At 36.9% G+C, this 144,179-nt stretch overlaps 1 protein-coding gene, 1 non-coding gene and 1 pseudogene across 2 annotated transcripts; 2 read left to right on the plus strand and 1 right to left on the minus strand.

Annotated features, from left to right (window-relative positions):
- Window positions 1-26,989: 26,989 nt before the first annotated feature.
- On the minus strand, window positions 26,990-96,278 carry DEUP1 (deuterosome assembly protein 1). Its single transcript, XM_019737506.3, has 14 exons — window positions 96,130-96,278; window positions 94,812-94,884; window positions 79,610-79,781; window positions 78,053-78,148; window positions 70,183-70,317; window positions 65,437-65,550; window positions 62,965-63,207; window positions 55,098-55,243; window positions 52,587-52,692; window positions 46,226-46,423; window positions 44,596-44,682; window positions 36,516-36,712; window positions 30,628-30,742; window positions 26,990-27,868 (listed from the first exon to the last, which is right to left on the minus strand). The coding sequence occupies exons 2-14, from the start codon at window positions 94,856-94,858 to the stop codon at window positions 27,692-27,694; spliced, it is 1,833 nt and encodes a 610-aa protein (XP_019593065.2). The 5' UTR covers window positions 94,859-94,884; window positions 96,130-96,278; the 3' UTR covers window positions 26,990-27,691.
- Window positions 96,279-114,234: 17,956 nt separating this feature from the next.
- TRNAI-GAU (transfer RNA isoleucine (anticodon GAU)) lies at window positions 114,235-114,308 on the plus strand. The gene has a single exon. It is a non-coding gene; the product is annotated as a tRNA-Ile (tRNA).
- A 3,631-nt stretch (window positions 114,309-117,939) lies between these two features.
- LOC109450322 (ribosome production factor 1 pseudogene) lies at window positions 117,940-133,382 on the plus strand (annotated as a pseudogene).
- Window positions 133,383-144,179: the final 10,797 nt, after the last annotated feature.

Here is a 144,179-nt window from a genome sequence, read left to right on the forward strand (position 1 = left end):
TGAAGGTCTGCCCATCTTTTTCATCCACTCATACGCTCCATAGACCCTGAAATTCCCAGCCTCCCCATATCCTCCCAGGTTGGGTTTTAAAAGATGTATATATATATATATATATATATATATATATATATATATATATATAAAGATTGAAAATTAAAAAGATGGAGGAGGATGTCAGAAACATGGTGGCAAGGGGTGCTCCCTAATATCTCCCCTTGAAGTTACAACAAATTGAAGAGCAATAATTCAACAAAGGATTCCCTATGCAATACAGAAACATGTCTGAAAGATCTGCTCATTGAAACATCTGAAGGTGGGTGAATCGGGGCAGACGGGAGGGAAGGAGGAAGTGCAGAGGCGGGTGCTGCTGGATGCAGCCAGAGTTCACTGTCGTCCTGGAAGAGGGGAGAATTGAGACTGCAGGTACACTCTCTGTGGCCCCAGCAATTCTGCCCGAGGGATCAGCATATAATACAGCTGAACTCAGTGATCAGGGCAGAGACCTCAGGGCAAAGATCAAATACAGAAGTGTGATAACTGGTATCTAAGAGCCCTCACTGCCAGGCAGTAAGCAAAGCCATAGTCTGGTCACCTCCCCCCAACCTCCCAGAGCTTGCCTCCCCCACACCCCCCCAGTGTTAGCAGTAGGTCCCAGAAAAAAAAGGTAGCACTGTCGGGTTAAAGAGCAGAATATCTACAGCGCTGAGACCTGGAGAGACAGTTCCTGAGTGGCAGACACACAGTGCAACTAATTCCAGTGACAAGGGAGGAGCTATAGGGGCGAGGCAGCTGAGGTCTGGCTGTCGTCATTACTTGGAAGAGAACAAAGCCGCAAACACACCAGCCACCTCTCCCAGCCCACCCTGCCACCACCCTTCATAGCTGATCCCAGTAGGGGCACCCAGGGCTGATGAGGCGCACAGCTCTGAATCGGGCTGCAGGAGGAGCACTGGGATCTCAGGGGCTCAGAACCCCTTCACCCACCACATCCTCGCCCTGAGACCAAGGTGACCTGGACACTGAGGAGAAGCTCACCACCCCAAGAAATCTCCCACTGTGCGAGAAGCTGGAACAGGGCAAGAGAAAATAAAATCCTCCAGTGCTACCTAATGGAAAGCAAAAGAAAGACCTCTTCATATCAACCTGCTACAGAATTCACTCTCATAGATGCCCAGGAAGAGAAATAATCTATTAATTGCTATGAATAACCAAAGTAACAATGCAGCTCATAAAGAAAATGAAACATCTCCAGAAAACAAAGACATGGAAATATGTGACTTAAATGACAGAGAATTCAAGATTGCAGTTCTGAAAAAGGTCAACAAGATGTAAGAAAACTCAGGCAGAAATGAACTCAGAAATAAAATCAACGAACAAAATGAACAATTTACCAAAGAGATTGAAATTAAAAAAGAAAAAAGCCAAATAGGAATTCTGGAGCCAAGGAACTCAATAAAAGAGATGAAGAATGAAATAGCCAGCTTAGGAAAAAGAGCTGACCAGATGGAGGATATCGAAGATGGAAATCTGGAAATGATGCAGATGGAAGAGAGAAACTTGAGAGTTAAAATAAATGAAAATCACAAGAACTATCTGACTCCATCAGAAAGAGCAATATAAGAATAATGGGTACATCAGAAGGAGAAGACAGGGAGAAGGGCACAGAGAGCCTAGTCAAACAAACAGTCAATGAGAACTTCCCAAGCCTGTGGAAAGAAATGGTTCCTCGAATCCAAGCAGTAAACAGAACACCTAATTACCTCAATCCTCACAGGCCTTCTCCAAGGCACATTATATTGACACTGTCAAATATTAATGACAAAAAAAGAATTCTCAAGGCAGCCAGGGAAAGAAAACAGTAACCAACAAAGGAAAGCCTATTAGATTGTCATCAGAATTTTCTTCAGAAACTCTACAAACCAGAAGGGAGTGGAATCAAACATTCAAACTACTGAAACAGAGAAATTATCAGCCAAGAATAATATGTTCTGCAAAGTTATCCTTTAGATATGAAGGAGGACTAAAGACCTTTCCAGACATACAGAAGCTGAGGGAATTTTCCACCACATGACCTGCATTATAGGAAATACTGAAGGAAGCTATTCGACCTGAAACAAAAAGACAAAAGGACACAAAACTATGAGCAAGATTACTAACAGAGAGACAGAAGTTGGAAATGGCAACCCCTACACAGAATAGAGCACTATACATTTAAACATAAAGGGTAAAGAAGATAAAAAACAAACAAAAAGAAAAAGAGAAGAAGAAGACAATTTGGTACTGAAACTCAGACGTGAACTCACAGCATAAATAGGGATAATTTGTGACAACAAAAACTTAAAAGGAGAGGGAGTAAAGGCCTGAATTTGCAAAGGAGAATGGAGATAAGACGCATGCTGAAGAAAAAGGACTACTATATATATGAAACTTTCTTTTACATAAACTTAATTACTACTCATTACCTAATTACTACTCATAAAAAAAAAAAAATCCAGAACTGAGACACATAACAAAAGAGGAAACAGACGGAAAAAAATCCTAGAATCTCACCAAACTAAAATAGCAGAAACACAAAGGCAAAGAAACAATGGAAACACTGAGCTACCAGCAAACAAAAGATAAAATGGCTAAAGGAAACCCTCTTATATCAATAATCACCCTAAATGTAAATGGACTGAACTCACCAATAAAAAGGCGCAGAATAGCAGATTGGATCAAAAAAACAAAACCCAACTATATGCTCTCTCCAAGAGACACATCTCAGCTAAAAGGACAAATACAGACTTAAAGTGAAAGAGTGGAAAACAATACTTCAAGCAAATGGCATCAGAGAGAAGTGGGTGTACCCATACTTATATCTGACGAAACAGACTTCAGGATAAAAAAAATAACAAGAGACAAAGATGGACATTTCATGATGACAAAGGGAACAGACAATACAATAAGAAGACATAACACTTACCAACATATTTACTCCCAGTCAGAGAGCATCAAAGTATATGAAGCAACTACTAACAGAACTAAAAGGAGAAACTGACAGAAACACAATTATAATAGAGGGACCTAAGTATGCAATTGGCAGCTATGGATAGCCAAACAGAAGATGAATAAGGAAATATCAGCCTTAAATGATACATTAGACCAAGTGGACATAATTGATATTTACAGAGCATTTCATTCTAGAACACTAGACTATACATTCTTTTCTAGTGCACATGGAACATTTCAAGGATAGACCGTATGTTGGTACACAAACTAGCTTCAGTAAATTTAAGAAGATTGAAACATTACTAAACATATTCTCCAACAGCAATGCTTTGAAATTGGAGATCAGCTGCAAAAGAAAGTGGGAAAAAACACAAATATGTGGAAATTAAATAACATGCTACTAAAAAATGACTGGTTCAAAGAAGGAATAAAAGGAGAGATCAAATGATACATAGACACAAGTGAGAATAAAAGTATATGCAAGTTATTGGGATGCGGTGAAAGCAGTATTGAGAGGGAAATTTGTATCATTACAGGCCTACAGTGTTTCCCCGAAAATAAGACCTAGCCGGACAATCAGCTCTAATGCGTCTTTTAGAGCAAAAATTAATATAAGACCCAGCCTTATTTTACTATAAGACCAAATATAATATAATATAATATCAGTCTTAGATTAATTTTTGCTCCAAAAGATGCATTAGAGCTGATTGTCTGGCTAGGTCTTATTTTCAGGGAAACACGGTATTTCAAGAAACAAGAAAAATTCCAAATAAACAACCTAACATTAAGTCTTAAAGAACTAGGAAAAGAAGAACAAATGAAACCCAAAGTCAGCAGAAGGAAAAGAAATAATAAAAATTAGAGTAGAATTAAATGAAATAGAGAACAAAAAGACAAGGGAAAAAAATTAATGCAACAAAGAGCTAGTTATTGAAAAGATTAATAAAATTGACAAACCCCTGGGTAGACTCATTAAGGAAAAAAAGAGAAAAAAACACAAAATCAGAAATGAAAGAGAAGTTACAACGGATACCACAGAACTGCAAAGAATCATTCAGGAATACCATGAAGGACTATATACCACCAAATTCAATAACCTAGAAGAAATGTACCAGTTCTTAGAAATATATAACCTTTCTAGATTGAATCACAGAGAACTGGAAAATCTAAATAGACAAATCAACAGTAAGGAAATTGAAACAATCATCCAAAACCTCCCCAAAAGCAAAAGTTCAGGATCAGATGGCTTCACTAGTGAATTCTACCAAATACTCAAAGATGATTTAATACCTGCCCTCCTCAAACTCTTCCAAAAAATTGAGAAAGAAGCAAAACTTCTTAACTCATTTTATGAGGCCAAAATTACCCTGATACTAAAACCTGGTAAGAAAAACACAAAAAAAGAAAACTACAAACGAATACCTCTGATGAGCACAGGCAAAAATCCTAAACAAAATACTAGCAAATCGAATAAAGCAATACGGTAAAGATTATACATCACGATCAAGTAGGGTTCATGCCAGGGACACAAGGATGGTTTGACATATGCAAATACATCAGTGTTATACACCACATAAACAAAATGTTTATTCACATAAGAATCGTATGATTAAATTAATAGGTGTAGAAATAAGCATTTGAGAAGGTACAACATCCATTTGTGATTAAAATAGTTAATAAAATGGATATAGAAGGAAAGGACCTCAATCTAATAAAGGCCATGTACAACAAACCTTTAGCTTATATCATAATGAGTGATGAAAAGCTGAGAGCTTTTCTTCTAAAATCAGGAACAAGGCAGGGATGCCCCCTCTCACCACTGTTATTCAACATAGTATTGGAAGTCCTTGCCAGAGCAATCAGACAAGAGAAAAATAAAAGACATCCAAATTGGGAATGAAGAAATTAAATTGTCACCTTTTGCAAATGACATGACTCTATATAGAAACACTGAAGACTCCACCAAAAAAATAAAAAAATAAAAAATAAATAAATAAATATATATATATATATATATATATATATATGTATGTATATATATGTATGTATGTGTATATATATATATATATATATATATATATATATATATATATATATATATGAAATAATAAACACTGCAGGGTACAAAATCAATGTACAAAAATATGTTGCATTCCTATATACCAGGGGTATCCAAACTGTGGCCCATGGGCCAACTGCGGCCCGCAATCCATTTTTTATTGGCCCACAGCAAATTCCAAAAATATATTTAGTTTACTTAAATAAACCAGGTGAGGCAATACGTACTTCACCTCAAGTGGCCCTGCTGTTTGTGTATTTTACCGCATATGGCCCTTGGTAAAAAACATTGGACACCCCTGCTATATACTAACAATGAAACCTCTGAAAAAGCAATGAAAAAAAACACACACCAATTCCTTTTACAATTGCAACAAAAGAGAATAAAATACCTAGGAATAAACTTAACAAAGGAGGTAAAGGACCTATACACTGAAAACTATAAGACATTATTAAAAGAAATTAAGTAAGACACAAAGAAATGGAAAGATCTTCCATATTCATGGATTGGAAGAATCAACATAGTTAACATGGCCATACTACCCAAAGCAATATAGAGATTTATTGCAATCCTCATCAAAATCCCAATGGTATATTTTCAAGAAATAAAGCAAAAAATCACCAGATTTGTATGGAATTACTAAAGATTCCGAATAGCCAAAGTAATCCCTTAAAAAAAAAAAAAAAAAAAAACAAGGCCGGATGTATCACACTCCCTGACTTCAATTTATACTACAAAGTGGCAATAATCAAAACAGCATATTTGCAGAAAAACAGACACACAGACCAATGGAACAGAATTGAGAACCCAGAAATAAATCCACATATACAGAGGGTGCCAAAAGAATGTATACACATTTTAAGAAAGCAATACTGTATTAAAATTGTAATAATATATACCAATAACAAAAGATTAATACAAATCATGTTTGACTTCTGCAATTACAAGAGGTGCTCAAAGTCGTTACCATCAGCATCCAGACACTTCTGATCACAGCGAACTACTGTTTGAGCAACATTGAATAAAGTGTCCACTTGTATACATTTTTTGGCACCGTCGGTATATGGGAAGATAATTTTCAACAAAAAGTCCAGAAACACACAAAAGCCTCTTCAATAAATGATGCTGGGAGAATTGGAAAGCCACATGCAAAAGAATGAAACTAGACTGCCCTCTGTCACCATATACCAAAATTAACTCAAAATGGATCAAAGACCTAAACGAAAGATCTGAAACAATAAATTGTATAGAAGAATATATAGGTAATAAACTTATGGACCTTCAGTTCCTAGAGGATTTTATGAATTTGACCTCAAAGACAAGGTAAGTAAAAGCAAAAATAAATGAATGGGACTATATTAAACTAAAAAGCTTCAGCTAGCAAAAGAAACCATTAACAAAACAAAGAGGCAACCAACCAAATGGGAGAAGATACTTAAAAACAACACCTCAGATAAGGGGCTAATATCCATGATATGTAAAGAACTCGTACAAGTCAACAACAATCAAAAACAAAGAATCCAATTAAAAAACGGGCAGAGGACCAGAACAGACACTTCTCCCAAGAAGATATACAAACAGCCAATATACATATTTTAAAAATGCTCAGCTTAACTATCTATTAGGGAAATGCAAATCAAAACCACAACAAGATACAACCTCACCCCTGTTAGAATGGCTATCATCAACAAGACAAGTAATAACAAATGTTGGAGAGGTTGTGGAGAAAAAGGAACCCTCATACACTGCTGCTGGGAATATAAATTGGTGTAGTCACTATGGAAAACAGTATGGAGGTTCCTAAAAAAATTAAGAATAGAATTACCATACGACCCAGCAATTCCTTTTCTGGGTATCTAACCCAAAATTCTGAAAACTTATCTCTAAAAATACATGCGTGTGTACTCCCATGTTCACTGCAGCATTATTTACTGTGGCCAAGACACGCAAACAAGCAAAATGTCCTTCGATAGATGATTGGATAAAGAAGATGTGGTATATATACACAATGGAATATTACGTGGCCATAAGAAAAAATGAAATACTGCATTTGCGACAGCATGGGTGGATCTAGAGATTATCATGTTAAGCTAAATAAGCCAGACATAGATATATCCCACTCATGTGTGATATAAAACTGAAAGTAAAAAACAAACACTCATAGCCACAGACAACAGTTTAGTGGCTACCAGAGGGTAAAGGGGGAGGGGTGTGGTAGAAAAGGGAAAAGGGATTCAAGTATATGGTGATGGAAGGAGAACTGACTCTGGGTAGTGAACACACACATGCAATATATAGCTTATATATTATAGAAATGTACACTTGAAACCTATACAATTTTATTAACCAATGTCACCCTAATAAATTTAATAAAAAAATAAAGAGATGGAAAAAGGTAAGTCAGGTAAATTGAACAAAAGCCGTGGTGGCAATTTTAACATTAGCAAAACAATTATAAGATGAATATGCCATCAAGGGCAAAGGATGACATATACTAATAACGTAACAAATGTTATTATGATCGTGGCTATGTATATTCTTAACAATATAGCCTCAAAATATATAAAGCAAGTGACTATGGACAGACTAGAAGTAGATCAGCAGTTTTAGTTGGAGACTTTAAGATACACCTTTCAGAAATGGAGAGATCAGCTGAGAAGAGCAAAGATGTAGAATATTTGAAGGATAAAACTAATACACTTGATCTGGAAGATAAATATGAATCTTTTTACTTAACAGAGAATAAACATTTTTAAAGAGCACACATGGAACATTAATAAAATTTGGCTTACAAATTTTCAGATTTGATAAAAAATGTATAAACCCATAGGCTCAAGAAGATGAACCACAGAAAACCACATGTAGGTACCCCAAAGTCAAATTGCTTAAACCCAAACTTAATTGTAGTGGGGGTAGAAATCAGGCCTCAAACCTCTCTTTTTAGTATTTAGCACTAGAAGAACAATGCTGACAAAATTCTCAGGAGGAAAAAATCCTACCCAAGTCCTTGTTTTTGTATTTTTCCTTTATGTATTGTTCATTTAACCAATATTTATAGTGCATCTATGTGCCAGGTACTGTTCTTGGCCTTAGAGATAACACCAATGAGCAAAACAGACCCATTCCAGTCTGCATAGTGTACATTTTAATGAGGGAAGGTATCCATCAAACTACCACTTATCTACGAATGTCCATTTATAGATTTATGAAAAATTAAGAAATATTTTCATGAACATTTTATGAAGACACTACAAGAGGCTAAAGTCTAAACAATCAACACAATGGAAAAACTACAGCAAAAGAATGTGTTATAGGATGAAGAAAGAATGAACTGTGGAAATCATGGTTCCAGAAATGTTGTAACAGAAGTTGGAAAGAAGAGGAGAAGGTAAGAGGTGGCATAAGTATTCTGATTTCTTACTCTTTTATTAAGAATAAAAATTATTTAAAGTTGCTAGTATAGTTTAAAATATAACGGTAAGAACTGAAAGAATAAATAGAAATAAGATAATTGACTAATTTAATGAAGGGAAATATGAGGAAGTAAAAGGATACTTTTATTTTGCATTACTTATATATGGTGTCAATAAATAGAAGCTAAAGTAATAGAGGATTAATAAATAAAGGTAACCACTTAAGGGTAAGACAAAATAAAAACTTTAAAGTTGATTACAACACATACATGAGCAAAGGAAACAACTCATATATTTGAAGTTGCTTTAAAGCATTGGAGATAGTGTAATGTAAACTATGGTGACAGAAACAAGACCAAACAGCTGTCATGTCTGTAAATGTAAAAATGGCCTGGAGATACTTATTTAAAGAAAAAGACTCAAATTGGATCATAAAGAAAAACCCAAGTATATAACATATAAAAAAGATATATCTTAAAGTGATCCAAAACAGTTGAAAGTAAAAGGACGGGCAAAATGTGTATCAGTGATAAATGAAGAAAATAAATAGCACTAAAGGAGTGCTGAAGGGAAGATTCATAGCTTTTAATATTTATATGTGTAAACATGAAAAAATGAAATTGTTAGGGAAGCATAAAGAAAGTAGTGTTCACAACCTCACTATTAAAGTTGAAGGGGAACAAATAGCATAAAAGAGATTAAAACAGATGATAGAAACATATTAGTAAATGGAGACTTTAGTTCACCATTTTCAGCCCATGACAGAGCAAGTAAATAAAGGGTAGGGGTTTAGAAGACCCAAACAACATCATAAAAGACATCTGATTCATATATGTCAAACTCTGTCCTTAAAAAGAGGCTATGTTTTTTTCAAGTTCCAGAAGCATTCACAAAAAAATATTTTACTCACATTTCCTCAGGAACTAACAGAGGTGACCAATAAATATTTCTAAGTAAGTGAAAGAACAAATAATTTATAAAAAAACATAAATGGTCAGCCAATAAGCCCATGGGGGAAAAGTACTTTATAAACAAATGTATTTCTGTTCAGTTAGTATTAGAATACCATTTTACCTATCAAATTGTCAAAACTTTAAAAAAGTAACATGCTCTAAATCCTTGCTATATATATACCGTGTTTCCCCGAAAATAAGACCTAGCCGGACCATGAGCTCTAATGTGTCTTTTGAAGCAAAAATTAATATAAGACCTGGTCTTATTTTACTATCATATAAGACCAGGACTTTATAATAATATAATATCATTAATATAATATAATATAATATAATATAATATAATATAATATAATATAATACTGGGTCTTATATTAATTTTTGCTCCAAAAGACACATTAGAGCTAATAGTCTGGCTAGGTCTTATTTTCGGGAAACACGGTATAAATGCTTTCTTAGATAATCTGTCAACTTTGCAAAATGTCAAGCAGAACCGGTAACACAAGTAGTTCTTTTCAGTTTCTAATCCCCTCATGCAAACATCTGAGGTGAGCCATGACCTTCAAGATGTGCTACTTGTGTATGTCACATCCTAACGTTCCTTTATTTCAGTGGGTGGCATGGCCCCAGGAAGGATGGCACATCATCCTGATAAACCCACAACAGAGGTCAACCCCACTCCTAAATGGCCCCCAGGAACTCTCTGCTTTGCTGTTCTTGCCTATCACTGTGAGTCTGCCCCCCTCTGCAGCTCTCCCCCAAGGGCATATCTCCCCTAGCCTGGCGTTTAGCCTATTGTTGACATGTAAATTTGCTACATGGAACTGAGCACATTTTCTTATAGCAACAAAAGTGCATATTTCATGGTTAGATTTCCAAACTATCCCACAAATACCTATTCATATTCTAGTAGCTTAGAGTTGAAAGGTCTAGAGAGTTACTGGTTCCCTCTTCTACATCTTCCCGTAGCACCCTGATAGATTCTGATTAAGTATCTAGGGTTAGGAGAGCCTACCGCCAGGGAAGGTGGACCCCACTTGCAGTATTAACAAAACAAAACAAAATGCAGGAAAAGAAGGATTTTGAAGAAGATTCCTTATCCAAATAAGGGTATCTTACCATATGTCCTCCTTCAAGCTAGTCTTGAGATTTGACTCCCTGCCCTCTAGTCTAACCACCTGCAGTAATGATAAGAACCAATCTCAGCTACATCCAGAATGATAACTTGAGTCTATGTGCATGAAGTAACTGTGGGGAAAGGGGATATGCCCATATCCCAGCTCTTCACTGGATAAGGACGATGACAAATCCAGATGTCATGTTAAACCCTTGACATGAATTCCTGACATGTTGGCTCAGACTATGATTATTTGAATAAAGACCTCTGGTTAATGATGGCAAGTTGAACACATGCTCCCTCCTGGTGATAAAACAAAAATAAAGGAAAATGAACTAAATTCCCAGGAGGAAGAGAAAGTGAGCAGAAATAAGAAAAACAACATTTTGGAAGATGAAAAGCAAATGGATGAGTGGTAAACTGCTGAGCAGACCTGAGAATGCTGAATTATAAGCTAGCAATAAGAGCGCCTAAGAATCAACCCAACTTTCACTGCAGATTCTCATAAAGCTCAAGAATTGAAATGATGAGGTTCTTCTGGAAGTAATTGTGAAGGTTGAGCTAGAAAAAAAGATGGGTTGAACGTTAGTATAAACTCATTAGAATCCCAGATTCCTTCCCCTACCCTGTCAGAAAGCAGGTGATTCTTAGAAGTTAAAATATGGTGGCTTGGCTGAGGGTACTAGGTATGGTTGGCGGAGGAGGCCTTGTACTAAAAATATGGGGCTTTACTGATAGACACATCAAATGCTGAGGTCCCAGCCTTTTGTCCACACCTAGCCCTGGAATGCTAGAGGGGCGTTATACCCTTCAGACAGAAAGCAAAGCATCTTCTCCAGGCAATTTAATAGGCACAGGAGAAAAGACCTAAAAACATTAACATTGGCTACTCAAAGAAATGATCTGGGGCAGTTTAGCTGTATCAAGCCTCACCCATGGCCACAGACCTTTTTGTATATGCCCCGCGCATATATCATCAGACGGCTAAGGATCACAATACATTTTTTTAAAGAGGCCAAACTAAACAGTTAAAAAACAATGCAAAAGAAACAGACTATACTGCATGACTGAATAAGGATTATATTGGATCAATCTAGATTTTCTAATATGAACGTGTGAATATAGATGTTTTAAATATTGTTTAGAAATTTTTTTGTGCAACACAGTGGACAAGACACTGTAAAAGGAGAGACTGAGAAAGTTGAAACCAATCTATACAATTCAAGCAGGACCCCTGTTCGAAAAACAATCATATTTACACGGCCCACAACACAGTTGACTAAAACAAACACCAACTTCCATGATGTAATGAAATTCCAGGATGTAGGAAAATAGGAGTGGCATACAACTGGAGATGAGGTCATGACGCTGATATGAAAGGATGAGCAAGAGAAAGGATTTTGAATATTCCAAATGCAGAGGAGATTACATCTCCACTGCTCTTATCCCTTCATGTTAGGATTCGGCATGGAAATGTGCCCTCTAGCAAACCACTGCAGTAATTATAAAAGCTAATGACTGGTAACACATTTTAAGACCTCTGAGTTTAGATCTCTAAATTTTTAGCATCTAAAACACTATTGAACGAACATATAATGTTTCTTGGTGTTTGCATTGAACTATAAACTACTACAGGCTGTGGGCCAAATCCAGCCTGCTACCTGTGTTGGAATAGATGGAGAGCTACGTAAAGTTATGTTTTAAATTTTGGGATAATTGTAGATTCAAATGCAGTTGTAAGAAGTCATACAGAGAGATCCTGTGACCCTTTACCCAGGTCCCCCCAATGTTGACTTCTTCAAGCCTGTGTAGTACAATATCCTAGTACAATCAGGATATTTACATCGTCATAGTGAAGGTACAGAATAGATCACCACAAAGATGCTCCTGTTTCCCTTTTATAGCGACACCCACTTCCCTCTTGCCCCCACTCCCTCGTTGTCCCACACAACCACTAATCTGGTCTCCATTTCTGTAATTTTGTCATTTCAAGAATGTTGTATAACAAAACGTAACCATTTGGCATTAACTTCCAATGCTCAGCGTAAGTCTCTGGAGACGACTCTAGGTTTTGTATGGGTTAATTGGTTTCTTTATTACTGAGTGGTGTTTCATGGTATGGATGTACCTTTTTTTTTTTTTAAACCATTCACCTGTTGAGGGGCATCTGTTGTTTTGTTTCCAGTTTGGGGCTATTATGAATAAAGCTGCTATGAACATTCATGTATAGGCTTTTGTGTGTGTGAACAGAAGTCTTCACTTCTCTGGGATAAATGAGTGTAATTGCTAGGTCATGTGGTAGCTGCCAAACTGTTTTCTAGAGTAACAGTACCACTTTACATTCTTACCAGCAATGTGATCCAATTTCTCTGTATTCTTGCCAGCATTTCCTGTTACTATTTTTAATTTTTAGCTATTCCGATAGATGTGTAGTGATATCTTCTGTGGTTTTAATTTGCATTTCCCTAATGGCTATTAATGTCGAATATCTTTTTATGTGCTATTTTTGTAACCTGTATATCCTCTTCAGTGAAATGTGGCTTCATGTCTTTTACTGATATTCTAATTGGATTATTTATTTTTTGCTGTTGAGTTTTGAGAGATTTTTACACATTCTAGATACTAGTTCTTTTTCAGATATGTGAGTTGCAAGTATTTTCTCCCAGTATCATTTTTCATTCTGTTAATAGGGTCTTTCGCAGAGTAAAAGTTTTTAATTTTTATGACTTCCAATTTATCAATTTTTATTTATATGAATTGTGCTTTTCCTTTGTCTAAGAACTCTTTTCCTAGCTCTTGGTCCCATAGCTTTTCTCCTATGTTTTTGTCCTAAAATTTTTATAATTTTACATGTAAATCTATGATCCATTTGTGTATAATTGATTTCATAATTAAATTATCAAAAGTTAATATTTTAATAAAGTATGTTTCATGAGGAGGCCCTGTATGCAAAGCAGCCCCCAAATGCTGAGGGAGCGGAGAGGCCAAAGAATGAAACGGACAAGTCCAATTGTCGCTTTAAAGATTTTTAACAGGGAATTTACAGAAATGCAGCCCTGGGCACCAGCAGGACAAATGGGTCCCCATACCCCCCACCACCACCTCAGACCACCTGTTTTATATCCCCTAAGAAATGGGCCTAATTACTCCGAAAGGAATGTAGGGGTGATTGACTGGAACAAAGGGACCAGATACAGAGGCTCTTGTGCTGGAGCAATTTAAAAGATAGATAATATTGAGGAAACCTTTCTCTGGAGGAAAGAGTAATGGTGGGGAAAGGATTAATGCTGGTGTTTGGTTAACCTGGAGTCTCTGTACACAGTCTCGAGTCCACCCGGGGAAAAGAGGAAGGAAGTCAAGGGTTCAGGCAGATTAGTTTTAAAATGGAGTCAGCTTTTCAAGATGGAGTCTGCTCTATCATAATTACAGGTCTTATGTCTTGCATGCTTTCCCTATAAAGTCTTGAAATTGGGTAGATTGATTTTTTTTTTCTTTTTCAAAATTGTTTTAGCTATTGTAATTCCTTTGTCTTTCCATATACATGTTAGAATAATCTTGTCTATGTCTACCAAAAAATCTTGCTGAAATTTTGATAGCTATTGTGTTAAACCTATATATCAATTTGGGGAGAGCTGAGATCTTTACTATGTTGAGTCTTCTAATCCATGTGTATATCTCATTTATTTAAAGCTTCTTGATTTCTTTCATCAGTGTTTTAGCATACAAGTCTGCACATGTTTTGTTAGATTTAAACCTAGGTATTTCGTGTATTTGAATGATTATAAATGATATTGTATTTTTAACTTCAATGTGCACATGTGAATTCATTGCTGGTATATATAAATGCAATTGATTTTTGTACGTTTGTCTTGTATCCTGCCAGCTTGCTGAACTCACTTATTAATTCTAGGAATCTTTTTGTAGATTCCTTGGGACTTTCTACTAGACAGTCATGTCATCTGCAAGTAGAGAAAGTTTTATTTCTTTGTTTCTGATCTGGGTACATTTTATTTCTTTTCTTTTATTTTATTTATTTATTTTTTTTCTTTCACTTATCACACTGGCTAGACCTTCCAGCACTGTGTTGAGTAAAAGTGGTAGGAATGGATATCTTTGTGTTGTTCCTGATCTTAGGGGGAAAGCATTTTGTTTTTCACAATTAACTAAAATATTATCCACAATTTTTTTTTGGTAAATATTCTTTATCAAATTAAGGAAGTTCCCCTCTATTACTATTTTTCTGAGAGTGTTTTTTAATCGTGAAAGGTTGTTCAATTTTGTCAAATGTTTTTTCTTCATTAATTGATATGATCATGTGGTTTTTCTTTTTTAGTCTTTAGGTTGATTACACTGATTTTTGAATATTGAAATAGTCTTGTATCTCTGGAATAAATCTCAATCATAGTGTATAATTCTTTTTATGTATTACTGAACTCATTTGCTAATATTTTGTTAAGGATGTTTACATCTATATTTATGAGAGATTTTGGTCTGCATTTTTTTGTATTGTCTTTGGCTAGTTTTGGTATTGTAATATTATCTTGATGAAATGAATTAGATAGTCTTCTATTTTCTGGAAGAGATTGTGTAGATTTTATGTTAATTATTCTTTGAACTTTTGTTGAAAATTTCTCAAGAAGCCATCTGGGCCTGGAGCTTTCTTTTTTAGGTAGTTTTAATTTATGAATTCTATTTCCTTAGTAGTTTTAGGGCTATCCAAGTGATCTGTTTAATACTGGGTGGATTGTGGTAATTTGTGTTTTTCAAGTTCTTGGACCATTTAAACTAAATTGTCAAATATTTATGTTCATAGCATTCATAATAGTGTTGTCTATAGTATTCCCTTTTTATCCTTTTGATGTCTGTAGGTCTGCAGTGATATCCCCTATTTCATTCCTAATACTGGTAATTTGTGTCTTCTTCCTTTTTTTCTCTTTATCATTCTTGCTAGAGATTTGTCAATTTTATTGATTTTTTTCAAAGAATCAGCACGTTTTTTTTCTCTATTATTTTTCTGCTTTCAATCTCATTGATGTGTGCTCTTTTATTTCCTATGCTTGCTTTGGATTTATTTTGTTCTTTTTTTCTAGACTCTTGAGAGAGGAGCTTAGATTATTGATTTGAGATTTTTTTCTCTCTTCTAATGTATGCATTTAGTGCTATGAAATTCCTTTTTGTCATGCTTTAGCTGTTTCCCACAAATTTATATATGCTATCTTTTCATTTTCATTCAGTTCAGTACATTTTTAAATTTCTCTTGAGACTCCCTCTTTGACCCATTGATTATTTAGTTGCCAAGTGTTTGGAGATTTTTCTGTTACTGATTTGATTTCTAGTTCTTTCTTTTTCTATTTTTGATTTTCTAGTTTCTTTCTGTTGTTAATATCTAGTTTGACTCAATTGTGGTGGTAGAATGTAGTCTCTATATTTTTTCATTTCTTTGAAATTTGTAAAGGTTTGTTTGATGACACAGGGTATAGTATATCTGGGCATATGTTCTGAGGGCACTTGAAAAGAATGTATTGTGCTTTTGTTGGGTGGAATAATCTATACAGGTTGATTAAATTTTGTTGGTTGATGGTACTGTTGATTTTTTTCTATATTCTATAATTTATATTTCTGATTTCTGTCTAGTATTCTAATTGATGAGAAAAGGGAGTTGAATTATACAACTGTAATTGTGGATTTGTCCATTGCAACTTTTGTTCTATCAGTTTTTGTTCTGTTTTTTGGTGCCTACACATTTAGGATTGCTTTCTCTTCTTGGTGGATTGACCCTTTTTTCATTATATAATGTCCCTCCCTGTTTCTGATAATTTTCTTTGCTCCCAAGTCTATGTTATATGACATTAATATAGCCACTTCTGCTTTCTTTTCATCAGTGCTTGCATGATAGAATTTTTCTATCCTTTTACTTTCCACCTGCCTGTATTATTATATTTGAAATGAGTTTCTTGTAGACAGCATATAGCTGGGTAATGTTTTTTAATCCATTCTCTGCCACTCCCTGTTTTTTTAACTGGTACATTTAGACCATTTATATTTAATGTAATTGTTGATATGTCAGGGCTTAAACCTGACATTATATTTTATATTGTTATTCTCTCTGTTTTTAACTTTTCTGTTTACTTTTTCCTGATCATTTCTAAAAAATTCTATTTTTACTTATCTATAGTGTTTTTGACTATATCTTTTAGAATAGCTTTTTTCTTTTTTCATTTTTATTGAGGAATATTGGGGAACAGTGTGTTTTTCCAGGACCCATCAGCTCCAAGTCAAGTTGTTGTTTTCAATCTAGCTGTGGAGGGCGCTGCTCACCGGCACATGTGGGAATCAAACGGGCGACCTAGGTGTTATGAGCACTGTGCTCTAACCAGCTGAACCAATTGGCCACCCTGGAATAACTTTTCAATTCTTTGTTGTAAGTTACATTATGTATACATAACTTGGTCTTCTAGTGTCATTCAATTCCAGTGAGGTGTAGTAATCTTACCTCCTTTCTTTCCCTTTACCCTACCCTGTTTATAAAATAATCATAAATTAAAATTATAACATAATTATATGTTATAAATGAAATGTTAACTCTACATACATTTAGAATCACATCATAAAGTGTAATGATTTTTCTTTAACCATAAAATATAATTTTGAAAACAGGAGAAAGACAGTCTTTATTGTATTGAACCATATTTTTACTCTTTCTAGTGTTTTTTTTTAATTTCTCCTGAAAGTCCAAGATTCTTTCATTTAATAAACTACTTAATTAATTAGTTAATTAATTTTGTTTAGAGAACCTCCTTAGTAATTCTTTTAGGGTAGACAAATTTTGGTTGCAAATTCTCTTAGTTTTCCTTCATCTGGGAATATATTGACTTCCTGTTTATTCCTGAGGGTATTTTCACTAAGATTCTGGGTTATGGTTCTCTTTCAGTGCTTGAAAATATTGTCCATTTACTGCTGATCTCCATGGTTTCTGATTAGAAATCTGCTTTAATTAAAATAGTTTTTTCTTTATAGGTAAGGTGTTGTTTGTCTCTTGTTGCTTTTAAGATTTTTTCTTTGTTTTTAATTTTTAGAAGTTTGACGTAATATATCATAATGTGGATTTCCTTGAGTTTATGCTGTTTGGAATTTGATTAGATTCTTGGGAAGTTTTCAAGCATTGTTTCCTTGAGTATTTTTTCAGCCCTGCCCTTTTTTCCATCTTCTTCCAAGACTCTAATGACACAATTGTTAAGTCCTTTGTTATAGTTTCATATGTTCCTGAGATTCTGTTGTTCCCCCCCAATTCTACTGTCTCTCTGTTATTTAGATTGGGTAATTTCTCTTTTTTCACTGATTGTTTTCTTTGTCTCCTCCATTGTACTGTTGAAATTGTTTACTGAGTTTTTATTTGATATTGTATTTTTCAGTTCTAAGATTTCCATTTGGTGTTACTTTGCCTTCTATTTCTTTGCTGAAATTTTGTGCATTTTAATTTTTTCAGGCATGTTCCTAATTGCTTGCTGACTCATTTTTATTATGGCTAATTTAAATCTTTGTCAGATAATTCTAACATCTCTGTCGTCTTGGTGTTGTCCTCTGTTGATTATCTTTTCTCATTCAACATGAGTTTCTTCCAGGTTCTTGGTATTACAGGTTAGTTTTGATGGAAACCTGGGCATTTTGAGCATTATATTATAAGACACTGGATCTTATTTAAATTTTGTGTTTTAGAAGGCCTATTCTAACAACATTCAAGCAGGGAAATGGGGTGCAGCATCACTACTGCCAGATGGTAGTGGAAGCTCAGGTTCTTGATTCAACTTCTGTTGACACCTGGGGAGAGGGACTTGTCATCACTGCTGGGGTGGGAATTCTGGCTGCCCAGTAGTCTTTTGCTGATATTACGCTGGATGAGAGGGGCAGCGGTGCCTCATTTCTGCTTTCTGCATGGACTCCAGTGACACTCTGGGGGGTAGGGAGGCCGTGGCCTTGTTATTGCTGTGGTGAATATCCTGATCCTGACTCTCTACTAGGCCTCCACTGACACCACCCTAGGGGAAAGGGAAGGTCGCCTTGTTACTGCCTTGTGGGGGCTCCCTACATACTTCCCCTGATACTGAGGGGGCTGCCTCATCACCTGCTGGCAGGAATGAAAGTTCTGCCACCGTACTCAGCCTTCTCTGACACCACTTTGGCGGGAGGTTTGGGATGAGGGTGGAAATCCAGGCTCTTTGTCCACCTTTGTTGTAGTGGATGTGGGTGGGGCCACATTTTTTTTTTCTGTGATAGTTGGCTGAATTAAAGTCGTTATTGTCTAAAAGGTTTCTGCTTTGTGAGGGTACCCTTTGTCTTTTGTCTAGAAAGAGCAGGCTTTGCTGGGGCTTTTTCATCTGTGCTCATTGCCATTTCAAGGTTGTTAGCTTTTGTAGCTCCAAGTCTGTGATATATGAGTGTGTTAGTTTGCTAGGGCTCCTGTAACAAAGTACTACAAACTGGATGGTTTAAACAATAGACCCAAAATTTTGGGTGCCTTATATATCTATTGTAGTGTCGTCAATGAAATAAATGCATTTTATCCAAAATGAAGCTATGTTTTTGTCCATTAAATCCTATATTTTCTTAAATCCTTACATTTTTAGTATTAAAAACAGTGACTGAACTATGTGTTTATTTTCTGAGCTCTGAGATTGCTCTTGACTCATGTTTGTTTTTTTAAATCACTGTATTGAGATATGGTTGACATACAAAACGCTGTACATATTTATGTATAAAGGATTTGGAGATAAGTGTACATCCATAATCACCACAGTTTATGCCATAAACATATCCATTGCCTCCAAAAGTTTCCTCCCTCCCTCTTTATTATTATTATTTTTTTACTTTTATTATTTTATTTATTTATTTATATTATTATTTTTATTGATGATTATTTCAGAGCTTCATGTGTGTGTGTATGTATGTGTATGTATAAGCGTGTGTGTGTACAAAATTCTTGGGTGCAACTCTTGTTAATATAAAAATTTTGGTTATAAACTATACTTGTATGTAGCCAACTTTATATTTGAAGCTAAAGAGCTGTTTTAGTTTTGTTGCTCATCATTTTATCCATCAAAATCATTTGGGAATGACTCATCAAATAATTTATCTCAGCCAAGAGATATGTTTGGCATTGAAAATAGTTCAAGCTCAAACAGTACTGACTTTGGAAGATTTTCCTCAAACTGATGAAAATGAGAAATTTGAAAGCTGTAATGTTCTTATTTTCAGAAACAGAAAAACAACAGAAACCATACCAAATGTGAAGAATGTTAGTTCAATTGTTTTCTATTTTATCATTTTAATTATACAATTTTCTGATGAAGAGAGATCTGTTGTGCACATCTCAAGTACAATACCTGTAGCATTTACTTAGTATGGGCCCTTTGGCCTCATCTTATAATAATCTTTTAGGCAGTCCACCATGCCTGATAAAAGACATATTGACCAGATAAATAAAAAGCCTAATTCTTTATTTTATGTGAAGCACACAGAACCAAATACATTTTCTCTCTAATGGGTTCTTCCTGTTTAGGGAGCAACCATATCACTTTTGTGTGAGCAAACAACATTTAGGAAGTCACACATCAGGCTCGTATCTAGTAGAGGTCTTCATTATCACTTGTCAGCTGTCAATGTCAAAACAAGTGTGGTTCATTCTAATCACTTAGGTCCTTAGGCATTTGGTTTCCCCACCTTGGCAGGCAAGGGAGGAAAGTGTCAGTTTAAATTGTTAAGTGTAGCCTCTGTTGTTGGACTTCTTCCCAAGAGGGTTTACCTGTGAGCACCATGCTGCAACTTAAGGCAGCGATTCTTAATGAGGCTGTGGGGGAAGGAAAACCCTGGTCTGTGAGCAGCATCCCTGCTGCCAGCAACTTGGACTCCAAGGAGGCACAGGTCTTTGAGGAGAAAAAGCAAAACTTGGATGGACTGGGGCATTGACAGAAGAGGGGTGATTTAGTGGTGATTCTGGTGGGGAGGTCATCATTTTATGAAGCGCTATGTCTGTTTAGAAGCAGTGTGGCCTGGTATAAGCAGCTGGACTTTGGAACCCCACAGTCGGGCCATTTTCCACATATCTGACCTTGATATAAATTACTCAGCCTTATAAGTCTCAAAATAAATTGGGCCTAATTCTTTGAATGGTTATTATAAAGATTAAGTCAAATTTAGAAGTTACAAATCACAGAAACTGACTCAAGAAGAAATAGAATATCTGAATAGACCTATAAAAAGGAAAGACATTGAATTAATAATTAAAAATTTCCCACAAAGAAAAGCCCAGGCCCAGAATTCCGCCAGACATTTGAAGAAATAATGCTAGTCTTTTACAAACTCTTCCAGAAAATAGAGGAGTAGGAGAAACTTCCCTGTTCCTTCTATGAGGCAAGAAGTAACCCTGATGTCAAAGCCAGACAAAGGCATGAAAAGAAAATTACAGACTGTTATCCCTCATGAATATAGACACAGAAATTCTCAACAAAATATTAGTAAACCGAATCCAGGAACATATAAAAAGGATTATACACCACGATCAAATACAATTTATCCCAAGAATGTAAGACCAGTTTATCTTAAAAAATAAATTAACATAATATACTATATTAATAATGGACAAAAACCACACAATCATCTCAATAGATGCAGAAAAAGCATTAAACAAAATCTAACACCCAATCATAAAAACTCTCAACAAACTGGGGATAGATAGGAACTTCCTCAATCTGATAAAAAGCATCTACAAAAAGACTACAGCTAACATCATACTTAAAGGTAAAAGACTGACACCTTTCCCTTGACATCAGAAATATGGTTGCACTCACTACTTCAATTTACCATTGTATTGGAGTTTCTGGTTAGTGTAATCGGATAAGAAAAAGAAATAAAATGCACCCAGAATGGAAAGGAAGAAGTAAAAGCTGTCTTTATTTAAAGATAACATGATCCTGTATGTAGAAACATTTAAGAAACACACACTACTAGAATAAATGAGCTCAGTGAGGTCACAGGCTATAAGACCGATATACAAAAGTCAATTCCATTCATAATAGCATCAAATAGAATAAAATTAGGAATAAATTTAACAAAAGAACTGGAAGACTTATGCATTGAAGACTGTACAGCATTTCTAAGAGAAATTAAATAAAATCCAAATAAATGGAGAGATATTTCACGTTCACTGACTGATTGGAAGACTCAGTATTATTAAGATGGCAGTTCTCCCCAAATTGACATTCAATAAAGGTCAATTTGCAGAGAATTGCCATTTTAATCTCTATCAAATCCCAGTAGGTGTTTTTTTGTTTGTTTGTGGTTTTTTTTTTTATTATTATCAAAAATGAGAAGCTTACAAGCTAATCCTAAAATGTATGGGAAAATACACAAGGCCCCAAAATAGCAAAAACAATCTTATAAGTTGGAGGAGTCACACTTCCCAATATCAAAACTTACTACAAAACTACAATAATGAAAACTAAGTGGTACTTGCATAAGGATAGACATCTAGATCAATGGAACTGAATTAAGAGTCCAGAAAGAAACCTTTATTGTCAATTGACTTTTCAACAAAAGTACCAAGACAATTCAACGGGGAAAGAATAGTCAACAAACGGTTCTGGCACAATGGGATATCCACATGTAAAAAGATGAATCTAGAGTCTTACACCATATAGAAACGTTAACTTGAAATAGATCGTAAACTGGATCATGTACAGCCTAAAACTATAAAATTTTCAGGAGAAAATATTCATGACCTTGATTCAGGGAATTATTTCTCACATATAATGCCAAAAGCATGGTCCATAAAAGAAAAAAATACTAATGAATTGTACTACATACGTGCTTCAAAAGACACCATTAAGAAAATGAAAAGATAAGCCACAGACTTGGGGATGGTACATGAAAATCATATACCTGATAAAGGACTTATAAAAAAAGATTTGAATAGACATTTCACCCAAGAAGGTATGTAAATGGTCAATAACACAAAAAGATGCTCAATGATTAGTCATTAGGGAAATGCAAATTAAAAGTAGAATGAAATATCACTTCATACACACTGAAATGTTATAATTTTGACAGTTCCTTTTAAAAGTTAAACATGAATTTAGCATGTGACTCAGAAAATTCTACTCCTAGGAATCTACTCAACAGAAATGAAGACATATCCACACACAGACTTATATGTAAATCTTCGTAACAACTTTATTCATAATAGCCACCAAACTAGAAACAACTCAAATGTCCATCATCTGATGAAATGGATAAACAAAATGTTGTTTATTCATACAATAGAATATTAGTCAGCAATATAAGAACAAAATATTTATATATGCTCCAATATGAACTACAAAAAAACATACTAAATCAAAGAAGCCAGATACAAAACCCCAAATGTTATAGGAATCCATTTATCTGAAATGTCCAGTAAATCACAGACAGAAAATAGTTTAGCAGCTGCCTGGGGTTGGGCATAGGAACAAGGAGTGACTGCAAATGAGCAGTAGGGATCTTTTTGGGTGATGGAAACATTCCAAAATTGAGTTGCGACAGTGGTTGCACAACTTTGAATTTAGTAAAAATTATTGTATTATACCCTTTAAATGGGTGAATTTTATGGTACATAAGTTATTTCTTAATAAAACTGTTAACAGCTAAATGAGTTTAATATATATTCCAGTGGCTGGTACATGGTCCTCAATAAATGATAGTATTATTCTTTGAGGGTGTATGTCATCTTCTGAGCTCAGAGCAAGAACGGCAAGAAGTGCTAACAACAGCCCTTACGGAGGACTCAGTTTGTTCCAGACTTCATGCCAACTGCTTTGCGTACAAACCCTCACAGCAATCCTCGGACACAGGTAGTATTTTTATGCCTGTTCTACAGCTAAGGAAACGGAGGCTTTGTTAAGCTCTCGAGGCCAAGACATGGAGAATCCCTTGCTTTCAACAGATCTAACCTGTCCTAATGTACTGAGAACCTTGAGGACCTAAGAATTTCTGGTCTGGTGTTGGGACCAGCTAGGTGGCCCTGAGCATCTCTATGCTTGGCCCTGATGAACCGTCCCTGTTTGAAACCGTGCTATTCTAGATGACCTTGCAGGTCAGCGGTGTGGTGGGACTGGTGGTCACCATGACAGGAATTGCCTGCCTGACGCTGGCTCATGTCTATCCTTGTTACGGGACTGGCCCTTCTTGCCCCATGTTGGGGGAGGAGGATGAGTGGCACTTACTGTCTCACTTCTGTGACTCAGGCCTATGCGTTTGCCTCACGCCTGCCCTGGAAGTTCCCCAGAGGTCATGAAAACTTTTCCCCAGGCTTTCCCCCCAGCCAGGACTCGGTAGGCCCATGGTGCATGCATCATCCTTGGGCCACAGTGCAACTTCACTGTAGAGGAAAGAGCTGTACATCAGTTTGGAATGTCCTAGCCCTTAGGGTTTGGCTCCTGGTGATGTTCTAGTTTGTGGGGCTCGAAGGATTGGGCAGAGTTTCAGTAGCTATTTGGGCTTTAAGTCCTTGGGCACAGATCCTTGTCATACTTGTACTGTGTTGCTCAAACCCTGGGGTTCTTATGGTGTCATTGGCTCTGACCATTAAGCATACGACTAATATCCTATATTAGATTCCTACCAGGCATTAGTTGAAATGTACAAAAGGAGTGTGTAGATGCTCAGATGGTCCTATGTGAGGTCAAATATGAGTGACATTTTCCTCCATGCCCACCAGCATTCAGGCAAATTCAGTTTGTGCACTTTTTTTGCAGCTATAATTTGATACATCTAGTATTTTTTCATTGTAACTGAAAGCGCCCCAAACTTCCTCTACTCGACTTTCCAAAAGGCATCCCCATGTCTGGATGCAATCCACCCATCAATCACTACTTATCAAGTACATCCCATGACCAGGACCTGGGCGAGGTGCCTGGGGGAGGCCAGGAAGCCTACAAGTACTCCTCTCTTCTGGGAGCTTTCATGCCAGCTGGGGAGACTCGAGGCATGTAAAAAGAGGACATTTCCATGAACTGAGATAATGGGATGGTGAGGGGGAACCCCACATCACTGTTAAAACTACAATTGATGATAGATTGCTTGGGTGAAATTAACCATGATTAAGGCATAGCAGGGCCCTAGACTAACTCACCTCCAGGGCAGGCCTCTATCATTAGGCAGCCTGAGCTATTTCACTCCTGTCGCTGTCCCAAAGTGAGAGCGGACAGCCAGGGCCTGGGTGGGGCTGAGGCTCAGGACGATGGTGCTGGGAGACTAAGCTCCACGTAGCTAGAGCGGCTCTGTTGACAGATAATGAAGACTTGTTCATCATTTTGTTTTAACTGAAACCTGGGGGTTATCTGTGATTTTCCAGCAGTTTTCCTTCCCCCAAATTTGCTTAATTCCCAAACCAGTTAATGTGCGCCTGGATAATTGAGAAGTAAAAGTTTATGTTTAAGCCATTTTGAGGCAAAAGTTAACTCAAAGCGTGCTTCCTCTCTGAGCTGACTTCCGGTGTTTGATGGCCTGATTGGTCCTTTTCCTGTTTCCCTCTCTATTCCTTACGTCATGTTTTAGCTAAATCATGGGCTAAAGTGGCTTTTATCTTATAGAGGACATGATAGCCATTGACATGGTTGCTGAAGGAAAATACATTCTGTGCTAAAGTAATAACAGAGCAAATTGGCGTCTCCTCCAATCCCTCCCGCAACAACATCTGGGGCAGCTGCTCCATGGACTCCCTTGGGTCTGTGGAGGGGAGGCGAGGGAAGTGGAGTGAGAATGGACAGCAGGTAGGCCTCACTCCTCTCCTTTCAACATCCAGCCAGAGCTGCTTAAGTTTTATCTTGATTATATGCTGGGCTTCAGCATAGGCTTGCTTTTGAACACCGGATCCTGCTGTCAAATAAAAATATTGAGAATCACTCTTTTAACATAGCTGGTGTTAGTGAATTGCTGCACGACTTATTTAAAAGAAATGTGCTTATTGCCGTGAAATAATAATCTGGAAGGGCAAATTCACCGTGGTCCTGGACATACTCCACGTTTATGCTCTCTTGATTCCACTAAATTCTAAGAACATTGTAGCCTAGATCTTTATTTCACCACACACTTTTTGATCATGTCTTAATCCTGAAGAGAATGAAGTGACATTCAGATTTAGGGGATTATAAAGATGCGTATATTTAAACTTTTGCATTGTTTGCATTTGCATTAGGGATATAAAGGTTTGCACTTGGTTGATGGAGTCCCTTTTCCTAAGCATATTTTTCTTCCCATCTTCGAAAGATAACACTGGAAAATATTTTATTTTCCTTGTGTTCAGGCTAGAAATTACTAACTAATTTAATGGCATTGTGATTTTTTTTTTCCCTTTATTGGGGAACAGCGTGTACTTCCAGGATTTTTTTCCAAGTCAAGTTGTTGTCCTTTCAATCTTAGTTGTGGAAGGTGCCATTCAGCTTCAAATTGTTCTCCTTTCAGTCTTAGTTGTGGTGGGCACAGCTCAGCTCCAGGTCCAGTTGCTGTTGCTAGTTGCAGGGGCACAGCCCACCATCCCTTGTTGGAGTCGAACCGGCAACCTTGTGGTTGAGAGGACGCGCTCCAGCCAACTGAGCCATCTGGGAGCTCAGCGGAAGCTCAGCTCAAGGTGCCATGTTCAATCTTAGTTGCAGGGGGCGCTGCCCACCATCCCTTGTGGGAGTCAAGGAGTCGAACCTGCAACCTTGTGGATGAGAGCCAACTGTCCCATGTGGGAATCAAACTGGCAGCCTTAGGCGTTAGGAGCACAGAGCTCCAACCACCTGAGGCACTGGGCCGGCCCGCATTGTGATTTTTTAAATTATTTTTCTCCTCTGGGGCTTTTGGGGGCCACCCTAAATAAAGGCTTTGTACTCCTCTGAGGTTTTGTCATGAAACATGGCTTCTGTGGACACAGCCTTCTTCACCAGCTGCTTGCTAATAAGAGGTGCTCCTGGGAAGTAATAAGAGCTGGAGCCAGGAATCAGAAGTCAGGCGTTTCTGCCTCTCTTGTTCACCATGATTCTGGGAAGTTTCTTAACAGGTTGATTTCAGGGAACAAGGACCCTAGCCTTGCTTGTTTTGAGTTGAAATAAACAATGCACTGGGGAGGCTTTTTGCAAAGATAAAGAGCTATGCAAATCCACATGGTCAAGTCACCTACAGTGAACAGGGCTCTGCATTTTCATGACAATGACACTTATTACCTAAAGACATCTTGACTTGTCTTTCAGTATGTTTAGGTTTAGTTTCTACAAAGAAAAAAATAAAGGAAACATAAAAGCTGTAGGATTTAGCTTGAGAAACTAACTAGGGACTTTTCATAATCTTTATGTAAATATCATTTTTAAAGGAAGAATAAGGGATTATCATGCATGTATATTTGTAACTAAAATTTTATTGTTCCTTTATTGTACACTCTTTTATTACATTCCTTTATTGTATTAAAAACAAAAACAGAGGTATTACAAAGGAGAATGTAACAATAATAATGCTTTATATTTTCTTTATCTTGTCCGTGTTCATGAAGTACTTAGTGCTAACAGGAGAATATTAACTTGTGGCACACTTTAACTGTGTAAACGGTACATTCCATGTGTTAAAACATTATAAAGATAAAAATGAAACGGTAACACTAGATCTTTTTTTTTTTCTAAAAGAAGTTTTAGGATGTTTATATAGCTCAAAATACTTTTTTTCTTTTCTTTTTTAAAAATCCTTGAGTTTTCGAACCTATTACAACTGAGCTGCACTTGATTCGTTTACCTTTGGAATTATAGCACTTCCCTGGCCCTCATTTTGTGTTGTTACAGAGGAAATCGGTTTTCAGTATACAATTCAAGTGGGAGTAAAAACTACGTATTTAATTCCAAAATATTCCTTAGACTGGAAAAAAATCTCTTTTGGAAAAGTTATGTTTATTTTATAACTCTATAGCTGAACAATTTATTATGTTAATGCAGAAATACAAACAGCTATATCAAGCAAAATACTTACTATTTTCTAGCTGTCATACAGAAATAATTTACTCAAGAAAACAGAACAAAATTTCTCAATTTCATTAATCAGCTTTGTAAATATTTTGCCAGAACTCTTTTTCATGGGGTGAGGGAAACAAAAAAAGTGTAAAAGCTCATATGTGTCTATTTTCTTTTAGCTTCGTGTATTTATTAAGAGTAAATTCTGTGTGTCTTTGCAGTTCATCAATATGTGTGTTTAGAAGTTTTTCAAGTTCTTTTGCTCGCTTCTCTTCCTCCAGAAGGAAATGCTGTGCAGCCAAAGAAGCAGGGAAGGATATATCTGGGGGAGACTACAAAAAGAAAGAAAAAAGACAAGTTAGGTGAGGAACACAAAGCCTTTTTAAATCTTCATATTTACAGGCATGCTTCCTCCCTGACATATTGTCAAACACTGCAACTCTTAATGAAATAATACACCAAAAGCTGAATTCCCTCTACCAGTGTAATGCAGTCTAATGAAATCCTCAAGGAACTAAAACATCACAGCTCCATGACATTAAAAAGCTCTAAAAATGAATATTATAGTGTCCAACTGTAAATGCAGGGACAACATAATTGCTAAGAAACTTGCCTAAAACATACTCCACTAATTTGCAGAGCCAATGATTTTCATTTGAAAACAGGCAACTCCTCACGATTTTAAGTAATCCACCTATTATCTTTCTGGCTTACTTAGTCTAGTCTTTAGCAAACGTCATACACAATGGTGAAAAATGGAAAACTTTCCGTTTGCAATATGGATACTGGCAATACCAGTTTTATTACTCAACATTTACTGGAGGCCCTAATCAATAAAATAAGGGAAGAAAAAGGAAAAAAGGTATAAAGATTTGAAAGTAGGAAATGAAACTGTCATATGTTGATTCTGCATATAGAAAATCCAAAAGAATCTACAGGACTGGAGTACATGTGCAAGTTCATTTGAGTATTTCTATGGGAGAAAAGATTCTGACTCCTACCTTGCACCATAAGCAAAAATTAATTCCAGGAGTAGATCTAAATATGAAAAGTAAAGAGCCAAAGCTTCCAGAAGATAACATATGATAATATTTTTATTACTTTGGGACAGGCAAAAGTTTTCAATAGGACACCCAAAAATATTAACCATAAAGGAAAAGATTCATAAGTTTGAATGTATTAAAATTAGGAACTGTGGTCATCAATAGATACCATTAAGTGAAGAGGCAAGTAAGAGTGGGAGAAGATATTTGCAATACATATATGATCAACAAAGGGTTTATATCTGGAATATACAAAGAACTTCCACAAATTAATAAGAATAAAGACAAGCCAGTAGAAATTTAGGCAAGTAAACTGAACACATTTTGCAGTGAAGGCTATCAAAATGGCCAATAAACATGAAAAGGTGCTCAACGTCATTAGTCACCAGATAAAAAAATTAAAACCACAATAAGGTGTTACTACACACTGACCATAAAGCTAAATTTAAAAAGGTCAATTAACATCAAGTGTTGGAACGAATATAAAACAAGGAGAACACTCATGAATTACTTATTGGGGTGTTAACTGGCTCAAATAAATTAGGAAAGCAGCTTAGCAATACCTCCTAAAGCTGACCTTATGCTTATCCTGTTACCTAGCAATCAAACTCTTAGCTATATGCCCAATGAAAATTATACACATGTGCACCAAAAAACACATACAGTGTTTTTAGCAGCGTTATTTATAATAGCCCCAGAAAAGGAAATAAGTGTCCGTCAATAGTAGAATGGATAAATTGTAGTATCATTGCATGTGGTGTTTCTATACAATGGAATACAATACAGAAACAAAAATGGATAAACTACAGCTACATAAAACAATATGGATGATGAATGTCATAAACAGTGTTGATTAAAAGAAGCAGGACACAAAAGAACATATGATATGATACCATTTATATAAAATTTACAAATAGCAACAACTAATTTATGATGTTAAAAGTGGTTACTTTGGGCACAAGTTGAAGGAGTGACTGGAAGGGGACATGAGAGGAGCTTCTGGAATGTCACGAATACTCTATTACCTGAGAGGTAGTTACACTGATGTGTTCCCTTTGTGATAATTCATCAAGCTGTCTGGTTCTGATTTGCGCATTTTTCTGTATGCATATCAGAGCAATGGGTGAGGTTTTTCAAAAACAGGCACAAAAGATCACTGTAGCTCTTTAAAATATAGAGATCCTTGAAGGCTCATGGAATGTCCAGGGGTGAGTCCCAAGCACTTACATTTTAAAAGGGCATCAATGTAATTCTGGCCTGCACTATCGGTGAATAACCATTGATTGAAATACTTCATGAAACATTATGGATCTCTTTTCCTTCTATAGAGAAGCACGGCCAAGTGACACACAGACCCACCTTGGGATCTTATTCAAGGAGCAACATTTTTTTAAACAATTCTATACACATCAGTATACGAGGTTGGACAATTAAGTTTGCGAACTCATCCTAGAAAAAGCCCTACAAACCTCATTGCTGCATATCACTACAGTCACCTTCAAAGCACTCCCCTTGGGAAGCTATGCACTGATGCCAGCGCCTAGTCCACCATTCAAAGCAATTTTGGAACTCTTTTTCTAGAATGGTCATCAGAGCTGTCATTGTATTACCCTTGATGTTCTGAATGTCATCAAAATATCTTCCTTTCAGTATTTCCTTTATCTTCAGGTAAAGAAAGAAGTCACTGGGGGCCAGATCAGGTGAGTCAGAAGGGTGTTCCAATACAGTTACTTGTTTACTGGCTAAAAACTCCCTCACAGACAGTGCCATGTGAGCTGGTGTGTTGTTGTGATGCAAGAGCCATGAATTGTTGGCGAAAAGTTCACGTCGTTTTCATCTAATTTTTTCAAGCAGCCTTTTCAGTACTTCCAAATAGTAAACTTGGTTCACTGTTTGTCCACTTGGTACAAATTCATAATGAATAACCCCTCTGATATCAAAAAAGGTTAGCAACATAGTTGCAACAACTTTGCGAACTTAATTGTCTGACCTCATATCAGTGTAGGAGTAATCACCCCTTAAAGGAAAAACAAAATCTAACAACTCACCAGTGGGTATGCTTCTTCATCACTAATCAAAGGACTTGTCATTTCTTTGGTTTGAAATGGCAGAGGTGGCAATGGAGGCGTTGCACTTCTCTCTGGCTCACAATCTTGGCTAAGTCTAAAAGAGAAGGAAGTGGTTGTCACTGCTGATACCAAGGACACCTGTTTGTTTATGTAGCTAAGGATTTTAATTTCTCTGATGTCTAACTTGGAGAAAACAACAAAAAAGTGTTTGGGCTTGTTATTTGGGTATTTTGTTGAAAATGACTTTCCTGGTGAATAATTTCTACTCCACTTAAAAGACTTAGAATGATTAATAATGAAGTAGAAAACTTTGCACAGTAATTGTTAAAAATATTCTATCTTGACTGCTTACATTGCTTCCCTCTCTGTGTTTTACTTTTGTATCTCTGCCAATTAACTAAATAACATGAAACCGGTTTGAGAAAAATTTCAAAATATCTAACAATGCTGCCCTTTGACAGTTCTAAATAGACACTCTTTTTTCTGTTCTCTATTTCACTTAACCTCACTGGCTTTCTTAACAGAGTTATACTTTTCTTTTTTAATGCTTCATCAAGTCTTTGTATAATAATAATTCTCATTCCTCTAGGAGCTAAGAGTTTATAACATGTTTTGAATTTCCATCATCTCCTAAGCTCCTCCACTCTGTTGGCCTTGAGCAGGTAACTTTATCTTTCTGTTAACGTTTTCATGTATGAAAAAATGTTATGAGAAGTGAACTCCACAATTTGGATGCAAGGCATAGTGCAGAATTTGTTGTTTCTGCTAAAATACAGAGTAGAAGATGAGACTGATGAACATATCAGTGAGATTTTAAATTTTGGTATGCTGACTAAATAAATGAATAATAAACCAAAGAAACAAACCAATTTACCCTAAAATTTTACTTAAAAAAGGTCCTAGCAGTATGGGCTGTTTGGGACCAAATAAATATCTTTGGAGTATTAATTCATGAGACTGGGGTTTAAATTTAATCAAAATCATCAAAGACCATGAAAACATAAAAATCCCTTCAATTTAAAATTATTTATTTTTCCTAGTAATTCAAACTCTCCACCGGTATTGATTAACTCTTTTCAAAGCCTTCATATTTTCATTTCTCATAGTTCAAAAAATTTACATTATTTTCTCTGGTCTTATCCAAAGACTATGTAGACTTGCTTCTTATTATGCAAACGTTTTCAAAGCTGTGCATACCAATAGCAATAAAAGTTAAGTGAGGCATCTGTAAATTAGTCCATAAAAACAAACACAACATGTGTTCCATTTTTACTTATCTTGAAATACATCTTTTTTTTTCTGAATGCATTCTCTCAAACCATAATTACCATGGAAACAGAATAGCAAATTAAATTGAAATAACATAGTTTATGATGTTCACAATCAGATGAAACATCCCACAATTCAAATAGAATTATAACAATTGCATAGTACATCTGCATAGAATCTTCAGCTGAACCTTTTAATTTGAGTGAGGCTACCATCTATTCTTCAAAGCTCAGTGACAAAAGTAAGATAATTACAGAAATGATTCAAGAAATATATATCTCTCTGTAATCTCAATTAGGTAGAGATTTCAGGGAAAATATTATTTGTCCTAAATTATATAAATAATTATCTCAATTATCCATTTTGCTTTGGATGTAGAGGTACAGTTTTATGGTGTTAATTACTAAAATTTATATAGGAACATTCTTTTTATTGTAAGATCAATAAAATGTAGAGATTGAAAGGAAAGACTACATTATGAAGTACTTTTGCTTTAGATCATCTTTATATCTGACAAGTTCTTTCTCTAGAATACAGCTATTCAAATACTTCATAAAACCACCTTGCGTAAAATGCTAAGTATATCAATTTAAAAGCCATCTTAAAAATTATTTCAGAAAGCTTTTAATACCCCGTCGCAAGCTGGTCTGTTCCGTTATCTTTTCCACAGGACTTGTTCCAAGGTTCCTGCCTGCTTTTTGCCAGGAGAGCAGGATCTGATTGCTTTGTTGGGGAGAACTCTACCCACCTGAGACTGGAGTGAACTCTTGGCACAGTTTTCAGAGTTGTCTGAATGTACATCCAATCCTGGCCCTCCATTAAATTTCCCCGGGCTATAGGATAATGTCCTCGGCATGGAACAGGATCTTTTCACAACTATGCTAATTCACTGGCTTCCAGCCTCATCTTCTAATGCGCTAAGTAATGCTCCCTATTCTATGAACTACTCATTATTTCCTGGCTTGGGACTCTTCAGCCTACTTTTTTTTACTCCTTGTGAGTAACACCATGGTATAAAACTTTCTCAACTTACTTTTCACTTTTAGATGACTGACTATTCGTTCCTTGACAGGGTTTATTGTAAGAGTGGTTATGACAGACCTGCTGATGTTGTGGTTTTTAGTATTAGAAACTTAATTTTTTAACTAGACTTGAAGCAATTTTAATGATTAATGTTTGTGATTACTAAAATCTTTCCAGTACATGATATGACTTTTAAAACCATAAATTCACTTTTAAGTATGTATCTTAAATAGAGATAAAACTCCATTTATTACACAATTGCTTGTTATTAAAATTGGTTGCATATTAATAGCTCTGGATACCACTACAAATTAGCTTGTAAATTATCCTAAATTTCAAAACTCTAACTTTACAAAACTATAAAAATATTCAGCAAATCTTCATCAAATTCAATTACGTCTCATTCGTAATTTTTTTAAAGTGCTAAATAACTCTTTTAATGGAAAGCAAATCCTTTGGAATATCCTAAAATGCTTCACATTTTAAGTGGGTGACCATGAAAAGTTTCTTATCACTTCAAACAGGAGTGCAAAACAACAAAAACTGAGTTGCTTCTGAGTAGATAAAATACTATTTTAACAATGTATTATACAAATCTTCCTTAGTTAAAAGAAGGAAGTGGCTAAAAATTAGACTACAGACTTTACAATTTTGTGGAACATTATCTTTATATACTTTTACCTAAGAGCTTTTTTCCTTTCTCAAATAGTTTAATAAGACCTTTTTGCATTCGCCATTGATATATGTAAATATAACTCCTGCATTTTCATATTTTTTTGCCTAATATATGTATATATACATATATGTGTGTATATATGTATATGTATATATATATATATATGTATATATATATATATATATATATATATATATATATATATATATATATAGCTTTTACTATTTGACTTTGCTGAGCTGTGCTGTGAGGGAAAAGAAAGAATATTTCGTTTTTCACTGGCTAAATTTAATAGATATGTGCTTTACAGTTTTCTACTGGTGAGATCAGTGTCCTTGCATCTCAACAACTCCTTCTCCACAGTGGGTTTTACATGGTAATAATTTATTCGGAACATTTGAAATGCTGTTTCTTTTAAAAACCAGGTCACTGGAGAACACTGAAATCAGACAAGGTATTAAAACAAATTTAATGAAACTCGCAACAAACGAGACTGGCAGGACACAGGCTTTGCAGCAGGAATAGTAGTCCAAACTGCTTATTAAGGTAATCTCCTGCTGAGCACTTTACCTGGTATGCCGCTTTCTCTGTCCCCTACTGCCTTGTTTTTGTTAGGTACTTTTACCACATTCTGTACTGCCCAACAAAGAGAAAAAGGGAGGCAATACAAACAATAAAATACCTTTTAAAAATAATAAAAGGCAGAATAACGGCCTTTTTATTTAAATAAGAACACCTGGTACCTTCGTCTAAGGCTTTCACAGTTATTTCCAACAAGCAAGAATAGGAAACAATGTTCTGTACAATGTGCTCTATACAGACCAGGGACTAGCATATGTAACAAGACCCTGGATTTAGGCGCCTGCTTTCATCCTACAATGAGAAAACTATAGACATGGAGTTGTGATTTGACCCATAGAGAAATGAATCCATAGAGTAGGGAAGCAGTATGTAAAGGGTTTATTCTATATTAGAAAAGACAGAGGGTGCCAAAAAAATGTATACACATTTTAAGAAAGGAAAAACAAAAAAAACTATTAAAATTGTAATATTCAGTATATATTGTTAACAAAAGATGAATACAAGTCACGTTTGACTTCTGTAATTACAAGAGGTGCTCAAAGTGGTTACCATCAGCGTCCAGACACCTTTGATTATGGCGAACTACTGCTTGAGCCACGTTGAGCAAAGTGTCCACTTGTATGCATTTTTTTGGCACTCCTGATATATTCTTACACCAAAACCAAGATTAGACCCCTTTAGACAGATTTTCAGTTATACTGGCCAGTCAGCATGGGCATGTTCACCAGAGAACTGGCCCATGACTTTCTCAATGACCACTTCCTTCCTCCCTCACAGCATTGGTAGTACTGCTTCCCCCACCCCTCCACTGGTGTTTTTTGGAGGTAGCAGCTAGTCTTCTCTCATTTTCTTCTTTAACCACTTGAAGAGGGGTTATTAATTTAGTATTTTTGAGTGGTTGCTGTTTCTTGCATCGGATTAAGATATATCCTTCTAATACATACAGGGCTGAGGTAGTGAAAGTAGAAGAAAGCTGTACTACACCCACAAGAATGTTGAACAGGCATATTTTTTTTAATACGTCCCACAGATTTATGGATTTATGTACCTGTAGAACTGGGCATGCTTAGTTACAAAGATAAGCCTGGCATCACTCCTCTCCTACCGGACTATCTTTGAGGAAATGTCAGATTCAGACATTTGTCTATCCACCAAAACATACTTTTTAGACACTGTGAGTTGTCGGAGTATTAATATTATTATAAATACTAATAATTAGTAGTCATATCAATAATAATGGCTAACATTGATGGAACTACTATATGTTTTACATGGAACTATATGTTTTCTCCTATTATCCTCACAAAAACCTTATAATTATTATCCCTGTTTGTCAGATGGGATGTTGAGAGTTACAAAGGTTAAGTAAATTTCCCAAGGTTGTAAAAATTAATTATTTTATATGAAAACAGTATGTAAGGTTTTCATGCTAAGTATTATGAGCTTCTAAGCAAAAGTTGTATTGAAGTTGGGTCTGGATCTATTAATTCATATTTTTCAGTAACATGGAGTGTTAATAAATCTGATACCTAGTAAGTTTCGGGAAGGTTACACACTATCCCCCTTCTTGGTAACTCAGAATGTACATTAGCATATTAACACTGAGCGATCCTGTAGAAAAGAAACTTGTTTGTTTTAGTGATCATTTTCCAAGTTCACGAAAACAGTGAAAAACCTCCAGAGACAGTTTTGACTCCATAAATATTAAAATTGAATAAATTAGTCTAATTTTATGGTTGATATGTTTACTTAAATTTTGAACTAAGGCATTTTAAAGAGCATGGGGATAATGTGGACAGTAGATATGGATTTCCCATATGCTTCTCTTCACTCAGAGACAACCTCTTACACATTCATAGATCCTTTCCTTATGAATTAACCAATAGTTTGTTGCCACTGCTGGAATATCAGTATAAAGTGTACAGATTTTTGATGTTAAGTCAGAAGTGAGCATGAAATGCCTATATTTTCTATTTTTTTGAACAATATACATAGCATAGTAAAATCAAATTTTTCTATTCCTATGACACAAAAAATAAGATTACTTAGTTGTGTATTTTGTATGCCACATCAGCTAATAAGAAGGGTCTGAAGCGATTAAAATTCTCTATAACACTCAACCCATTTCACTGTTATATTTTAAAAGCTTAGTGACAACACAGAATTTCATATAAAGCAATGTATCTACTACATTATCACTATAAAGTAAAATTTAAACTGAAGAGAAAGGATACAAAATTACAATTTTGAATTATTTAAAATAAATTTTAATTAAATGTTTATCCATTTATATCCTTATATAATGGAGTCAGCATACCTATCTTCATTTTTTTCCATTTTCATTTGGCTTTCATAGGCGTACTGTCCCATTTCTTCATAGGTGTTTTGATTAGCCCATGCTGATTTTCCATTGGCATGAAGTTTTGCAAGATCATTTCGGAGCCTTTCATTCTCATATTCCAATTTGTTAATAGATGTATGCCTTGAATGTTCCCTGTTAGTGAAGTTCATATTCTACAGAATAAAATAAACGATCACTGAAAAAAAATTGTTCCTTATAAGTGATGTGTATTTTCTGTGCATTTGGACCTGTACGTTGGCCCTTTCATTTGAGTCAAGTGATGTGGCTCTATTCTTGTGAACCTCCCAAATGCCCTTTTCCACCCTCACCTCCTCATGACAGATACTCAGTGACGGCTGCCACTGAATGCATCGCAATAAAAGTAATGCATACACTATTGCCCATGTTCCAATACAGAGAAGATTCACTCATTAGCATTCGCTGTATCTAGAACAAATTGGCTGGAGTTGAGAGTTCTTGTGTTTATAGGATATGCCTTCTAGTGTTGATTAATAATGGAACCTACATACATTTCAATCTGAAAGAATTTTTTTCTGATTAAAATAATAGAAAATCATATGTTGATTCCCCACTGTTGGGTGATGTTACCAAATATATGCTAAATCCACATAGACTGGAGTCTGATTCTGGACCATTCTATACCAATGATCTAAGAGTTGAGATTGTGCCAATACCACATAGTTTTGAGCAATGTAGATTCATGATAAAGTTTTACTATCTGGTCTGGGCCCCCCAATTTTAATATGTCTTCAGAAGAGAGTAAGAAACATGTTTAAATCACAAAATGAGAGATTTAGAGCAAGAAACAAGATTTCTGATGCTGTTTCAAGTAAATGCTGTAATAAGTTTCCTAGGAAGAGTCTAAACTTTTCTTCTCATAAAGTCTTTAAAAATAAAATATATTTTCACATGAAAATGCTTTTTATGACTCTACATAGTCATTTCTAGTCCCATGATTTGAATATCTGTGAATTATATAGTTGCTGATTAAACAATAGTTCTATGCTGTCAGAAGGGTAGTATTTTAGCACAAAAAGCATACCATAGATGAAATATTTATTTTGAAGCTCCAAATTTCTATGGTTAAAAGCCTGTAAGACTATAGAAGAGTATGGCTTAGAACTTTCATTTTGAAGTGCCTAAATTTAAGGCTTTGAGTGACATTTCTATGGCACTACATATTAGGCATTAAAATTCAATATATTTTAGGCATTAAAAATGGTTACCTGTTGGTTTTGCCTTTTGTTTCAAAGGACAAGCATTTTTCCTACATTTTCTGTTCACTGCCTAATGTATTATAGAAGTCTGTAAGTCTTTAAAAAGGTCTCACTTTTGAATGAAAGGAAATGCTCCAGGAGGGCGAACTCCCCCAAAACAATACAGGAAGGATTAGATGCTGATGTGTCTATTGACTAAGGTGCCTTTGGAAAAGGTCCATTGGAGGTATTTCTCTGCTTGTTAAGCCTTTAGTATGTCTCAGCATTTGCTCAGCTGAGATATACCAGAGCAGATAAAAGAGTAATCTATAGTGTGCTATAAAAGAGAAAGGATGGTTGATTCTAAAATCAGAGCTGACTTGTGATACATATAAAGGAGGAAGAAGAGTCTTATAAAAATTTTTCCCTACATGAGGAAAAGACATGGTTGAAAAAGGTCATGGAAAAGAGTCAAAATTTTACTCCTAAAAAGATATCTACTAATCAAAATATATAATTCCTGATGGTTTGCTGCTCAATTACAATTTTATTCAAGCTTTTTCCTATAAAATTAGATTTTACCTGTGAATTTTTGACCAAGTGTTGAAGTAATTAAGAATGATAGTAATGATTAAAAAAAAATCCCACAATTTTCTAAATATACCATAATTAAGTCAGTGTTGCGAGCATGACCTGGAAGAATTACACAGCTAATGTAGTTACATAATTTATATTTAAAAACATATTCCATTTTCCTTGACAACAATATTTTTTTGGCTCTCTCTTTTCAAGTTTTTTTTAAAAATACTTTTCTAGCAACTTCAGGAGTATATCCTCTACTATATGGTTATCATGAAAATAGACATCGATTAAATTCTACCTCTATTTCTGATAGGTTATTTTATAGGTCCATTATCTCAATTTTCTTCAAAATTTTAGGGTTCCGTTGTTTTAATCCATTTCTTTATTCTTGAAATGGCAAAACCTCCTGGTGCCTGTTTACTGGGACACACTAGCATGAAGCCAGTTGAATTAATGAAATGTCTGAATAACAGTATTTTATATTTGCACTTCTTTTAAATTCATTTATACTCAACAATTATAGGTAGGCCAACAAAGTATTTCTACAGAAGGACTGGCTTTAATCATGTTTTATGGTTAGTAGGCTGTTTTCAGTATGTAAAGGAATATTTTAGATACTTGAGAGGGTACTAATTTATTATGCTATTATTTAGCAAACTTTATGGATAGTGAAAGGCAAATTAGTCTTTAAAATTACCATAAATTCTGAGCTCTGATTAAATCTGATTTTATGACACCTTCCTTAAATGAAAGAAAATTAATAAATACAATTACAGTTCTAAGTAAATATGGAATCACAAAAACTATGATAAACTTGATTCTTTGTTAGCTCCCAGGAGCAAAATAAAGCTAAATCCCTCACTTTTCTCCATGCAGTCAAGTTTTTGCACAAATCCAAGGAAAACATCTTTTTCAGAGCTAAGAACCTCTTACTAGTTCTGTTACTATTCTAAGAATCTCAGTGAGACCTGAGGAAAACTAACATACCAGGTGGTTATTCCCATCAGCACATTCTCCAGAGGAAAATGGGAGCTGCCATAGCCCCAAGCACGCACTGGGTAATGACTGAGTGTAGGGCTGCTATTCCTGCCACTGGTGGGTGCCTTTAAAAATTTTCTTTCCCTCCATATAAATTAGCAGGGAACTTCACTGTCAAGCAGAAAAGTTCTCAAAACTCTAGTTATTTAGAAATGACCTACCTTAAGATCAGTATTACTTGTCTAGAAAGGAAAAAAATAGTTATTTTAATACTATCCAAATACCACGTATTTTAGAAGACCTGAAAATAACGATGTAAACATTTTGTTTCTTTTTGCCTGAGGTGGAATTTCAGCACCAATTATTTAATTATATATTTACTTACTGATTCCAATTATTTCAGAAAGAATTAACTATCTAATTATCTAACTATGTAATTAATTTAACACATAACAAATGAGTTTTCTTCAGGAACTCTTTAAATTGAATGCTAAATAACGAGTCTACTAAAAATTAAAAAAAAAATAAAAGAAGACAATTCAAAACTTAGTGCTGAATTTTTGTAACTAACAGTACTAAAGAAAGTCAAAGAAAGGAGAAATAAATGGGGCCTACAGTAGATGGAGACGAATTCATGGAGGAGATAAAAGCTAATCTAGATGAACACATCTAAAAGCCAACACTTTTAAATACTAATAAAATAAATAATCCCCCCATGTGCCAGACTTAAAAAGAGAGAAATAGGCAGCTAAGTTATACAAATTTAGGAATAAGAAAGGAACATAAACACAAAATATAGAAGAAATGAATACAATGGTAGGATATTACTACCTTTGATAAGGAAACAAATTGAAATGGATAAATGAGATAATAGATTGTGAACTCTAAACAAAGGAAAATATACAAATCTCATTTATACATAGAGATCTTAATTTCTAAATAAAATATCACAAAGAATCCAGTAAATATATCAACAATATTAGATAACTGTTACAAGTTGAATTTTGTCTCCCTGCCGCCCCAAAAGATATGTTGAAGTCCTAACCTCTAGTACCTCAAAATGTGACCTTATTTGGAAACAGGATCTTTACAGAGGTAATCAAGTAAAAATGATGTCATTGGGGTAAGTCCCAATCCAATATGACAGGTGTTCTATTAAAAAAGGAAAATTTGGACACAGAGACAGACACATGCGGAGGGAAGATGATATGACAGAACGGGAAGAAGACAACCATATGAAGATAGAGATACAGGGAGAGTGCCATGTGAAGACAGAAGACGAATGATGCCCCTTATAAGCCAAGGATTGCCAAAGATTTCTGGCGAACCACTGGAAGCTATTGAGAGGAAAGGAAGAATCCTCCCTTACAAGTTTCAGAAGGAGCATGGTCTTACTGACACTTTGATTTAGAACTTCTAGCTTCCAGAACTGTCCATTAAGTTTTTGTTGTTCGAAGCCACTCAGTTTGTGGTACTTGATTATGGCAACCTTAGCTCCTGAATAACATGACCAAGAAGGTTTATTCCAGGAATTCAGAGGTGGGTCAATATTAGGAAATCTGCCAAATACAGTCTATTACATCTCAACAAATTAATAAACAAAAACCACATGATGTCATATACACTGAAAAGGCATTTAATAAAATCCAGCAGCAAATCTTAACTCTAAATAAATTAGGGATAGAAAGATATACTAAAGACCATAAATCAAGAACAAATATTATCCTAAACAGGATTTAAAACAAATTAGGGATAGAAAGATATAATAAAGACCATAAATCAAGAACAAATATTATCCTAAAACTCTTTAAAACAATTTCATCTAAAATCAGGAATTAGACGAATTTGTCAGCAATCATTATTATTTAACATTGTCTTGGAGGTTTTAGCAAATACGGTATGACAAACATAAATGATATGAACAGTAGAAAAGAAGAGATACAACTGTCTTTGTTGATACTGTTGTATATCTCAAAACAACAAGAACCTCTAGTAAAATGCCTACTAGAATTAAAAATAATTTGGCTTTTTTTCTACCAGGGGTGCCAAAAAAATGTATACAAGTGGACACTTTGGTCAATGTTGCTCAAGCAATAGTTTGCCGGAATCAGAAGTGTCTGGACGCTGATGGTAACCACTTTGAGCACCTCTTGTAATTGCAGAAGTCAAACTTGTATTCATCTTTTGTTATTGGTATATCTTGAATATTACATTTTTAATAGTTTTTTCCTTTCTTAAAATGTATATACAGTTTTTTGGCACCCTCTGTATATTAGCAATAAGTTCTTACATATAGATAAAGAAAAACTATACACTTACAACAGTGACAAGAATTATAAAATACTTGAGAATAAATTTAAAAAGAAAGGCATAGAATCTATACAAAGAAAATTGTAAGATCTTATTAAAAAGCATAAAATAACATATGAAGAAATGGAAAGCCATGTCATATTTTTGGATGGGAAAATATATTATCATAGAAATACCAATTCTTTCAAAATTAATATATAAACTTAATTCAATTCCAAATAGAATCCAACAGGAAATTACCAGGAGAAACTGGATATATTGAGCTTCACATTCAAATAAAAATTTAAATTGAGTTCCTGTTTTCTATCACATGCAAAATTACGATTGAAGGAATTAAAGACTTAGAAGAAAAACATGAAAATCTTCGAAGAAGCTCTAAAAACTATATATATTGTCTAGAAGTTAGAAGAACCTTGTTATTCAAGGAAGGAAATTCAGGAGCTATAAACAAAAAGATATACATGTTTGACAAAAGTTTAAAACTCTTTGTATGGCAAAAGGTATCGTAAATAAAATCACAAACAGCAAATTCAGAAAAGTGCTGTTATAAATTGACAAGAAAAAGACAGCTCAACAGAAGAATGAGCAGAGACTATAACTAATTCATAATACATTGCCAAATAAATATACAAAAAATGCTCACTGTAGTCAGGGAAATGCAAATTAAAGTACTACTGAGAAATCACTTTACACCCATCGGACTGACAAAAATTTAAAAGCAATGACATGTATTGCTAATAAGCATGAAAGAAAAAGGTAGAAATATGATTTGACAGCAAATGTTTTAAAATTAAAACATACACATCCTTTGAATCAGCAATTCCATTCTTAGGAAGTTATTCCAAAATACATATATTAAGATATACTTTACAGTATTGTTTATTTATGTAAAAGTCTAGAAACAGAGTTGAATTAATTATGAATAAATTAATTCTGAAAAATAGTTGAATAAATTTTGATACAGTCACATCATGGGATATTATTAATCCATTATATGGAATGAAACAGACCTAAACCAGCTGACTTGTAAGGATCTGCAAAGGATATTGTTGCGTGAACAAGAACAGGAGAAGTGTGTGTAATGTAATCTAAATTTTAAAAAAAGTTAAAACCCCTAAATAGGTATATGACTACATACACATATGTGTATGTATGTTTATATGTATATGTATATATATTCATACATATATGAATTCATAGATATGAAAAAGTACAAAGTGATACATACTGAATAGTTAACATGTGTTATCTGGTAGATAGGGTATGAGGGGGCATAGAGAAATGGAGGAAAGGAGAAGGGGAGAAGCAAGAAAAGAAGTGACTACTAAAATCATGAATATGTAAGTTATGATTAAATTTATTAAAAATTATATATATTTTACATACATATGTAGTTTTTCCTAAGAAATTAGGAAAAATAAAGATGTTTTTCTATCTCCTTGTAGAAATGTCCATGATATATAGTCAAAGGCAGTTTAGAAGTATATAAATACTTCTAAAGTATATAAATAAAGTATATAGTATGCATTTATTTCTGTAAAAGAACACTCAGCTCATCCCCTGTATATGTATGCACGAACAAAGGAAAAGTTGTAGGATGCTACACACTAGTGTGTTAGTGCTGGATTCTCTGGAGTCCAAAGCAGGCCTGGAGTCCAAAGTAGGGTTACTTAGTTTCTTCTTTACACATCTTATGTGTTTTATTTCTTGAAAAAACAAACACAAATAAATGAATAAAGCCAAATGCCTTCAAGACTCAAAGTGAAGCAGGGTCAGTGGGGGCTGTGATGACACAGAATACACACCTAAAAACATTCAGATAGACTTTTAAAAAAATAACATAAAACCATTTTGTGAGAGAAAAAAAGGATATTCATGGGGGCAGGATCCAATTTAACTTTCTGTGTGTCCAGTGTTTGGAAATCAAAGTCCTAGATGTCAGCCAGATTTTATGTAACAGACAGGAAAACCATGTATACTTTACTATTTATCCATCTGTAGTACTCCAGTCATAGGACATAACCAGGCCCAAAGAAGAAGGCAGAATTCTTCCAGAATGCTTTTACTCTTAGATGCTAGAATGTGGACTCTCATGGGAACAAGCACATCCTATTGCAGAAATACATATCATGGCTTAAGAAGGGACCATCGGGAATGCCGAAACCAACCTCCTTATTTACTTCACAGCTGAGGAAACTGAGGCCAGATTAAGCAATTACCATATTCTTATCCTCTCCATTTCCTGAATGGTGAAAAATTATTTTATTTCAGAATTTTCTCTCAGAGCAAATAAACAGTAAACAAGTAACAATGGTATTTCATTAGTTCAATAAATAAATGTTCTCATATTTACATATTAAAAACCAACCCTCAAATGTTACATTTAACAGTTGAAAGGCATCGAGCCCATTTATGTTGCCTTATATAAACCTGTGGAGACACTGGTTTGTTAAAACCACAAGGTCAATCCTCAGCCATTCATTTATTTATCAATCTTTTTATTCAGCCAACATTCACTGAACATTTACTATACCCCTGATGCTGTGAGGTGTAAGACATGGTCCCTGTTCACCATCCAGTGAGGAAGTAAGACGCTACAAAACAAGTCAGATTAAAATACAAACCGAGTATGGATGGAACAATTCACTCTGGAGTTTCAGCGGCGGCTTCATGAAGGGAAAGGTTGACACGTGAGTCAGGCCACGTAATATGTAAGATTTCAGAGGCAACAGAAAGAGCAAAACAAGGAAGCAGCATGTGTGAGGAACTGATCAGAACTGAGCCCAATCCAAGAAAAGAACATGGGAGTAAACCAGAAATTCAAATGTTTAACCTGAAGATAAAAGTAAGTTCTATCCATGTGCAAGATAATTTGCCACCCGGTAGGAAGTGCTCAGTATAGAACATCTGGGTAAATTCTGACCAACTAAGTAATCTATTCAATTTACTGAATTATTTCAGCATATTACCATGTACCGTGCGGGGTCTAAATCTCCCATCATTCCTTTTAGATGTGTGTTTTCAGTTCTGACAGCTTTGTATCTCATATCTGAGACCTGAAAGGAGATTAGTAATAGATAAAAGTGAATGTAAAATTCATAATAAAAGCTCACAATTCTATTATAATTAAATTTATTTGGTTAATTAAAGATTTTCTAAGTGTAGTGAAGGGAAATACTTCTTAGGCATGACTATCATTAATCAGGTAGTCTCATTTAGTTCTCCTGTTTTTGGTAGGCCACACTTTTCTGATCAGTGCTAAACTAAAAACAGATACAATAATGATTCATTTACTTTTTTCTTTCCAATTCCTAAATTCCTTTTCTCACTTCTATTTTCTATTGTATGCTAATTATCACCAGAAAAATCACAATTTTGAAAACATGTTTGAATAACTGTCCATTAAATTTCTTCACTACTTAGTTAATATTTTACAATATGCAAATATTACTTTCGTGTTTAATTTTGTTCTTTCTGTTATTTCTGCCAAATTCCCTTTTTTTTTTTTTTTTTTTGGTGATTCCTTCGTTTCGTCTCCTAATTTATTTTTCCCCCTGATTTCTTGTACTTGACAGTACTCTGACATAGTATCTGCCCTTTTATTTATCTAGGCTCATTTTTATATAAACGCTTCCCTTAAAAAGACTTACTTTTGTAAATTACTAAATATATTCTCCTTGACAAAAATCTAAAAATATATAAGAATATAAAGGTGAAAATAAAAATTCATAATCCAACTACCCCAGATCGCTGTTAACGTGTAAAATATCCTTTCCTGTACAGATACAAGCAATGCTACTATCCCATCTATGCTATTTTCTTGTGTATTGCACAAATTAACCACAGTTTAAGGCATGTAATTTGGCAAAGGCTGATCCTTTTCTTGTGTTTCTAATAAACAGGATTTAAATAGCCATGTTATTTCTGAAGGTGACCCTCAAATGCTTAGAAAGTTATTGAATAGTGCTCTCAAATCCTCTAGATTTGGGGTTTCAATTTGATGATGAATAAAGGATAAGGGAATTTCAAAATAAATAGGAAGGGAGGGATGGAGGGAGCGAACAAGCGAGGGAAGGAGGGTTTACAAGGGACTTGCAGTGTTTTAACAGTAGAATGTTATAATTGCTGTTTTGAACCATGCTGTGCATTGAGTCAATGTTCAGTAAATGTTTCAACATCTGTTTTTTTAAAACCCTAAAATAAATATATAAAATGGGGAAGGGAGGTATCCAGGAAAGACTAGAATAGAGGTGTTTTAAACAGACAAAAATGTTAATAAAAGGGAGGAATTCAAATTCAGGAGGAAACCTTTGACTAGAGCATACTGTGGGAGGTGAGCAAACTATGGGTCACAAGAATATGTTAAGATGAGATTGAATGAGATCATTTTGCACTGTCACTTATTTCCCTGGTTCTTTTTTGATGACACTTTGCATTTTCCTATAAAGGTTTTGTGTGACTCCACAAAGCGTTTCTGTGATGCTAGTCTTAGAAGTAACACCAAGAAATGCAATGCTCTTATGAGTTGATGATGAAGGCTACTGTCTGCACGGAGCAGGAGAGTGACCGCGACAGGTGCTGTCCTGCTCGCTGGCATACCTGTTGTTTTGCTAACATTTTTTCTTTTATTTCTAACTCCATTTTTAACTGTCTCTCCAGAAAGGCAGCTTTCTTCATGATAGTTGCTATAGTGATCTCCTTCTGATGAAGCTCCTCTGTTAGGTCAGAGATTTCATTCCTCATTCTTTCCTGCTCAGAGCTATGGTGCTCTTCTTCCTGATAGAGCTGGCTTCTTATCTGTAGCGGATATATTCCAGACAACGTTAACAAATCCTTTTATTTAGAAAAGCCGCTTAAAGCTTTTATTGGCCACGTTCAGTCCTCCTAGCCTATCTTAAAACGTTGGCAGGCCCCACTTTACCCTCTCTTTCTTATCAATTCTAAATTAAAACCAGATACATATAATAATGATTCATTTACTTTTTCGATCCAATTTCAAATTTTTATTTCTTCTGTTTTCTCCTGTATGCAAATCATCACCTACTACTGATGCTACTTTAATAGCTACTTTAACAGGGAGGTGGAGAATGTATTATCAAGCATTTCCCCTGGGCTTTACTGAAATAAAATTGGTATACAAGAAAACTGCACATAATTAATGTACCCAATTTTGTGAGTTTAGACATACACTCGTGTTACTATCACCACAATCAAGGTAATAATTGTATCCATTACCTCCAAAAGTTCCTGTGTCCCTTGGTCATTTAAAGATTGTTTTTGGTAGTAAGAATATTTAACATGAGATCTACCCTCTTAAGACATTTTTAGGTGCACAATACCCTACTGTTACCTGTAAGGTATTGTGCACCAGTTTCTAGAACTTACTCATCTCGTACAAGTGAACCTTATACCCATTGGACAACCACTCCGGAGTGTGTGGTGGAAGAGTATTTGGCCTAAAACTCAAAGGCTGATGGACCAAGCATTTTTGGGGGGAGAAAAAAAAATTGGCTTAGAGAGGTTAGGTGACTTGCTCAAAGTCATAAAGTTATTAACTGGCAGAGCTAGAACTAGGACATAGGACTCTTGGCTTTAAATTCAGTGATTATTTTGGACTAAATTGTGCTGTATTTTTTGTGACTAAACACCATATTTTTTCAGAGTCATGTTATATGTGTAATAAATTTCAAACTTACTGTGTCCATGAAAACGTATCACCGCCTTTCTGTAAGCCTGTGGAGTCTCATATTCTGCACCTTAGCCAAGCCTGCCATGTCAGAAGCCTTGGGATCACCTTGGCTCCTCCCCGCCCTCATCTCCCCAAATCCAGTCAGGCAGCAAATTCTGTCTCTTCTGTTTCAGTCTCTTAAATCTTGCACCTACTCTCCATTCCTACCACTACTGTCTTAGTCCAGCCTTTTATACACCATCTTTCTAGAAATCATTCACTGTCTCTAATTCTTAGGCTTTGAGATAAAGTACACAATCACTGATCTCAAAACACTCACAGTCCACTGGAGGAAACAGGAAAAGGAATAGTTACAACACAGCATAGCAACTGATGTCAGCGGTGTGTAGTGGGGGTGGTATGTAGTGGAGGGGTACTTAACCCAGCCTGGGGCTGTCAGGATAGTATTCTCAGAGGAGGGGCCATCAGACTGGATATTGAAGGACAAATGGAAGCCAGATGGAAGACAGAGATGGAGAAAGGCTCCCACGCAAGGAATGCAGCCACGGCACAGGGATGAATGCACACTCAGTGAACCAAAAGGAGTTTCGAGCAGCTGGGACTGGAGTGTTATAAGAAATAAGTCTGGAGAGTTAGACAGAGGCCACCAACAAAACAATTTATATGAATTTACCCCAGGGCATTTACTTTTAAAATTGACTTTTTGTTTTTTCATTTTATATTTAAACATTTCAGAATATATCTCTAACAGACTAAGGGCATGCTCATTCTCTCTCTCTCTCTCTCTCTCTCTCTCTCTCTCTCTCTCTTTCTCTCTCTTTTAACATCTCTCTCTTTTTTTAACGTAGCCAGAATACCACAAAATGTCTTAAAAATATTAATGCCTCAATATCACTGAATACCCAGGCAGTACTCAAATTTAAAATTGTATCAGACATATAATGAATATTTTTTAAGTTTGTTTATTTGAACTGAGATCTAAATATGAGCCACACATTACAACTTGATCTTATCTTTTTAAGCCTCTCTTTTTCATATGTGATTGTGTGTGTTCTAATACTTTACATACATCATCTCATTTAATCTCCACATACCTCTTTATTTTGCAGATTAGAAAATGAAGGTACATAACTGCTCACAGTCACATTCCTGGTGACAGGCCATCTGATTCTAGAGCCTTACACACTGTGCTATGTAACCGCTATGAGCAGAGCCCTAGAAGGTGGTTTACACATTGGAAAAAGCTAGAGTGGGATGACCTAACATGGAAAGTATGCATTTTCCAGCAGACAAATGTGATCCATCCTCAGGCATCATACACCAACCCCTCATCTGATTCTATTCTTATTACTAACACTTTCAGAATTCCAGAGTTGGACATGACCTTAGAAATCACACGGTCTAACCGCATAATTTAACAAATAGAAAGGAAAAATCAAGACTCACAAGACAGGGAACTGACTGAGCCTAAGTTATTCAGCTCCTCAGAGCTAAAAATGAGATTAGGCAAGTGGAGTACAAATATCCTCACCCTGAGGACAGTATTACAAGTTTCCTTTCATCTCCAATCGTCTTTCTAGAATTTTGTTTTCTTACAATTTATTTGATGAAACTACTGGGTTTTCCTCTAATTGGTTCCAGTTTGGATTCTGCTTGTATCCTTGAGGTGTAGTTTACATGTTAAAATGTAAAAAAATGAATATGCTATTGTGAAAATGGAGTATTTTTATTATTTTCACAACATTTAGTTATTAAAACAACATGCTATACTGCAAAGCTTTCTAAATGAGATTAATTTACCTAGCTCTAAATGACTTTTGGCTTTATTAAAAATGTCAATTTTATCACAAATAAATGACTAAAAATAATTTTATGTTGAAAAAAGAAGATTCATAATACATGGCTCTTGTTGGTTTTACTACAAGAGAATGAAAATGGTCTCCACAAACACTTCCTGGAAGCTACAGCTATTTATGCACAATTCATTTGTTACCTTTTCTGCACTGCAATGCATTATGTAGAGGTCTCTAAGAGCCTATAAAGAGATTTGTGCCTTGTATTCTCTCCTTCAATATCAAAACTGCAAAATCAGTACATTCCTTATATTACTCAAAGTTTTATTACTCTATCTAAATCTATGAGCTTAAAAATAGTGTAACTATATTTTAGGTGGCTTTAACCATCATTTTATGATAATACATTCACTGGAGACAGTAGAGAGTTAAAGTTGTATTTTTAAATATCAATAAAATCAGCTTCATGGGATTATATGAAAAATATAAGGAAAATGATAATTAATTCATAACATCTTTTCAACATTTAATAGTTACCTGACAGTCAACTCTTTGGGAAACAGGATTTGCCTTTCACATTATTGTATTTCCTACAGAAATAAGCAGAATAGCTGTAGTCCTACTAGATGCTTAACAAATGTTTGTTCAGTTTACACAAACAACAGCTGAATTTAGGACCCTAGGCAATTATGGGAGAACTTAGTCTTAAATATTAATTAATTCCTTCTCTAAATATTTATTTTCACTTGTGTGTCAGGTACTGTGGTGGACACTAGATGCTAATTGGAAGTCATGCCTAGGCTTTTCCTATTGATATCGGCAAGCCCCCTCACTATAGAGATTTTAAGTTTCCTTTTCATTTGGATCTCTGGTCTTTTTGAAAGCTTTCTCTTCTTTCTTTGATGATTCTGCTTCCTCTACACTTATTATGCAGACCAATTTCAATGCTTCACCCCAGTGCTGACCCTGTGACTTGGGAGAGTTTTTGCATCCAGTCCTGGCTCCAACTTAAATCTACATAACATATGCAACAGGGGGAAATGATATGGGCCAAGTGAATAGCTCTCCCTCCCCCCCAGTAAAAAACTTTAAGTTTTTCCTAGAGAAATTTTAAATTCCCTTTTTCTTAAATTTTCTTTTCCCCACTTTCTTATCTCCTACCCCCTGCTTTAAATAATTACCCTAAAACTTGTGATTTATATTTGTTGATTGTAATCATTGAAGCCTAATGTTCTTTCCAACCCATTCTGGGCCCAGCTCCTGGACACCTGACACCACCTGAGTGACCAGTTGAATGGCCACAGGCTCCATAAGAGCTGACAGACTTTCCATCACGTAGCCACCCTGCATCAATAGCTTTGAGTACTGCTCTTTAAGACATTTATTAATTAAAATCTATTTTTCCTCATTCAGGGGCTTTGGGGATACAGATGATCCCCCAGCAAGATTACCAGTCCCAAAGAAGTCAACACGGTCTTCCAGGTGGATCTCGAGACCCCTTCCTCTCACCTAAGATTAGATAGGGCAAGAGTTCCATGAATCCCCCAATAGCTAGGGACAGCTCTACACCCCTGCCCAACTAGAAGCAGATGTAGAAGAAATGACCTCCTGTTCCTCAAGCTCCCGTAGAGATTTTACGGGGATCACATCTCTCAAGGGGAAAACAAGTCAGGCAGTTAGAGACAGACATTGGGTTTCTGCATTCCTGCACATCCAATGCAACCCACAGGCTGTGACCGCCCAGAAGACCTCCCCTCTCTGAACAAAACTTACCCTTTTCATTGTAATTATCTACCCCCATGAGGAACAAATGGGTACAAAATACCCAACTAGATTAAATCAATCACTCAGACCTGAGCAGTAAAGGCACAAGGACCCTCATTTCACCTGGGCCTCATTATACCATCATTATAATATCATACATAAGCCCGCAAGTTCATTATAACAGATTGAATTCTGGGAAGGAACATGCACAATCTGGAAAAATGAGGTAATAGCCTGTTTTCCATCACAGGTGTCAATCAAGTGGCCCTGAAAGGAACAGCCCCTTCTAGAGAACAAAAAGGATAAAAACTCCAAGTCCTTGCCGGTCAGTACCTTTGAGTCTTGAGCCTCCCTTTATCTGGGGGCCTGCTCCAAACCCTTTGGAGAGTATTTTCTCTCCTAATGATGCCACCTTTGGGCCTTTGGGCTTTTTGAGCCTTGCTTTTTGCTCTGGGGCCCACTCCAAATCCTTTGGAGTGTACTTTTTCTTCTAATAAGCTGCTCTTTCACTACCTCGGTATCTCGTTCAATTCTTTGCTCGAGACCCCAAGAACCTGGACACTGCGCCGAAGAGGGCCCTTCCTCTGGCCTCCAGAGCGGCTAAGATTCCCAGTTTTGCTCGAAGGCCAGGGTTCAACCCCTGGTCTGGGAATCTAGCCCGGACTCTGCCCAGGTTCGATCCCCGGTGTGAGAGGCAAGCCTGGACATCGCTCCGAGAAGGCCTCACTCTCCGGTAACACTACTTTTAACAATTTTTAGATTATAGAGCATTGGATATTCTGTGTGATCCTCTAACCTAAAGACCAAAGGAGTGAGTAGTAGCCATGATAAACTCATGGAAAGAAAGCCACTCCTGGATTTTACTAGAGGGAGAAGAGTATATTTTTTGTAGGAGAGTTGAGAACTATAGGGTTGAGAAGAACAGTGCCCAGGTCTTATTCATTCTAATATTCTGAGCTCCTGGCATAGTACCTGACATATGTGCTGTGGTCAGTGACAAAATGTGGGTATAACCAAGAACAATAGCAGCTAACTTTTGCTAGGTGCTGCCTCTGAGCTAGGTAGGCCCTGTTCTAAGCACGTTGCATGCCTTATTTTATGGATTTTAACTTAAGGGAAGAGTATGAATTCTGGCACCAGATTGCCGGGATTCAAATCTGGCCTCTACCACTTATTAGCTGTGTCACATTGGGGAAAATTACCTACCTTTGTAAGATGGCTGTGAGGAATAAATGAATTAGGATCTGTGAAGCCCTTAAAACAGCTCCCGGCACAGAGAAAGTGCTATTTAAGTAGCAGCTATTATTAGATCATGTAATCCTCATCACAACCTTATGAGGTAGGTTATTATCCCATCCCCATCCTAGAAATGAAGACCCTGAGCAACTTGAATAAGCAACTTCCCTATGTTTATGCGCCTAACTTGGTTGAGCACCCAACTCTGTGCTCTCTTACTTGTTGCTATAAGCTACTTCTCAGGAGGCACAGGCCCTCCACGATTCACGGGCAACCTCCCAGTGACAGAGTGATGACCTAAGATTTGTGTTTATAACATCACACAGAAGAATGTCAGTCTTAGCAACTTGGTAGATTATTATCTTAGGAGAAAATATAGAAGGAAAAAGAAAGGAGTGAGAAGGACGATTCCCCACCACCCTTTGTATTTAAAGACGTCAGATCTGCCTGGAAGAAGGGAGCTCATTATTTTCCATACCTTACTCAGTTCTTTTTCTTGATTTGGTTGATCTGGGGTTACTGAAAACAGCTCTTTCCTTTTCTTTTCTGATTCATTAATAGAAAGTGAATAAGATGATTCATGTCTACAAATTTAAATGAGTAAAAATGGAGTTTAAACTGGATAAATTTTAGTATTATATTGTTAATTTAAACTATTGTAGGTTGCAAAGATAGATTATTCATTTGTTGGAAACATTTCTAGTTACAGAAATTGCAAGTTCTAACACATTCAGATACCATAAATATTTACATATTTAACTAAGTGTAAATGTTTTTAGCTGGGGGGGGGTACAAAAGGTAGCAATTAGTATGGAATTTCAATTATACATTAAAATTTAGCAGAGTACTGGGTTTGCATATGTAGATAAGATTTTTGGATAAGAAAAAAAAGACTGTTTCCTGTAACAAAATAGCTTGGGAACCCATTAAAAAAGGAAATACACCTGACTTGCTTCTATATCATGGAAAGGAACTATGTCAGGGGAAATCTGAGGGGAGCAACCACTTCATAAAAGTGTACCAAAATGATTGAATCTGACAGTCTACCCAGAGAGAGCTCAACTACATCTATTCTTTGGCTGTTCAATTTATAAAATGGAATTGCAACCACATATGGATACCAGAGAGTAAAAGCAGGAAAAACTAGTATAAAAAGTACAATTTCCACAGGAAGTTTGGAGAAGTTTAAGCAGCTAATGTGCATTTCCACAACAAGGAAGTTGGTAAAATAAAAATCATTAAAACAAAAATAAAGGTAACCAGGCAAAGAAAACAGAATGCTGTTTATTGCTTGACTAATCTGTTAGAGTCCAGTGTTGGAGTTATTTTTAATAACTGTCAGAACATTACAGCCCAAGGTGCTTTGACAACCCAAATAAGGAAAAGGCTAACAAAATCTTAGCATTATTGGGAAAGGTTCTGATAAGGAATAAAAACATAACAATGCTACTACTATTAAACTGTTCTTCGTCTACGCTCTGTAGTCTGGGCTGCTTCACCTTAATACAATTATAAAGAAAAAACAAAGTCCGAATAAAAGAAACCAAAATAACACAAAGGATAGAACCACATTTATATGAAAAATAGGATTAGAAACTTTCAATGGGAAAGGTGAAGGCAGAGAAGACTATGCCCAAAGTCTAACATACAATAGAAATTGAAAAGTTAAATATCTTTTCATCAAATCTTAGAATATAGAACTGAGCCAATATACTCCAAATGAGAAAGATGTAGTTTGGAGACCAAAATAAATACCAACTTAAATACAAGCTGGCAACCAGGCACAGAAAGAGTTGTCTTGGCTAAATATGTGAATAACTGCAAGATTTTAAATCATATATTGAAGGAAAGTTATTTGGAATTCAGCATTGGCCTTGTGAGATAGCTCCATAGAAAGTTCCTACAATGCTCTTCACAAAACTGGAATGAGACATAATGGAATGGTGTGCTCTCCTAGGAAATTTATGTTTTTAGGCATATACATTCTTTGTGCGAAGACGTTTCTCATCAACTCACAACACTGGAACAGTGCCTTGCACATAATATAATTCCGATAGATTTATTAATGATCGGTGATGATGATATATGGCTTGTATCCAGAGCACTCAATAATGTTGACTGGCTAATAGGTATTCTACCATGATTGCTGAGACATACAATAGGTCATTTTTAAGACTCTTAATTTGCCATTTGTTGTAAAGGGTAGACCTCAAGGAAATGCTAGCAAGTCCCATAACTTTGAAGAAATAATTATTACCTTTAAAACAGTGTAATCACTTTTCAATAAACATTCTTCACCATTTGGCTATTCAATTTTTAAAATCCTATCATTAGTCTAACATTGACCTTCAGATTTGAAAAGGATTCAGGTTCAAATGAAAATTAGAACATCAGTGAATGGTTAGAAGAGTCACACTGTCTATTCATAAGCATAAACACTTAATAATCCTCAGCAGTCCATTTCCTTTGTGGTTATGGAGTATGCAATATCTATCTGATTTTAAAAGAGGAATAAAATATATATTCTAACAAAACCCTTCATGGAACTCACAAGGTGGTGAGAGTGGAGGCCAAAATAAATACCATATTTATAGGTGAAAAAGTTAATAACAGGTTTACAAGCAATCAAAATAAAAACATTGCAAAAATATGGAATAAATCTTATTTATATTTATATATGTATAATTAAATATTGGCTCTATAGTATTGTTTTACAATGTCCTGAAGAATAAAAGTTTTAAGACAATTTCTGACTCAGTATGACACATAAGTATCCACAAAATCCAGAACATGATACAATTTTCTAGTTAAGACATTAATTTTGAAGATAAATAATCACTAATTTTATTTTTATATCTGATATTATCTAATAATTAACATGCTAATACAAAACAAATAGGCTTAATTCTAGTTTCAAGTATAAAACTTAATAAAGTCAAATATGATGTTTTGAACAGTTTCTCTCAGGCTGCAAATATAAAGAATATACCTTTTTTTATTTTCTTGAACATTTTGGCACTCTCCTGTTTTTAATAATTCCCTGTGCAACTGCAATCGTTCCATTTCTATAATTCTCAAGAGATCATCACGTGACTGTAACTCACTTTTTACCTCTGAGAGTCCTGCTTCCATGACCTAAATAAAAACATCAAAAATTTTCAATGATCACATTTGGATAATATGATGTATAATACATTTAGAAATATTTAATATCTATGAACTAGCCTAATTTCAAATGAACTGATATTTAGTCCTTTGCTGGCTCTGTCTCACAAAATTTCATCCCTTCATTTATTCAACACATATTTTCTGAGTTCTTATTATGTGCTCAGCCCTAAGGATACAGACGCAGAATCTGTCCTCAGTGTGCTGACAGTTTGGTGATAAAGACAAAGAAAAAACAAATAATCATGTAAATATGGTCACGCTGTACGTCAATTTGAAAAAGGGAAACATAAAAGTATAAATAAAATATCAATGCATAAAATTTGGATTAATGCAAATAGTTCCCAATTTAAGCAATAGCCAAGAAAAAATCTATTATCAACGCTGGCCAACAAAATAAATTAGAAATCGTGGTTCCATCATTGCCCAATAATAGCCCTACTTTAACTGGGAACTAGCAACACCAGCAATCCTGTGAGTCCAGTGTTTTATTTTGTTAGCAGGAGAGACTTGAGCAAGTTTAAACCTGGTGGGAAGGATCCGGTTAGGAGAAAGAAGGGGTAATAGTAATGGTGACAGGTTCCTGAAAGGTGGGTGGAACTATTGCCTAAAGCAGAGTCCCTCCTCTACTGTGATAGGAAAGAAGGAAGATGGAATGTGGACAAGTATACACATTGGGGCTTAGGGAGATAAAAGGCAATGTCAGGTGGTGACAATAGAAGAAGTGGAGGTGGGAGTGATTTTTGAGAGTGAAGAAGGTTTGAAATGACCTGCAATGGGAGGGGGAGGGTTAGCCAATTAGACCAGCACAGTAGGATTCCTGCCAGTATTGAGTACTCATTTGAGGTTTGTGACCATGACCTGTTGAGTGATTTTCTCCAGCTGTACTTGGCTGTTTTCTGGGAGAGAGGAATGACAGTCCTGTATCATCAGGTCTCTGCTACTCAATTATACAGGGAAACTAATATTTATTAAGTGAGCCTGACCCAGGTTATTAAATCCATTGCCATTTTTATAGGTGAGGAAGTTGAGGGCCAGACTTGATCCAAAGTTACACAGTTCTTAAGAGGTAGATTTTGGAATAGAAATCCAGATCTTTAGCCTACTAGTCCAGTTATAATAGAGTATTCAAGATGCAAAATAATTTGTTTCACGCAAAGTAAGTAAAACAGACCTGCAGCTTGTTGATAAAGACAGAGTGAGAAGCTCTGAGGACGGGAGGTTCCTCTGCTGATATAGGCTGTATAAAATACTATGGATATTTTTTTAAAAAAATAATTTGTTCAATAATTCTTAATATATTGCCAAAAAAATGTATACAAGTGGACACTTTGGTCAACGTTGCTCAAGCAGTAGTTCACTGTAATCATAAGTGTCTGGACGCTGATGGTAACCACTTTGAGCATCTCTTGTAACTACAGAAGTCAAACGTGACTTGTATCATCTTTTGTTATCAGCATATATTAACTATTACAATTTTAATAGTTTTTTTCCTTTTTAAAAATGTGTATACATTGTTTTGGCACCCTCTGCATATTCAATAACAGATTTATTCAAATATAATCCACATACTATAAAATTCACTCCTTTAAAGTATATAATTCAGTTCATTTTAGTATATTCACAAATTTGTGCAAGTATCATGATCTAATTCCAGAATATTTTCATCACAAAATAAACCCAATACCCATTAGTAGTCACTCCCTATTTTCACTCCCCCCAGCCCCAGCAACCATTAATCTATGTTCTGTTTTTGTGGAATTGCCTGTTCTGGACATTTCATACACATGGAATCATTCAATATGTGGCCTTTTGTGACTGGCTTCTTTCACTTAACATATGCTTTCAAGGTTCATCCATGTTGTAACATGTATCAGTACTTTATTTTTTTTATTGATGAATAATGTTGAATTGTATGGATATACCTCATTTTATTTACTTATTCATAAGTTGATGGACATTTGGGTTTTTTTCTTTTTGGCTATTATGAATAATACTGCTCTGAAAATTAATCTCTAAGTTTATATGTGGATATATGTTTTCTTATTAATTCTTATCTCAAACTTCACAAAGCCTAGTGATATAATTGTGCAGACACCATAGAACCTGTGAGTTCCCAGACAAACTTTTTTTTTTAACCAAAGCCTTAAATATACATTATTTTCCAGGAGACCTAGAGACCTAGGTTCAGTGAAGAACCGAGGTAGATGCAATATTTTGGTCCCAGAAGTTCTGGACTTGGAAATAAGTATAAGAATATGTTCAAATAGGTGATTGAATAGACTTGTTTGAATAAAGATTTGTTTGGATCAAGTTCCTGTTTAAAACAGTGCAGATTTTTAAGCTAAAGTTAAAATTTCAAAATAAACAAAAGAAATGTGAAACAATAGATTGGCAAGTAGAAAGACAAATTAACTTGATGTGAATGTCATCCATTACTTTGCCCCGTTGAAGAAAGCACTAGCTGGGCTCCTTTCCTTGCTTTGCAAATTTGCCACCAGGGAGCAATCGTGAAAGTAGAAAAGTGGGCCCATTTTCACTTGGGTGTGGGTGGGGGTGGAGCACAAAAGGGCTCTAACTCGAGGCCAGTGAAGTGTAGTAATGTCACCACGGCCTACAGTTAACTGAAATGCTATAAAATGTAGTAATAATAATGGAATCTATTTCTTCACTGTCATTAGAAAATAATATCTACCGTGTTTCCCCGAAAATAAGACCGGGTCTTATATTAATTTTTGCTCCAAAAGACGCATTAGGACTTACGGTCAGGGGATGCCATCCTGAAAAATCATGCTAGGGCTTATTTTCTGGTTAGGTCTTATTTTTGGGGAAACACGGTATGAGAGTGACATGAAGATATCATTAAAGAAATAAAAGCTTATTTGTGATGTATTAATAGCAATACAAGTAGGAGAATTTATGTTAAAACTGAAATTTCATAATATAAATCAATAGTAATGATACATTTTTCTAGTATAAATATGCAAAAGTTTTAATTATAATTGACAGCAGTATGTAAATTGACTGTAAAAGTACAAGAGGCTTTGTTGATATTGACAAATTGAGAGTTGTTTTATGACGTATGCAATATCCCTTTGAATTCAATGTTAAATTAATAATATTGAACTGACCCAAGAATTTGTGAATTTATTTAACTTAGATGTTTAAAATTGTCATGCTTTTGCATAACAATCAAATTAATTATTTCTCAATGTGGATGCAAATATTCAGGAAAATGATTCTTTGGTATTTGTTTCAGCTCTTGGAACACTTTCAAGTTTGTTTGGAACAACTTAGATATGTAAATCTACTTTTTTTTTAACTAAATGTTATGACATCAAGTACAGATGAGGTATTCCAGTGCATACTTAGCATTCAAATTGAGATATAGTATAAGTAAAATACACATAAGATTTTGAAGTCTCAGTATGAAAAGAAATGTAAAATATCTTAATTTTTTACATTGATTATATGTTGAAATGATAATACTTTAGATATATGTTGTGTTGAGTAAAATCTATGATTATTATATATTAATTTCACCTATTTTTTATTCTTTTAATGTGGCTACTAGAAAAATTTGAATTATATTTGTGATTTGCATTATATTTTCATGGGACAGTGTTGCTCTAGTACCTTAATGACATATTAACAAGCAAACAAAAAATGGTCAAGGTTTATGGGCACAGATATTAGAAAAAATGTGGTATAATTTATTTTTGTCATTAACCTCCAGTGGGAAATATCACACATTTTAAAAATGTTAATGTAGTGTGGCATAGTACATAAATATATGCAATGGAATTAATATGTATACTGACACATTTCAAGGTCGTAGAGAAACAAGTGAGAAGATATGATTCATGTGAAAATTCAGATGCATATCCCATTAAAGTGTGTTGTAAACTGAAGAGAATTTGATATATAATAAGTGACAGTAATTTAAATTGAAATGGTTGTCTTTTTAAATTCCTGTGCAAGGGGTGGCACACTGTCATATAGCAGTTTTGCAAAAAGAGAAGAGAAACTTCTTTCTAAATACATGCACTGGTTACAGTGATTATTTACCTCTAATTATTCTCATTTGGCAAAATAGAAATTTTGTAAAACAAGATTAAGGCCCATCTGTTTAGTTAAAAATTTGCCTAACGTTTGAGAGAAGCCATGATTTTTAACTTTCAAATCAGCTACCATATAGCTAATAATTGATATAGTTGCATTTAGTATTTATTCTAAAGCAAAAGAATGAACCATACGTAAAATATGGAAATAAACCAGAGAAAAATCTAAATGAAAGCATTATTTTTAGCATTTTCCCCCTAAATGCATTAAAAATAATTAGTGTTTTTCTGGGAGTAGAAATCTTATCTTGAATATTTGAACTACATTATTTCTCAAAAATCTTTTCATCAGAGTTATAACATATTTGTGTGTGTGTGTGTGTGTGTGTGTGTGTGTGTGTGTTTGTGTGAAACATACTCTAGAATAATTTATTTTTATTTTTTAACACATATGATTCTTTTGTAAAATATAAAATGGAGGTTCTTAGTTTAAATTTAATACTATTCCTAGAGCCAAGGATAATAAATATTTTTTAAATGAACAAAAATTTGTAAAAATTACTTTGGTAAACTTTCTCATAGAAATTGGTGGATAATAAATAAATAACAGCCACATTAAAATTTATGATTAACTATGGAAAATATCACAGTATAGAGTTAGAGAATGGCTGGTGAAGAATATGAGAAAAATAATATTTCAAAATTTAAAGCATTGTTTCTTAACCTCAGTACTATGTACATTTGGTCTGGATAATTCTTTGTTGTGGGGGTTGTCTTGTGCATTGCAGGATGTTTCACAGCATCCCTAGACTCTACCCCCTAGATGTCATTAACGCTGCTTCCCCCTGTTGTGACAACCAAAACTATATCCAACCATTGCCAAGTGTTACCTGGGGAGCAAAATCACCCCAGTAGAGAACCACTGATTTAAAGGAAAGTCATAACCATTAGACAATTAATACTGTTATTTTATAACCTTTAGTATAAATATCAATAAGAATATTTCACAATTATATTGACTTCTATGAATAGCTGGGTTTTTAGTTTGTTATTAAATATTCAGGAACATGAATAAATTATTAAGTACATTAATCTATGTATACATAAGGAAAAGTCAAAGTGAGTAACATGGACTTTCCTTAGCCCAGACAACCCACAGAACCTTCTCAGGAGTACTTGTAAGCCCCTGGAAGTTTGTAGAATCTTGGGTTGAGGGGTGAGTCACATCCTGTTGCTCCGGGTCAGGAGGGTAAGTCAATTAAATGATATTGCTAAAGGACAGGGTGGCCTTGGCCATCCCATGGTTTGAGTACTCCAACTTCCTGCTACACGCCCAGACTCTCAGGTTGTACTTTCTTGTTAGTAGGAGCGTGTCAGTGTGATAAGTGTGAGAAACACAGGCTTCAGACATTTACTTGAAGAGAGGATAGAGATTGTAATCTGAACTGGGAATGTTAATTTATTAATGTTAATCAATTGACAAGCTTCCTTTATTTGCAGTATTCTTTCTTTTCACAAGATTCTCCAACTTACTTCCCGGAGAAGTATAAAAGATAAAGTTCTGAGAAGGAGAGAGGTGGGGTTGGTCAAGGAAAGCATTATAGAGAAAGTGTTACTGCTCAGAGAGGGCAACAGAGGTTCGTTCTAGAATATGGGGTAAGAGTAGTGATTTCTATTCTACAAGTGAGCCAAGAACCAAAAGCTGAACCTCAGCCTATAAAAGGGGGTGTTCTTCGATGCTGCAACACCACCAAACAGAGTTCTTGGAGGGGAGATTAAGAGGAACTGATGTTAGAGAAGAAGGCGAACCTCACTGAAGGGTAGAACCAGACCTCATAACCGGACTCATTAATGAAATATGTTTCTGGCAACCTAAAGATTTCTAGGGACCAGAGCCAAAAAGGCCTCTAGAAAGGTCACAGAGAACTCACTCCTCAGTCTGTGCAAGATAACCTGAAATTCAGGGCAGAATATTCAGGAAGTGCCCAGGAAAATAGTTGTACTGATTGATTGTGATCCTGGTGCAGACTGCAGCGGTACAAAGACAGCTGCATAATGTAAGTTTGTCTTTACATTGGGACCGGAGATTTGACCAGGTGTCCCACACCACAGGAGGTGGATGGGAGGCAGTCCCTGAGAGGGAGAGAATCCCGTCAGACCCAGCAGTCATGCAAACCCAGCTCCAATAGACTGGGTTGGCTGACTGGCAAGCTAAACACTAGGAACCACTAGAGCAGAAGAGTACAACCTCTAGAGCAGAAGAGTAAGACTGATTTCATTTATATTATAGCAAAGCCAGGGAAAAACCATCATCAATACTGTGGGGACAGAGCCCCAAAGAGCAATTTCCAGGCTCTCGGCCTCATATGGAGGGGTGCTGGCTCGGGTGGTAGATGGCCGTCAGCTGTGGCTGGTTGGCCGTCAGCTGTAGCCATTGAGCCATTGGCCACTAATATAACTGCTGTGGCTACAGAGGAGAGCCGAGGAGAGTGGAGGAGAGTCGTCGGTCGGTTGGCAGAAAAGCGGACAGCAGGTCGCACATCCAGTGAACCCAGCCTCCAGTGAGACCATAGTGGTATGACTCCCCTACCTATGGCTCCGTGGGTGTTCCTTTTCGGCCTCACCATATCCTGCGTTCTTGTGTGGGAGGCGGGAGCAGAGAACCTGGAGGCGGCCCCGCACGACAAATACCTTTTCTATTTCTAGAAAATTTATGGCTTTCTCAGTGTTTAGTATTTGTGGTTTAGCGTGGTTTGTCTGTCTACATCTGTATTCTAATTTGTATTAGAATGACAAAGCTGGAATTTGGGATGGGGGAGATGTACTTCTCTTAGAAATACGATGGACTAGGAAAAGCTGGAAGTCTTGTGTTCTGTCCCCTTGCAAACTTGGGGAAAGGGGAACACAGAAGAGTAGATGCTGGCAGAGAAAGAAATGAAAGGACTAGTCCCATATGGAATCCCTTATATAATGTAGCAGGATGAGGGATTGAAGAGTTGGCCCCAAATTAAGAAAGGACCCTGGGAGTTAAAGTGGCACATCCTGAGGTGGAATAACTTAGAGAAGTAAGTGGAAGTCCGCTCAGATAGTGACCTGAAAAAGTATACCTAGCATAGGGAGGGAATAATTGCGACTAAGAAATGGGCCATCTGACAGAAATTGGTGGAAAGAGGTTAACAGTGATAAATCACTGTTATTTGTATCTAACCCCCACGCTTCTCATTGAGGTTATTCGATTGTTGAACCCTTAATGATTTCCTGGATCTGCAACCCAGGATTCCTCTGAGTCAAAGACACATAGGGTCAAAGAGAATGAATAGCAGGGACAGAAGGTGGGTGTGGCTAAAGAGCCATGATTTTTAGGCACTGAGGTCTGTAAGTGACCACTATTATACTGCACTGTTCATATATTATTATTATGCCACTGCAGAACCAAAGTGCACTCCAGTGGAGTAAAGTGCCTTTGGGGTTACTGAATTTACTCATCTAGTGAGAATTACTTACTAAAAGGAAATAATGAGCTGAATTTATACACGTAATACGTAATTAGCTTTCTAATCCCTATACCTGTTCAGTCGTCATTTATATAACTCATGGGCAATATCAGTTGAAAAATAAATAAATCTTCACCTGGCACTGTCTTTGGTACATTTTCAGTTCTTGTAAGAGCTTCTGATTTTCATCTTGTAACTTATTCCGGCTTAATGCTATTTCACTCACAGCTGATTTTAATTTTTCAATAATGAATTCATCTCTTTCATTCGGTTCACAGTTGGGATCTGGTTCACATATCAACCGAGGAATTTCAGAGCTGCTGTCCTCTGTGCAGTGTTTTTTACCATTTAGTTGAGTTTGGTAACTTTGTGCCTGTTTCTGAGAAATATGAAAACTGTGTCAATTAAATGGAGAATATCGTATTTAAGCTTACATAAAGTTCAACAATGATAGAAAAGAATTAGGAAAAACATCTCTAAATACATTATTAGATAATGAAATCTCACCCTTTGTAATTCAATCTTGTGTTTATTATAAAACCTCAATTTCAGATGGCATAAAGAGAAAGTTTATTTGTATAACCTCAGAGCAAAGATGTAGAGTCGGAGATGGGGGCGCCTAGGGGTAGAAATCTCGAAGATATAAAAAGAGGAAAATTATGGATTCAACTACACAATAGTTGAAAATGTCTCTTTGACCAAAAATAAACAAAATAACACAAAAATAACTGGATTGTAAAAAAAGTTGTTGACACATACAACAAGGATTAATTCCTAATGTACAAAAACTTCTACACATCAGTAAGAAAAAGACAAACAACACAAAAGAAAAAATGGGCAAAGATTATGAACAGGAAATATACAGAAGAGGAAATGAAAAAGACTAAGAAGCATGTAGAGAGATGCTCCGTATTACAACTAGTCAGAGAAATGCAAAGCACATTAAGCCAATATTACAATTAGTGCATCAAGTTGGTAAAAATCAAAATATTTTTAACAATTTATGCTGGTGAGAGTATGGGTACTCCCATCGTCTGTTCATGAATTGTAAATTACTATAAAATTTTTGGAAGTAATCTACTAGTAGTTATTTAAATTTTGAATGGACATATCCTCTGCCTGAACCATTAGTTCTAGAATTTTTATCTAACAAAAGAAAAGTATTAGTATTTAAAGATGCATATACAAGGGTATTTGTTTCAATATTGTAATAGCAGAAAACTGGAAGCTACCTGAATGTACATCAATAAAGAAATGATAGAAAGAATTATGGTATATCTACCATATACTATGGTACCGTGTTTCCCCGAAAATAAGACCTACCCCGAAAATAAACCCCAGTTAAGATCGTCAGCCAGATGGACGCATTTAGCACGTTATGATGATGTTCTAGAAGAAGATGACATGGCTGTATTTGAATAAATGTAGATTGTTGTACATGAAAAAATAAGACATCCCCTGAAAATACACCCTAATGCGTCTTTTGGAGCAAAAATTAATATAAGACCTGGTCTTATTTTCAGGGAAACACAGTATGGTATATCTATTATATATTCTCAAACACTATGTAGACTTAACTAGAATTTTATGTAGTAATTTGAAAGGGGACCCATGGTTTATTATTAAATGAAAAAGCAAATTTTTAAAATGGAAAACTATACAACTTCCACACAAATACATATTTACATATTTGTACAAACAAAAGAAAAAGTGTGTAAATACCTAACTGTTAATAGTGTTTATAGTAAATGGATAAGAATGGACTAGGGGATAAGGCTATTAATTTTACATTAGATTATTTTGTAATGTTGAATTCAGGCAACATGTATAACATAATTCAAGTAACTTAAAGAATGAAAAAAAAAAGTACATCAAACAAAAAAATGTAGTTTTTTTTTTACTGGCTTTAATAAAAATTCTTTCGCAAAACCTTAAAGGCATATTACAATCTGTATCCAACTCACCAGGCTTACTGCCTACTACCCCTCCCTGCCTCCCACATGAACTCCCAGCCAATTGCTTCATTTTCCATCCCCAGAATTTGCCCTTTGCCCTCTTGCCTCAATGACTTTGCTTTTGTCACGTCCACACCTAGAACATATTCTCTCTTATCTCAAAAATATATTAATTCTTCAAGGTCCAGACCCCGTCCTACCCCTGCTGAAGGATGTTTCCTATCTGAGTCCAAATAGTTCTCTTACTCCTTTGACTTCTAAATGAATTTGGATCTTTTCCATTCACTTGTCATTAATTATCTGTAAATCTGTATGTGTATTATCTCTGTGTCTAGGTTGTAAAGTTCTTGAGGGCAGGGACCAAGCAATCTTAGATTTTCTAAGTGACTTGCCCACAAGCATGCAAACACATATGCTAATTCATGACATAACAATGGACACTTTTAATAGCACCATTCTTGGAGACATATAGACTAAACTCACCATTATAGATATTTACTACGTTTGTAACTTTACCTCGTGTTGCACCTATTCTGGTTATTGTCTATTAGTTGGCATTTCTATCTGTAAAAACATTATATACTAAATGGCACAGATAATAATATTTAACCTCTAATTTCTTCTAATTTAGAGTACAGTATGAGACAATGTACCTGAAATTGATTACACTTCTCAGACAATATTTTTTGTTGAGCATCTACAGAAACCAGATGAGTCTGATATAATATCTCTTGCTTGTCCCATTCTCTTGACTTTGCTCTAAATTCCTTTTTGAAAAAGGGGAGGGACAAACATAAATTGAAAAATTATTCATTTTAAAGCATAATGAACAGGGCTTCTTTCATCTGTACATCTTCATTCTGAGAAAAAAATAAGTCAATTTTTACCCCATTAAGAAAACAAAAAAAAGTGTCAAATCACTCATCTTGGATTTACTACTAGATATGTCTTTTAATTTTTACTAGGAAAATATGGAATTTGTAATTTAATCCTTCTATAAAAAATTAAGCATTTTATTTGTTAAAAATGTAAAAAGATTCTCTGATAACAAATACTGATTACTAATAAGGAAGTTTCAAACCACTTTTTGAATCAACCAGTACTTCCTATTTCCTGAACTAACAGCAGTTTTTTCCCACCTTTCATTCTCTACACTCAGACACCAAATGTGTTCCCTTGTTTTTTTTAGGGGGTGGGGCTTGGGCTGATTTAGTGACTGTTCCTTGTGGCTTTGAATGCCACTGTCCAAGGTGAAACACAAATGAACTCATTCTAAGGAACAGAACCACCTCGGGCCTCATTTAGGCAGGACCAACTGGGGAAGTACTAACCTGGGGAAGAAATGTTGGAACTGGCGTGATATAGCATGCTCAGTTCTTCAAGTTTTTGCTCAAGTAGTATATTCACATAGCAGATTATCTGTTCACAAATTAACGTGAGGAAAAGATATGGCTTTGGGAATGCCAAAGAAAGCTTCACTGCTCCTCAGTTTTGCCCAGGGCTGGTTATTGTATCTAATCTTTCTGTCCAGGCTGTAAGCAACTTAAGGGTAAGGACTATGTATTTCATTACCTTTGTATTCCTCACCAAGCCTGGAAAAGTGCCAGGCACCACTTATATTCCATAAATTCACAAACAAAAGCATAATATTAACATTTCCTAGAATTTGTGCTCACTTTGGCAGCACATATACTAAAATATTTCCTAGAACTTAAACATTTGTCACTAGATTTTGCAAAGAAAACAAAATGGTTGGAAACAAATCCATAGCTACTAAGTCCATGACCATATATTATTGCATATAGGTACATGGCGTGAATGTATTGATGTTTCCAATCATCCATTCGGCGATACTTGTTAAACACCCTGTGTCCACCAGGTACTGTGGAGAGAAGAGAATTTGGAACTAGTTCACGATTAAAAGAAAATTTTGAGAGGAAAAAAAATCAAGGAATATATAATAAAATAAGGAAATGTACATATAAACAAATAATCTTACAGTGTAGGTGTAATATTAGTGTCACGTAAAACCACACTGAGGATGTAGTGATTATCTCAGCCATCTCTAGTAATATGTTAAGTTGGAACATAGTTCATTTGGCCAGAGTGATTGGTGGTGTTTTGAAGATGGCTAAAATGACTGGAAATTATGTTATGCTGGAAAATAAATATACTAACTTAGAGAATGAAAGCTATATCTTGCTTAAAATGAAAAGAGGGCATTTCGTATTTTCTATAGGTATATGATGTTAAAGAACATTTGGGGAAAATTTCATTTTATAAATCCACAAGTTCCAAAATAATCAGTGAAGGAAGGAAATAAACTAGGAGGCTTTCATAATAATTAAAGGTGATGTGAATTGAGTGATGGAAGTAAAGTTATAGAAATATGGATAGATCCCTATTAAATATATAATTCCTTATGATAAATAGACTATATTTGTTAAGATAAATGGGGACAGTTCATGTAAAGTTATTGACTTTGCTTCTGATATTCAACAATTAATAAAATTAAGTACATAAAAGCAGGGTCTTCAGTAATAGTGACAAATTTACAAAACTGGGCTCTGGTAGAAAATAGGTAACATTTCAAATCAATACAAGGTAGATAAAAAAATTGCTATTTACTTTTAATCTAGAAAGGAGTCTTTGGAGTCAAATGTGAGCAATGTTGACTTACATAGTTCGTAGCTTTCAGACAATACTAATGTTTAGCTTCACCCACCCAGCGACTACAATCTTGAAAATAAGTATTTCCCAGCATGCTTTAGGAGGAGGCAGGAGAATTAACCTTAATTTCTTACAAATTGAGGTTAATGCTTACAACAGGTAGAAATGAGGCTAGAATGAGGCCACGCAACGGTAGATATGTGTGTCATATCACGGCAGATGCTTGTAATAGTCCTGGCTTCTTGGTCTTACAGGTGTATGGGTTTTGAGATTAGGAAACAAGCACAAAATATCCAGTAGTTATGGGACCTAGTTATGGGGCCTTACAGAGTCCCAGAGAGCTTTATGAGGATTATTTTGTAGAGACTGAAGGTGTCAGCCCAGGTTCCAGAGGGTCTGTAGAGTTGCCTAAACCTTCAGAATAAGTTCTTCATGACTGAAAAACCTTTCTGGGTCTTTAAACTTGATAATGGGCCTACGCCACTAAAATTAGAGTTTCTAGTAGAAGCTACATTAATACATATAATCCCTCTACTAAATATTGTGAAATGGAGCAAACATTTCTTTAGTGATTACTATATGTCACGGACTCTACAAGCCTTCACCTAAGATAGTTTTAACTTCTATTATGAAAATTTTCAGACTTACATAAAAGTAGAGAGTATAACAAACTCCCATGCATCTTTCACCCAGTTTAACCACCATTGAGTTAGACCATTTTTATTTCACCTCTCCTCACCTTTTTTTGTTGGAGTATTTATTTTAAGGCAACTTCCAGACCTCATGTATTTTCACCTCTAAATGTTTGTTTGTTTATTTATTTATTTATTCTTTCATAACCACAATGTCAACTATAAGATATTTTTAGCCCCATTATTGGTGAAAAAATTGGAATCTGTATAGGTTAACAACTTTCCCAAAGGTCACAGGGCAAGAAGACGAGTTAGTCAGGACCTGTTTTAAATTATAAACCGTCATGTTCTTTCACTAGAGCTGGCTGCTTCCCATTGCTCTATTACTATGCCAGTGTGTAAATGTCCCAAAGGAAAAACATGCTTAGATGTAGACTAAAACTGGAGCAGTCCATCTCTTACATATTAATTTTTCAGATTGCTCTAAGTAAAAACAGGTACATGAAATGTTTCCATAATTGTATAAATTAAACTATATCTACATAGTATGCTTATAAATTTTTGCATAAACACAAACATATCAAGTCATTTTGTGACTGATTTCCACTGTAATTTCGTGAGAGATATTTTATGTAAACATTTAGTTTCCTGAGTGTAAAATGTACACACACAAAGTGCTTAACACTAAGGCTTTTCTTTGGACAATTTATATGAATGTGGTTCTTCCACTAAATCCCATGAAAAGTTGATCAAATGGGTAATCAGCGACTTGAAGTCTGCATTTGCAGTGAAAGCACATGTGTGTTACCGTGCACATCTCTGGGCATCTTCTAAAGCCAGTCTAGTTACACCACTGCAGGACACAGGGGGTTATACATCGTCCATTTTCCTAGAGGGTCAACTTAGTAGTAGCAATTTTGTATTTAAAAAAAATGTACATTCATTATTCAGTCCAATAGAAAATTTATAGGAATTAAAAAACTAAAACCTCAAACTTCCAACAAAGTTCTTGCAATAGGCTGGATTTAGGTATGCAATTCAGATTTTTTTTTTCTGCTCTTAAAAATATTTTGGAGGAGAAGTTTAAGAAGCACTGTTAATTGAAGAATACACCTTAAAGTATAAAACAGGGCAGTGACAATTAGATGAGAGGAAGGAGATAAGAGGCATTGGACAAGGGAAATGGGAAAATCTGGGAGGGAATATGAAATGAGAGAAAGGAACAGATCACATATTCCTAACACGTTCCTACCTGGGTGATTGGGAGGTACAGAACCATCACCCATCAACAAAGCAAAAGAAACTGAACTCATTGGCTGGGGATAGGGAAGATGAGATTTTGGGCTTGAGAATAATGAAAGTAACTGAGTGGAAAAATGTGTCAACTTGAGGTCAATTAAAAAGCAATAATTGAATAGCACTGGAAGCTCAGCTAAAGTTAGAGAATTGGAATTTATAGTAGAATCTACATCTGCTATTACATGACCTGTAGCAGGAATGCTCAAGAGTACAGGGGGATAAAATAGCTGGTTTGTTGTGTTTTTCAAGGTTGGAACGTTAAGGGGATAAGAATAAGTGCATCTGTGACATAATAAACCTTTGAGAGACCACGATTTAGAAGTTCTGGGTGAAATGGGGTGGCTATATTGGAGTGGCATTATCTCTTTAAAGAAAAACCCTGACACTTCACACTCTGTTCTGAAAACTGTTATGAGGCTTCACTGGGATTTAAGTACTTAATAGTTAAACAGGCCTTAAAGATTTATTAGCCATTCGCTTTAATAGACCCCAGGGATGTCCTTCAATTTTACTCAACATCTGCAGTTTCTTTGAACTTTTTTTTTCTTTTTTTTTTTGGCTCTCCAAAAATGCTGATATGCATAAAAGATGTGTAAATCAAAGTGATGCTTTAATCCACTAAGTGCCTGAAAGAAAGGTGCACTATGAAAATATATACAATGAGAAGTTGATCTATAACAGTGTTTGTTACCACAGCTGTACATGCCATTGTGTACACTAGAGACAAACAGTCCACTTCCACCACAACACAAAAATCAATCTTAATACACATGAAGAAACTAAGAAAATAGAGCTCACCTCTAACTTCTGGTTCAAATTGGTCAGTTCAAAGGGTATTTCTTCTTTGAGGTGTGGTGACTCTTGTCGTTGAAATTTATTTTGTTTCATCTGGTGTAATCTCAGTTTTTCAAAGTTATTAGTTAGTTTGGAAAACTGTAAATAATGGAGAATGCTGACATTTTACTATTACTGGTAATTTCTAATTTGACTTCACTGTAGTTCTTTTCTTGGGCACCTCTTGAAAAAAATTTTTCCCCCAGACTTACCTTTTTAAAAAAATTTAATTTAATTTTTAAAATTAGTTTTAGGTGTACAAAATAATGTAATAGTTAGACACTTATCATTTATATCCCTCACACAGTGATAACCTACCTCCCTCCCCCTATCTACTACCCCTCTGACATCGCATACGGCCATTACAGTTCTTTAAAAATTTAAGTCATGATTACAAAATGCAGCAAAGTTAAATGTTCCAATTAGTGAAGATAGAACCAATTATTAAAACTAAATTTTTGAAGTTGAACTCAATTCAGCTTTCATGTAAATTTGGGACTTCATTAACTGCACGATGATTCATTGATATATTGTTTTGTTCAGTTTAGTTTTAACCATATGTAGCAAAGTTCACAATTTAAAAAATAACAAGTTGTTTTCTTTCTTTTATTTAGTGCCATCTTGTGTTGACAATTTTAATTTCAGTAACTTAATCTACAAAATAACCAGCTTATACTTTATTTAAGAAAACTGGATACTTAATTTACACAACATAAATGACTTATTCATGTTGATATAAGTTGAAATAAATTTAAATATAAAAATTGATTTAATTATTTTCTTACCAATAATTCTTTTTACAACTTAGACTCTGTATTATAATTATTTTTGTTTCTTGTTCTAGCTTCAAATAATAGATTAAAAGCAGCATAGTTTATCAACATCTGTGAGGACATTTCATATAACTGTTTACGAAAGCTTTTACTTTTTATTTTTAAATAATTATAGATCCACAGGAAGTTACAAAGATATTGCAGAGAGATTCTGAATCATCTTCACTCAGTTTTTCCCAACATTTACATCTTAATGAACTATGGTACAGTGTCCAACCCAGGAAATGGACATGGGTACAATATATGTGTATAGTTCTATGCTGTTTTATCACGTGTGTAGACTTGTATGACCACAACCACGACCAAGATACAGAACCATTCCATCACCACAAAGATCTCCTTCATGCCTTTGTAGTGATACTCTCCCCCATGACCCCTGACCCCTAATCCTGGGCAAATATTAATTTGTTTTCCATCTCTATATTTTGTCATTTCAAGAATGTTATAAAATGAATCAAATAAAATATGACCTTTTGAGATTGACTTTTTTCACATAGCATAATGCCCTTGAGATGCATGCATATATCAATAGTTCATTCCATTTTATTGCTCAGTCTTATTCCATGGAACGGATATAATCACAGTTTACTTGACCAGTCACATATTGACACATTTTGGTTATTTCCAGATTTCGGCTATTACAAATAAAGCTATGGATTACTGTGTCTAATTTATCTGATATCAATGTAGTCACTTCTGCTTTCCTTTTTCGTTCTCATATAATGTTTAAAATTGAGATATAATTCACCTACCATAAAATTCACCCTTTATACAATCCATTGTATTTTAGTATATTCACGAAGTTGTGCAACCATTACACTATCTAATTTCAGAATATTTTCATCACTGAAAAAAGAAATGCCATACCTAGTAATGGTGACTACACATTTCCTCCTTCCGTAAACCCCTGGCAACTACTAAAATCTTTCTGTTTCTATTGATTTCCCTATTCTGATCATTTCATATTAACGGAATCATACAATATATAGTTGTTTGTGTCTGTCTTCTTTCACTTAGCATAATGCTTTCCAGGTTCATTCATATTGTAACATGGATCAATACTTCATTCCTTTTTATGGCTGAATAATATTCCATTGCATGGATATACCACATTGTTTATCCATTCAACAATTGATGGATATTTGGGTTGTTTCCACTTTTTGGATATTATGAAAAATGCTGCTATGAGAATTTGTATACAAGTTTTTGTGTGGATATATATTTTTATTCCTTGGGTATATATGTAGGAATAGAATTGCTGGGTCATATGGAGACTCCAAGTTTAACTTTTTAAGGAACTTCCAAACTGTTTTTTTCCAAAGTGGCTGTACCATTTCCCATTCCCACTGGTGATGTACAGGGTTCCGATTTCTCCATATCCTTACCAACACTTGCTATTGTCCATCTTTTTGATTATAGCTATCCTAGTGGGTGTGAAAGGGTATCTCCTTATGGTTTCGGTTCGCATTTCCCTAACAACTAATGATGTTAAGCACTTTCTCATGTGCGTATTGGCCATTTGTATATCTTCTTTGTAGAAATGTGTATTCATATTTTTGTCCATTTTTAAGTTTGCTCATTTGTCTTTTTATTGTTGTCTGGTAAGTTATTTTTAAATTATGGATACTAGTCGCTTATCAGATATATGATTTGCAAATATTTTCTTTCATTTTGTGGGTTGTCTTTTTACTTTCTTGATGGTGTCTTTTGAAGCACAGGTTTTTCAATTTTGATAAAGTAAAATTTGTCTAATTTTTCTTGTGCTTTTGGTGCCAAATCTAAAAAACCATTGCCTAATCCAAAGTCACAAAGATTTACTCCTATGTTTTCTTCTAAGTGTTTTACAGATTTACTTTTCACTCTTAGGTCTTTGAACCATTTTGAGTTAATTGTTGTCTATGGTTTAGGTAGGGGTCCAACTTAGTTGTTTTGTATATGGATACTCAGTTATCCCTTCACTGTATGTGGAAAAGACTGTTCTTCCCTACTGAATTATCTTGGCACCACCTCTGCTTTCTTTTGATTAATATTTGCATGGTATTTTTCTTTTATATTTTTGCTTTCAACTTACATATACAATTGTATTTGAAATGAGTTTCTGGAACAGAGTATATAGTTGTGTCATATTTTTTTATTTACTCTGTCAATCTTCATTTTTAGACCATTTCCATTTAATGTGATTATTGATATGTTAGGGCATAAGCCTGACTTTTGTTTTTGTTTTCTGTTTGTTCTCCAGTGTTTGGTTTCTCTGTTTTAGTTTTCTTGTCTTCTTATGGGTTATTTGAACATTTTTAGAATTCCATTTTGATTCATCTATAGTGTTTTGAATGTATCTTTTTGTATAGTTTCTTAGTTGTTACTTTAGGTGTTATGTCATGTATACATAAGTTATTACAGTCTACTGGTGTTGACATTTACCAGTTAAAGTGAATTATAGAAATCTTACTTCTCTTTATGTCCCTTTACCCTGACCCATTTATAGCATTATTGTCTTCAAGGATTTTCTCATTAGACATTGTTTTAATTTTTGTTTCAGCTGTCAAACAATTTATAAAACTCAAGAGAAGGAAGTTTTAAATGTTTCCAGTGTTTTACTTCCCTCCTGATGTTTCAAGATTCTTTCTCTAATGTTTCCTTTCTGCTAACAAAACTTCCATTAGCCATTCCTTTACTCGTAGTGCAGGTCTATTCATGACGAATTCTGTTTTCCTTCACTTGAGAATGTCTCGATTTCCCCTTCATTCTTAGACATAGAATTCCTGGACATAGAATTCTGGGTTGACATTTCTGTTCTTTCAGTAATTGAAAAATGTTCCACTTCTTTCTGGCCTCCACGGTTTCAGATGAGAAATGTTATTTCTCTCTTGCTGCTTCTAGGATTGTTTTCTTTTAGTTTTCAGAACATTGACTAATATGTGTCTTGGTGTAGATTTCTTTGGGTTTATCATGGTTGAGTTTCACTCAGCTTCTTGAAGCTGTAGATTTACATCTTTTGCCAAGTTTTGAAAATTTTCAGCCATTACTTCTTTGAATACTTTTTCAGTCTCTCCCTCTTCTCCTCTCACTCTGGGACCCTGATGACACAACTTTTCAATTGTTTCTTATAATACTACATGTCCCTGAGGTTCACTTTCATTTAGTCTATTTCTCTATCTTGTTCAGCTTGGTTAGTTTCTCTTTTGCTGTCTTCAAGTTCACTAACAGTTTTCTCTAGCCTCTCCATTCTGCTTTTGAGCCCATGCATTCAATTATTTTTTAGTTCGGTTATGGTATGTTTCATTCATAAAATTTCTAATTGGTTCTTTATAGTTTTATTTCTTTGCTGAACTTTCTAATTTTTCATTTGTTTCTTATATGTTTGTAATTGCTCATCGAAGCATTTTTGTAACAGTTGCTTTTAAATCCTTGTCAGATAATTCTGACATCTGTATCAACCTGTCATTGGCATCACTTACTGTCTTTTCTCATTCAAGTTGAAGTCTTCCTGGTTCTTGGTATGATAGGTGATTTTTTTATTTATTTATACCTGGACATTTTGAAGTACTGTGTTATGAGACTCTGGATTTTATTTAAATATTGTGTTTTAGCAGTCCTTCTGATAACATTACAGCAGGGAAAATGGAATGTTGCCTTATTCCTGCCAGGTGGCAGTGGAAGTCCAGGTCTTGGCCTCAGCTGGTAACCCAGGAAAGGTGTTCCTTATTATTGCCGAGTGGGAGTAGGAGCCCAGGCTCCCTACAAGTCTCTTACTAGCACCACCGTGATTGGAGAGTCACAGATGCCTTGTTATGCTTCTCAGGTAGCCTTCAGTGATCCTGTATGAGGGTGAGTGGCCTTGTTACTACTGAGGGTGGTGAAGGTCCTGACTCCTCATTGGGCTTCCCGATACCATTCCAGAGAGGAGGGGGAGGGGTGCCTCATCACCACCAGATAAACATGGAAGTCCCGGCTCTCCACATGGTCTCCGCTGACACTATGGGTTGGGGAGGGCCTTGTTAATGCCCAGTGGTAATGAAAGGCCTGACTCTTCACTCAGTCTTCTCTGACACCACCCCAGCAGGGGAGCCTGGGCTACCTCATTATAGCCTGGTGAGGGTGGAAACGTAGGCTGTTCACTCAGCCTCTGCTGGTAGGGTGGGTTTGGGGCTATAGTCTTTTTCTGTGCTGGAGAAGCGCAATTGCCATCTAAAAGTGTTTAATCTTGCTAGGCTGTCTTTCTCCTGGTCTTTTGGTTGCAAATAGCAAGCTTTCTTTGGGGCTCTTTTTGTTTGTTTGTTTGTGCCCGCTAGAGTTTTTGGGTTGCTGGCTTCTCTGTTACCCAGTCTTGGACATAAAAGGCAAAAAGAAATCCCAGGGACTTCACCACCATATCATTTCTTGGGTCCCAAGTTCCTAGTTCGTCTGTCTCTTCTCTCCACTTCTCAGAGTCTTCTTACATTGTTTTCATAAATAATGTCCAGCGTTTCTAATTGCATTTAGCAGGAGGAATAGGGAAAAGTACATCTACTCCATCTTTTCAGAAGTGGAAATCTGAAATATATATCTATATCATTTGTATCTCTATCTATCTATCTATCTATCTATCTATCTATCTATCTATCTATCTATCTAGAAATTTAGTTTTATAATGGTTAGAAGGAAAAGAAAATACCCTCTTTTAAAAAAGAAAGCAATTTTTACAAGAAAGCTTTGAAAGAGTTGAGTTACTCAAGGAAGAGTGTGGTAAAGTGATCCTTAAGATAGTTTAAGAACATGAAATTGTAAATAAACCCAGAATTTCAAAGAAGGAAGCAGTACAAGGTGTGATCAAACAATACGGTGAATGTTTAAATAATAAAAAAAAATTGTTACAGTAAAAGACATATTCTCATTAACCCCCCTCAAAATACTCCCCCTTGCTTTGAGCACATGTATCCCATCATTCTTGCCACTTTCTGAAGCAGTTATGGAAGTCCTCTTTCCTGAGTGTCTTTAGTTGTGCTGTCATGGCTGCCTTGATGTCCTGAATCATTTTGACTTTGGGGAAGAGCTAGAAGTTGCACAGTGGCAGATCTGGTGAATAAGGTGGATGAGGACCACTGTAATGTTTTTATTTGACAGAAATGTGTCTTTTACTGTAATAAATCTTTTAAATTTAAACATTAACCATACTTTTTGATCAGACCTCGTAGAGTGAGCTAGCAGCAACAAAAGTGTATTTGCCATAAGACAGCATTTTCTGGTTAGAAAAAGTGATATTGCTAGCTATTATGTAAACCAAGTCAAGTGCTTTTTTCTCTGTCTTTTTACCTCCTCCCCTCTTTCTTTCTCTTCTGCTTTCTTTCCCTAATTCTCTTCTTTCCTCTCTTGTAACCAGGGGAGAAAAGAGAAGCAGAAAACGGCAGTGGATACAGATGGCTGTTCTCTCAACAATAATGTAGTGTTTCCAAGGTATATTCTATGAAACACCTGTTTACAGTGTTTACATTGTAAAACTGCACTACAGTATTAGTAGGTTGTACTTCAAAAAATAAAAAGGGTTACATGGTCAAATATGTTTGGAAAATGATAGATTAAAAAAGCTAAATGCATTTGTTTAAAGCAGGACTTCTCACAGCCTTTAATAATATCCATTGTGAATATCCAGGAACAGAGAAGGAGTAAACAGCATTTCCAAAAACTCTCAGTATTAGTGTTTCACAGAACAAATTTCTGTGAAATTTCCATAAAGATATTAGTTAGTTAGCCAGCAGCCAAGCAAAGCATCAAATGGCAAGGATTCATATATTAAATGATGGCTCAATGCCTATAAAGAAGGCTGCAAACTTTTTAACAGGCATACCCTCCACCACCCCCAGAAATGAAAGATTTGGTATGCAGTGACTGAACTAGTTAAATATAATTTAGAGATGGTACTTAACTTCTATCTAAATTTTCACGTTTTTCACTTATTCCAGATCACGATCTCTCTGTTTATCATGAACAGTTGTAGTGTCTTAGCATTTATATTGCAATTTTAGAGCTTTATCTTTAAAGAAAAAGCAAGGTTGATTGACTTGTTAAATGCTTTGGGTCTTAGCAAGGAAAAACCATATAAAATTTTATAATTCAAGCTACCCTCTAGTGGCAGCTATTTAAATTGCAGGCAAAATTTCTAGGAAGCCTTAAAGATGTAGTCTAATAAGGTCATACCTATTACGTGGCATCAAGTGTTTCATATTCCAATATTAATGGCTGGTCACCTCCCTAAAAAGGTACTTAAGGAGGAGCATTAACTACTTTGGGCTCCTTTAACTATATTATCATTTATGAAATCTTTATACTCCAAAGAAGCTGGTTGTAAAGTAGAATTTCATAATCAAATCATATTTCCCATTGATTCATTAACTAAGTTAAGCAAGGATATATCATCTACTAGACCTGAGATGGTCAGATGATTATTGCCCTTGTGTTATCTGTGTAAGGGAGAGAAGGCTTTTTGTTTGCCAGCACAGTGGAGAAATACAGGGATGAATAAGAAATAAATCACTATCCCTCTTATCACACATACAGAGCTCAATCATTCAGGAAACAGCCTGCTAGTAACAAAGTAATAAAGACCAGTTTTGTTCTTTTAATTATCTATTTTGCAATAGCAAACATCCATATTTTAAATTGCCATAGAAGGAAGGACTTCCCCATTAGGGAGTAATGACTATAAAATACTAATTTTGTTTTTTTGTTGTTCACAAAGCTAATTATTATCACATAATTAATCAACAAGTAACTTGATAAATAGAAAGCTATTAGTTTAAGCACTATGCTAATGGTTAAAGGGATACAGAGCTGACAATGTAGTAAAAGACAAAATCAATACATATAAAATAATGAAAGACAGGGCCAAACATATTACCTGTAGTTAAAATACAAGAATTTCTGCTTGCATTAAAAACAATTCATTTAAATAAAATTAACACAATTTTATAGGTCAAATATGTATAGCAAAATGTGTGATACTAAATTGTAATAAGTCTCCTTACTTGAGCTTTTAGGGTTTGTAGTTGTCCTTCATAATTCTGAGTCATTGCTAAGTTACATTTTTCCAGACTGTCCAGCTTCTGTCTAAGTAACCCCACCTGCATTAGGAATAAAATTTAATTTTGATTTTGCTACATTTTTCTTGACAAAATCAGAAAAAATGTACAAAAGAGGGGTACAATGCAAACAAAGCTGCTGAACCAACCAAGAATACGTATTTCTCCTGCACTTCTGAAAAGAGCTATTAATAATTAAACTCACCAAAAACAAACATTGCTAGCATTATTCTACAGGGTACACATTAGGACAGCACAGGATGGATGTTTGACAGAAGATCCTTATCACCATCACTTTTTAAATTTAGGTTTAGAATTGACTTTGCGTTATCCTTTGGGGAGGCTGATGTCATCGTTACTGGGGCAGAATCTCTACTGACACACTAGCTTTTATTTTAAACCCCGCTGCCTTTGGTGGGAGCTCTGCTTTGGTGAGATGATGGAATCATTGTTACATTTTTATAGGAACTAACATATCAAAAAGGAAAAACGTCTAAAAGGAATTCTTGGGGATTTGGCTTACTCAATTTGTCTGCTTAAAAAGCAGGTGAAGCACCTGTTTCCACATCTGTGCCATTACAGGTATGGAAGTGAGAGACCAGCCCCTTGCATATCTCAGGTCTGATGACCTGTCTGTATCGTGAAGGGAACCGGAGGCCAATAACGAAGTGAACTGTGACAGACAATAACATAGTTAACTATGCCAAAAACTAAGTTCCATTGAGAAGCCAATAAAGGTAGAAAAACGGGTGCTGAATATGTGGACTGATGATGTTTTAGTAAGTGATTAATAAACATTTCTCGTCAGCCTTGCCCAAAAGAAAAATTCACAGACTAGTCTAGCTAAAGCATATGGTTTCCCTGAACTCCTCTGCAGGCCTGAGAACACTCATACATTTTTCTACAATCACCAGCTCAGCCCTAGGCAGCCTCCCAGGGGCCAAGGGCACGCCTCCTGAATGGGTGCCCAGGTACACACACACACACACACACACACACACACACACACACACTCACTCTTCACCAAACACTTTTCTCCTTTGTCCTACAATCACGTCTTGACATTTCACTTCCTTCAGGAAGTATTTTTCTAGTAGATTAGAAAATGCAAATGTTTTTGAACTCTGCCTTGTCCAAAGACCCAGCTTTGACAACTCTGCACTTACTTGTTTCTACAGCAGCGAAAGCACTGACATCTTTGCTTGCAAACAGTATTTGTTTCACAACAATGTATTGAATGTCTGTTTACTGTTCTAGATGGCATTGATACTATATGTCTGTCTGAATCAGCAGATTTTTATGGGTTTAGGCTCTGTCACTTATGTTGATAGAACACAGTTAGTGCACTGTGACAGACTTTCAAGCAATAATTGCTATTGCTGATGCCTGATAAAAACTATGCTAGTGAAAAATGTATTCTGATAGACTAACTACTAGTTATCACAGTCTGAGGAATTACACATATTGACACATATTACATTTATTGACACATATGTTCAGTACCTCTTGACCTTTCTGATCCAAACACGTTTGTGCATTTGCCAGCTCTCGATCCCGGAGATCTAATCTTGTCTCCAAAGCCCGCATCTTCCTTTCCCAGTCCAGTTTTTTATTGCTCACCATGATGTCAATTTGTTCCATTAATTCCTGAAGTTCGGCCTCACAAGGAGAAGCTCTGTCAGTTGTAGAAAAGTAAAATCCATTTTGAAAGAGTGAAAATGTGAGGACAAGAAAAATTATTCTATTGCTCTGAATGGATCATTTCCTCAAATTGTTCAATTATTTAGCTAGAAGAAGTCTGAAAACTAGAGGTTCATTTTTTAATTAAAACTAAAAGCTAATTTCAGAGCTGACAGTGTGTGTACATTAAACTTTTTAAAATGACGTTTTCTAAAGTACAGTTGCTGTCATATATAATGCAATCCACTGATGAAGTAATTGCCCTCCCTCCATTCTCTGTTTAGTGCAGGTGGTAGCGTGTGGGTCTCCCCCACCCAAAAATTTTCACATAGACTAGGGAGTGCTAACATGAAAACACATTGTGTGAATTATGTCAGAAATGATGTTGCAATAAATGTTAGCTGGAAAATAAAATCCATCCATCAATCAAAAAATAAAATAACATTTTTTAGAGTGGACTAATTCTAAGAAAAATTCTAATGATAAAAAATGGTTCAATGCTCTTACGTGTAAATAGACTTGTACCTACGTCTATCATAACTGGAGGAGGCATGGACAGCAGGCAAACTGGGACTTCAGTCGTGCCTGTCAGGGAGGGAAGAGCAAGCCCGGTCTACGTGGGACCAGATTCAAGGGTACAAGCCTGATCCTCTCCAAGAGGAACTTGGCATGATGTGGCTGCTGTCCATTTGAAAGGAATCTGATCAGGCAGTTATGGGCAGATAATGTCAGTCTTTAGACAATGGGGATACTATTAGTCAGTTAGGTGGCAGTGTCGTGGGCCTCTGAGGGTCTGTTGCGTTTGAAACAAAACCCTTGGTAATAGCTAGAATTATAGAGACTGAGAGAAGTGAGAAGAGAGATTGCTGGGTACTCCCAGCGCTGTGTTCTCCTTCAGAGAAACTGAGGCATTCTCCAGGGACCTGGCACAGTTCAGTCATTCAGACTGGATAAGCAGATGATGTTGAAGGCGCAGGATGCAGCCTAAGGAGCAGACACATGTCCAGATTAGAAAAGCAAGTGATATCAGTACCCATTCAATGATGGGGATGGAGTTTCTAATATATTTGTGTAGCTGGGAGGAAGGCAGGAGGAGAGGCAGGTGCAGAATGACTTTTCTTTCATTTAGTTTCGCAAAACCGGAACTTTAGGGCTAATTAAGGATCATTTAGCATTTTGAAAAACTGCAGCCCACTGAGTTCAAAGTCATACACTAATCAGTGGAAGAGCCAGAACTAGATTGTAAGCAGCTGCTTCCCATCTTAAGCTCCTTTCTGTATATCACACAGCAGAAGACACGGTGTTTTGAATAAGAACTTGCTTGAAATATATAGTACAAATTAGCTCCATTACAATAGGGTTAGAAATAGGTATTAAAACCCAAAGAATTCAGAATTTTCAGAATCACTTTCTAAAATACCCAGAGTCAACCTGAACAAGGGATGTCCTCTTGAAGGGTTTATTCAACAGCAGAGAGGTTTTAAGTACAAAGTGCCATTCTGAAGTCTTCTGGCATTCCTGAGCTAAGGCCCAAAGGCTCTCAGTTTTTACTTAAAAACTAAAACAAATCTGAGGAAAAGAAGTACTAACTCCTCTATAAATAACTCGATTGAATTCTATTAATAATGGGAGTTTTGATGTGCGCAAAAACAACAGAACAAAAAGAATAGTTTTCATTTCTTTGTCATGTTCTTTTGTTTACAGTTTTATATACCACGTATTAGTGAAATCATATGGTTCTCGACTTTTTCTGTCTGACTTATTTCGCTTAGCATAATAATCTCAAGATCCATCCACATTGTCACAAATGGTACTATTTCATCTTTTCTTATGGCAGAATAGTATACACACAATGTGACATATAGATCATGTATTACAGAATTGTACACCTGAAATCTATGTGACTTTACTAACAATTGTCACCCCAATAAACTTTAATTAAAAAAAGGAATAGTTTTTATACCATTTCCTTTTTTATAACAACAGGATTTACCCTTTACTGTAAATGCATTTTGTCTATTTTTTCTGCTAGTGTAACATCTGAAAGAAAAGGACTCTATCAGTCTGGTTCGTGACTATTACACCACAGCTTAGCACAGTGCCCCAGCATATATTAAAAGCTCAATAAATCTTTGAAAAATGAACAAATGAGTTCTTTTCATCACTATCTTCTTGGCATGCAGGAATGCACCATGCTAATAGAATTAAAATATAAGCCTAAAGTAGAGTGTGGTGTAATGTAAGCTACACAATCAATATTGTTAAATAAATGAATGAATGGTTCATTTCTTCATTATGACTGCGCGATCCAAAAGTTAGGATATTAGACTCTTGGGGTGGAAGGACTTTTATAAGTCATCTAGTGCAACTCCCCATCCAGTGTCTGCATATCTTCCACAGATATTTCTTAAGAGAATCATCTATTATACCACACTGATCTAGGACAGAGCCCAAGATTCTGCATCAGTAACAAACATACCAAGTGATTCTGGTGCATGTCAAGGTTTGTGATCTGTTTTGCATTATCACTGCCGTGAGGTCATCCAGCCTAGGTCTGAATTCTTCCTTTAGCAGGTAACCACTGTCTGAGATTGCATCTAGATAGCAGTGAGTTTTTAAAAGTTCTTACTTATATTGAAAAAGTTTTTCATCTATTGGACTTAATTCGATCCATTAGGACCATTCAGAACAAATGTTTTTTCAATACAGTCGACCTTAAAAGTACTTGACTACAGTTACCAATATATCGAATACAGTTATCAGTGTACCTTTAGATTCTTTTCAGTCTCTCTTCCCAGTGTTCAATATTGGAGACTGAACATACAGACAGACAGTAGCCAGAATACACGATAATAAACTGACCTATAACCTCTACAGAATAGTACTAGAATGGTCAGGAACTTGCTCAATGACTGATAGCTTCCTTAATTTTGACCTCTACTTCCAACTTAGGACCAACTGGAGAAAGCCAAATATGTTCTCCAAATTAATCACACAGAATGCCCCGCGTCTAGTAGTCAGCCTACCTCCAGCTTCTCTGTGCCAACAGCCTCCAATTAGAGCACACCTGAAGCCATGTCTTCTGTTCCCTACAGAGCTTTTCCACTCTTCTTCCTGCCTGTGCCTCTGCAAGATGCAAGTGATGGTTGCTGACTCCCTTGCTATAGCCAGCTCTGAATAAATAGGCTTTAATTTTTCTCATTGGGGTGGTCTTTGTTTATTTCCACAAGCATCTGTATTTCCTTCAGTTGCTCATAGAGCCTTTTTTTTCTCTCTACCACTCACTACCTAGTATATTGCCTGGAAAACACTAGATACTTAATATACATTTGTTGAATGGATGAAAAAATGCATGACTATGGCAAGATTTTCAGACCCTTCGTAACCCTGATGGCTCTCCTCTGTACAAGTTCCTGTTTGTTGATTTCCTCCTTGAAATGTACCACTCAGAATTTTAATATTGAACACCGTAGGTATGGCCTAATCAGCTTGCAGAGGAACTCTCACATCCTTTGTTTTAGGTGCTTTATACTTTTATTCAAGCAGATAAAGATCGCCTTAACTTTGAATTGGGGAGGGGGGAAGGCAAAGCAGTGCTATCACACCGTTTCAAGGTGAGTTTATTCTGGTCTAAGCATCTTATTTCTTTTTCCTACATGCTATGAGTAAAGCCCCCTAGTCACTATCTTGTGCGTTAGGTGTTTGGGGGTGCTCCAAGGGCAGGGCTTCACATTTCAGCTTGACAGTTTCAGCCTTTCAGTGTGGGCTGCCATCAGTTGTCCTTTAATGAAGCAAACACTCTTTAAGCGACTGCTGTGTGCTGTGTGGAGAACTGGAAAGACAGGAGACACAAGGCCAAGTGCCTGTGCGTAGAGAGAGACTTGCGAGGCAGGTAGGCAGGTGCAATGAGAGGCTGTGGAATACACGCAGGTCTCTGGGGAGCAGAGAGGAGGGGTACTGAATATAGACTCGGACAGGATGGGCTGTAACAGAAGCCTTCCTCAAGGAGGTAACATCTGAGCTTCTATTTTGGGATACTGGTTCTGTCGGAGCTCATATTCAGTGGATCTCTCAGGTTTGTGTAAGCTGCCGATTTGATAAGCAGTACTTGTTTTACATAATATATATGGTTTTTTTCATACAAGGGGTTGTAAAATGTCATGAAGGGCAGGATGGAGGACAGAGCCTTATGGCATTCTACTACCAAGCCCTAGAGTGTTACAGGGGTCCATTGATTGTTTCTTTTCTGATAATCAGATGCTAATCCACTTAATTAACCTTACAATATTTTTTCTTTTTTGCCCCCACAGAAATGTCATGAAAAGCCCTGTAAAATATCATGACAAGGCCCCAATACCACTCTTTCTGTACGTTCCCTGGTGCACCAGCATACTGGCCCCGCGAACCAAGGCTGGTCTAACATGCAGTGGTCAGGGCGCCTCCCTGCTGCGTCCCGGTGGCCACTGCTTCCTCTTCCGGATGCTCACAAACCACCCATAATCTAGTCAAACTTATTTTGACATCAAACTCAGTTTTTTTTTCCAAATTTAATATCCCCTTTCGAAATTCAATTGTCCAATCTTCTAGTATGTCTTCCCTTCTTAAGTTTTAAGAGATAATTAATAGCAGCAGCTGTCTCAGCAGTGTCAATATTTGCTTCTCAGTCTAGTGAACTTTAAAATAAAATGCAAAGGCTTTTTCTAGCCGCCTCACAGAGCTGGGCACTAACATTATTGATATTCCTTTCTTTGGTCAAATGCTGGCTAACACTATGCTAATTACTTTCCTGTACTTCCTCCTGTGGCTCCTCACACCATCGCATCAAATAGGTATTATTATTCCAATTTTAGAAAGTTGACTGAGGAGCTAAAGAACAACAAGAAAAGATCCACTGAGTCTTCCAGGTTTTGGGACCTGGTGGATTGTGTCTGACATATTACTAAGACACGCCCACTACATCCCTTACTATTTGGCTTATCCTTGGGAGCAATCACAACAGAAGGGTCATGAGGTCAGGCTAGAGGTCAAAGTGCGTTAAACCAGAAGAGAGGGAGAACACTGAGACTTTCAGAGTGAGATACCTGTCTGGTGATCCTACGGTCAAAATATCTGGATTTCAAATTTGGACATGAAGAGAGAGCAAAATAGAAAATTTACGACATAAATGGAGGTAGTAGTATCGAGTATGTTGGAAGTAGACAGGGAAATGGACTGTGGAGGGTCATTCAGAGTAAAAAGAGCTGGAGTAAGATACATGGACATATATGCTACTCCAGAGTCCTTTAACAAATGGGCGTATGTGGTGATTCTTAAGGGCAGACCTTCTCAGACAGGTAGTTGTGGTGACCATATGGTGATATGTTATCCAAAGTAGGACAATTTTGAAGGTGAAGGGGCCGCTAATAATAATTATGCCAGGACAACAGGTGTAAACAGTGATTGTTCCCGGCAAACTGGGATGTAGGGTCAGCCTGCCCATCAACAATCTGGAAGATAGAAGTGGATAAACAGATCTGTAAGGAAAAAAAAGCAAAAAACGAGTGAGTTTGGTTTGGGACATAAGAGACATCTCAATAGAGATGGGTTCAGCATTGGAGAGTGAAGGGGTGACTTAAAAGACAAATATAAGTCATCTTGGAGAAAGGGGAGGGAGAAAGGAAGGGAAGCATAGAGAAAAGCGAAAGAAGAGACTATCATGCAACATGAAAAAGTCTAAGAAAATGAATTTCCGGAAGGCTGATTAGCAATCATTTTAGGCCTTTTTCAAAATATTTTAATGAAACTCATTCTAAAATGTATGACTGTATGTTTGTCTTAGTTGTATTACTATATATTTAGCGATGCTAAATGTAATTTAACTTTTCCATGGTGGTTCACAGACCCTATTCCGCAAACCAAATACTGTATCACACCAGAAACATAAATAGAATCAAATGGGAGAGACTCCAAGAGAAGGCCTAGAACCACTTTTTTAGAGATATCTGATATCAGCTTACTCTTTAATCAGTTGTCTCCTAAAACAGTAAAGTGAAAGATTTATCATTTTATGACTTTTAGGTCACAGTTTCATGGTTTCCCTTGTTCAAAATTAATTATTCAATTATAGCTAAAAATAGCTTTTCATTAGTGTTTGCTGACTTGGCAGCATTACAACATCTATTTTTACTGCATATTTGAGGTGATGGCTCATATTCAGTACATTCTTCTCTCCCATTTGCAATAAGTTTAATGTTGGGATGTGGAGGAGAATATAAATCCCTCCATACCACAAAAGCATGCTTAAATGTACTTACAAAGGCCTTTATCTAAAGCCTTCATCATCATCATCAAAGGAAGACATTTATAGACATGAAATGCAATGTGATAGCTTCAAAGTCCCTATTAATATTTTATCGGAATTCTAGGTGCATACAAATTTGAAATTTCATTTTTTATGTTCTAAAAATAATCGAAGATCTGTTAAAATACCTACATTAAGATAAAGTTTTTCTTGAAGCTTTTCCTATAGTAACTATTCACATTCTGAGTTAGATCTTGGTTCACAGATTGAATAAGGTAAGAAGACAGTAAAATATAAGCAGGCACTAATATGTAATAATCTTTAGGGTAATTTTTATAATTATCTAGAAGTGTAAGTAACTTCACTATCCTCATAAACATATATATGGAATATTGTTTCATATTAATACATGTAAACATATGATACAATTAGTAATAAACAAATGTTTATCTACACATGCATTAGCTTGGAGTCTATAAGCCAACTGCTAAGATAATTAAAATTCCCTCTTTCCAAAAGGTCTATGTGATGAGAGACTGCAGTGTTAGTACACGTGAGGATAGTCATTTTACCCTTTTCTATTTAAAACTAGAGCCAGCTCTTACACTGGATCCTGATAGTGAAAAATTAGGCAAACATTGAAAAAATCTGTTTTTCCACTGCTAGAAAACTGAGAAATATACTGTTTCCTGAATACTGGAAATTTCTAATGAAACTTCTACTGCCAACTTGTTCTGATAATTTCCAAATCTATACCTTATTCTTATCTCCTTTGTGGCTAGTTGCCTGCCCAATATCCATCCATCCTTTCTTCCATACTAACAGAGCTCTGATGTGATTTGGAGTGGAAATGTCTCTAGTGAAAGACACAAGTACAGTTCCCAGTCTCCCCTGGGCTTGGCATAGGCGTGGCCATAGAACATAATCTGGTGTGTGAAATGTAATGGAAGTTGTCATGAAGCTATTTAAAAGAGGACCACAGCACTTGCTATCAGTGTCCTAAACATCCCTCACCCTTAACCACTTCAAGGCACTTGGCCTGATTTCCAGTGAACAGCTTCATTAGTCTCTCAAAGGAATCTTTCCCTTGCTTTGCTTGCTTCCTTCCTTCCTCTTTCTCTCCCTACTTCTCTCTCTCCCTACTCCCTTCCTTATTAATTTCCTTACACCCTTTCAAAATCAAAACCACTCATTGAATTCCTATAATAACTCAGCACTATTCTAACATTCCAGGATCTACCTTCAAAGTTTGACAAATCAGGATTTTACCCCAGGTCTACTTTGCTTTGCTTCCTCTACAGCTAAACAAGAAACTAGAACTTGTCAAATTTGATTACACTGGAGAGGAGTTTGTGTGGGTGGGTGGGGATAAAGTGTGGTGGAAGGAGAACGATGGGGTATAGTCTGGGCCATTCAGAAGGCAAGAGAATCAATCAAATTAAAAAGAATTTTCAGTGTGCAAAAAGAATACTTTACAATGATTTATTAAACTACCAATATGTTGACTTACGTTAGAATTTTTTACAAACTCGAATTAAACCTGTATTTAACTCATTAGAAACTGGGAAGTAAAGTTGTGATTATCAATTAATATATCTCAGAGTGAAAGAACACTTTAAAGGTTAAGAAAGATGCACACATAGTGGAGTACTGCTTTAAAGGCTTTTTCTGGTTTTAGATGTGAGCAGTTATGCTTTGGTTCATCTGCCTTCGTTCTTTGAAAATATGACTTTCATGGCAGATAATAAAAATGGCAGATGTTGTGGCAGTACCTCGATTTTTAGGAAGGATTTGACAAGTTTCTCTGAATGAGATCAATGGCTAAGATATAAGTCACAGAATAAAAAGTAGAGTAAATGGTTCAGTAGAGAAAAATGAGAGTTGGTAAAAGATGGATGAAAATACACATTTCATTCCCTTCCAAAAATCCTACTAAAATAAAGCAAAGGGAGATTTTTAACCTATAAGGTGAATCCTACATGAACAAAAGTAATGGGAGCTAACAGTGGAGAAAGCCAAGAAACAACACAAATAGGTATTTCTGGAAGTAGGGGGTAAATGCTAGCTGCCCAACTTATACTTTCCAAGCAGGAGAATTTAAAAGACTGTTCTCTGGCTCTGATCAGCCTGAGACTGAAAACTGAAAGAGACTAGACTGATGACCACATTGTGGAGACCCCGCCAATGAGTCCCGCCATGTACACTGGAGCTTCCTGTCAGCTTTCAACTCACTCTACCACTCTTCCTTAAATAGGAGCAAGTAGTCAGGCATCACAGCCATTTGAAGAAAGCAGTTCACACAACTAGGTCAAATACAAACAAAGACATTTATTGGAGAAAATTATGCAAAAAGAAGAAAACTTCAAAAATGTTATAATTAAGATACTAGAGTTATTAACTCCAGCCAAAACAAACGTACAGAAAAAAAAAAAAAAGAAGTAATAACAGTATACAACTATATGGCTCAGAGGTGAAGAGCATTTATAACGTCATAGCAAGGCAAACAGAATATTGATCCAACCAAAATCATGGTGTACTGGGAGAACGGAGGAATAGGAAGTGGGACTGTGTGTGACTGTGTGTGACTGTGTGTGTGTGTACGCGTGTGTGTGTATGTGGTGGGAGCATGAAAACCATTGTGTACATCAGTAGACAATGTCTAAAACTGAAAAATTGAGAAGTAGCAATATAAGCATGTTATTTAGAGATATGGAGGTAAACACCAAAAGAATTAGCCAAAAATCAAATGCCACTGGGGAGTGGAAAACTAAGGAGGGAACAGGAGATTGCTGTTTTTTGGTAACCGATAAAGAACCAAATGACTTTTTAAACTGTGTAACCGTGCAACTAACTGTTCTTTTTCAAGTAGAAAAGATATTTGAAAGAAATAATCCATATGTTCATCCACCTCTACAAGGAAAATGACATTTTTAAAAACAGCACTCCAGAATTCATATATTTCGGGACTTTATGTATGTTTCATTGACCTCAGCATTGCTCAATGAATTTGTGGAATTGTTATTTAGAAATGACCTTCAGAGATAAGTTTATTAAATATAAGCTTTAATAGTCTTAAATATATTGATTGGCTGGTGGCTATGCTGAGCCCTCAGGGAGTTGCAGCTGCATTGTAGTTGGTGGACAGATTTCTCTGGAAAACCTGTTTGAATTCTCTGTTAGAGTAGCTGAGGCTAGGAGAAAGAAAGGTGGGGCTAGGAGAAAGCAGTTTTTAGGGTTTGGGGAGAGGCACAAATTGAAGGATGTGGAGAAACACCAGAGCCGCACCCACAAAATGACTGTAAAGAAGTTGATATAAGAATCAAGATAATTTCAAACAATTCTTATTCATATTTTTAATGAGTCTAGGGTATATTGCATTGACTAAAAAGTGATTTAGAGGGGCAGCCGGTTAGCTCAGTTGGTTAGAGCACAGTGCTCTTAACAACAAGGTTGCCAGTTCGATCCCCACAGGGGCCACCGTGAGCTGCGCCCTCCACAACTAGATTGAAACAACTACTTGACTTGGAGCTGATGGGTCCTGGAAAAACACACTTAAAAAAATAAAAGTGATTTAGAATGTAAAAGGAATAACCAAATAAACATACAAAAAAGAAGTTCTTGGAAATAAAAACATGGTTGCCAATACTAATGATCTCAATAGAGGCAGTAAAAAAAGAAACAGAATATAATCATTGCTGGAATAAAAATTAGAAAACTCAAGAAATTCCTCCAGCAAATAGAGCAAAAAAGAATGATGGAAGTTATGAGAGAAAAGAAAAAGATATAGGTGTTCTAGGAGATGAGACTGAAAGAAGACAGTGGAGACTTATTAAACAAAGAAATAGAAGAAAATTTCAAAGAGCTGAAGAGATTTGAATCTTTTGAGTAAAGGTGTTCACCAAATGCTGTGAAGAATTATGGAGAAAGGATCCATACCTAGAAAGTTACCCTAGTAAATTTGTAAATTCCAAGGATAAAAAGAAACATATAAACCTCCAGACATTAAAAAGAAAGAAATTAAAACAACAACAACAACTCTGAGAGAGAGAGAGGGAGAGAGAAAGAGAAAGAGAAAGATGGAGAGAGAAAGAGAAAGAGAGACGGAGAGAGAAAGAGAGAGATGGAGAAACAGAAAGAGAGAGAGGAAGAGAGAAAGAGAAAGAGAGGGAGAGAGAAAGAGAAAGAGAGAGAGGGAGAGAGAAAGAGAAATAGAGAGACAGAGAGAGAAAGAGAAAGAGAGAGATGGAGAGAGAAAGAGAAAGAGAGAGATGGAGAGAGAAAGAGAAATAGAGAGATAGAGAAAGAGAAAGAGAGAGATGGAGAGAGAAAGAGAAAGAGAGAGAGGGAGAGAGAAAGAGAAAGTGAGATGGAGAGAGAGAAAGAGAGAGAGAGGGAGAGTAGATTGTCATTGGCCTTTCCAACACAAACTTCTTCAAGACTATGAGAGTAACGTTACAGAGTTTTTGTATGAAAGTAAAAATAAGACATATGGACATGTAAAAAGTTATAAAGTATACTAGTCATGTTCCCTTTTATGAAAAGATTACCTAAAGAAATACTTTAGTCAAATTAAAAATGAATTTAAGAATTTTTTTAAAAAATCAAGAACAAGGAAGATTTTGTATACAAATAACAGTAATAATCAGTACAAACAAACTTACAGTGTTAAAAAGGAGTCAAAATAAAAGAGGAATAAATAATAATTAACATTATGCTGTATGTAATGATTTATATGTAAATTAATAGCAACCAGGAACTAAAAACCCAGATTATTTTTTGGAGGTGGGATAAGGGGATGGGGCGGAAAGGCTAAGGTTAAGTCTTATTAGGGTTGAGGGAGGTCAAAGTCACAGTTAAAATTCAGGGTGCCAAAAGAGAAATCCAAATTTAAAATGCTTGTGAAAAATGTAAATTAACAACTTATAAAATAGGATGTAGAACTTCTAAGAGAAAAAGAAGAAAAAGAAAACTAAATCAAAGTAGCAAATGTTGGGAAAGCAAAAGGAATCAAATGTTAACATATTAATGATTGTATTGGCCTATTAATGATCAGATTGATGATCTTTTAATGGCAAAGATTCTCCAATTGAGGTATATATATTTTAATCTAACCATAGGCTATTTACAAGAGACACAATATGATATTTAAAAAAGAGTGAAAATACAGGGATATAAAAACAAAGCCTGAAAATAAGGGGATGAACAAGTATATTACAGACTAAAGTAAATTAAAAAGAAAGCAGAGATGGCAATATTAGTACCAGGCAAAGTAGAACATAAACAAAGAAACCTTAACTTATACTTGTGAGATATTTTATAATGCTAAATCACATAATATACCAAGAAGATATAGCATCCATGAGTCTCAATACTTTGAGCAACAGAATACTGAAAAATGTAAAACAAAAACTGAAATACAAGAACTGGGCAAAACCACAATTACAGTAAAGACCTTTTTAAAAATTTGACAAATCAAATAGACAAAAGTAAAGCCACAATGGATTTGAAAAACATAATTTAAACACAATAATAATAATTAAAGGTTTGATTATATACACATAACTTTTTTAACCTTTTTACTTAACCAATAGAGAACATACATTTGTTTTCAAATGCCCAAAAGAACATTTATAGATGTTGGTCATCCACTAGATCACAATAATATTAATGAAACTGAAGTATCCCCTTGGCCATATTCTTTGACCACGGTGGTAAGGGGATCAGAAAGTAAAAACAAAAAGAATTACCTCCCCACCCTGAAGTTACATCTCCTAAATATCCCTCGAGTCAAAGCGCAAGTCAAAATTGAAATACGAGGCTATTTAGAAAATGACAGAGGGAACTCTAATTCTATGGTCCCCAGCAAAGCTGTGTTCAGGAGGAACTTTAGCTTTAATGCTTTTATTACTTAAAGAAATTATGAAATCCAGGAATCACGAAAATAACTGGACCATATTTTTCAACTCAAACATCAGAAGAACAAGATAAGTAAAATAAATCATGAAAGGACAAAATAATGAGTAGAAATTCATGAATAAGCAAACAAAAACAAAGCAATATCTAGACCTGGTTCTCTTTAAAAGGCCAATAAAAATAGATCACTTATTCATTTTTAATTATGTTCTGGGCACACACTCTAAAAACAAATAAAAAGGACAGACTCACTTAAGTATGACTGTTTCGATTAGAAGGAGTTTATGTTGATTATTATGGCACAAATACAAACACCTATAATTGAGAAATCATGGATAAATTAAAATCAAACCCTGTTATAATCCACATGTCAGAGAATAATGATTCACCCACATTATAAATGATCTGTGTAAAAGCTTCCCCCACCTTAGGCCTTTACACATTCTGTTCCTGCTCCCTGGAACTCTGTTGACCCAGAAATAATCTTTGCTCAAATGGCACCTTCCCAGGGAATCCTTGTTTGACCACCCCATTCACATTCTATTCCTCTCCTCCTTAGCCTGCTCTGTTTTCTTTAAATCACTGTATGAAACATGTTTCTATCTCCCACTGTCTCTCCCACTAATATGTACGCGCCTTGGAGCAGTGGTCTCTATTTTGTTCGTTGCTACCTTCCTGGTGCTTTGACCGATGACTGGCTCTTAGTAGACTCTACATAAATGTTTGTTAAATGAAAGTTGCTCTACAAAACATTACTGTGTATGTAGGTGACATGGTTTGATAAGTATATAACAAGTCCCTGATGAATGAGGTTTGACTGTCTTCATGAACTAGATTTTTATGTATTTCTCAACAGCATGGGGGACAGAGGCAAAGCCAACCTGGTTCTCCATGCTTTGGAGACCATGGTAGATGACGTCTGGTCCCATGTCTGCTGTGAGGAGTGGAGTAGTTCCTCATGTAAATCTCCAGTAATTCTCATTCACTTCTGGTTTCTAACTATGTTGCACCCAAATAAACTCTATGGTTGCCTACTAAATTCTAAATTCTTAAAGGTCTGTTTCTTAATGATCTTTGTATAAACCATAGAGCTTAGTGTTATGCCTGGCAAACATTCAGTATTCCATACTCCCCCCCCCCCCCCCCAAAGAATGAATGAAGAGAAATATCAGTCTCCAAGGCCTCAGATTTGCAGGCGTGAAGTGATATCTGGTACCCATCCTTAGGTTGGAGACCTTCAGTCTGCATCTTAGCCCTCTGTGCTATTGTCACACCACGGACCTAACACCTGCTCAATCCAGAATCCTACCCTGGCTCTCCTACGGATACTAGGTATGCTGCTCCCTGTATCTCACTGTCATCCATTTCCAATGTAGCAAAGAATGCAGGGATTGGCACCACACATATCTGAATTCAAATCTTAGTTCCTCCACTAACCAGTTGTATACTCTGGGGCAAGGTCCTGCTTTATTTCTCTTTTTTCTACATTTCTGAGCTCAATGTGGCAGAGGCTGCTAGCTGTCCACCAATATCTGTTACTCTTCCTTTTATTATACAACTGCTAAGCATTTGGCAGTTGGCCATGTGGCTGCCCAGTTAGAGACCACATTTCCCCACCTTCCATGCAACTAGCTGTAGCTCTGGCACTAAGTTATGGCCAATAGGGAGTGAACAGAAATGAGGCCTGCCACTTCAAAGTCATACTCCTAAAAGGAATGGTCTTAAGCTCTCCGTTTGCCCTTCCCCTTTTGCTCTGGCAGGAGCACAGTCATGATGGTGGGAGCTGAAGCAATCACTTTGGGCCCAGAGGTGGAAATCATGCAGTGAGGATGGCAGAGCTGCCCTACCAGTCCTGGTCTGCTTCTCTCTGGGCTTGCACAGGAAACAGAAATGAACTTCAGTCTTATTTAAACCATTGTATTTTCGGGTCTCTTTGTTACAAGAACTTAGACTATAACTAATGTACTCAATTTTCTTAGTTGTGAAATGACAATACCTAACAGGGCAGGAGGAGAGTGCAGGAGGACTTAAAACAGTGAGAGCTGTTATTATAGAGACTTGGGCAGCTTGCCTTTAGCCTGATGTTAAAGTCATGATCTGAGCAGAAAAACTGAAAGTGAGACATCTGCAGTGGTCTGACTAGTGCAAAGTCAGTCAGTCAAGATTAGGCACTATAGTGCCACGCCTATACACTGCCCCACCTCCCCTGCCCAGCTCTGGCGTCAACCAGTGACCAGTTGGCTAATAAAACAATAGGAAGAGAAACCTTTGTGGTGTTGCTGGCAGGGAAGGGGTGGGGACAGATATTTGTGAGAAGGAATTTAATTCTGAACAATGGCAAATGCTATCCAAATTCTATTCCTTATCTCTTCATGAAAGTTTTGGTAAAATATCCAGTTCTTGTTGCTGTTTTGAGGAGCTAGATCTGTTTTGAGGCTATGTTTAAGTATTGAGTTCAGCTTTCAGGGCAAATGTGGGGGGATGCTCAGACACTTGGTGCAACAAGAGAGGAGCAAGCAGGCCAGTAGCTGCTTCACTGTGGAAACCTAAGAGCACATGGGGCCAGTGTGGGCACCCATCACCCTAAAAATATTTTTAAAAACTCACTAAGAGTTGGAAAATGGTGATTTTTGTGTGCAGCTCTATAGTCAAAATTTGAAAGACTCAAACTATAGATTCTTAATTAAAGTCACTTGCATTTACCCCACCCTCCTCACCAAAATAATTGGCACATTCTTCTATTAATACTGAATTTCAAAATTCCTGTATCGTCAGGGAATTTCTAACATAGTTAAGTTCTAACTTATTAAATAGAAATTTCTCAGCACTTACCCCACTGTATTATGGGCTTGGTTCTCCATGTCAAGAAACTGCTGCATCTGGTTTAAATTTCTTGATTTTTAATCTGAGAAAAATGGGAGAAAAATGGTCTAGATTCCGAAAATGCTTACATTTAGTAACCTATAAAAAAAGAAAATTTTGCTACTGGCAAACCATTTCGTTTTGCTACTGGCAAACTCCATTTTCTGAATGGAGTAACTCTTGGTTCTACAAAATGTAGAAACGTGCACATGTCTGTCTCTGTGTGTGTGTGTGTGTGTGTGTGTGTGTGTGTGTGTGTGTGTGTGTCCGTATCCCCACGCATTTATGAATTGGCTTAATGATGAGTTGAAATATGTGGTACTGACTCAAATTAACATTCATTCACTGTATATTGAGCAACGGCTTGGTGCCAGGTACTTTGCAAAAGTGCTCAGTACATGAGGTGAGTAAAACAGAATTCCTATTCAAAAGTTGTTCCATCTAAATGCTCGCAAACTTTCCTTTCTTGTGGATCCTCTAAAAGTTTGCCTTTATTTGAGTAAATTCTTTCTTTGGCCCTTTCTGGGTTTTTTTTAGAATGAATACCATGAATATTTAGGCCAAAAAGCCTAAGAATTCTCTAAAAATAGAAAATTCACAATTTCTCAATGGTTCTGTGGGCACCTGTTCACCCGTTTGACAAAATAGGGGTGTTAGTGCTTGCCTAAATTAAAAAAAAAAAAAAAAAAGTTTTTCCCAGTAACAAAATTTTAACTGAAAAATCATCTATGAGGATAAACGGACAAAGAATTGAATAGGACTTCAACTCTGATTTACTGAATGAAAGTCAATGAAATAGCATTCAAAATGGTAAAAAGAAGAGGAGGAAGACACCTAGGCTCTCACCACTCTCAAATCAAAGGATTTAAGAGAGACCCTGGAATTGTGTGTGTAGAAGATGGGTAAGGAGCAGGGATGGGGAACGACGGACAGAAGTACACATTCGTTTTGCAGGTTCTGAATTCCCTCACTTTAACATCAGAGAAACCGAGGCACGGACTAGCTAGGTGACTTGCCCAGGGCCACACAACTAGAACCTAGACCGTCTAATTTAGGTAGAATCTCTGCTCTGGATTCTGCAAGGACCATTCTGGTATCCCAGGCTCTCCCCACCTGTCGCCCGACCGCGACCCCGACCCCGACCTCCTTGTCCAGACCCACGCAGGGTTCAAGGCCAGCCTCCGTGGAGCCGCCGACCCGCTGTGGTCCCCAGCTCCTCCTGAGCGAGCCCCGCCAGGGGGCCAGGACGAAGATCTGGGGGCGAAGCCGGGGACGCCGGGCGGGTTACCTGCATCACACTGCGCCGCGCTCTCCCGAGAGGTCTGAGGTCCCGGGAGCAGAAACTCCCGGGCACCGCCCTTCCCGCCCGCCCCGAGGGGCCCCGCCGTCCCCGCCACGTTCCCGCCGTCCGGGCCCGCTCGCCGCGTGGCCACCGAAGCCGTTACGGCTTCACCTTCCGGGCCAGCAGCCAGGCCGCCGCTTTGCCACTGGTTGCCATGGGGACGCGGACCAAACTCGCAGCCCCGGGGCCCGGGGGTGGGGCGATAGGCTAACCCCCCGGGAGGCGTCGGCAGGCGAGGCCATGCGGGGGCTCCCCGGCCTCGGAAACCACCCACTCGAGCGCGACCTCGCGGTCCCGCAGTTTTAAGCCTGGTTGTTCCCTAGACGAAGGGTTCCCTGAGACCACATTCCGGGTCCTTTCCTTTCTGTGGCTCTCACTACCTAGCCCGGTGTCCAGCATCCAACGGGGGTCCAAGAAATATTTGTTGAAGGAAGGAAGGAAGGAAATAATGAAGGAACAAAGTGTAAGCAGCGGGGAGTGGAGGTGGAATCTACATCCAAGTTCTTTAAATCCCCTTGGCCCTCCGCCCTCTCACCCACATTTGAAATGATATGAAAAAGAAATAGACTTGGGGTAAAGAGAGCTCCCTTTTCAATTCACCGAGATGTCTTCCAGTCGGGAGTAGCTGGATTTCTTTTAACAGCATCGCTCAGTGGACAGCTACTCTGGTCACGATAACAGCAGAGCTGTACCTGTCTTTTCCCTACAGTGCATTGATTGGAGCCTTGGAAAAACTCTGTGAGTTAGGCGGGGCAGTCTTGCCTCCCGTTTAGGGAGAAGGAAATAGTTCCTAAGTGGGACAGAACACAGAGTGACTGATTCCAAATTCTTTTCTTTTTTCACCAAATTCCAAGAATAATTGATGACAGAAGTTCTGTCACACAATCCTCATTTGAAAGCAATGATAGGAAAGGATATATACATGTATTTGTGTGTATACATTTTTTTCTACTGATACCTTGCGTGATATTTTTAAGCACTTGAATTTTGTGCTTGGAAAATATTCTTGCACCTATTTTGGTAACAGAATTCCTTCCCAATACATACAGTCGATTGATTTCTAATTCTTAAAATCTTTTATTTGCTTTCTACTTTCATAACATTAAGATTAATTTGCTACTCTAATATGGCTATCAATTTAAAACTGACTCCAATCCTTCCATTCAGGTTCAAAAAACCATTTGCTGTTTCGTGACAAATTGAGTTTCATAGATGAATTGTGTAACAGCAACTCAGGTTATTAGTTCTAATAAGTGTTTCATAGCTCTCATATTATGATTGAATGAAGAGAGTGATAATTTTATCGTAACTTGAAACTTTTCATTATTCTGAAAACCTTAGTCTTATTCTTTATTCTTGTCTAAACTGAATGGGTCAATGTATTTATTCTGACCTGAGGAAGAGAAAATGGAACTAAGAATGAAAATTTCCTGAAGTTTCAGGATGCCCGATATCACTCACCCTGTGTAGCTCTTTACCATTGGTTCATTCATATTCATTATTTCCTTAGTTGCTCAGGAGTACCATGTGACACAAGTATAACAGGTGTTATAGCTCCTTTCAGCAAATTAGGAACCTAAGGTTTAGGGAGAATAAAGGATTTGTCCTAGATGATACATCTAGCCTCAGAGTAGCTAAGAACCTAGATCATCCTACTCAAAGTCCAGTGCTCTTCAAACTGTCTCAGATTTAAGGTTGAGTAGATTTCTTGAGCAGTCAGAATCTTGCATAGGTAACTGCAGATGTATTTAAAGCCACATTTTCAAAAGAAAGAATGGGTGTGGGCAGGGTTTGCAAAACATAAGCATGTGAAAGAACACAAACTGTGATGTATTTTAAGAAAATTTAAGTATAGAATAGAACCCCGCCCCCATTTAATTTAATAGGAATGAAGGCTTTCATTTCAGGATGCGACTTAAGGCTTAAAATGCAAACGCCTGCCTATATCCACTCCCCGCCAACTCCCAGTAAGAAGTAACTGCAAAGAAAAATTTACACTGAAACATACCTGTTATTAGATCTTTTCATGTGAAATTAATGAAGAGAGCAAAAAATCCCTGAGTTTAAAGGAGGGGAAGAATGTGACAAGGGTATTGGCAAGAGCATAGTCCTTAAAGAGAATTAGAGGTCACAGCAGTCAGAATAAGACATAATCAGAAACGGTCAAAAGAAAGTATATAAGGCACATATGGCTGAGGAACGAGGAAAACCAGTAGAAGCACCAGATCACCAAAAACAGAACCACAGAAGTTTCAGATATTGGAATCAGACAGAAATGATAAAAAGTATAGATAGTAAAGGTCTGACAATTAAGTTTGCGAACTTGTTGCAACAATGTTGCTAACCTTTTTTGATATTAGAGGGATTATTCGTTATGAATTTGTACCAACTGGACAAATAGTTAACCAAGTTTACCATTTGGAAGTGCTGAAAAGGCTGCATGAAAGTTAGATGATCTGAACTTTTGGCCAATAATTCATGGCTCTTGCATCACGTCAATGCACCAGCTCACACAGCACTGTCTGTGAGGAAAGGGAAAGGTGAAATAGAATAAGAGGTTCAAATTTCCAGGTATAACACAAATAAGTCATGGGGATGTAATGTACAGCCTAGGGAGTATAGTCAATATTATAATATTGTGATAATGTGGTACAGTGTCAGATAGTTGCTGGACTTACCATGGTGATCACTTCTTTCATTATATAAATGTTGAACAACTATGGTGTACACTGAAATCTAATCTAATCTAATCTAATATAATATTGTATGTTAGGTATATATTAATAAAAATCTTAAAAAAGGGAGACAATGAATCAACCAATCAACCAAACAAACAAAAACAAAAACCCACATCTGGGCACAAGGTGTGTTCATTGCTACTTGTGTGTCGTTGAACGTAGGCCCACCTAGCTGACAAAGTAAGGAAATATATGTGTCTATAATAACCCATGTACATACAAATGTCCATAAATACTTTTGCATGTAATCATTCATATCTTTATTAGGCTAAATATAAGTTCCCACTGTTATCTTGACTGTAATCTGTTATCCACATGGATCATTCTAGTGTCCCCCTGCTTATCTGTAAACTCCTAATCCAACAGTAAAAAGCTGGCTCCCACCATCCCCCATCCAATTTACTTACTTATCCAACTGCAGTATCTAGGTATAGGTATGAGAATTGTTTACAGTACCCTATGGGAAAAACTTTATCAGTTAGGGTACAGTACTTAAATATAGTTAGTTTTGCCTTTGGTCTTACAGATTGCATTTATTTACAAAGTTATTTAGATGAGTACATTTTCTCCCCACCTCTTTCAGTGACATTATTTCATATATTTGTAATACAGTTGGATTCTTTTGTAACATTCTGCAGTCCATCCTGGGATCCTCCAATCTCCTAAGTAATTTTTTTAAAAATTGCATACCTTAAAGTTCACTCTTCGTGCCTCATTTACTTTTATAGTGAGTGTAGCCTTTTGGGATCCCAGTTTTACTCAGAGGTCTTCTGTTGAAATCCTCACCTGGTCTGGTCCTGGGCTTTATATCCTATTGCTCTTTTGCATGTAGCCATCATCGCATAAAGAGAAACACTCAGGGCAAAGCTACTTTTAGCATTCACTTCCTTGTTAGAGTTCTTGCTTTTACTTGGGTTTTGAAATCTACTGGTTCCATTTATTTTTCATTCCCACTCAGCAATATAATTATATTTTATATAATATTTTATTTGTTTCAATTAGGAGTGTTGTTCAGAGTATCTGATCAAACATGTTGCCAGAAATAGAAGTCCTTTCTACATTATTTAAAAAATATTTTCATATTTCATTATATATAAATGTCTTTTAAGCTCCCTGAGATCTTTACTTTTGAAAAGGGAAAGGGTGAAAATTATGAATGGGTTAAATAAATAATGCTTCAAGATCAAACCCCATCTACTATAAATCATGATGTTAGTGAAAAATTAAAGAACACAATATAGCCATTTATAAAATAAGAAACTATGGCTTTAAAATATGTTTATGATACAGAATTTTGTATTAGGAAATACAATTATTGTTATTTTGTAGTTACTTAATTTTATTGAAATTATTTGTATGGATTGAGAATTGCTTCCTGTGTATCTCTGAGTGTCATGTTTTCTGAGTGTCATGAATTGAGAAGTACTTCCTGTGTATCTCTGAGTGTCATGTTATCCTATAAACAATGATTAGCATGCAGTTGGCTGAATAAAACTGAGCTAGAGATATATGAAGAAGTACTTTAAATAAATATTAATGAATAAACTTTCTGTCGTTACCATGAGAAACTGCAGCACCTGTTTTAGAGAGATACCAGTGTTTTATCCATTTTAGTGTCACCCTTCAATGATCATGTGGAACAACACACAGGTTGAAGAAAAATGACTCCCAGCAGCCTCGTTACTTAGGTTTGTGTTGCAAGACTACTCATCATGTTGCCACCATTATGCCTCTTTTTGTTCCTGGTATAAAGCATGTTCGCATTGTTGCTGTTGCTCCTGAATATGAGTTGTTATGCCTATAATACAACGTTATTTTAAGAGGCATCCAAGGAGAGCATTGAAGGAACATGAGGTTGTCACATTCAATAGGAAAAAAAGAAAATCAAAACATTTTTCTCTTTTTCTTTTCCCAGACTAAAATTACAAAAACTCTTAGGTACGTCTCAGAAAAGGAAGCAGTGACGTGTGTACCATGGATTCTAATTCATACTGCCCTCATTACAGTGCCGTTTACTCCCCCATGGGTGCATTCTACAGTACTATGATTTCATACTTGTTAGAAAACAACTTCTGACAATATGCAGACGTTCTCTTCTCTTAAAAATAAATTTACATTATCCTGATGGAATGTTTCTGAATGTCACCTGAAAAGTATACTCGCCTTCAATCTGTAGTGACCTCAACATCCAGAAACCCAAATTACCTCTGAAAGTTTTTTAAATTGCTTTGGGAAGAAGGTATCAATCTCATTATCCTGGTATTGTGTTAAAATTCATCATGCAGTCCTATTTCTGAACTGACAGGGAGAATTTTCTTTGCTTGACATAAATCCTTAGATGGTAGAAACTGATGATCATTGTGAGAAGAAACCACATTTTCTTTTTCTTTTTTCTTTTTTTAAGATTTTATTGGGGAAGGGGAACAGGACTTTTATTGCGGAACAGTGTGTACTTCCAGGACTTTTTCCAAGTCAAGTTGCTGTCCTTTCAATCTTAGTTGTGGAGGGTGCTGTTCAGCTTCAAGTTGTTATCCTTTCAGTCTTAGTTGTGGAGGGCACAGCTGAGCTGCAGGTCCAGTTGCAGTTGCTAGTTGCAAGGGGCACAGCCCACCATCCCTTGCAGGAGTTGAACCGGCAACCTTGTGGTTGAGAGGACTCGCTCCAACTAACTGAGCTATCTGGGAGGCAGCTCAGCTCTAGGTGCCATATTCAATCTTAGTTGCAGGGGGCGCTGCCCACCATCCCTTGCGGGACTCGAGGAGTTGAACTGGCAACCTTGTGGTTGAGAGCCCACTGGCCCATGTGGGAATTGAACCGGCAGCCTTCAGAGTTAGGAGCACGGAGCTCCAACCTCCTGAGCCACAGGGCCAGCCCGCTTTTTCTTTTCATAGTTAAATGTTTCAATCGGATTTTCTTACTTTAACTAGGTATAAGTCACGATTGATGGCTGAATTCAGTTTGTAAACCATGAAGGAAAGGAAAATGTTCATTCTTTTGAAAAAAGAATCTATAGCGGTAAGAAGTACCCTCTAGGCAGGAAAAATATATAATTTCAATGTTCATCATTTTAAATTGTGGAATTCTTTCCTTGAATCCTCCTTTTTCTTTGAACACACAATAAGAGAAAACAACTATACAAATGATTTATATCTAAGAAATTCAGTGGAACGTTCTAGAAAGAATATGGGCTTTGAATTCAGACAGACAAGAGTTTGAATCCCAACTCTATCATTTAATACTGTATGCCTGTGGGTAATTTATTTAGTCTCATGGAATATTGGTTTCCTCATTTCTATGGTGGGAAATAACAATACCTACAAGGATGTAGTAAATATTGAATTAGGTCACACATATAACTCATTTGTTGCATAATAGGTACCCCAAAATAGTTGGAATTAACATCATTATAGTTGTGACTAGTATTATTATTGTAATTATTACTATTTGTTATACAACTATTCTATTATGTTTAAAATATTAGGAGGAAAATTATGTGGCTACTTTTAGAAACAGATTAGACTGAACAAATTATGAAATAAAGAGCTTTGTCAGAGAGCACTTAAATGATAATTGAATAGCGATAAAGGGGAAGGGAAAAGATAATTAAATTAATTAGTTACTAAGGTATTTTTTTCCAATTAAAAGTCACTCTAATGGAGTTAAATGAAGACCTTCTGCATATCTGAACTTCATTTATTCCATCATTCATACATTCAAAAACTTCACTTTTATGTAATATAAACTCGTATGTGAGTATACACCTAAAATACATATGTAGGACAGGAATGGGACAACTCTAGACATTTTTGTTCAAAAAGAGGAAAAATGGGAGCCCCAAAGCAATCACTGTACTATAGCAGTTCTGAAATCCACCCACGTACATGTTAGCAGTTTCTTGATTTGAACTCAGTCCTACTCTTTCTCAGGAATAATTCTCAATGGCTCTTAGCTCTACCCTTTAGGTTCTTGGTTCCATCCTCTGATTCATCGTTCCTTTTCCTTGACAGAGAGACTGTTTTGGATCTGCGTGGTTTTCTCAGTAAAATTTTGGCCTCTTCATTGAGTGCTATCTCTGTCTCCTCCAGTCTAAGCTGGTATTTCTTTAATGTTAATCATTTTTAGAAACTTTGTGGGTCTCCTATGAATCTTTTTGAAGTTTACTTCATTAAACAAAAGCCACACCCACAGATCTCTTCAAGGTAAGTTCTTCTCTACCTTGGCCTTCTGCTGAACCAGGGAAGGATAGTATCCTTAAGCTTCTTTGAGGCTCGATTATTTAATTAAACCATTCTCTGAAGTCCAGAAAGATCTTAGATCTTTCTGAGGTTGTAAACAAGATATTTTATAGCTATATCTGCAGCCACATTCCTAGACCATGTTTTGCTGGGTTGGCGTGGATTTGATCTTTGCTGGGAAAGATCTTAATTTCTTAATTTTAGCTTTGTTTGCCATCTGGAAAAGCTAGGAATTTTCAAAACCATCAAGTTCTGGCTTCTTCATGTTTAACAATCCTTCCTTTAGTTTTTCTTTTTTCTCTCAAATTTTATTATAAACAGCAATAAAAAAACCAGGTGGTACCTCCGGCACTTAACCTGGAATTCTCCTTAGCCAGATCTTCCAGTTCTTTAGGTACATTTTCTACTTTCCACATTACTGCAGGTCGTGGTATTGCTAAACTTTCTGCCACTACATAACAAGGACTCCCTTTTCTCCAGTTTTCAAAAGGCTTTTTCTCACTTTCCTTTAAGCCATCTCCCATAACCTTCCTATGGCCATCAGCGTTCTATTAACATTTCCACTAGGTATTTACTAACACTCTGCCAAAAGCCCTTACAGCTTTTGCCCACTGCCCAGTTCTGAAGCCACTTACACATTTTTAGATATTTATTATGGTAGCACTCAACTTCCAGTTATTAAAATCAGTATCAGTTATCTACTGCTGTGTAACAAATTACTTCAAAATGGCAGCTTACAACAACCATTTATTATATCATAGTTTCTGTGGGTCAGGAGTCATGGAGCAACTTAATTGGCTGGTTTTGGCTCAGGGTCTCTTATGAGGTTACAGTCAAGACATCAGTCATGGCTGCAGTCATTTGAAAGCTTGATTGGGGCTGGAGGTCCCACTACTAAAATGGTTCACTCCCATGAATACTGGCAGAGGGCCTCAGTTCCTCCCTGGCTGTTGGCAAGAGGCCTTAGTTCCTTGTCATATGGGCCTTTCCTTATGGCTTCTTGAGTTTCCTCATGACTGGTTTCTCTTAGAGTGAGTGGCCTGAGAGAGAAAGCAAGAGGGAAGCTACAGTGCCTTTTAAGATCTAGTCTGAGAAGTTACACATTGTCAATTCTGCCGTATTCCATTCATTAGAAGTGAGTCACTAAGTTCAACCCACACTCAGGGGAGGGCAAATCTCCTTTTGGAGAGGAGTATCAAGGACTAGGGAACTTATTTTATCTTATAAATGTATTTTAAAACTACTCATTAAAAACAATGACATATGTCAAAAAATACTTAGAAAAATGTTGACACATCATGTGAAAAAGAACTGAGCGAGTTTTCTAATGATTTGTATTAGCATGATAATGTATTTTGGAAGAAACAGGTCTAACCTTGCACATGTAGGTAATAAGCATAAAAATTTCCAGAAGCCTACAGACCAAAATGTTGATAGTGCTTACAGAGGTATGTAGGTGCTTGGAAATGAGCCTAGTGGGACTAAAGAAAAGATGAATGAGTTTCACATATTACTTTGAAAAAAAGAATTATGAGTGATTTTTAAACTTCCTCTTTATGTTTTACTGTGTTTTCCAAACTTGCTGAAATAAGCATGTGTTGCTTACATAATTAGAAAGTAGCAAGTGCACACAAAAGAGAGTGATTTAACATTTAGCTTGAAATATGGAATTGAGTTTGCAAAAGAATAACGATCAACTGTCCAAGAGAAAAAACAGTTTGTTGCTACTTAAGATCTGCTTTGTTAATAATGGATAAAATCAGCCAGGTGAATTGTGGAAAACATAATTTCAATTCTATTTGTTATACTACAGGGTAAATGTTAAGAAAGAATATATAACGAAGGATATCTGATTAACACAGAAATATGGCAGATTAAAACATGCTTTATCTGCTCTTCCTTCCTAAACCTCAATGACAAGGACAAAAAAGGAGTAGACACACACGACACACACACACACACACACACACACACAGGCACAGAGAGAGAGAGAAAGGGGGAAGAGGGAGATAGACATAGAGCTGGAGAGAGAAGGAGTGGGAAAAGGGGAGAGAGAGCAGAAGAAGGAAAAGGAGGAGGAGGAGGGGAAGGAGAAAGAGGAAGAGAGAGAGGGGTAGAGGAAGAGAGGGAACAGGAAAGAAGACAGCTGTGTAATTTTGGCAAAGGGAAAGCTGATGGATGAGTGATGACTGACTTTGCAGTCCAGAGGAAGCTGATCTCTAAGACCACAAGAGCTAAAGCTAAGAAGCCTGTAAAGAAAAAAAAGGCTCAGGATTTGAATCCACCGAGCACTTCAGAACATAGGGGAACAGGTAGGAAAGAAAACGAGATTGTTTTCGTTTGAAAAATCTATCTAGGATGTGGGTTGTTACCCAGATCCTTTCCTCAGTACCACTCCCCAGCTGGGCAACTGCTTCTTCTTGAATCTGGCAGAAAATTAGAGGTTTACTCTCTGGAGATATCAAACCAGAGGTCTCTGGACTTACGGCATTTGGCAGAGAGATGGACAGGGGTACCACACCAAAAACAGGGGAACTGATTGAAAGCTTCTGGTTTTTTTAAATTTTATTGGGGAATTTTGGGGAACAGTGTGTTTCTCCAGGGCCCATCAGCTACAATTCGTTGTCCTTCAATCTATCCCATGTGGTTGAACCGGCAACCATTGTTGTTGAGAGCTCGCACTCTAACCAACTGAGCTATCTGACCGCCCCTCCGGAAGGTCAGCGGCAGCTGGTTGTCTTCAATCTAGTTGTGGAGGGTGCAGCTGACTGGCCCATGTGGGAATTGAACCAGCAACCCTGTTGTTGAGAGCTCGTGCTCTAACCAACTGAGCTACCCGGCCGCCCTGAAAGCTTCTATTCTTAACAACCTCCTCCATGGCTTAGCTCTTAGAATGCTGGCAGCCACAGTTAAAGGCAGGAGACTGGAGGATTCCTCTCTGAGAAAAGGGATCAGCCAAAGAGAAAAATGAGAAAAACAGAACAAAATTTTGGCGCTTGGGAGGCCCCAATGAAATGGCTGTGTTCTATTCAATTATCCTTCAGTAAAGGATAATGAGCCCAACTCTCCCTCATAATTTTAGGGCCTCTTTCTTAAATATGAGCCCAAATAAGAATGACTAGAGATTTGGAAGAAACTTTAACATCAGAGAGACCAAAACAAATAGAAAAAGATAACACAGATAAGTCAAACAATGTAGGAAGTAGCAGAAAAAAACTTACAATTATCTTCAGGGTGATGAGAAAAGGCATTACATCCATGACACACACAAAAAAGTTATAAAAAGAAAACATTTAGAAAACAAAAGAGAGCTCTTAGGAATTTAAAAATGTGATACAAGAAATTACAATTCTGGAATAAAATTTAGAATGCATGAATAAAAGTGTATAGAAAACTATCGAATAAGAAAAGATAATTACTAATTCTAGAGAAAACATAACATTACTCAAGAAAAGACTATAATAAAGTACTTGGCTTAGGAAAAAATAATGTTTACATATACTAAATAATGCAGACCCAAATACTGATCTATCAAAAAATGTGACAAGGCTAATTATGTAAATGAGAGTGGGAAGGTCTGTGTGAAGGTTCAGGGGGGTTGTGATCTATCTTTAACGTTGGGGAGTGCCTAGGTAATATCGAAAATACAAAAGAGTAGAATACATGTATTTACTAGAAACACAAAAACTGTGGTAAACATTTGTCATTTCTTTTCAGGTTGTCCAGCACCTTTTGAACAACATCCTATTATATTTGGGGAATTTACTGCCATGTGAGCCCTGTATCGTGCAAATAAACCCAGAAAATTGTGTTCCTCAGCGTCCATTGCAGCGAACACAGTCGCATATAACTTGGGCTCCACCACTCCCACTCACATAAGATTTTGACTTAGATGTGAGCAACTTGAGGAAGGTGGGCCTGTATGGAAAACATTTGGCTGGTGAGGGCTGTGACAGCATCGTTCAGCTTTGGAGGGTGGCCACAAGGTTGAGTTTCAGAGCAGAATGGGCATCAGTGAGGCACGCAAGTCATGGTAGAATGTGTTTCTTTTTCAGGGCAGTTCTGCTGTATGGTTTTAACCGCTGTTCCTGGAAGCTGGCCATGCCATGAGCTACCCAATATCCAGGGTCAGCCTGTTGTTTACAACTAACACCCTAAGAACCATAGTGGCCAATAGCTGAAGAAGTTCAGGTGAAGTATTTTAAAAGTACTAACTTAGAAAAATGAAACTCAGGCGTGGGAAGAGGTCAGTCAGGAAACTACTGTTTTTCATTGTGAGCCGTTGTCTTTCTGTTGGGCTTTCTGACCCTCACTATTTGACTTTCTAACCACACACGTGTATAAGTTTGATAAAAATTAAAATTGAAACAAAAATAAAGAAAACAAAGACAACTATCTTTTGGAGAGTATCGATGCACCCCACAGGCGCTGCTTCTGCCTTCTTCTGTGGGAAACATTATTGATTGATAACAACTCTCTTTCCCTCCAGAGCATAAAAACAGACTCACAATCCTTCCGCATATCTGTTTCTAGGTCTAGCAGAGTTGGGTCTTCAGATGAAAACTATTTGCCATTCTTGGCCTAAGAAATAATGCTCAATCTCTTTTAGGCCTGGCCCTGGATTTTTGAATTTAAGTGAAAGCAAGTAAAGAATCTTGTTTTATGGTATAATGAATTAGAACATGTATCCCAGTGTACCTAATTCTGACAAACACCTTAATTTAAGAATGTAAGTAAGTCATCACTACAGAACTCTATTATTCTGGTGAAATTGCTGCAGTTGTAAAAAGCCATTCAGGTTTCTGAACACAAACATAAAGATATACTTTGAAACTTTATAGCACTATGATTAATGGAATTTAATTACTTGAGAGTTTTCAAAGTAGCTCAGATATCTCCACAGGTGATATTAGTATAACACTTTATAAGAAAATCATGTTCTTTGAAGTTAACATATAGTTAATTCACATTTTGAGACAAGGCTACCATGACAACATGACAATTTAATGAGGTTTGAACAGCTTCAGAAAAGGGATTCTTAAAAGGAAGAGACAAGAAATGCTTTGTGATAGAAAAATAGAATACCAGAATTATCTGGACAATTTTTAACAGTCATTTTCAAGGACTTTTTGTCACTCTTTTGTCATAGTTTTCATCCTTTCTTTTTTTCCCATTTCTATTACTACAGTGGTGGGATTATTTGTCCTATGATGAAAATGAGTTTCTGAACAAGATTTAAGGAGCATACTTAAATCCATCAAGCACAGCAGCTGTTAAAATCTCCTGGCATTTTTCAATGGCACTTTTATATTCCTTAAAATTTGATTGTATCTGTCTCATCTTTATATGAACCATATGGCTAGTGTGCAAGGGCAAAAGTTTATAGCTTGAATTTTCTGGCCCACAAAGTCTCAGAGGATGTTTTATCTCAGGTCCTGGAGAGGAAGACCTAATGGAGCATAGTAAATGAGATATGGGCCAACACGGGTAATGACACATGTTAGACAAAGCATCAAAAAACCTAGGGCCCCAAATTCTGCTAAACCAGTGGAGTGACTTTGAGCAAGCCACTTAACCTCTGAATCTCATCTCTCTCACCTATAAAGTAAGATGATTGGGTTTAATGATCTCTAAAATCCTTCCCTCCACACAAATCTCTTAATATTGATGCGGCATGTTTTGCATCTTTTAGGATTTCTCTGGAGGAAAGTATGTAGGTAGGGTAGCCTGTATTTTCCTAGGGAAACCAAAACAAAGCATGACCAGAGTTCAGAGCAACACCGGGACAAGTGCAGTTTACATAGGAATCCATTTGGGTAGTTTAAGGGTGCTACGATTATGGATAGTCAGGAGAAGGTATTAAGAAGCTGAGTATCATTTAGAAAATATCTCTGCAGGGACTATCTATGCCAGGAATAAAGCTTCAAGAAAAATGAAACAATAAAATCTGTAAAGACATGAAGTGACCCGTATGTTTTTATTTGTTTGTTTATTGGCAGTGTATGAAAAGGAATCGTATACTGGTTTGGTGAGGAGGTGTAACCTGGTTGGGTAGGAAAAAGGGTGGCAATTCAGACCACAACCTTAGCCCTACCTCATAAATTTGGGCACATTAATTATTTTTCTGTATTTCTAGTTCATCAGTTAAATTTTGAAAGTTTAGTGTTTATGTTTTAGAACTTTATAAAGCAATGCAATTCAGCAGAATGGTTAGGGGACCAAAACACCACAGTCAGACAGAACTGGATTTGAATCCCAGTTTACCTCCTGTGGGTTCTTGGGAAAAAGCAATAATCTCTCTAAGTTCAGTTTCTTCCTCTGTAAGAAGAGAGCATGTATGTGGTAGAAGTCTTCCATTTTTTGTCTGGGATTTTTTTCACTTTTTTTTTTGGCGGGGAACACCTCTTTCCTGTAGGGACACTCTTTCCATGTGGTTAGTTCAGGTTGGGGCTGAAACCACTCTGTTCTATTTACATGGTTTGGTATGATCTGGGCCTGGCCAACCACATTACCCTTCTTTCAAATCAATCTCAACTTCAGGGATAAGCAGATGAGCCAAGGAAGCCAAGCAGACAGTTCTCTGGGATTTTACTCCTTTCTGTTTGGGTTGCTGAGGGGTTAGAATATAAGTTTGAGTCTGTTGATGTCCACCATCATTGCTAAATGAAGAGACTTTTGGAGAGATAGAGGCAGGGATAAGGATAGGAATATAAATGGAGATTGAGATAGAGGTGAGATAGAGATGGCAAAAGGAATAGAGTTAGGAAGAAAAATAGGAGTACAGTTAGAGATAGGGACAGAGATAGAGTCAGAGGTAGGGATAGGAGGAAGGACAGAGTAAGAGGTAGAGACGGGGACAAGAATTAAGTTGAGGTACAGATAGATAAGGATAGAGTTAGAGGTAGGAACAGGGATAAGGATGAAGTCTGAGGAGGGTTAGGGAGAGCACTTTACCAGCAGTGTTTGAGCCCTGGGACAAGCTGAACCACTACCCTCAGATATTTTGGCCCATGAGCCAATAAATTCCTTTTGCTTAAACTGGACTGACTTGGGGTCCTATCACTTAGGACTAAAAGACTCTGAACACAATACTTACCTTACAGGATTAAGGCAAAAATTAAATAAAATAAAGCATTTAAAGCAGTTAGCACAGTGCTTGGCAGGGTCAGGTTGCCACCGTAAGATGGCATTAAATACACAGTAGCCATTATTAAAACTAGTTAAATATAAAGTATACTTATTTATACTTTTTTATACCTAAAAATATTTAAGATGAAGAAGACAAAACATACAAAATTAAAATAGTATACTATGAAGTTCTAGTATCTTTAAAAAAAACCATTGGGGTTCTTTGTCACCTAGGCAACTAAGGAGTTGAAATTATGTTAAAGTAGGGGGACTGTGTCCTAATGGAATAGGTCCCTAGGTGAAGCATTCATTCATTCATTCATTCATTCATTTATTCATTCATTTTACTCATTATACATACATTGAGTGACTCTAATGTGCTTGTTACAAGATCTACAAGTAAGAAATATCTGAGGGGCAGCTGGTTAGTTCAGTTGGTTAGAGCGCAGTGCTCTTAACAACAAAGTTGCCGGTTCGATCCCCACATGGGCCACTGTGAGCTGTGCCCTCCACAACTAGATTGAAACAACTATGTGACTTGGAGCTGATGGGTCCTGGAAAAACTCACTTAAATAAAGTTTGGGAAAAAAAAGAAATATCTGAGTTCTTGCTTTCTAGAAGCTTATAGTTTAATATGAGACAGACATACAAAGGATTTCCATATAGTTAGTTAATGCAGTGCAGGGACATATAAGAGAAAGGACACATGAGTTTGCTCTGTGTGATGGAATTGTGGAAGATTTTAAAGAGAGGTGTGAGCATTTGAGCTGAGAATTGAGTTTCTCAAGTGGTTGAACAAAGGAAGGATTTTCTAGACAAAGAGAACAACCATGAACCCACAGTGGAGAGAAGCATGGTGATATTGCTGAAACATGGAGTTTGAAGGTTAGGAATGGCAGATATGAGGCTGAACAGTGACATTTTAGCAGGACTCATGTATCAAGGATACTAGACAGGAAAGAAATGACTCCTGGAGCACAACAGATAATGTGGATGGCAGGGCTCAGAGCAGAGGACAGATGGCATCAAAGGCAGGTGTGGAAGAAATGGCCAGGGCACCTTTATCAGTTAGGATTCAGTTTGCCAGCAGACACAACAGCAAAACAAAATGAACCAAAACAATGCCAAAAGGATAGAGGTTTTTTTTCTCTTTTACATAAAATAATTTGGAAGTAGACAACCTGGGACTGGTAAGGTCCCTCAGTGGTCAGAGCACAAGGCTCCTTCCAGCTCACTGTGTAGACCTCACTTGATATTGCACGTGATGGCTGCCGGGGCCCAAGCCATTGAGTTGGTGTTCCAGGCAGCAGATTGATGGAAGAGGTCCAAGGAGGACCCATTTATACCTTATTGTCTAAAATGAAGTCATTTGTCCACACCTAGCGACAAGGGAGACTGGAAAATGTGTACTTGGATGGGCAGCAATGTACGTAGCTAAAATCCAGCTTTATATTACTATAGAGGGGATAAAATGGACATCAGGAAGCAATTAGTAGTCCCTGATACACTACTGGAGGGATGAAGCAGCATGGCAGGGATGAGGCTAAGAGGAAAGCTCTCTGTTGATGCTCAAAGGGAGGAAGCAAGAACAACTTCACTTGAACAGGCAACAAGGATCACAAGGACAGACTACACTCATGCATCCAACAGTGTATTTGCTGCGTTCCAGAAAGCTCTGTATGCATATGCGCGCGCGTGCACACACACACACACACACACACACACACATACACACACCCCTTATGCACACACACTACACAATAGGTAAAAAAATATTGCCCTACAGTTCTAAAGAGTTCAGCCACAGAGAATAATAAAGAATATGAAACAGACTTGTCCATTCTAAAATTCAGAGGGTTCAGCTTTCTCTGTAATTATAATAAAACCAGGAATATCCTTATAAATATTTTTAAACATAAACTCTTGTGCTATGTGCTCCTTGTAAAAGTTTTCAAACTCAGGGAAGCTGAATTTTCTAGGATGCCAAAGGATTTTTGGAGATTTGGGAATTTCTAAGACTTAAGATTTAAATATTTGAGGTGGTAGTCAAACTAAGTATAGCCATTAAATTACTGTTTTGGACAATGTGTGGATTGGTCAGTCAGAGACTGGTTTTCAGATTCCCAGGAGATCAGGCCATTAAAATAAATATTCCAGAGGGCTTTAGCACCAGCAAAGAACCAAGTTATGAAATCTATGACACTTAGATTTCCATCTGTTCCAGTACCCATTGGTGATACATGTGGGCTCATCCAGACACTATTTCAAAATGATGTGGGTTGTAGCAACTGTTAATTATCTGCAGACTCACTATGCAAGGAAGACATGACAGGTGCAGTTCAGCAGATGCAGTCCCTAATTTACTAAAATCATGTCACCATTCGTTCACATTATAGCAGTCTGGTGTTCAAAATCTGCTCGAAATGAAACAAACATATGTTGGACGACTGTTTGGTAGCGTGTTTCTCAGAGTAATATATTATATCTAGCAGGTTGCTGGATAAATTAATTTATTCCTGATCTGCAAGAATCATTTGGAATTGTCTCTTGGCATCCATGTTAAAGTGCTAGAGAATAGGCCAGGGTGAAACTCACAGGCTTTGCCTGAATTGTGACAGAGCATTCCGCATTTGATGCTAATATATTGTAAAGTATGCGCTAATGAATTACAAATGGTGTCACACAGTCTTTGCACATTGTCATATTAATTCAAGATTTCAGAATTTCAAAAATGCATTTTCAGTATGATTCAAGTGTATAAATATTAAGGAGGCATTAACCTTTATCGAAATGATTTTTTCCTTCTGTTAAAAAGATCAACATTTAACGTAACAGGGCACACAGTTGGACGTTGCTGTAAAGTGGCTGACGAGAAGAGCAGTTTCTGCCCCAAAATTATTCATGTAAAAACTGTGAAACCTTTCATTTACATTTCTTTGGTAATAGCAGGTGTGGGGATGGGAGTTGGGGGAGACAGGAAAATATTGCAAGCAAAAGAGTAAATTGAAAGATGTCAGTTCTTTAATTAACATGCTGCTTGTCATCTTTTAGCATCTTTCAGTGTCCTGCAGGCACTAAATAAAATAAGCCTTAGAAAGGTTTCCCACGCTAGACAACCTACAGAGGTGGTGTCAATTTGGAGTCACTGATGCAAGCATTTTGTTAAAATACTTTGTTTTCTAGCTATATGGCATCAACACGAAAGTTTTCAAGGTCAAAAGGATATTTTGATAAGTCAGAATGTGGGATTCCATAAACTGGCCTCCTGGAGGCTGATCGGGGATGAATTGCAGCTTAGTTAACGTCCTCAGACCAGTGATATGCTTACATAGCTATCAATTCCCTTAAAAAAGGCACTTTCTTTCCAGCAAGACTCGTAACCGAAGTCAATCAGTTGTAGCCTCAGGGGAGCCAAGGCCAGAAGAAAATAAAACAGCAAAACTACTTATTTTTGTCTTACCTTGTCAGAATCTTCAATTTGGGGCAGCTTTATCGCCACCACTGCGTCAGTCTCCACACCACTAGGGCAGCAATCACGTTGAACTTATTCACTGCCATGTTCCCATTTTCTGGCCCAGTGCCAGGCACGTAGCAGGTAGTCAATAAATATTTGTTGAGCAAAAACATAGTTATCAAGGGTCACAGGGTTCAAACTACCTATTCGGATTAACTTAGGAAACATCTCAAGGAATATTAAGCAGTAATTACAATTTTACAGTAGGACCCATGTCCCAGAAACTTCTTAAGGAACTAATGAATTTCTAATATGCTAAGCTCTTGTTTTGTAAAGAGTTTCTATGCTTCTGGACTTATATACAAACAAATAATTGGGAGCATTTATCAACTCTGGACTGTAGAAAATGAATCCAAGTTGTAGGTGCTTCCTCTATTAAAACCAAGAAGACGTACTCTGTAAGGGGACAATATAAATTGTGGAACACTTTCGGGGTGGCCGGTTAGCTCAGTTGGTTAGAGCGTGGTGCTGATACCACCAAGGTTGCTGGTTCAATCCCCGCATGGGCCACTGTGAGCTGCACCCTCCTTAATAAATAAATAAATAAATAAATAAATAAATAAATAAATAAATAAATAAATTGTGATTGCATAAACAATTCTAATGGCACACCACCCCATGAAAGAATAACACATTTTATCCAATATTTTCATCTCTTTCACTTGGAAGTGAACTGCCTTCATGAAAACAACCTACGCAGCAGCTATGAGGGGGCACCATTAGTGTGGTCACAGCAATGGGGGGGCTGCTGTTCCCCATCCTACTGGGCAACACTTCAGTTCGGGCATCTTGTGCTGAGCTCTGATTAGAGTTCGCATAGATTTATTTGGGAGAGAGAGAGGCGAGAATGAGTGATGGTTTCTCTTCTAGATAAAAACACAGTAGGACATGTAAACTTTTTTTATACATCTTTATTTGAGCCAACAATTGCCTCCCCATCCTCCATTCCCAAGTGCTGCCATCACCAAGCAAATCCGTTTTGTTTTTTCCCAGTTTGCAATTCTGAAGTATAAATCGTGCTATTTGCTGGCGTATCTCCTAAATCGTGAATGTTTAATACTGAATGCAATTTTTAAATTGTTGTTGTAGCACTGACTGTGAGTTGTTTATCACCCATTATGTTATATAAATGAGCCCCAAATGGTCTTTGGGTACTGACCCCTAGGTTGTTTATTTCTTCACTGACAGTTGAGATCTATTAGTTCAAAAGCCTACCAGCATCAAACTCAAAACTTTACACATCCAATTATTTTAAAAATAGCCTAAACGAGCACACTTTTAGCCATTTAGAGGCTGCCTGCTTTGCATACCTTTGGAAACCTAACCCCACATCTGCTGGCCGTTGATAAAACAGAGCTTGTGGTTGTAAGACCCCAAGCTGCTGCGGCCCTTTGCAGCTCTCTGACCCAGAGACATACCACCTAGTCATGTAAGCCTTTCCTTCAACCATCTTCTCCCCAGGGATTTCCTTTGCCCTCCCACTCCTGGATGGGGGTCCCCCAAACTATAGCCTCTGGACATTCTCATGCAGTGAGGGTCTTGCCCTCTCATGCAACCCTGCGCAAGCACTATCCATGTGAGGACACAGTGAGAAGATAGCTATCTATGAACCAGGAAGCAAGCCCTCACCAAACACCAAATCTACCAGAGCCTTGGTCTTGAACACAGACTCCTGAGTTGTGAGAAGTAAATGTTTGTTGTTTAAGCCACCCAGCGTATAGTATTTTTGTTATAGCAGCCTGAACGGACTAAGACAACAGTCAGCATAGGAGAAAGGTTACAGCCAAGGCTCAGAGAAATGGGAGTGTGAGGAACATTTGGGAAAAAGCACACAATCCAGTTGATTGAGTCGTGGAGTGCGTTCAGGGAAAGATGGGGAGAAAAGCTTGAAAAGTGTGTTTGGGTCACATTACAAGGCCCTTGAACACCATGGCTCTGAATGCCATTGATTTTGGCCAGCAGTGGAGGGTCCCTGAGGGCTCTTGAGTGAGACAGGGATGTGATGAGAAATGTGTGCCTGTAAGATTTATTTGGAGACAGCGTGAAGCCTGGCCTGAGAGGGGAAAGAAAAGAGCTTAAAAAGATCCTACCTCAGTGACTTTGCAGTCATCCAGCGAGATAATGAAAGTCTGAACCAAAGTGGTAGAGGAGGAATATGCGAGAGACATTCAGAGGTTAGTAATCATTTCTCCAACCATCATACAGATGATGCCATCCTAAGTGTCTCATTTCTGTCTGTATCACTGATGTTAAAGGAACCTGGAAGCAAAGTGGCATTGCTCATAGCATGAGCTTGTTTCTTTACATTGAACACATCAAAATACTCACAAAGAGGTCCTGAGTTTCCCAGAAATACACAGAGTGCACAGGTAATTTACCAAACTGATAGAATTAAGTACTCTAATAAAATAAAATCAAAGTGGTTAACTAAAGAGCCTTGCTGGCTGGAAACTGCAACTTCCCATAAAGGCATTCATTTAATCGAAAATGAAGTTCATAAGTTCATGTGTTGACTTGGTATCTTTCTATAAAATACGTTTCTAGTTTTTTCCCCAAAAAATACTAGTCTCATAAATTAATAAAATTTAGGTTAAAAATCTCACTGAGAAGGAAATGATCAGTGGACTTCTGCAACAGATGTGAAGCAATTATTTTGATACCGTTAATTCCTCAGGTGCTATATGTGTGTTATTAAGTGCCCAGGCAATTGAGACATTAAAACTGGAACCACAAAGGAGAATTGTTTCAGAAGTTACTTTCAGAAGCATTTGTGTGTCTCAATAACACCTTTGACTCTTTTGCATTCCTTTATCTCTTTCTTTACCCCCAAATATGGAGGAGTCCATTGGTTCCTGGAAAATTCCCCAGTTCCAGAGAAGAAACAAATAACCTCTACTATCCCAATTAATGTTTTTCATCATCCTCTGTTTCCACTTGTTTTCCGTTACCAAGTGTTTTCCGTTTCCACAGTGAATGGTTTAGGACTCATGGCCTGACACAGGGAACCTATGGAAGATCACTAGCTTTTGCTTGCTAACAACAGAAATGCTGACTTAACTTGGCTAAAATAATAAAGACACTTATTCCCGTCTACAAAAAGAAGTCTCAAGTTAGATCAGTCTCAGCCACACCGTGATAAGGGCCCCAGGTCTCAGCTTTGCCTCCGCCAGGAATTGTCCTCAGGATGTTTTTCCTCATGACCATAAGAAGGCTGCCAGCAGCCACTAGGATGACATCCCTTTGTTCTCATACCAGCAGGTGAAATAGAGAGGAACCCTCTTGCCCTTTGATACAATGGCTAATTTAGGACATAGGCTCAACCTGAGCCAATACAGACCAGGAGAATATTTTCCTGATTAACTTAAGCTTCAATTACTGACTCAATCATTAGCAAGAGGGTTAAAAGTGCTATGTTAGGAGCTAGAGATTGGCTGGATACCCCCAAAGAGCAATGTTCTCTTAGGAACACCTCACAGAGGTGGGGAGAGATGAATGCTGGTGCAAAAAGATGTTTAAAGACATGTATCAACTGAGACAACAATATGACCAGTTAGTGGTAAAACACATTATTCTGCAGCAGTTTCAAAGTAGATAGCAGAGAACTGAATAGGTGAGTCATTCCTATCAAGGACTTAAAGTGGTAGTGGGCAGAGAGGGAGAGAGGATTGGATGTGAAGGACTTTTACTGAAAGAGATGCTGGTGTGCTGTGAGTCTCAAGCCCCCATCCTAAGGGGGTGGGTGTCTGCTCTTAGCACAAGCTGAGTAATGGGCTGCAAGGGAATCACTTTTATAGCTTGCTGTTTCCCCTCTAGTTAATCAGTGTGGATGTGGCTTGACTACTATCCTGGAAATCCCGGGGCTGGAGATAGACTGGCAAGCTGTTCTGCTGATAGAGTGAAGGAGGGTTGCTGCTACAGTATGATGGAGCTGCACGCACAGAGTTTTGGGGACAATAAATGAGTGTTTCCTGTGGCCAGTTTGTGGGCTATATGCATGAACTTGAGAGTCAGTGGGGGAACCATCTTAGACCTTTTCCGTTAGGGACATCGGAGGAACAATGAGACCTCAACAGAAATGAAGCTGAGGTGGGTCACCCATTCCCTAGAGCTTGCAGAAGAAGGTGGTGCAGGAATAGCATGCATGCACACAGAACAGACACTGCAGGAGAAAGACTGGTATGATATTGAGGTCTCTAAAGAACCCCCGAAAGTGAGTCAACTTTAAATATCTGCCAGACCCAGAAAGTGTGAAGCCATCTTACAACCACACTGGCCGAATAAAAATTCTCCTTCCCCCTTTCCTTTCCAACCTCTCTGATCAACACTCCTACAGAGATCATAAACTGGAAAGTAAGCTGGATAAAGAACAGGAAAAGAAAGAAGGACCGCACTCTCTAGCTCCCTGCAAGAGGCCAGCCTACAGCAGGCCCTCGTTTCATTATGGGAAGGGAGAAGATTTTAAACTTAAATCAAGTTTAGAGAGCATTTCAAATAATGGAATTGACAGTGTCTTTGCCTTCTAAGATGACTTTGGGACTTTGTATTAGTTAAGAGAAACCCCCAAATCTTAGGCTTTCCAGGAGTTTTCATCCTGGAACCACTTTACTTTGGCCATGATCTGCATGAGCAAAAGGGATACCCTGTGCCATGCCTTTCAATAACCAGGAAGCTAGTGGCCAGAATCTGGGACCTCTGCTACAGCTGCCTTAAAAAAACCCAGCAGCTTCATGGCTGTGCTTGCAAAAAGCAGTAGCAGAAGTATGTTTGTGATGTGATGCTTGCTCCCTCCTAAATCTGGCACAGAGACATCTGCCCAGCAGAAATTAGATCAGATGCAGAGCTTGAGCTGAAGGGAATCTGAGCACATAGTGTAAGTTTTCTAGGCTTAGGCATGCAGCAAGCACACCTGTCAGGGGTCGGCATGGAATCCAGAGAGGTAGCCTATAGTATCTACCCCAGCGCCCGCACCATACTAGTGCATCTGCAGGTCCATATCCTGAGTGGTCTCCCTGCATGACTGTGTTTATTCAAGAGATAGGATTTATAAGAAATTACCTCATGGCCTCTCTGTATGCTTGGAGGCCAAGTACTCAGTGAGATCCAGGAATGTACTTCAGATCCAAGTGACAACCCTCCTCGTCTCCTGCTAAAGGTCACCTTTCTGCTGGTCCTGCCCTCTCCTTGAACAATGAAGCTTCTCTCCACAGGTCTCATCAGAACCTTTTTAACTCTTACCCGTTCTTTGGGGTCCCCCTGAAGTGCTACTTTCCCTAGGAGCCTTTTCTTAGCTCTTCAGGCTCCTGAGTTCCCTCTTTTCTGTGATTTCCAGCACTTCCTGTCCAGAACACCGTTTTCACGTGCAATTGTATAAGCTTTGGGTTAGTTTGTTAATTTGTTCATTCATTCATACATAAATGTTTAAAAAGGCCAGACAAGGTGTTATGCTGGGTGCTAGATCATGAACAAGATGGGCGTGGTTCCTGTCTTCTTAAAGCTTACAGACTAGTGTGGAAAAGATAGACATTAAATAACTAAACAAACATGTAAATATAGAATTACAGATCACAATGAGAGCTATGAAAGTACACTTTCAGATGTGCTGAGAGAGTAAATCAGGGGTCTACCTTAACTTGGGTAGTAAGAGAAGGTATCTGAGGAAATGAAATCTAAAACAGGAAGCAAAAGTAAGGATTAGCCAGGTGAATGGGAGGAAGAAAAAACATTCCAGGCAGAAGGAATCACATGTTCAAAGGCCTTGAGTCAGGAAAGAGATCAAAGCATTATAGAAACTGAGAAGGCAGTACGGTTGGGACATTGTGGCATGGGGCAGGTGGCAGGAGTGGGATAATGTTAGAAATATAGGCAGATCACATGGGGCTTCCAGGTTGTGTTAAAAACTTTGGATTTAAAGAAAAGGATATTGGAAAAATTTTGAAGAATTTATGATAGAGCAGTAATATGTGACCTAATTAATGTTTTAAAAGAACGCCCTAGTTCTTCAATGGAAAATGGATTGCTGAAGAGGAAGAGTAGAAGAAAAGAAACCAGCTATGGAGCAATTACAAAAGCATAGACGAGAAGTCACAGTGATTGGCCACGAATGGTGGTTGTAGGGGAGAGGGAAAGTGGTTTATAATTGAGAACAGAAGCTTTGGATCTTTTGTGAATACCAGGCAGTTTGCTTGGTGAAAACCTATAGCTGTACTCAGTAAGTAAATATAATAAATCAATAAAGTAGTTAGTTAATTAATTACATGCTGTTTTAATCTTTTAAAAAGAGGATCAAACATTTCACAACAGACGAGAAAGCAATTACATAGACACATAGTCAATCTGGTTTGTTTGTTAAGAAGATACACTCTTATTACAAGAGTTGGTCTTGTTACTTGGGCCATATTAACAACTAACTAATACAGACCACATGGTTGTCCAGAGTTATGTTTAGTCACAGTGGTAGGTGAACTGCTAACCTCACCGACACTGCTGCTGCTGAGTTCCATTAACTGACACACGCCCCTTGGGACCAGATACAGCCATAGCCATGCCATCATTCACCCTTAGAATAGATACTGGGCAGTCCTTGCTTCTTCATAACGGTGGTTTATGACTCAGGGTCTGGGGTGAAATTCTGGAGTGAACTTATTAGAAGAGCATAGCTCAGAGGCTCGTGTCCTTGCTGAAAGGAAGGTGGGAAAGTGAGCTTCCAGGGTTGGAGGCAGGCTGTGCTTCCCACCAAGATTTATAAAGTGCAGGATTTTCTAAACATAGGAATAAGGTTTGGATATTGGGATCCTGAAAAAGAGTGAGAACTACCATCTATTATCTCCATCAGTTCATGAAAGAAAAACAACAACAACAACAACAAACATTTAGTACCAAACTGTAAAAGGGGGCAAATTGCAATATGTAGGACAGCCTATTAATGGAATACAGTTTTTTATAAATAGAAAACTCACCGTACTGTCCTTAGTGTTTTCTTTACTCATGGTGAAACTCTGCCTTGAGGCAGTTTGATTCCCAGAACGCTTTTGGGAGGACCTGGGCTTTAGAGTAGCAGACTTCATCTTTGCATTTCAGCTCTACCACGTAGCAGTTGTGCAATCTTAGGGTAGATTAAATCTGAGATCTAATGTCACCCTTTCTAAAATAGGTGTAATAATTCATACCTCTGAGAGTTGTTGGGGGAAGTCAGTGCGATAATACATGTAAATGTTCAGCAGGAGCCTAGAACATGGGGCCAGGGTGGGTGCTCCCTTCTGTTCTCACCATTTTGTTCTGTAACGGTGTCTGCGTCCCGTCCTACAACCCTAGGCTGTTAGCACTTTGCAGGCATGGACTGAGCTAATGTCGCGTTCCGCTGAATCTCCAGTAGCCAGCGCAATGCCTACATAGTAAGTCCACCATCAGTGTGTGGTGACTGCTTGCCAAATAAACAAGTAGCTCTTACTTAAGTTACTGCTAATTATATGAAGTAATAATGTAAAACACATGGAATCATTCTTGGCACAGAGAAGATATTTAATAAAAATGTGAGTTCCCAACTTCCATTTCTGATAATAGTTGACTAGGTTATTACGGTTACCTTTCCCCTAGAATTTTTTTTTTAATTGTGGTAAAATACATATAATATAAAATTTACCATCTTACCATTTTTAAATGTATTAAGTAGTATTAAGCACATTCAATTGTTGAGCAATCATCACCACCATCCATTTCCAGAACTTTTTTTGAGTTTTAAGATTTTATTTTTTTAGAGCAGTTTTAGGTTTACAATAAAATTGAGTAGAAGGTGCACAGATTTCACATATGTCCCCTCCCCACATACATGCGTAGCCTCTCCCATTATCAACATCACTCAGCTGAAAGGTACTTTTATTATTATTGTTATTATTATTATTATTTTAACAAAGATGAATCTACACTGACACATCATAATCACCCAAAGTCCATAGTTTACCTTAGGGTTCACTCTTGTGTTGTATGTTCTATGGGTTTGGACAAACATATAATGACATATATGTATCATTATAACATCATGCAGTGTACTTTCATTGTCCTAAAAATCCTCTGTACTCTGTCTATTTATCTCTCCACCATCCTACCCCCTGCCACTCCAACCCTAGAAACCACTTATCTTTTCATTGTCTCAATAGTTTTGCCTTTTCCAGAATGTTATGTGGTTGGAATCATACAACACGTAGCCTTCTCAGATTGGTTTATTTCACTTATTAATATGCACTTAAGGTTCCTTCTTGTATTTTCACTGCTTGATAGTTCATTTCTTTTTGCACAAAATAATATTCCATTGTCTGGATGTACCTAAGTTGATTTATCCATTCACCTACTAATGAACATCTTGGGTGCTTCCAAGTTTTAGCATTTATGAATAAAGCTGCTATAAACATCCTTTTGCAGATTTGTTGTGGACATGTTTTCAACTCATTTGGGTAAATACCAGGAGTGCAATTGCTAGATCATATGATAAGAGTATGTTTATTTTAGTAAGAAACCTCTTAACAGTCTTCTAAAGTGGCTGTATCATTTTGCATTCCCACCATCAATGAATGAGAATTTCTGTTGCTCCATACCCTTGGCAGCATTCGGTGGGATCAGTGTTCCAGATTTCAATCATTCTAATAGATGTATCTCATTGTTGTTTTAATTTGCATTTCCCTTATGACATTGTAGAGCATCTTTTCATGTGCTTATTTGCCATTTGTGTGTATTCTTTGGTGTTTGGCCCATTGTTTAAATCAGTTGTTTATTTTCTTATTGTTGAGTTTTTAGAGTTCTTTTTATATTTTGGATAATAGTCTTTTATCATGTGTCTTCTGCAAATATTTTCTCCCTGTGGCTGTGGCTTGTCTTTTAATACCCTTGATATTGCCTTTCATAGAGAAGCAGTTTTTAATTTTAGTGAAGCCCCGCTTATCAATCATTTCTTTCATGGACCATATCTTTGGTATTGTATCTAAAGGGCATCATGATATCTAAGGTCATCTGGGTTTTCTCTATGTTACCTTCCAAGAGTTTTATAGTTTAGCATTTTGCATTCAGGTCTATCTGCGATCCATTTTGAGTCAATTTTTGTGAAGAATATAAAGTCTGTGTCTAGATTCATCTTTTTTGGATGTGGATGTCCAGTTGTTCCAGCACCACTTTATAAATGGGCCTTGGTTTTGACAGCCTTCCATTAATGGAGATAGAATTCAATGTCTCCTATCTGAGGCAGGGACCCTGAAGGACACTTTCCTGCATAAACAAGGACCGGGAGGGCTACATTCTTGGGGAAAAGATGAAATAGTCATCATCCTGGCCTCAGAGGTAGATTTCCACGAAGCCAATGAAACTTAAGCTTTAAGGCTCCTCATTTACACCAGCCTCTTATAAAGCCTAGGGAGAGCTTTGGAAATGTTTCAAATTGAAAATAAAGAAAGGTTCTCATGCTCCTAAGAAAACACTGGTTGTTCTGTAGTAGTAGCAAGCAGCTGTCTGAACTGGTTTTAAACCCGGGTTCAATAGGCCAAGGACAACTTGTCTCAGTGAGCACCCTTTGGAAAGACTGCCAGACGGTGTCAGTCACTCACTCCTGACAGTCAGCCAATCAGGCTCATTCCAATGAACATGCTTCTGGACGTCGGCCAATCAACAAGATTTTCACCCAGTAACTGTTTCTACAGATGACGGCAATCCACTTGTCGCTTGAAAATCACCAAGACGAGAACTTCACCCTTACCAAAACCTTATATAGAGCAGTAGCCTGCTCTACTCAGAGAGGATGTGCCTGATTGTAGTAAGCAATCAATTCAGCTGTGCACGTGTGTGTGTGCACGCTTTCTTAATACTGACTGGTGGTTTCATCCTTTGACAATGTGATCATATGGTTTTGTAAAATTTGTAAAAGTGCTATTTTGCCTGTGAGCAGGTACAATTGCTGTCTCTTTCCCGTCCTGCTCCTCTTCTGTGAAACTTCCTCTTGTGTTAGGGCTTTGAGTGGCTACGTTGTTTCTATGGCATAAAGCTGTGGTAGTCCTCAACCACTAGAGATACATGTATGTGAAGTCATGTGTTTTGTGTGACTTTTATGTTTTATTAGTCTCAACAGTCAATATATTTAAAAAGCCAATTTTGATGAACTATGCCTGAAGGATGACAGAAAGCTAAAATATGTTTATTAATTAACTGCCTGATAATCAAGACCTTTTAAAAATGAGGGTGAAATAAAGATATTTGCAAACAAATAAAACAAGATAATTTACCACTACCATGGAAGAAATAAAGAATAAAATGAAAAATATATGGGCATATGTAAAAAAATATTAATTATATAAAACCATAATAATACAGCCTACTGAGATTTTTAAATGAATTATCATATGAATTGTGACAACATGGATGGATCTTGAGATTATCATGCTAAATGAAATAAGTCAGACAGAAAAAGTCAAGAACCATATGACTTCACTTATATGTGGGTATAAAACTGAAAGCAATAAATGAACAAGACAAACAAACAAATAAACAAAAACTCGTAGCTCATAAACACAGACAACAGTTTAATGGTCGGTTACCAGAGGGTAAGTGGGGAGGGGAGGTGAAAAGGGGGTAAATATATGGTGATGGAAGGAGAACTGACTCTGGGTGGTGAACACACAATGCAGTATAGAGAAAATGAAATAATAAAAGTATTCTGCTGACCAACAAAAGATAAGAAAGGAAGAAAAGAAAAAAAAAACCAGAATAGGGAATACACATTAGAAATGAAAAATGATATTTTTAAATCCAAATATATCAATAGTTGTATCAATATAAATGAACAAAATAATCCAGTTAAAAGGCAAAGATATTCAGGCTAGATTTTTTTTAAAAAATTAAACTATATGCTATTTACAGGGGGACACTTCTAAAACCTAAGGTAAATATTTAGAAAATGTAAATTGCAAAACTACCTACCAAAGAATGTTGGTGCAGCTACAGTAACATGAGAAAAATAAATTTTATGGCAAAAGAGCTACTAAAGATAGACGGTGATTTCATATTGATAAATATATTCAGTTCTCCAGAATATATAACAACTACAAAAATATATTCATTGATCAACATATCCTCTAAATGTATAAAGCTAAAATTGGAATACTACAGAGAATAGACAGCACTACACTCAGAGTGGACAATTTTAATCCACTTCTCTCAGTAAATAAGCAAACATACCAACAAACAGAAAAAGCAAGAATACAGGATATTTGTAGGATAAAATGAACAAACTATAATCAAAGTACATAGTACACTGCAGAGTACTACAGCTGTTAAATGTTAATATAGGGTTTTATGAAGAACTTCATACCAACAAATTTAAAAACTTAGAAAAATAGAGCAATTCTTAGGGGAAAAAAATGTTACCGAACTTACTCAAAGAGGAATAGAGGTCAAGAACCTGAATTTAGATGTGTGATCAAAAGATACCCACAAAGAAAACTGCTGGCCCAGATGGCTTCGCTGATGATTCTACCAAACATTCAAGGGAAAAATAAGTCCAATCTTACACGAGTTTGAAATTTTAAAAGAGGGTACATTCCCCTATGCTTTTAAGAGATTAGCAAAACTTTGAAACCAAAACCTGACCAGGAGAGTATGACAAAAGAGAGTTATAGGTGAGTTGATTCATGAAATTGGATGTAAAGAAAAATAAGCAAAACATATAATGGATAAAATAGTATTACCAAATTGGTTTATATCAAGAATGAGAGATTGGTTTAATAGAATACCAATTTAATATTATGGAATATCAATTCATATTGTTATCTCAATAACTGCAGGAAAAGCATATGATAAAATTATTTTTCCAATCACATTAGTAAATTTACATTATTCATGATTTTTCCTCCTAAAACTTCTGAGATTAAAAGAGAACTTCATCCTGGTAAATAATATTCTGACAAGGAATAACCACAAAAATCTTCAGTAAACATCGTACCTAATAATCATACCTAGTAATTAAAAGCTTTTCCTTTGAGATCTGGAACAGCACAACGATGCTGCTATCCATACTTCCATCTAACTTTGTGTTGGAAGTCCTCGTGAGAACAGTTAAACAAACAAGAAAAATGGATAAAAAATATAGAGATTTTTAAGGACTGAAAATTATCATTATTCACAGGTACATGAATATATGCACTGAAACTCCAAAAGAATCTGCAGAGGAATTATTATTATTAATAGGAAGGATTAGTAAGCTAGCTGGATATAAAAATCCACTTATAAACTCAGTACATGACAGCAGTGGAACTAGAGAACAGCCCTGCTGTCTATTAATAACAGAATGGATAAATAAATTATGCTACAGTCATACAATGGTTTATATATAGCAATAAAAATGAATGAATTATAGATACATGCAAGTTTGTGGACAAATTTTACAAGCATGATATTGAATAAAGAAACAAGACACAGAAGAATCATAACATATATTACGATTCTGTTTACATGCAATTTAAAACCAGACATAAATTATGCTACGTTAAAGAAGCCAGTAGATGCTTTGTGGTTCCATTTATATATAAAAGTCTACCACAAGCCACACTAAGCCATAGCGATAGAAAGGAGATTTGTGGTAGCCTGGGACTGAGACTGGGGGATTTACTGCAAAGGGACACAAGGAAACTTTTTGAGGTAATGGAAATTCTAGATTTTTTTTGTTTGTTTCTCATTTATATATTTATTTTTCAGAAAAGTAGAAAGACATCATTTTTGTTCAGTTATGTATACAGAGTGATTTTGGTGGTAATTTTAGCAGTGGAAATTCTGCATCATGTTTGGGGAGGTGGTAACATAGATGTATATGCATTTGTAAAACTCACTACACTGCACTCTTTAACTATTGCATTTTATTGTACATAAATCAGGCCACAATATGAATGATAAAGCAAATTTTAAAATAGGCCCAGTGGTAAAACTACAAGGAAAAGTAAGAAAATGATTATTCCCAAAGCCAGGCCAGTGGTTTCTTTTGGCAGGAGAAATACATAGGAGGAATACTACAATCTTGGCAATATTCTAGTTCTTGGCCTGAGTAGTGGCTGTATCAGTTTGATTTTATAGTTTTTGGTAAACTGTAAATATATGTTTCATGTACATTGTGTGTGTGTGTGTGTGTGTGTGTGTGTGTGTATTTCACAATAAAATTCTTTTAAAAAGGAGACAAAATTAAATCCATAAAAGATTGTTTCCCTCTTTTGTATTCATGAAATGGAAAATCATGAAGCACCCTCATTACCAGTCCCAGTTAGGGAAGAAGGACAGTGAACAGACCACATTAACAGTGACCATTTGGTGGAAGATCTTAAACACATTTCTTTAAAACAATTCATGCCAAATGCCTTATCTCAAAACAGTGTTTTGTTGCATAAAATTTCCCTCTGATGTGTAAGTATGGGATTGTAATCTCTTGACTACAAGAGAAATTTCTCTGGATTTTGGAGACTCAAGTTAAGAGAGGTTTAACACCCCTATAAAGTCAACTAGATATTTTTGGATTATGGTTTGATGGTCAGATGTATACTTTTCAGATAAGTTTTTTCCTTCATGCATTTGGTTTTGATGGTTCTCATGTTTACATTCCCAGAAAATTGCCATATGTTTTCCTGGAAGTTAGTTGGTGATTTTATCAATCAGGATAAGTTAGATTACGCTGTGGTAATAAAAAAAAAAAAATGGCAAAGGATTTATAGGACACACGTTTATTGCTCAGAGGATTAGTAGGATGCACGTTTATTGCTCAGTTATGCCATGTCCCCTTTTGCTTGAGGTGCCTCTGCAGACAGCTGTTGTCCATGTGGTACAAGTTTACTATGTTGGGGTGCTTCAGTCTCACGACACCTCATGTCAATATTCAGTTCCATGATCACCGGTGTAGGGAAGAGAGAGTTGCACAAATACTGGCAACGAAATGCTTCTACGTGGAAGTGACCCATGCCACACAAATCACAGGTTTATTCCTACCTTCAAGGGGCAAGGAAGTCCCATTCTCCCATATGCCCAGAAGGAGAGGAGAACTGATACATTTGTGAGCAGCCGACTGCCCATCACAGCTGCCTATCAGAATTAGGCCATTTGTTCAGCAGATTGTTAAGCACTGGTAAGGAGCCAGGTATTATGGTAGGTATAGAAAATGTGAATAAGACATAGGCTCTGCCCTTCTGCATGATGGTGTCATGTGGTAATTGCAACATAAAAACCTAGATGGGTACAGTCATGACCTAGAGGAGAGAACACTCAGCACCATCGGGGACAGAAAGAGAGACTTCTTACATGAAGTGACACTTAAGCCAGGGTTTCAAAGTTAAGTAGGAGTTTATCAGGCAGAAGGGATGGGGAAATGGGAAAGATAATTCAGGGAGTGAGACAGGCATGTATGAAGGCACAGAGAGTTATCTTATATGCTCTCCTCAAATCCCCAGGAATTACACATTTATCACTCTCCCAATATTATAGAGAAGGAAACTGAGGCACAAAGAAGTAAATGATTTTCTCAGGTCACATACCTAATGTAAGGCAGTTGTAGGCCTCAAGTCTTTTAACTTCAAATTCTCTGTTGTAAACACCTGTCATTATCATCCAAATAAAAGACACACTTTAAAGTAATGGCTGTATGTAATTCATTCAACATATTTTGATCATATTAATACCTGGCATAAATGAGTGTTCAGTAAAGATGGTAAAATGTAAAGTTCTAGATGACTCTGCCTTCTATGCACAAAGTATTTCTGCTCCCTGTGGGCAGAAATCGTGTTTCTTTCTTTTTTTATTGAGGTATAATTGACATATAGCATTATATTGGTTTCAGATGCACAATGTAATGATTTGATATTTGTATGTATTGCAAAATGGTCACCATAATAAGTCTAGTTAACATTTTTCACCATACATAGTTACACATTTTTTTCTTGTGATGAGAACTTTTAAGATTTACTTTCTGAGACATTTTCAAATAAGCAATACAGTATCATTAACTATAGTCAACATGCTGTACTTTACATCCCCATGGCTTACTTATTTTATAACTGGAAATTTGTAACTTTTGTGTCTCTTTTTTATCATCATTTCTCTGGTTTCAAGTATAGTATCTGATACATTATAGGTTCTCTTAGAAACATTTATTGGTGGAAGGAAGGAAGAGAGGGAGGTAGGGAAAGAGAAGGAAGGAAGGAAGGAAGGAAGGAAGGAAGGAAGGAAGGAAGGAAGGAAGGAAGGAAGGAAGGAAAAAAAAATCTCCAAGTCTCTATCCTTAAACCAATGGAAAAATTCCCCTGATCTATTTGATCACTAAAATTATCTTTTAATTTCCATTTAAAGAACTACCAGTTTGTGTGTGTTTTTCATTATGACATAGAACAGTTAGGACATAGTAGAGTGGCTCACGGGAGAAGAGCCCAGTTCAGTGCTTTGAATAGGATAGGTATTCTCAAAGCGTGGGTTGAATGACTGAATGGCAAAATCATGTCTGTCATTATTCATCTGAAACTATACATCTGTGTGGTTTAAACCTTCAGAGACTAGAGATTTATTACACATTAGCGATTACTGCAAACATTGGACATTAATGGGGCATGAGAGATTGCTCCAGACTTTAGTGATCTCAGGAGTTTAGTAAACACTGCAAGCTCTTCAGTCAGTATTGAAAGGTCTGATGGGGCCACAGCAAGGCCTGATTTAGAGAAATTCTGGCTCTGCACCAGTGGTAAGTCTGCCCTTTTCACTGTGAAAAAAAACCCAAAAGACGATTTGGGGTGATTGCACACCAGTACTTATCCCAGTGCTTTGTCAAGTTGCTCCAGTCAGTCACCTTAAGATTAACCATTTTTAAATTATTATTATTAGTTTCAGGTGTACAAAACAATGTACTAGTTAGACATGTACACCCCTCACAAAGTGATAACCTCCCTCCTGCCAATTACTACCCCTCTGACGTTGTATATAGCTTTTACAGTTCCACTGACTCTGTTCCCTATGCTGTACTCCACATCCTGTGACTATATATATATATATATATATATATATATATATATATATATATATAATTATAATTGACATTCATTATTATTCAGCTTCAGCTTCAGGTGTACACTGCAGTGGTCAGGCACCTACACCATCCATGAAGTGGTCTCCCTAATAAAACAAGTGTCCATCGGATACCCTATAACATCTTTACAACATTATTGATTACATTCCCCAAACTGTCTTTCGTATCCACATAGCAATCTTGTGGAAGATTAGCCATTTTTGTGTGGTTCTTCAGACAGCCTTGTAGCTGAAAACATAGAGGCTAAAGGACCGCCTGTCTATCAGTCAGCAATGAGTGTTAAGAATTTACTATGCCCCAAAGAGTACATAAATCACTCTCTACAGTGGACACTAGAGAAATAACCATAAGGCATATTCTTTGTCTTAAAAAGGATGCAAACCAGATGGTCAAATATAAGAGAATAATAAAAGAAGTCTTGAGTTGTCTTGAATCAAGTATCAAATAATTGGACAATAGGTCTACAAGAAGGGAGAGGCCATAGGGTACCACGAGTATCCAGGAAGGCTTATTGGAGGAAGCAGCCCTTGAGATGTCTGGGTTTGGGCACTTACTCTTGCCTGTGGACTCCTGTGATCCAGGTATCTTCATGTGAAATACAGTATTTCACCTCATGTGAAATGCACACATGTATTTTCTATGACCTCATGAAATTATTCACAGGCTGCTCACTCTGCCTAGAATATTTTTCCTCTACTTTTCTGCTTGGCTAAATCCCTCTTCATGGTTCAGTTCAAATATGGTTTCCTTTTCCAGAGCCTTCCCCTAGCTTCTTCGCCACCTGGGTAAAAGTCACTCACCACCACCCCACCCCCCACCCCCTTTGCGCTCCCACAGCCTTTGTGTGTGTATCCAATGCAGCACTAACCACACTGTGGTGTAATAAATTGTTCATGTGTCTGTTTTCCCACTCCATGGTGCCAGGCAAGTCGTAAGTTTTCAATAAATATTGTTTGTATGGGTGGATGGGTAAATTAACTGGAGGAGAGCTTTCTAATGAGAGACCAGTGGGAGGTCTAGTAATATGGGACCAGACATTGAAGGACCTTTTTAAAGACCAGCCAAGGGAGGGAGGCAGGCAGGCAGGCAGGCAGGGAGGGAGGGAGGGAGGGAGGGAGGGAGGGAGGGAGGGAGGGAGGATTGGAACTGGGGTTACTTTTTTTAGATGACCCCCAAAATAAAAGCCCTCCATAATCCCACTTTTCAGAAATATCTACTATAAACATTATTTGTGCTTCCCCAGGCATTTTTCTATTCATATAAATACAGTGGCCAATTTCCCTACAATTTATGTTGCCATTATTCATGTAGCAGAGTGCTGAAAAATCCAGTCACACAATAAACATTTATTATGTGCTTAAGAATTGCTGTATTATGATAAACAAAATAGACATTATCCCTGCCTTCCATGGATTTTACAATATAATAGATAAAAAAGCATCTAAAAAAATTATAAATTGTTAAGTAAATGATTAAAATGTGCCAAGATCCACCATTGCTGTGGATGTTTCAACAGAGGCATGATATGATGAAAGCTGTGTTTAGGACGATTAAGTTGGCAGCAGAATAAACTGAAAAAGAAAGATGTTACGAGGGAGCTGGGCATAGGTGATGGCAATGAGAATGGGGTGGGGGGGGAATGAAAGCAAGAAATCAAGCAAAATTTCTTAATCTGTGGACATGGACCCACATGGGGGATACAAGGATAAACTTTAGGATTTTTGGACCCTCAGATTTGGACTTTATTTTTTCCCCTATGAATAGTAAATTTTATAGGTTTCACTAACCTCGGTGTGAGCAATATAGCAGAGTGTTTTAATATCACTGACACCGGAGTTAGAAAATCTAGGCTCAAAAACCATCACTGTCATTTGGTAGCTTTGAAACCTTAGGCAAGTTACTCAACTTTCTGGAGACAACAAAGCAACAAATCAACAGAATGCAAAGTGCCTATTACCCACTTATTTTTATGCTAGAGGGGTCCATTACCCAAAAGATAAACACCAATACTTGAAAGAAAGAATAGACAAGGCTTGATGTCAGATTGATCATGAGAGTGGAGGAAGGAGACTGAGTAGAAGAAAAGGGATTCCAAGATTCTTCCGGCGTAGGAGATAAAATGGATTAAGATTTATTATGGAGGCATGAAGGACTCCTGAAATATTCTCTTGTAGGTGTCTAGTCCCTCTGCCTGGCACAGTTTTTAGAATACAAGGAGGGGTTAGATTTGCATTAGAAATTTTAGATCACTTTGCTGATTATCAAAAATGTTGACTCATTGTCATTGAATACTAAATGCAGATATTGGTTGAGCGGGACGGGGAGGAGAAGAACGCTGAGTGGGAGGATGGAGTTGGGCAAGAGGACCTCTAAGGATCTTCAAATTCTGAGCGTCCACAAGGAGGCACTGCTCACATCGTAGCTGATGAAATCATTACACTAACGTCAAGACGTTGTCTACAAATAGGAACATGCATATAGTTGCAAAGATACCCTGACAAGATTCAAAGATCACACAACTGGAAAACACGGGGGACAAGGCCGGGGATAAGAGCGGCGGCCGCAGGACAGCCTGAAAGGCCACCCCACTGCGGTAGAACTTCAGGAAACTGCAGTGACCGGTAAGTGGCTGTCTTCCTCCCAAGCTTCAGCATTTCGGAGATTACGAACAAACAGCAGCGACACGGAATGTTCACGCGGTGGAAGCAGCAGCAGCGGCAGGAAAAGTTGTCAGCTAAGAAAAAACTTAAAAAAGAACGAGAGGCTCCACCAAAACCTGTACCCAAGACCATCGACAACCAGCGAGCGTGTGATGAAACCACAGGAGACCGACCCTAAGGGTGAAGAGGTTGCTTATGATGAAGCTACGGATGCACCTGCTTCTTACTTGAACCGACAAACTTCTCCCAAGGTTCTCATCACAACATCAGATAGACCTCATGGGAGAACAGTACGACGCTGTGAACAGCTCTCCACGGTTACACCAAACTCACGTGTTTGCTGCAGAACAGGGCTGGCTCTGAAAAAAAATTATTCCACAGTCCATCTCAAGAGATTTCACAGATCTGATGATTACTAATGAAGATAGTAAAACACCCAGTGGATTAATTCTGAGTCACTTGCCAAGTGGCCCACCTGCTCTGTTCGTCTGTGCAAAGAAATTAAAAGAAGAGGCAAAGACCCTACAGAACACATACCTGAAATAATTCTGAAGAATTTTACAACACGACGGGGTCATTCTGTTTGCATCTCTCTTTCCCTGCAACCCTCAGTTTATTGGACGGCAGCTTGCCGCATTTCACAATCAGCAGGATTATATCTTCTTCAGATTTCACAGAGACATATTCAAGTGTGAAAAGAAAGTGGGAATTCAGGAACTTAGACCACATTTTACCTTAAAATTATGATCTCTTCAGAAAGGAAACTTTGATTCTAAACATGGAGACTATGAAAGGGTCCATAAGCCCTGGGAAATGGATACAAGTAGAAGAAAATTCCATTTATAAAGAAAGTACTGAGGGAATCGAATTGGATTTTGGTGAACAGGCCAATCTTGAATTTGTGACAGAAGACCCTTTTAAAAATGGCATTTACTGATTTCATAAACCTTCTTTCATGTCTGGAGAAATTACCAAATGCCATGAACTGCCACTCACTATTTCTGTACGAAATACATATAAAAGTCATTTTGGTAAGAGTTTAAAAAAAACACACACACACAAAGATCATACAATTTAAACCTTGTAGCTCATTGCCAGGCTGCACCATTTGTTACACTGGGCTACACTGGGAGTTAATATATTTATCTTACTATAGCTTTACTTTTTCCTTTTATGATTTTGATAAAAATTTAAACCATAGAAATATTGTAAAGTGACCGTTAAAATGATTTTTGTTACATTTCCTTCATTACTTAATATTTGTATATATCTTCTGTCTTACAAATAATGAAGTTATATTATTTTTGAGTTAAAAATTTTTTTAATGCAGAAACCACAAAAAATGCAAGTGACCTGGGCCTCTCTTGTTTTCTAAGCAATTGTAGAGATCTGCTAAACCACTGTGATAAATGCAGTGAGGAGAGACACAGAGGGTGAGGAAAGCACAGCATTTTCAAAGGCCTCCAAGAGAATTTCTGCTTTAGTCATATGTTAAAAGTTGAAAAAGGAAAAAAAAAAAAGCAGATTATTTCCTTTTCCCACTGAATAAATCTTTGTCTTCAACAAGACGGTCGCAGGTGCTTTTCGAGAATCTTTCATTTATTTGTCTAGGAATTTGGGGAAATAAAAAGAAATTAAAACATATGGTTTTCTGTTCTCAAGCTCCCACTCTAGCCGTGGCATCAAGATTTATGTCTAGGAAATGATTAGGAAACAAAAGTAGATAAATCCTGGACAGTCTTTAAGGATACTGGTTCTTTCCTTTTACAGTCAAAGAAGACAGTTTGTAATAACATCTTTAATTATTTAAAACCCAAGCCATATCTTCCAGGCGTATGATGCTAAATGCATTCCATTTCATGCAGAAATGGGATCTTCCCGAGCAAGGTGAAAAACACTAAATGCATGCCATGTTCATTGTCCCTTCAGGAAAAAAGATAGTTCCTTGCACCCAAAGTTACCAGGATTAGTGTTATGTGACCCTGTTACCTGGCCAAAATTGATTGAGCCAGAAATAGGGGTCAAAAGTAATTGTCAAGAGCTGAGCATAGTAATAATAGCTAAATATTTAATGAACACTAATGGTAAGTCAAATACTAGGCTAAGGCCGCCATTTGAATGTTGTATTTAATCACCACAGCAGTCCTATGAGGTTGGCTGGGATATTACCAAATGCATTTTCATAATAATTCACATATTGTTACAGAGATATCCTGACAGGATGAAAAAAGTTCTCACTCATTACCCAACTTTAAACACATATGTCTCATGAGCAATTCTCTCCATCACAGAGGCTTAGTAACTGGTCCCATGTCACAGGCTAGTAAGTGGAATTGCTGGGGCTTGAACCCAGGGTCTTTCTGTCTGCCTGACTCTAGAGCCTTTACTTTTAACCCATAGCCTGTGTGCTCACTTCATTCACTCAGTAAGGGTGCTCTATCCATATCGGATGGCTATTGTGCAATCAAATCCTCACCCCCAGAAGGGTATGTTGAATGTGACACTTAACAGAGAGAGAGAGAGAGAGAAGGGAAGCAACAGAAATATAAAAGAAGTAAAGATAAAGAGAAGAGGTTGGGAGAATGAGCATGAGCAGGAAGCAGGAAGGGTGAGATGACAGCTATGTCACTAGGACTAAGGCAAGGTCACACTAAAGGTTGGACACACTAAATGACCCTGACAGATATTCAACATTCCCGCTCTCATTAGGCCTAATGGTGTGACATTTTCTCAAAAAAGTCACCTGAGTACATCTCTGGCCCTTGCTTCCTAAGCAATCCTAACTAACATAGAAATGATCTTTTGCTTGGGCCAGAATCAGGTTTCTAAATAAATTATCATCATAGAAAGTTAACTCTGACAACATTCCTGGCACTAATTAAAAAGCAACATGAAGTGCTCTTTAATTAATGACATAGATTACCAGTACTTCAAGAGAATTGAGGTGCTAATCTGACTACGAATTGAGGCCTGCTGAAAGCTTGCTTGAAGCCGTTTCTGAGACTGAGTCTGAGAGACTCATTGGTTTTCCAGGCCTTCAGCTTCTTGAAATTTTCTCCCAGCATTAAATTAATCCACCATGGAGTAAAGATTGAGTATTATAGTTTTTCCTCGAATCGAGACAGTCATGTAAAGAGCATTATTTAAAATAATAAATTCCATTTGTTTCACTGGGAGTAAAAGATAATTTTTCCAGGTAAACAACATATGTTCCCTTTAAATATAAAGAGAATTTAAATAACAGAATAGGTTTTCTGCCTTTTCTTAGTTGCCAGGAACCTCACTGCCATAGCATAAAGTACAAAGGCAATAACTCATGGATTTCAGATGCCCAGGACCATTTATATATCTGCTGTTTCAAGTGCTTTTTGTTCTCATTTAAAAAAAAAAAAATTACCTGTTTTATATATTTTACTATTGTAAGTTATCCCCAGACACGTTTGAAATTGCTGGGTTGAACCGTCATCTGAAGTTGCCAATAGTCAATCATTTTTAACCTACAAAAGGAGCAATTCCAGAGGGTTCAACCTATAAGTCAATACAAGATGGATATATGTGCGCGGGGAAATGTCTCAAAGGGCATATGGTAAAATGTTCACTGTAAAATCCTGTAGTGGGGCCATATGTGCTTTTTTATTTTCTTCTTCCTGCCTTTTGTATTTTCTAAACTTTCTATTGCTTCTACTTTACTCACCAACATTATTGCTTCTTCCTGTTTGCTTCTGTCACAGATTGTGCTTTATTAACCTGTGCTGCATCTTCAAAAGAAAAAAAAAAAGGAACCTATGTGTCTCTTCTGGAAATTTCTTGAGAACAAACACTGTGTCTTGTTTATGTATGTGCCACTGTACCTGGCACATAGGAGGGATTCAACAAATGTTTGCCCAATTGAATGAATAAATGCATCTATGTCTGGCTTAACCAAATCAGAACACAATTCATTTATAACTTTTTTAAGCAGTCGAGTTTTCTGAAAATAATTGAATAAAGCTTCGTAATGACTTCTCGTATTTTACATCTTCTATTAATGGGCTCACCTTTGGATGACATACATTCTTATATTATTCAGGTGACATTTACATTTCCTTTCCGTTTATTCTGACCCAGCAGTGGCTGTTAGCATTGCATGACTATAGCTCAAAGATCATACTTGGATGGTTTCCAGATTTCTTAAATTGAACAGAGGCTATGTTCAAAGGATGTCCTTGACTGTTGTCCTCTCTGGCTTGGAATTGTTTCTTTTAATGAACCCAGAATCTATCCCAATTCTACAGCAGATAACCTTGAGGGCATGTTTGACTCAGAGCTTTCCTCTGTGTTTTAAATCAGTCAGCTTGTGTAGAGTTTACAGAATCCCTTTTAAGAGTGATCAGTTTCAGCTCATAATGATGCTTTGGGCCTGAAATGTATCAACAGCTCCATCCTCCCACGTATGTGGAGGCAACAAGCTGTGATAAAAGTCAATGTTTCTCAAAATGTCATGTGCATGCAAGTTACCTGGGATCTTGTTAAAAATGCGGATTCTGGTACAGTTGGTCTGGGGTGGGTCCTGAAGCTCTGCCTTTTAACAAGGTGCTGCCAGCCTGAGCCCACAGTTTGGATAGGAAGACTAGAAGCTCTCTTGTGTGAGTCTGGGGATCCTAAGTGTTCCAGTTTGGAGTCTCTAGTAAATTAAGCATTTACACAGGCTGGTGGCATAACATTTCAGCCCTGCTCCAGGTTAGCTAACGGGGTTCTCCAGCCCCCTTCATCCTTCCAGATGCCCTCTGCATGGTGCCTGGTGGAAGCCCAGGATTCTCACTGTGGCATTCCACCCGGGCATAGCCTTTCCTTGTTCTCCAATGTGTCCTGCCATGCATCCAATTGATTCAAATTCCCACTTGAAGCTCATTTGAGGAACCAGTGCTCAATAGCGTGTCAGTAGAAAACAAGGTTTCGTGTGGTAATTTTATTTTGAAAACAGAAGTCTTTGATTTGCATATTTGCATCCTTGCTCTGCCATTCACGAGCTATGGATTTCAGCAAGTAGGCTAAATAGTCAAGGTGCCCCCCAAAGATGTCCATATCCTAACCCCTGGAACTTGTGAATGTTACCTTGTATGGCACAAGGACATTTGCAGATGTGATTACATTAGGATCTTGAGATGGGGAGATTATCCTGGATTACCAGGTGTGCCCAATGTAATCATAGGAGTCCTTATAAGAGGGAGGCATGAAAACAGAGTGGGAGAAAGCAATGTGAAGTTAAAGGCTGAGATTGGAGTGAGGCAGCCACAGCCAAAGCAATCTCTAGAAGCTGGAAGAGGTAAGGAAGACTCTCTTAGAGACTCCGGAAGGAACCAGACCGGCTGACACCTTAATTTTATTCTTATAAAACTGATTTTAGACTTCTGGCCTCCAGAATTATAAGAAAAAGAGTTGTATTGTTTTCAACCACTGGGTATGCGGTCATTTCTAAAAGCAGCATTAGGAAATTAATACAATGTTTCTATTTCTTCGACTGTTAAAATGAGGCTGATGATAGCAAGGCTAATAGAAGCACTGCTAGGAGTTTTAAAAGGGAAATTACATATGAAAACGTTTTGAAAACTCTGAAGCTATGGCTCTCAGACCTCAGTGGAAATAAGAATCACTTGAGAGCTTGTTAAAATGGAGATTTTCCACCCCAGAGATTCTGATGTGATATGTTTGGCTTCAGGCTTATGAATCTGCATTTTCAACAATCACCTGAAACTTTCTGACTTAGGTGGTCCATGGGCCACACCTACAGACATTGCTCTCCCGTGTGATTACTGATCATAATTCAAGCCCCCTGGTGGGCCAGTGGAGATTTGGGAGGTGGGGGGGAGGAAGCAGAGGTCTAAATCGCCCCACAAAGAGTCCTCCACAAATGAGTGTATCTTTGCAGGGGGCCCTCAGGTGGGGGTAGGGCGTATCATTTCAGGGGTGGCATCTATAACCTAATCACGATAACACTGTGTCCAGCGGCAGGATGTGGCAATAGCTTATGCAGGTTGCGGTCACCAGATCATACTTCTCCCTGCCGTTCAGAGATACGGCATGTCCCCAGGGCAGCTTGTCTGTCCCTCATCATCAGAACACACTGAACACCTGAACCAAATGCATCTTATCTATGAAAGCGGTGCTCAGACAAGAGGACAGAAAGATTAGAAATAATAATAAAAAACCTGGTTAAAGTCTTATTTTGTGCTAGGCACGAAGCTTCTGTTCTGAAGGAACTCAAAATGAGCTGAAGCACAGACGTGTAGCCATCACAAGGGCAGGCATGAAGGGTAAAAAGACTTAGAGGAGTTTTACAAGAGAGGAATAAAAATAGCCAACACTTCATAGGGTTTCTGGGTGGGAATTCCCACCCGTTCTCAAGATTCTTTTTCGCTTTCCCGTTCCCAAATCCCGGGAAAAGTTGGTCGGGAAATTGGGAAAATTGGCTCCTTGAACCCAGGTGGTTGGTAGTATCAGCAGTCACTTTGTGGAAATGATTCATCAGGGAGAACAGAAAACAGTTTATATCTCAGGATTCGAGAATGGGAAAGTGAAAAAAATTCCTGAGAACAGTCCAGAATTCCCGCGTGGAAACCCTAAGTGCTCCTAAGAACTTCAAAGTGCTTAGACCAATGCCTCATATTTTTCCTTGAATATGCCTGTCATTCATAGTGTTACCTCAGCCCACAGGGGACAACTAATTCTGCTTGGTGGCGGTTAATTTTATATGCCAGCTTGACTGAATTATGGGGTGCCCAGATAATTGGTCAAACATTTTGGGTGTTTCTGTGAAGGTGTTTTTGGATGAGTTGAACATTTAAATTGATAAATTGAGTAAAGTGGATTGCCCTCCCTAATGTGGTAGGGCCCCATCCACGTAACTGAAGGCCCGAGTAGAAGAAAAGGTTGACCTTCCCCATGATAAGATGGATTTCCTCTTGCTTGACTTCCTTTGAGCTGGGACATTGATTTTTTTTTTTTTTTCCTTCGAGCTCAAACAGAAACATTGGCTCTTCCTGGGTCTCAAGCCTGTGGGTCTTTGGACTGGAACTACATATCTGCTCCCTGGGTGTCTAGCTTGCTGACTTCAAATCTCAGGATTTGTTAGCCTCCACAATTGTGTGTGCCAATACCTTAAAATAAATCTCAATCTCTCTCTCTCTCTCTCTCTCTCTCTCTCTCTCTCTCTCTCTCTCTCTCTCTCTTTCTCTCTCTCCAAAAAAAATGTACACACATTTTAAGAAAAGAAAAAACTGTATTAAAATTGCAATACTCAATGTGAGGTCAGACAATTAAGTTCACGGACTCATCCTAGAAAAAGTGCTACAGGGGCGGTCGGTTAGCACAGTGGTTAGAGCACAGTGCTCATAACACCAAGGTCACCAATTTCAGGTTGTCTAACTTTTTTTTTTTTATTAGTTTCAGGTGCACAAGACAAAGTAATACTTAGACGTTTATCATTTATGTCCCTCACACTGTGTGAACCCCCCTCCCCCCATCCACTATCCCTCTGACATAGCACAGAGCCATTACATTTCCACTGTCTCTATTCCTAATGCGGTACTCTGCTTCTTATAAGTACATACATATACATATACATATACATATACATATACATGTACATATACATATACATATATAAAATTATAGTTGACAGTCATTATTGTTCCGCTTCAGCTTCAGGTCTACAGTGCAGTGATCAGGTATCTACATCTTCCCTGAGGTTGTCTCCCTAACGAGACAAGTGTCCATCAGATACCCTACAAAATCTTTACAACATTATTGATTACATTCCCCAAATTAATTTTCAAAACCCCGTGGCCATCTTGTGGTTACTGACTGTTTTCTAATCCCCTCACCTTCCCCCTTATCCCCACCCCACTCCCATCTAGCAACCCTCAGTTTTTCCTCTATGTCTCCAAAACTGTTTCTGATTAGTTCATTCACTTATTCTTTTCTTTAGATTCCGCATATAAGTGAGATCATATGGTATTTGTCTTTCTCTGTCTGACTTATTTCACTTAGCATAAGGTTCTTTAGGTCCATCCATGTTGTTGCAAATGGTAAGATTTCTTTCTTCTTTATGGCTGCGTAATACTCCATTGTATAAATGTACCAGTTTCTTAACCCAGTCGTCTACCAATGGGCATTTCGGTTGCTTCCATGTCTTGGCTATTGTGTATAGTGCTGCAATAAACATAGGAGTGCATAAAGATTTTTGAATTAGAGTTTTGGATTTCTCCGGATAGATACGTAGGAGTGGAATTGCTGGATCATAAGGTAGTTGCACTTTCAGATTTTTGAGATACCTCCATACTGTTTTCCATAGTGGCTGCACCAATCTGCAATCCCACCAACAGTGCACAAGGGTTCCCTTTTCTCCACATCCGCACCAACACTTGCTGTTTGTTGAGTTATTGATGATAGCCATTTTGACTGGGGTGAAGTGATATCTCATTGTGGTTTTTATTTGCATTTCTCTGATGGTTAGTGAGGTTGAGCATTTCTTCATATGTCTGTTTGCCATCTGTATGTCCTTTTCAGAAAAATGTCTCTTCACGTCCTCTGCCCATTTTTTAATTGGGCTGTTTGTTTTTTTGGAGTTGAGTGAGTTTTTAATAAATTTGTGATATTAACCCCTTATCAGATATATCACTGGCAAATATCTTTTCCTATTCAGTAGGATCCCTTTTTGTTTTATTGATGGTTTCTTTTGCTGTGAAAAACTTTTTAGTTTGATGTAATCCTGCATGTTTATTTTTTCTCTTACTTCCCTCGTGTGAGGGGATATATCAGTAAAAATCTTACCCCGGGTAATGTCTGTGAAGTTTCTTCCTATATTTTCTTCTAGGAATTTTATGGTTTCAGATCTTACATTTAAGTCTTTAAGCCATTTTGAATTTATTTTTGTATATGGTGTAAGGAGTGGTCCAGCTTCATTTTCTTGCATGTGTCTGTCCAGGTTTCCCAGCACCATTTATTGAATAGACTGTCTTTACCCCACTGTACATTCTTGCTTCCATTGTCATAGATTAAATGGCCATATAGGCATGGATTTATTTCTGGACTCTCGATTCTGTTCCACTGATCTATGTGTCTGTTTTTATGCCAGTACCATGCTGGTTTGATTACTGTAGACTTGTAGTATAATTTGATGTCAGGTATTGTTATATCTCCTACTTTGTTCTTATTTCTCAAGATTGCTGAGGCTATCCGGGGTCTTTTATGGTCCCATATAAATTTTAGGATTATATGTTCTATTTCTGTGAAAAACGTTGTTGGTAGTTTGATAGGAATTGCGTTGAATATGTATATTGCCTTAGGCAGTATGGACATTTTAACTATATTAATTCTTCCTATCCATGAACATGTTATGTGTTTCCATCTATTTGTATCTCCTTTCATTTCTTTCTTCAGTGTCTTATAATTTCCTGAGTACAGATCTTTTACTTCTTTGGTTAAATTTATTCCCAGGTATTTTATAGTCTTTGGAGAAATTGTAAATGGGATTGTTTTTTTAATTTCTCCTTCTGATGATTTATTATTGGTATATACAAATGCAACTGATTTCTGAATATTAATTTTGTATCCTGCTACTTTACTAAATTCATCTATCAGCTCTAATAGTTTCTTGGTGGAGCCTTTAGGGTTCTCTATATATAGAGTCATGTCATCCGCATATAATGACAATTTTACTTCCTCCTTACCGATTTGGATGCCTTTTATTTCTTTTTCTTGTCTGATTGCTGTGGCAAGAACTTCCAGCACTATGTTGAATAGAAGTGGAGAAAGTGGGCAACCTGATCTTGTTCCTGATCTTAAGGGGAATGGTTTTAGCTTTTCCCCATTGAGTATGATGTTAGCTGTGGGTTTGTCACATATGGCCTTTATTATGTTGTGATATGATCCCTCTATTCCCACTTTCTTAAGGGTTTTTATCATAAATGGCTGCTGGCTTTTATCAAATGCTTTTTCTGCATCTATTGATATGAGCATGTGATTTTTATTTTTCATTTTGTTAATGTAGTGTATCACATTAATTGATTTGCGGATGTTGAACCACCCTTGCAAAGCAGGGATGAATCCCACTTGATCATGGTATATGATCTTTTTAATGTATTGCTGAATTCTGTTCGCTAATATTTTGTTGAGGATTTTTGCATCTATGTTCATGAGAGATATTGGCCTGTAGTTTTCTTTTTTTGTGGTGTCTTTGTCTGATTTTGGGATCAGGGTGATAGTAGCTTCGTAAAAAGTGTTTGGGAGTCTTCTCTCCTTCTGGATTTTTTGGAAGAGCTTGAGGAGAATAGGTGATAATTCTTTTTTGAACGTTTTCTAAAATTCACCTGTAAAGCCATCTGGTCCAGGGCTTTTGTTTGTTTGGAGATTGTCGATTACTGATTGAATTTCCCTGGTGGTGATCAGTCTATTCATGTTTTCTGTTTCTTCTTGAGTTAGCCTTGGAAGGTTGCACGCCTCTAGGAAATTGTCCATTTCTTCCAGATTGTCAAATTTGTTGGCATATAGTTGCTCATAGTAATTTCTTAAAATTTTTTGTATTTCTGCAGTGTCTGTTGTCACTTCTCCTCTTTCATTTCTGATTTTATTAATTTGGGTCCTCTCTCTCTTTTTTTTAATGAGTCTGGCTAAGGGTTTGTCAATTTTGTTTATCTTCTCTAAGAACCAGCTCTTGGATTCATTGATCTTTTGTATTGTTTTTCTGGTTTCTATTTCATTTATTTCCGCTCTGATCTTTATTATCTCCTTCCTTATACTCCCTTTGGGCTTATTTTGCTGTTCTTTTTCCAGATCCCTTAAGTGTGAAGATAAACTGTTGATTAGTGATGTTTCTTTCGGTAGGCCTGCAATGTTATGAATTTCCCTCTTAGGACTGCTTTCATGGCATCCCATAGATTTTGGGTCATCGTGTTTTCATTTTCATTTGTCTCAAGATATCTTTTGATTTCTTCCTTGATCTCCTGGTTGACCATTCATTATTTAGTAACATGTTATTCAGCCTCCATGAATTGGTGTGTCTTTCAGTTTTTTTCCTGTAGTTCATTTCTAATTTCATAGCACTGTGGTCAGAGAAGACAATTGGTATGATTTCAATTTTCTTAAATTTATCACGACTTGTTTTGTGGCCTAACATATGGTCTATCTTGGAAAATGTTCCATGTGAGCTTGAGAAGAACGTGTATTCTGCAGCTTTGGGGTGAAATGCTCTGAAAATATCGAATAAATCCAAGTGGTCCAATGTGTCATTTAAGGCTGTTGTTTCCATATTGATTTTCTGTCTGGAAGACCTGTCCCTTGTTGTCAGAGGTGTGTTGAAATCCCCTACTATGACAGTGTTACTGTTGATCTCTGTCTTTATGTCAGTCAATATCTGTTTTATATATTTAGGTGCTCCTATGTTGGGTTCATAGATGTTTACTAGGGTTATGTCCTCTTGTCGGATCAATCCCTTTATTATTATATAGTGCCCATCTTAGTCTTTTAATATGTTCTTCATTTTAAAGTCTATTTTGTCAGATATAAGTATTGCAACTCCAGCTTTTTTCTCATTTCCATTTGCATGAAATATCTTACTCCAACCCTTCACTTTCAGCCTGTGTGTGTCTTTTGATCTGAGGTGAG

The sequence above is a fragment of the Rhinolophus sinicus genome, chromosome 14 (assembly GCF_057876585.1).
Source record: "Rhinolophus sinicus isolate RSI-liver-muscle chromosome 14, RSI-T2T, whole genome shotgun sequence".
NCBI classification, from domain to species: domain Eukaryota; kingdom Metazoa; phylum Chordata; class Mammalia; order Chiroptera; family Rhinolophidae; genus Rhinolophus; species Rhinolophus sinicus.

Bases quoted from the DNA above. Each gene is read 5' to 3' on its own strand.
- DEUP1 (XM_019737506.3), bottom strand. From the start codon at position 94,858: ATGCAGCAGTTTCTTGACATGGAGAACCAAGCCCATAATACAGTGGG. The intron at 79,782-94,811 runs GTAAGTGCTGAG...TACAACTGACAG, and splicing joins CAAGCCCATAATACAGTGGG to AGCTTCTCCTTGTGAGGCCG. The intron at 78,149-79,609 runs GTACTGAACATA...TTCCTAATGCAG, and splicing joins TGGATCAGAAAGGTCAAGAG to GTGGGGTTACTTAGACAGAA.